We start from the raw sequence: 121,896 nt of genomic DNA on the forward strand, positions 1-121,896 counted from the left end.
AGATGATCGTAGGGTCTTATTGCAATCAAATGGGAATTAAATGTTTTATTTTGAGGTACTCGTTCAAAATCATGTTCCAAATTATATACATAATTTTAAAAAATATTTTTTTACTTAGTATTCTATAACTTCAAACTCCTAAGTACAATAAAGACTGAAACCCCCCTTACATTCCAATGTTCATATTGATAGAATTTTACATCTGTACATTTAAACATAAGCCTACACTAGATTTACATGAATGCACTTAAGAACATTGTTCGCTGCAACAACATTTAAGTAAGTATGTATTAAAATAAAACTAGGGTTGTGAATGAAAATAAATTCCAATTCTGGAATTGGATCCTTAAGATTAGGATTGATATCAAATTAAAATATTAATTCCTTTTATCAATTCCTTTGTGCCCATTTTCAGACATAAATATGAATGTGGTAATGTGTTAAGCCCTTGACATCTCATTAAAATTAAACACATTTTTACTATAGTAACCATAGTTAATATACAGCAACCACAAATTTGCCATGGTTTCATTAACTATAGTTTAACAATGATATTTGTAGTTAAACTATGGCAATACATTACAAATTGTAATAATTACGACAAAACATGGTTGCCACACTTACTATATTTATACATTACAATGGTTATACATTAGCTAATGTCACTTTAACTTTATTGTTAAAACGCTGACATGAATAAATATTTTTAAATAAGCAGTCAATAAGCAGGCTAAATAACCACACAGGTTGATGTAAATGAAAAAAACGTTTTACAAGAATCGGAATCCATAAGCAGAATCAGAATTGATAAAATTCAAATGATACCCAGTCCTATATAAAATAGAATACAAAAGGACGTTCTGATGAGAAAACCGGTTATAAATTATATTTTTAAGGCAATATTTTTAATTTTTAAAAGAATTTACTTTGATTTGCCGTTTTATGAATTGCACAGTGTAAAATACACATACTTTTGGGTTGATAGAAAATCTTTTTTTACATACAGTATGGATGCAACATTCTATGCTTCAGTTTGTTTTTACAAAAGTATAATAACTTTATATTGGCCTACTGAATTTGTTAATTTCAGGTGATAAATTGTGTTGGATGGCTGTTAACACCTAAACTTGCTAGAGTCTTAGCTGATTCACTGTGAGGTTCACTTTGCCAATTACTGATTCACTGTGAGGTTTTGTGCATCCCAATTGCCTATAACATATGCTTTTCGCATATTATTAAAGATAATCTCCACCCAAGAGATTTTTCAATTTAGAGGAGCCTCATGCTGTCTTTTGGCCACAGTAGAGTCATCATCCAACTTTACTACACTGAAAACCTTCCTTGCAATAAAGGTACAAATAATGATATGTGATGTGAGGGATGCCCCTGTTCATCTGAAAACAAATCTATAAACAAGTTTCTTATAGTGACTGAGTCAATTTTGAGTCAGACGTATTATTCACAACCAGAACTGAATATTCCACTTTGTTTTTGAGTCTCTTAGGACTGACAGTATTTTGTGATTCATATTTGACAGACAAACCTTTTGTGGTTTTGTGTATAATGGAAACTGAACCAGGTTTTATGCTTATAGTCTAAAGTCTGGCAACATGAGAGTACGGTGACTCCACTTTGTTCGTCTTTCTTCCTTCAGCTACCAGCATAGGCCGAGACTAAGTCAAGACCAAGACCAGCGCTCCTAAAATTCATCTAAAACATATAACACTAAAAAGTCATAATCACAGTGTTCGTATCTATTCCGACACAACAGTAACAAAACCAAAAAGTAACAAAAGAAATAAAATGCTTTTTAAACACATAAAAAGGGTTTTCATTCAACCAATAAAAATTTTTAGGTTAAGGATTCACATCTATGATTTATAACTTCAGCCAATGAACATTGGCTCAAGTTATAAAATATAGATGTGAATCCTTACCCTAAATTGTTTTAATTGGTTGAATGAAAACCTTTTTTCAGTGAATCAGAAGTTTTACATCCAATCACATTAATGATGTTAACACATAAATCAGAAAATGCACCAGCAATTTAGTATAAATTAGGTCTTGAACAGACTTGAAATAAAATCCAGAGACTAAGTCTGAGTCTGAGATCAAGACAAGGTTGAGACCAAAGACAGTCGAGACTGAGACAAGACCAAGACGGACCATCAAAAAAATATGCCCAAGACTGGTCTCGACTACTACAACACTACCACAAACTATAGTGTTATGTCTGGTTAAAATCATTGTTTCATTATCACTAAACTAAGAAAAATTAAAACACCAAAGCATACATAGGATATAAGTAATATTTGTTATCCAGTCTTTGAAAACCAGGTTTTAGTCTCAAAATGGAATTATGATATAACAATAATTTAAAAAATTTCAACCGTTAATTTAATTATGATATCAATTTTGAGATGGCCTCATTAATAGCCCTAGACATCTCTTTAGCTGGGTTTTCACAGACTGGGACACCTTTGTCAACACAACTTGTTTTTAATGTACTCTTTTTATTAAACATCTGCCAATAAGTAATGAACCATTTTAACAACATCTTTATTTGCAAGTTGGATTCACCCTTCATACACATCAAGGATGATTTTTACATCTTCACTGACCTATTCCAATTGGGCAGGAAGGGGAAGCTATTATTACAGGTACAGTCCATTTTTAGTTTAGTACTTTTGTAGATTATTATAAATATACATTTGGTTTAGTGCTCATTTTGTTTCTTTTTTTGTTTTGTTTATTAAATATCTCATTCAGTCAGCTATAGTCGTGTGATATTTTTTTTAATAGGCCTACAATTTTAATGGCCTTGATTGGAGAATTTTAATGGCCTTGGAGATTTTCTTGTCAAATACGTTTTAACTATGTACTATGGCACAATTTTCCTCAAAGTTTCAATAAATAGCATTTATTTTTAAAAAGGCACAGGATAAATAAAAATTAACCTAACTTAATCCTTCTTGTTCCGTTGGGCATTAAAGGAACAGTTCACCCCCCCCAAAATCTGTCATCATTTACTCACCTTCGAGTTAATCTGTACCTGTATACATTTCTTTGTTCTTATGAACACAGAGAAAGATATTGGAAGAATGCTTATAACGAGACAGTTCTTGGCCACCATTGACTACCATAGTATGAATAATTACTTTATGAAGAATGTAGGACAGTAAACAGTTCTGGGGCACTTTTGACTACCATTGTCATTTTTCCTACTATATTAGTTAATGGGATCCAAGAACTGTTGGGTTACAAGCATTCGTCCAAATATCTTTCTCTGTGATCCACTTAAACAAAGAAATTTATAAAGGTTTGTTACAACTAGAGAGCGAGTAAGTTCATGACACAATTGTCATTACTAGGGTGAACTATCCCTTGAAGAAAACTCAGGTTCCACCGAGATTTGAACTCGGATCGCTGGATTCAGAGTCCAGAGTGCTAACCATTACACCATGGAACCCCTGTCTACGCACTTTATCAAATAAGATTCATCTCATATTCATATTTGACATACAAATATAATCTTTTGATTGATACGTGGTGTTAAAACGTACTGATAATTCATAACAATCATAGATATGCAAGTTTCCTGAGGTTTTTTAAAAAGTAATTTTGGAAAGATATTCTGCACTCCAGCCCGGATGATGGCGATAACGTGCTATTCACGAGAAGCAAACCAACCGCTATCCAGCAAGCCATTACATGCAGATTCATTGCAGAAGCATACAAGAGAGAAGAGTTGTCTTTTCGCACATGATAATGTTCAAACTTTTGTTTTAAATTTTCGTAATTCTGAAACAACCCTCTCTGATGTTTCTTGGAGCTTTTGTTTTGTTTATATGCTTGCAGCAACGAAAGAGACCCATTAAAGTAGAGAGACAGGTAGTCATATAATAATTATCTGGGCCAGGCTGCTTGGCAAAGTATACAAGAACCAACGGCAATGCCAAGCCGCTGCGTTGCTAATGGCTGTGGGAAGTTCAGCGGGCAGAATGTCTCAATGTTCAGATTTCCTAGGGATCCAGATGAGTTCCACACATGGGAGAAGCAGGTCCAGAAAACCCGAAAGAACTGGATGGCCAAGTCTTTCTCCTATTTATGCTCTGAGCATTTTACCAAGGACTGCTTTGAGCCTCCATCTGTTGTTCCCGGTAAGCCAGGATTCAAAGGACTGAGACTAAAGGAGGGTGCTGTCCCTACTGTTTTTATCCGACCACCATGCACTAACTGTGGAGGTAACGATGCTTCCTGTACCATATGTGCTGCAAAAGTAATAAGACACAACGGACCACATGAGTCAGTAAGTATCTGATGCCTTTTATATTACATTCTTCTGATATTTAGTTATTTTAAGATTTTTAGTGGCTTTAGCATTTGTCTTGTTTTAAAACATTTTAAGAACTTTGTTTCACGGATTGTTTTGCTTAAACAAATGACATTGCATTTCTTAAAGAATGGACAGAGACTGGCCTCCATAAACATCAACACGGACACAATGAGGCAGAATGAGGGAAGAGCATTAGATGAAGCTGACATGCAACTTTACTCTGGCGGTGAACATGTTAGAAGTCTTGAAGCAGACAAAGATGAAATAGGTGAATTTTGGTACCCTTGTATTAGTGAACAAGTACATGAAGCACACTTAACCCACTATAAAAGTTACCTGTGTGGTGGTGGTGTGTCCTGTAATCTAAACACTCATAATCTCTACAGTGCTGTGTGAAATGTGTGGAACTCCTGGCACCAGGGACACCTTCTTCTCCAGGTCCAAGCGCTTCTGCAGTAGATCATGCTCTCGGTCGTACTCCTCTAAAGCAAAGAAATCATCAGTTCTTGCACGGCTACAGGTGGGTGTGAGGATGCCGTTTCCGTCAATACACTCGTAATAAAACAGATGAATATTGAAGTACCTGTGATTATGTTTGGTATCTCTGTACTCAGGGAAAGCCACCCATGAAAAAGAAACAACAAACACTGGCTCTGAAACCACAGTCTGAGGTGTCCGCTCCAAAGACAAATGAGCAGCAGAGCAGAGCTTTTGGACAGGATGGTGAGAAGATGCTCAACACACACTAGAACACAATGGCACATGACACTCTTATCACTACCAAACTTTATGAATAAGGGTTCACAGAATTATTGTGATTTATTCATGGGCTGTTTAAGAAGTGTTCAACTTAAAATCGGGTTTTCTTATCAGCGACTTTAGCTGGATTTGACTGGGGTAGTTACCTTGAGAAAAATGGCTACCTTGCTGCCCCTGTGTTCTGCTTCAGACATGTGAGTGACTTTCTTCTTTTAACAAGTTGAAATGTATCAGTAAACGTGGTGGATGTATTTAAGATAGGGTGGACAGTTTGGTAGATGAAAGGGGAAAAGATCACACCATCCCCTTTTGAGCTCACTCCAAGGTCATGCTTCTCATGTCAATTACGTTGCGTCTCATTACTGACATTACAGTATAAAGCACATATCATAGGATCAGTTATTAAAAAGGTAAATGTAAACAGTATTACTATACCATAAAGACTTTAAATTAGTTATGTTATTGTTAGAGCTTTATAGCGATTATAACATAATTTTGGAGGGTTTTTTTATTAATTGAAAACCTGGAAATGCAAGAGAATTTTAAAATTGTAATTTTCTAAGCCTGGAAAGGTTAATTTAAGAAAGCATTTTTTTCTGCACAGCTCTAAAAAAAATAATTTTAAAAAGATTATATGATATGTATATACAGTGAGGGAAAAAATTATTTGATCCCCTGCTGATTTTGTAAGTTTGCCTGCTTGAAAAGAAATGAAGGGTCTATAACTTTTATGGTAGGTTACTTTAACTGATAGAGTCAGAATCTAAAAAAAATCTGGGGATTTTTTTTATATAAAGGTTATGAATTGATTAGCATTTCAGTCAGTGAAATAAGTATTTGATCCCCGAACAAAACATAACTTTGTACTTGGTGGAGAAAAAGGCAAGCACAGAGGTAAACAGTTTTTTTGGCAAGCACAGAGGTAAGACATTTCTGATAGTTGGTCACCAGGTTTGCACATGTATCAGGATACATTTTAGTCCACTCCTCTGTCAATCTTTAAGGTTTCTTGGCTGTCGCTCAGCAAACTGGAGTTTTAGCCTCCTTTACAGATGTTCTATAGGACTAGGGTCTAAAGACTGGCTAGGACATTTAATGTGCTTCTCCTTAACCACTCTTTGGTTGTCTTGGCAATATGTTTTGGGTCTTTGTCATGTTAAAGGCACATCCACGACCCATCTTCAGTGATCTAGTTAAGGGGAGGAGGTTCTCGTCCAAGATTTTACGGTACACTGGCCCGTCCCTCAGCCCCTCAATGCGGTGAAGTCATCCTGTACCCGTAGCAGTGAAAAAGCCCTAAAGCATAATGTTTCCAACACTGTGCTTCTCTATAGGGATGGTGTTCTTAGTCAGCATTTCTCTCCCTCCAAAAAGTCAGTCAAAGAGTCAATTTAGGTCTCGCAGCACTTTCTCCAAAGCCTTTTCTGAATCATTTTGATGTTCATTGTCAAACTTCAGATGAGCCAGACGGGTCTTCTTGGGCAGGAGGACCTTGCGGGTGCTTCAGGACTTCAATCTATTGTGGCATAGCGTGTTACCAGTGGTTTGCTTGCTAACTGTGGTCCCAACTGTCTTGAAATCATTAACAGGCTTCTTCCGTGTAGTTCTGGGCTGATCTTTAACCTTTCTCATGATCATCTTTACTCCATTGGGGAAATCTTGCAGGGAGCTCCAGACTAAGGGCAATTGATAGTCATTTTGTATTTCTACTATTTACAAATAATCGCACCAACAGTTGTCTCCTCCTCACCAAGCTTCTGTCTGTAGCCTATTCAAGGTTTGTGCAGGTCTACAGTCTTGTCCCTGACATCATTTGAAAACTATTTGGTCTTGACCATGGTGGTGGAGAGGTTGAAATGGAAGATACAGATTCTGTTGGCAGGCATCTTTTATATACATAACAAGATGATTTAGGAGTGACAGGACTAATCTGTGGTCCATATAGGCATATAACCAATCTGTGGAGCCAGAATTCTTGCTGGTTGGTAGGGGATCAAATACTTATTTCACTGACTGAAATGCAAATCAATTTATAACCTTTATATACATTTTTCCCCAGATTTTTTGGTTGATATTCGGTTTCTATCAGTTAAAATAAACCTACCATACAAATTATAGACCCTTCATTTCTTTGTAAGCAGGCAAACTTACAAAATCAGCAGGGGATCAAATCATTATTTCCCTGACTGTAACTTCCTTTTGTCAAGTAAACACAAATGTATAATGTATAAATGTATAAGTCAGCCCTGGAGGGCCGGTGTCCTGCAAAGTTTAGCTTCAACCCTAATCAAACACACCTGAACAGCTAATCAAGGTCTCACAAAGCAGACTAGAAACTTCCAAACAGGTGTGTTGAGCCAAGTTGGAGCTAAACTCTGCAGGACAGTGGCCCTCCAGGACCGACATTGGACACCCCTGTTTTAAAGGGATAGTTCACCCAAAAATGAAAATTCTGTCATCATTTACTTATCCTCAGGTTGTACAAACCTGTATAAATTTCTTTGTTCTGCTGAACACAAAGAAAGATATTTGGGAGAATGTCAGTAACCAAACAGATCTCACCCCCCATCGACTCTCATAGTATTTATTGTCCCTACTATGGCAGTAAATGGGGGGGGTGAGATCTGTTGGGTTACTGACATTCTTGTATACAGGTTTGGATTAATCTGAGGGTGAGTAAATGATGACAGAATTTTCATTTTTAGGTTAACTGTCCCTTTAAGGAGCTCAAAATCATAATAAATTCGTCAGAAATTAAAATTAGGGCTGATTAATCACATCCAAAATAAAAGTTTGTGTTTACTTAATATATGTCTGTGTACTGTGCATATTCATTTTGTATTTATAAACGCATACGCATACATGTATATAGATTTAGTAAATATTTAGATTTTTAGATATTTATTTATATTCACCAATAATTGAAATGACATATAAACGTTTATAAATTTTTATATTTGTCTTAAATTGTTTATAAATAAAAAATTAATACACAGAGTATACAGATGTACCGTATATTATGTTAACACAAACTTTTATTCTGGATGCGATTAATCTTTTGAAATCCCTGGCCGTTTCTCAATTCCAAGAATGGACTTGTGTTCTCGTGGAGATCGGTTTTGCGAGGCAGCCTAGGAAGAACAAACTTGGATGGACGCGCCGCAAGCGGGTTCCGTACGCGCGCAAGGCTGCATTCGATGCATCCTTGATATTAAGAACACATCCGAGTACTTTCATGCGTTCTGTTCTTGATTGGTATTGGAACCGGACTTTGACGGTTATTGATGACATAGAGCGAAAACACGAGGACACAAGACCGCTGAAGAACACATATTTTGAAACGGCCCCTAATTGAAATGTAAAAGCAGGTCCAAGCAAACAAACAATTTCAAATATGGCGGCATCTTGATAACTTCAAATCTCATTGGTGACAACAGGTCACAAGAAATGTGGGATGCAAAAATTTTGAGAATTATTCGAGATTTTTCATTACTTGGAGAAGTAATGAAAATTACTGATAAGGTTTTGTGAACCATGATAGTCGACCTTTTGCACTGTGAAATGCAATAAGTTCCTGACCACGTACTGTTGATTGACAGGCGCCGCTCTGTGCTCAATGGGACGACATCTGTGTGGGCTTAAAAGTGGAGGTTCTCAACTCTTACACAACCTTGCACACTAAAGTGTACTGGATCGCAACTATAGTACTGCTGGCAGGTATATAGCTCCATGTTTCTCTCAGATGTATATGAGAGTGTGGCCTTCATCTGACTAAACCAGTAACATTGTGTAATATATAGCATATTATTTGCTGTTTCTCTTTCTCAGGCTACAAGGCTCTTTTGCGCTTCAAGGGCTTTGAGGATGATGACAGCCGTGACTTTTGGTGTAACTTGGGCACAGCAGATGTTCATCCTATAGGCTGGTGTGCGGTGAACAGCAAGCTCCTTGTCCCACCACAAGGTGACTGCTGACCCCTTAAATACACCGATATATTTTGAATCTTGCTACCTGCAAAGATCCAAGTTTAAGCTCTGTATTTCTGGCAGAGATCCACCAGAAGATCGAAGACTTGAAATCTTACCTGATGGAGCGATTGGTTGGAGCAGACACACTTCCTGTCGACTTTCACGTCAAGGTGACGGCAACACCAAATCTGTTTTATTGTCATATCTGCATAGTAGTCTCTCTATCGTTTTTCTCTTCCGTCTGTGTTTCAGATGGCAGACAGTATGAGGTGTCCCTTCAGGCAGGGGATTCGGGTGGAGGTGGTTGATCGTTCGCAGGTGAGGCGTACCCGTTTGGCAGTGGTGGATACAGTGATTGGAGGTCGGCTCAGGCTGCTGTATGAGGACGAGGGGCTGGGAGCTTCAGGCGAGGTTCTCTCGGATTTCTGGTGTCACATGCAGAGTCCTCTAGTACACTATGTGGGCTGGTCTGAAAGAGTGGGCCACTCCATAAAACGAACAGGTGGGAGAAACTGTTAAGTGTATGAAGTTAAGTCTGGAAGCACACCCAAAACATCAAGGCCCGGTTTCAAAGACAAGGCTTAGCTTAAGCCAGGACTAGACCTTAGATAAATTAGTATATTTAAGTCGCTTTTATAAAAAATGCATTTGAAAAAACATTACTGGTGTTCATCATGAGACAAAACAATGGCCCTGACATATCTTAAGATATTTCATTGCATGTTATTTTCGTTTAAGACAGCTCAAACATTCATTTTAGTCGGTGACTACACTTAAGCCTTTTCTGTGAAACCGGGCCCAAATGTTTTTCAGTTATGTTACCACAATGTTTTGGATTATTTCACGGATGACATTTTTGATAGATCCGAATGTCAACATGGGCACCCATCCTGCTTTTCACAAGCCCCTTCAAGACAGTGTGCCACATCAGTTCAAGAGGGTTAGTGGATATGCCATTAATAAAAAATGACTGATTTTTACTTGTATGTTTATAAATCCTATGTTAATCATTAATTCATTACAACGTGCATAAAGTTAAGGACTGTCTACATGGGCGAAACGTTTTTTGAGGAAGGGATGAAACTTGAAGCAGTTGATCCTCTGAACCTCGGGAACATCTGCGTGGCATCAGTCCGTAAGGTATTGGCACATTTAGATTTTTAATGATTATCGGAATGTACGTTAAACTGTTAAAAGGATTAATTTCATTTGGATTATCTTGACGCCCAGGTGTTGCTAGATGGATACATCATGGTTGGCATTGACGGTGTCGAGATCGGTGATGGATCTGACTGGTTTTGCTACCATGCCAGTTCATATGCCATCTTACCTGTAGGATATTGCCAGGACAACAACATACCGCTTACTGTACCTACTGGTAATGTGCTTAAAAATTATTTTCTATCTGTTCACGAATCCATTATAGCCATTTAGTGTTTATTCAGGTATTGCTTACCTTCTCTTCAGGTTATGTTCAAGCAACATTCACATGGCCAAAATATTTAGAAGAAACAGGAACTGTGGCTGCTCCAGGAAGACTTTTCAACACGGTTTCTCCTTCATTCATTGCATAACTGCATACATTTTGTATGTGGGTTTAATATTGTTAAGCTTGTCTCACCGTGGCTGAGTGTTGTCCCTCCCTCATTGGTCTTTCACAGGATGATATAGGTCATTGCTTTACCTCTGGTATGAAGCTAGAGGCAGTGGACCTTATGGAGCCACGGCTGGTGTGCGTGGCCACTGTCAGGCGTTGTGTTGGCCGGCTTCTCCTCCTGCACTTCGATGGCTGGGAGCCTGAGTTTGATCAGTGGGTGGACTGTCAGTCACCTGAAATTTATCCTGTGGGCTGGTGTGAAATCACTGGGTACCAGCTGCAGCCACCCATTGGCCCAGGTAGGGGGAACCAATAAGAAAGCTTTTAAAGTTTTGGAAAATGGGCCATGAAGAGAGAATATCAGAGCTAATGATTGTTTTCATGTATGCATGGCAAAAGTTGGCCATTTTATGGTTGAATTTATGTTTGGTCTCTATATAGAACCCCCCCAGAGTCAGGAACGCCCCAACCCAAGCAAAAAGGCAAAGCCTTTCCTTGGCAAAAGGAGTAAGTTTATTTTTTTATTGCTGGTTACTTATTTTGTTTGTTTTGTCTTTTCAGATTCCATTTCAGATGACAAATTTTAAAAACCACAGTTGTGGTATTGTATTTTTTATGCCTTCCCATCACAATTTTTTGTACGATTCTAATGATTTATTTATTTGCTCCAGGGCGAAGATTTGTGAAGAAAAACATAAACATCAAAAAGTCATCTAAAGTCCAGCCTCGTCAGCCCAGTGAGAATCCAGAAATAAATGTCACACAAGAGGACCCCTCTGTCATACCCTCCATCACCTTACAAATAAAGACAGAGCCAGAGGAAAAGAGTATGTGGCATTCCCTTAAAATATATTTTGTAATTTTGTTCATTTTTCATTTGAATTGCTCTCTATTTGTAAATACATTTTAGCTGAAACTTGTTTTTTTTTCTCTCTTTCCATTAGTTATTGCAGTAAAAGTAAAGGTGGAGGAGATGGAAATCCCAATATTACCCAGCAAAGAAAGCGAAAACCAGGAGGCCTTCACAGCTGTCAAACAAGAAGACAGCTCAGTTTAAGACATTTCCTGTGCAGCTGAAAGTTCTTTATGGATCACTATAAAACTATACTTTTTATTTCATGAACAGTAGTTAGTTTATTAACCATTGTTTATTAGTTTAAAAAGTGTGTAAATAACATAATATTGGTATATTCATTTTTATACAGTGTTCATTTTTTACATTAATGAAATGTTGTTATCCTGTAGTAAAATGGATTAAATTGTATTTTAAAATAACCTTGACTATTTTTAAGACAAAGTACCACAAAAAGTTTTTATGAATGTTTAAAATTATTGAATAATGTGCCAACTTATGACCAGATTTTAGTTATCAGTGCTATTTAGTATTTTGTTCTAGGTATTATAAGCAAACACAATCTACAGACCACCTCAGAAAGTGTAAACGGTGCTGGTCTAGAAGAACTTTTCAAAACTTTCGTACTTGGTGGAGAAAAAGGCAAGCACCCAAAAACTCATTTTTTTAACACTACACAAACGTTTCAACAAAATACAACCAACAGAACGGAATTAAAATGTTAAAGGAATATCGTTAAGATTTAATTATTTATGCAAGATTTCAAAATGAATTAAAAAAATGAAACCAGAAGGGCTTCTGGACCAGTGTTTACATCATCTGAAGTGGTCCATAGGATGAAAACATATTTTACATGTATTACAGTAATGAGTTAAAAGTAATGTTTTGACAAAATTGAGGTAATGTACATATCAGGTTTAGCAATTTAGTGTTACCAAGTCTTAGACCATTAAATCAGCATTGTACATGTAAATCAATACTGCATATGAACAAAGATGGAAACTTCTAAATCCACCTAGTTCGCCTAACTGTTTAGTAAGAATCAATGCAGCTTTTAAAACATTAGGCAGAATATTAGTTATTATCTGCATACATTATTACTCAAAACTAGTTCATTCAATGATATGAGTTAATGATTTACACAGCAATGTTTATACAGCAGCCTCACACTGACTTCCTTTTCTTGTTGGTGTTTTTTTGCACTAATTGAGGTTTTGCAGTTTTCCGTGGCTGGCCTTTGACTTTTGAAGGGCTGAGTTGAGCTGATTCAGTCCGCTTGGTTGGTTTGGAGATTTTGGGATTCTGAGTAGGGGGAGGCTTTTCCCCTGGGCAGCTTTTAAAGACGTGTACGTCTTTGACCCCTTGACCTCTCAGTTCTGGTGGGTAGCCACATGCGGCTCTGACCCTCAGATTCACCTGTTCAATCCACCTAGTGGCAGGACAGACATGGAAAAACATTATCTGTACTACAAACAAAAATGACACTGGACTGGTATGGCAAGATTTCATAAGAAATCAATTTAGACTTCGAGATAGTTCACCCCAAAAGTAGACCAGTATGACTTTCTTTCATCGGCAGAACACAAAAGAAGATATTTTGAAGAATGTTGGTAACCAAAAACCGTTGGTACCCATTGACTTGTATGGACTCAAAACGTCAATGGATATCAACAGTTTTTAGTGACCAATGTTTTTCAAAATATCTCCATTTGGTAAGTAAATGATGAAAGAATTTTCATTTTTGGGTGAACGATCACTTTAAGAAAGGCCAACTTACTTGCGAAGAGGCAGCAGTGGGCAGTCACAAAGCAGTGGATTTTCTGCCAAGTTTACGACCTCAAGTCCTGAGAGTGGACTCAAATCTGGAAGCTCCTCAAGCTGGTTCCCTTCCAGAAACAGACTCTGCAGTCCGGACCCCAACCCTGCCAGAGACTCTCGAGACATCTTTACAAGAGAAAAAGATGGAGGTGATTTAAACGTTTGTATTTTTGTAGCATTACGGATGTCACTTGTTTTCCTCACCTTTTCTAAACCCATATGATCAAGGTAAAGGTGTTTCAGTGTGGCAGCAACTGGCTGGAAAACTCCTGCTCCTATCCAGCGAATGGGGTTACGAGAGAGATTGAGCTCTGCCAGACTTTTGGCTTTCGAGAAAGCTTCACTTGGCACCTCCTTCAGTTTGTTGTTGCCCAGATGTAGAGTTTCCAAGTCAGGTGCAGGATCAAAGGCCTTGGGAGCAATGGTTGTGATGGCGTTTGAAGTCAGATAGAGACCCCTCAGTTTCTCAGCACCTGTCAGGAGCCCGGCTTCCAACTTGGTGATCACATTGTTCTCCATGTGTAGTGCCAGCAAACAAAGCAATGGCTTGAACGCTCCTTTGGGGAACTGAGTGAAACGATTCTTCTCCAGATGGAGGTAAGTAAGTTTGGGTAACCCCTTAAACGCTTCAGGACTCAAGGAGGTGAGATCATTTTCAGAGAGGTAGAGGTACACCAGACTCTTCATATCATTGAAAGCACCGTCCTCTATATCATGGATTTTGCAGCGCTGCAAATGGAGCGAAACCACTACACCTGTACCTGGAAAACTGTTCGCGGGGATGTAATGGAAATGGTTGTCTCGCAGGTCCAGCAAGCGCGTGCTTGGTGCAAATCCACGTGGGATCTTGGTGTGGCCTTTGTTTTCGCAAGAAGAGTGATGGTTCAGAGCCTGCAAAATGCATATAGTTTTACATTATACCAAAAATATTTTGCATCAACCCCAGCAAGTTCTCACGTACCTCACAATCACAGTTAGCTGGGCATTTAACTTTATCCGGAGGGGGCGTTGTGGGTAGCGTGGGTAATCTGCTCAGCTCCTCCAGCTCAGCCCTTAACATGGCCTCCTGACTTTGACAACGTAAATCAGCAGGCTGCACCGCCCCCAGGTTCTCACCAGACAGATGAGCTGGACCTGCACACGTGCCACCCAGACGAATGCGCTCTCGTAAAGCCCACTCTCGCAAAGGACGCATGTAGCAGCTGCAGTAGATGGGGTTGCTTGCCAGATTAAGGCGGGTTAATTTTGGGGAGCCGGGGGCCATCGGCTGCAGGACACGCAGCTGGTTGTGGCTTAGGTCCAGATGGGTGAGACTGGGACAGAGCAGGACAGCTGCGTTCGAAAAATCCTGGAGGGAATTATAATCCAGGAAAAGGTGAGTGAGCTTGGGCATGGATACAGACTCCTCTCCAAGGTAGTTCATTGGGTTATAGCCGAGGTCCAGACGAGTAACTTCTGGAAGTCTGAGGAGAGGGGAGAAAGATGCTGAAGGATTGTCATCAATAAGCAGGCATTTGTCTTGAAACACATATTGTACACAAAACGAAAGAAAGAAAACGGAAAGCTCTCACCGTGTCATTGTCTCAGTAGGAAAAAACTGCAGTGCATTGTTGTCTAGGCTTAAACGGGTAAGAGTGAAGAGTCCAGCAAAAGCCTCTGTTGCAAGATAATTGAGGGAATTGTGACTGAGACGTAACCAATTTATGTTTTGCAAACCCTGGAATGCCAAGTTGGGTAGGTACACAAGTTGGTTGTGTGTGATAGAGAGAAGGTTGAGAAAGCCAAGCTGTGAAAAAGCTCCAGGCTGGATCTCTTCCACCCTATTTCGGTCAATAAGTAGCTGCTTCAGAGAAGTCAGTCCATCGAAGGATTCCTAGATTGGGTACAAGAAAAGATAAATATTCAATGGTATAATGCTGCATCTTGTATTTATACATTTGGGAAACACTTTTATCCAAGCAACTTACAGCAACAAAATAGAAGTCTAAAGGTAAATAATACATATTGTCCAAGTTGCAGCACTACATATCAGATCCACCATGTCTTGTCTATCTCACCTGGTAGAGGATCTCAATGTTGTTGTTGGCCAGATTGAGTAAGACAAGTCGACCAAGTCTGCGAAAGGCTCCCTCCTTCACTTTTCGAATGTTGCTTTTCTGCAGGGACAGGTGGGTGAGGTAAGGGGTGTGTGAGAACGCCCCTGTAGGAAGCTCCTGCAGGTCATTTCCCTTCAGGTCTAGTTTCACTGTTATCTTAAGAGAGAGATCAGAGCAGAGCATGAAAACAATGCAAACAGACCATTGAAGATTCAAGACAGCAATGAAATAAGGTCAAACCAATCAGGATGTTGCAGAGTTTACCTCATTAATGGTAGGTGGCACCTCAGTGAGATTTTTGTTGACACAAGCAACTGTGAGCTGAATGTTGTCACAGATGCAGAACTTTGGGCATTTGCTTGGATGTACACTATGGATCCTTAAGGCAAGCAATATTATAAACAGCCACATGGGAAGGATCAACATTTTGACCTGTAAAGCAGCAGGGAAATACATTTACAACAGGTAACAAATTAATTTACCTCACAGGTTTTTCTGTTGCTGAATTAACGGGATTGTTCACACAAATTTTTTCACACAATATTTAGTTGTGTCAAATCCCATATGGCTTTCTTAGACCAAAATGGATTTCATATTTTTTTGTTTTTGGGTGAACCTTTAAACTGTTATAGACCTCTCTGCGTAACCAGAGAACTAAGACGTTTTGTGATATGATTTTCTGAGGATTTGGTGGCTTGAACTGCTGGTTAGTTTAACACGCATGTTTGCAGATTAGTTACAGAAGTATTTTAATCCAAAAGCATATAATATTGTAGGTATAGGATAGTCATATAGCCTAACACAAAACTACAATAAAACATTCCTTTTAATTCGTTTACAGGAATAAAAAGCATTGAACATAAATTCTTTAGACTCAAAAATGATTGACAAAAAAGTCAATATTTACGATGGCTTTTAAAAGAGATCGTCTAAATAAAATGTTTAACGTTTACTTCCGAAAAGTAACACAGACACTCTATGTTCCACACATTCATGTTAATAATGAATAAGAAAAGTTTCTCACGTTTCTGTTCAGTTCGGTTGTTTAAACCTTGATGAATGTATTATCCGAAAAATAAAAGCGCTTCAGAAATCAATCCCTTGACCCTTTGCAAAGCATTTCCAAAACCTTCAACAAATGCAAAATACCTGGAAATCGCAAAGCAATAGCACCGAGAATGTTATTTTCCAAATGCGAAATATGCCTGCTGAGTCCCATGAGGTGCAAACTTCACACCGCAGACCTGGCACACTGACTCCGCACAAAGACGCGCACTGTTCTCACATCAGTCTCTCACAAATACACGACTTGAGAAAAGAAGGGTCCCTTGAAAAGGCATATAAACTTGTCTCTTCATAACTAAACTACCGAGTTTTGACTGAAGAAGAGTTGAAGCCCTTACGATTCAGTGATCTCGTGGCATTTCTCACTCATGCGTTGCGTAAAAGCGCAATGGAGTGAGGTGACCTGCAGAATTTATATTGCTGTAAATGTGTCATCTACAAAGCTAGGTATATAAGCTTATATCTATATATATAAAACTAAAGGTAACATGAAAACAAACAAGTCTTTCTTCAAGGAAAATAATTCAGTTTAATATTTACAAAATTTGCCAGTACAGATGTTTCTGCAACTGCAGGCACTTTTAAGTCCCAGCAGTGAAATGTTTGATTTATGTCAAAATTTGTCATATGACGCTTTATAAATATATTCACAGTATCATCACACACCTTTAAAAAATATAATTAATGATTCATGTGATTTAATATAAAATAATATAGCATTTATAGGTCTAAACACCGTTTTTGTTCATGTCCCACAACTCTGGTCACAATATTAAGATATGTAAAATAAAGCTAATTAAATTACAATTTAAAATGGAATTGTTTAATATAGGCTACATATTAATTTACAGCATTGTAAATGTTTTTGTATATTTTACTGATCATTTTTATAATTTTATGAAGTAAATGTGCCTGTCCCACACTTTGAGTACTTACAGCAACAATGAAAAAAGGCTAACAAAGACAAACAAGTTTAGTTTCTATGGAAACAGAAATGACCACATGAGCACATTGCTGACAAGATTAGGCCACCTCACTCACAAGATCCCAAAAATATAAGGTAAATATCATCTTTTCTGTGTCAGTATTGATTGTGTGTCCTTACCATAAAGCTTAGTAATTCTGTACTTGAACTACATTTTTCAAATAAATGTATATTACTGTTTAATTCATGTACATTACGATGCTAAGAGTCAAAACTATGTAGTAGACCTTACTAACTGCCAATTAGCTGCAATATTAGCAAAAATGTAATTTACCTACACACGTCTTAACCAAAGCACATTTTCAAGGTTTCCTGAATAGTAATTACAAATATAAAAACAAACATGTTCCAAATTAAAATCTTAATTACTCCATACAATTTTGTTGACGTTATATGTATTTCAGACTCTGATGATTAAAATTCACAGAGGTTTTTATTTTTATTTTGGACAGTCAAAAGTGTCCGTAGTTACATAAACACCCATATACAGTGCAGACCTGCTGTATATACTAATGTCCAAATGTAATGTTTTCAAACCAGTAATCATATTACTTCACTTTAGTCCAGCATTTGCCATTTTTGTTTTGAACGCAATTCTACTATCAAAACGTTACACAAAATGGCACACATACTTTACTCACAAGAGTGCATTATTCTCCACATCAATCTTTAACCACTATTAAGAAATGTCATATAGTTACATTATCACAATCATTCAAGCCCTAATTATCACCCAGTCCTTTATTTATTATCTTTCCCTTTTATGTATAAAAATAGAAGAAATATTTCTAAAAAGAGATGAAAGTACATCACAACATTCTTATGTAAAGCTGCTGTCAACAGTTGGCACTAGTCATCTTCAGGCACTAGATATCACTGTACACTGTACAGAATGAACAGTTTTGTGTGAGAAATTAGATTCAGAATTGACAGAGCAAAAATAAACTACAACAGTTTTATAGTCTCACGTAGCCTGTCAAGTTTGGTAATATTCCAGTTTTTTCTTTTGACCCGTATAAAGTGATTTCAGTTGCTTGTGTTAGGGGTTAAAAACTATGCAGTGGTCCTTTTTGCCAACGTGGTCTTGAGAGCGTCTCTGGCACTGGAACAGGATTCTAAGACTTTGCCATGTCTAGAAACCAAACACATGCACAAACTTAAAATATGCCAAATGGAACATATATTTTGTTGCTGCTAGGACGCACACTAACCGTGACACAAACGCTTCCAGAACACCAGCCTGATCCAGCGGGAAGAACTCCTGTCCTGCTGCGTGCTCTAAAGCTAGCAAATGTCCAGGCAGCACAGAAACCTTCATTTTCTTATCCTCACTCTGTAAAGAAGAAATCATCAATGATTTGCTGAAATAGATATATTAAATTGAGAAAAAAAAATACTATACACATTTAAGAAACAGTTCACTTCAGATATGAAAATTCTACCATAATTTATGCACCCTCATGCTATACCAGATGTATGACTTTCTTCCTTCAGCTGAACACAAATAAATAACTTTATATACAAAAAAAAAACATAAATAGACCATTTCCTTTTCCAGTTTTTTTTATTTACTATGTGTATGTGTTTAGGTAAAATTATCATTTTTGTTTCATTCTGTGAATTCCGAACAAAATTTCTCCCAAAAAAAACAATATATGTATTGTTTGCAGAAATTATTTATTTAATATTAAAAGTATTTTTTCAGACCTCAGATACGGCGAAGAAAATATATTCACTTTTAAGCAACAGTAACATTTGTACATTTAGGAAAATATTTAAAATAAATTTGTTATAACCTCAATTTTTATTGCAGTTTTCGTGTCTTGTCATGCTGTTTCAAAAGATATACATTAACCCTGTGGAGTCATTTGGATAACTTTATTGATGGACGTATGTGCTATTTGGAGCTTTGCCATCTTTACCATATAAGTTCATATGTTAGCATTTTTATGTAAAATTATTTGTGTTCAACTGAAAAAGGGAACTCGTATACCTCTTGGAATGAACTATTTCTTTAACTTTCTTTTATTATAAGTGTGGTACCTTTAAAAGTCCCAGATTTACAATCAGCGAGGATATGAAACTGTAGGATCGGGAGTGGGAGTTGGAAAAGGCCTTCCTCAACAGAGCATCTGGGCGACATGAATGATTTTAATTACAATGAAATTCAACATTTACAAAAATAATATGTTACATGATACAATTTTGAGCATACCTGTGCTTTCAAAAACGGCTCGTTTTACTTCTGGTTCATCTTCATATACTGAAGAGATCTTAAGAAAAACATCTGACACTTTACAAGCATCTGAAACATCAACCTAGAAGCAGCAATGGACGATTAAATCATACTGTTTTTTCTCAATAGATATTTACAGAATTGACAAAAATTTACAGGAATCAGCACTGTACCTCCTGCTCAATGAGCTGGACCCTCTTGGCTCCAAAGGAGATCAATTTCTCAGATGATGGGGAATTTAGGAAGGCTATGAGCTCTGAACTGTGGTGAGGCTCCTCCTGTGGAGAAACAGGCGAAACGTCTTAGGATCAGGATAGGATCTTCCCTGTCCTTAAAATTTATGCCTAATGCCACAGGCAATGTTGCGGCAGGTGAATGTACTAAACATTATTTAATTGTTATATTACACGAATAAAAGGTCTGACTATACATATAAAAAACAAACAGCTATTTTATCGTCCTTATAAAGCTGCAGAGGTTTGCTATGCTCACATTTTCTTCATTAACATAGTCTGTTCCATTAACACCATTTTCCTCTTCTGTATCTTCATTGTCTTCCTCCTCATCCTCATCTTCGTAATCCTCATCATCATCAGGCTCTCCTTCATCATCACTGCATTACAAACATTACAAATATCCTCCATCACTACCCTTTTGGAAGTATTTCACACTAGAAAACATGTAGCTTATTTATCCAAAAGAAAATACCTGAGCGAGCCCAGCATATCCCCTAGGTTCATGCCCTCCATCGCTTCCCTGAGAGCCTCACAGCCGTCTTCTCCCAAGCAGTTTCCTAAACACACACCCAGATAAACTCAAATTACCAGAGAATAACAGTATTCTGTAAAAAAAAAAAGGATGGGAAAACCAACATATTACCAAATCTATTGATTTCTGACAACCAAACCATTAAAACACAATATGAACCATTTAAAGAAGCTTCAGAAGAGACATGTACAATAATAAAATGGTGACAACACATAGTGCAGTTGCTGTACCATTGAAGTCCAGTTTCTCCAGATCAGCTTTGTCCTGCACAGCCTTAGCAACTATCAAAGCAGCAGTTTCTGTAATCTCTCCAAATGACAAATTCAGCTCCTAGACAAGAGAAATGACAAAGATGTTTAGTTACTGAATGAAAGGATTTGTGTGAGTAAATGTTGGTATCATCACTCACCCTAAGATGTGGCAGCCCCTCTTTAAGGGCCCATGCTATAGCAATAGCACCTTCTGAGCGTACCAGACAGTCCCCAAAATTGATGACCTGAAGGCACTGGAGGTGCCTGATAGCCTGATAAACAAGGAGGAAGCAAAGGGTACACAAATAAAGTTTGTGTGCAAACAGAGGCTAAAAAAATATCTTTGAGATTATATAATGCACAATGTACCTCTGCCATGGCTATTGATCCTCTCTTAGTAAAAGTGTTGTCGTTGAGGTTAAGAACCTGTAGGTTTGGGTTGTGTTGCATGGCAGCAGCCAAAGCAGTTACACCCGCATGGTTGATCCCATTCTGTGGCATATGGACCTCCTCAAGACTGCCTAATAACTGGGGGAAAACAAAATTAAGGACTGACAAAGCAAAACCTTTAGCATTCTTAGGCCGTGTTTCACAGACAAGGCTTTCCAGTGGCTCAGTGGTTAGAGCACGGCGCTAGCAACACCAAGGTCATGGGTTCAATCCCTGGGGATTGCACACATAGTCAGAAACAAATGTATAATACAATGCAATGTAAGTCGCTTTGGATAACAGCGTCTGCCAAATGCATAAATGTAAATGTAAGGCTTAGCTCAAGCCAGATGAGGCCTTAGTCAAATTAGGATATTTAAGTCACTTTTATAAAAATGCTTTAGAAAAACACATTACTGGTGTGCATACTGAGACAAAACAATGGCACTGACTGATAAATTTTAAGATATGTCAGAGAAAGTTATTTTCAGTTAAGACACCTCTAACATCCATTTTAGTCTAGGACTAGCCTTAAGCCCCTTCTATGAAACAGGGCCTTAAACTGATTTTTTAAACTAAAAACATTTCGTTTAACAGTACCTTAAATGCTTTGGCAAGTGCAGTGGCACCATCATTCTCCAGCCGATTACGTCCAGCTATAAAAACCTTTAGCCTCAGGGGGGAGCCAGCTGCACTAGACTGCTTATGGCATTCAGTCAAGGCAGAAGCAAGGACCTATAAAACCAGTTTCATATACCTTAAAAGTATTTAACATGTCCAACACTTTTTTACTATTGGTGACACATGTAAAAAGTGATTACTGACATCATCATCTAATGGATGAAGGGTTTATACTACAATAGTGTTGATCTGGGTCTACACTTACCGTACCCCCTCCAATGCCCATGCCACAATTATTAAGCCTCAGCTCACGTAAAGTGTAGCAGGCAGAACTCTTGAGCAGGGTTTCAATTGCCTTTACGCCATCGGGCCCGAAGGCATTGTCACTCAGGTCCAGCTCAGTCAGTCGGGCTCCTGATGTCATCAATGCACCACCCAATGATTTCTAGAGAGGTGGAATGCATTGTTGAAGATAAAGCATCAGCTACTACACAATAGAAATATACTGTACTTCTAACAGAGCTATTGGAAATTAAAAGTCTCACCAGAGCTGGTGGAATTTCAGAGCGAAGACGTCCTGTAAACGTGTCACTCCAATGGCATTGCTTTTCCCCAAAAAAATGTAGAAAATTAGGAATTGCAAATCGCAGATGAAAGATATGCAAGTGGAATGTTTTACTCGGAATGTAGGACTACCTGCAGTTCACTTTTTGCTTCAAGAGCCTTTGCAATGCTCTGTGCTGCCTCCACCCCAAATGTGTTTCCCTCCAGTTTGAGGGACTGCAGACCTTGAAACTGTTCAATGTCCTGCACCATCTGTTTGACTGCAGAATATGGAGGGAAACTGCTCAATGCTACTTCTTAGGGTTTTTACTTAAGAATCCCATAATAACCTCACATTTGAATATTATCTAGTAAAATGTTTTACTTACCAGACTCTGCATTATCCAGTTTAAGCCCTTGTCCCTTATAGCTTAACTCTCCAACATGGGTCTTGGCAAGAGCCTCTGTAAGCTGAGCAATATCTTCGGAAGCCATTGCTTTTCTCCTTGTTTAATGTACTAGTAAATTACAGTAACACATATTAATATCTATGCAAAACATTAACAACACAAATTGACATTGAACTGCCAAGTTAAATTTATCGTCAGCTAGTACAATTCATATATTCACATCCTTACTCTTGAATTATTTTTTATAGAGACTCCATTGTTATTTTAGCTTGGCGCTCTATATAATAGTAGGTGTCTGACATGTTTCTATTTAAATACTAATACGACTTAAGTGCTTTTGATTAACTCACGTCGTAGCTCAACGTTAGCATGCTAACACTGAACAATGTACACTGCACAGGCCAGTCCAGACAATTAGCAACCTAGCTAATCCCTAAACCGGTTTCATCTTATTCTAAAGCTAGCCATTTTAAAGCTAAAAGCATGTAAATATTTATCTTACCCCACACCGCAGAAAAAAATATTGATTGTTTAGTTACTAATAGATGATAGCAAAGCACTCAGAACTAGCTTGACCAATGGAAAGAACCATCACAACAACAGGCACATGGAGGGCAGGACAGGAGATGAGATATCGCAACAGTTTTTTAAAAGTGCCGGTGTCATAAAAAATACGGTCCCCGTGCGAGTGAGTTCAAATTGTGTCCGCTTAGGACCAAATTTAGTAGGTAGTTGTAATGCCTGATCACAAAGTTGTTATCTCGATATGTTGTTCTATGGCAAAGCGAAGCTGCGTTAGCTTCTAGCGAGCTAAATACGCTGGGTAAAATAAAAGGATTAAATGACATGTTAAAATTTAAGTTTACGAAAAACATATGAGCATATAAACTTGATGTAACATACAGTATTTCTGGGTCAACATCTGCTTAACAAACAAAAAAACACCACTTTTGATATTTTAAAATTACCATGGTTTTATTATAGTAAATAACTAAAACAGTAAGAACGAGATTTGTTTGATTTCACTACCCATAGCCTCATGTATGTACTATTGTATTAAGTAATAACGGTCATTTTAACAAAGTCCTAGCGACATAAATCGTAATGTTATTTTGTAAGAATTGCAATCCGGCGCTAAAAAGAGTACCCATTAGAAGACAACAGAATCACGCGGCGTTCTAAAGGGGGCCGATTTCGAGAGGGGACTCGAAAGTCACTGGTGCTACATCCTTCCATAATAAAAGCTCGGGGTCCATTACTGTTGTTGTAGCTTCCTGGACTAACATTATACTGTTAACTTTACAGATAGCATTAATTTATTATGTGATATATAATTTATTTATTTGTCAAATGTTGGACTAGAAGTTGAAAATTGCTGTTGTGGTAGTATTTAGCCAGTGTGTCATTTGTCATTAATTGTAGAGAATGAAGGATGCGCAGATCTAGTAACAAGCAGCGATTATATATTAATTACAAACATGTTTTAGATTAGGGGACATATACTTTTGTATGTGCTATATGTTTACATAGTATTAATGTACAATGTAACAACTAGGCAATAACCCTTCTGAAAAGGAAGTTGCAGTTATTGTGACACAAGCCCCAGAGGCCTAATGGATAAGGCACTGGCCTCCTAAGCTAGGGATTGTTGGTTCGAGTCCCATCTGGAGTGAAGCTGTTTTAAAATATTTCTAATGTATAATATAATAACATATATGAGTATGTATTTAAATGAAAATAATAAAACTGAAAATGATAAATCAGTCAAGTTTCACTGGACACCACATATTTACACTGCATAAGATTTTTAGTAAACTTACTGTTTAGACTTAAAAAATTAGGTTTTGAGTTATTACTTTCTTTTACTTTAGCTGCTGCTTTAAACATTTAGGCCATGCAATAATTAAACCTCTTGTTACAATACTGCAATATGTCGTTAAGCTGTCTCGGTTTTTTCTGTCTTATGTTCGAAGACACTGTGATGTTCAGTTCTCTGTGTGGACCATAAACATACATTTCTCTTGATTGTTACAGGTTATTGCAAACATTTGGAAAGTGTTTAGAAACATATATTGATATTGCCTACTGACACAAATGGACCCTTCCCCAGAATTTCACCTTTCTCCTGGAGCCTTTTCAATGAAACAGCTCACCAAGTGCTCCCTAACCCATAAAACGTTATATTTATTACCATGCAACACCTTTTGGCACAAGGATCCAATGGGGCCAGTGCCCAGGGGCCCTTGCCTACCATGAGCCCGAGGGGGCCCTGGGCTTCAAGGTTGCGCCATCCAGTTTGGTACAGAAAACCCAACAACAATGAAAACAAATGTTTATCTATGTTTAATATATGGGTCCCATAGCCTATACAAGGCCTCTGTGGATACCCTGTAAAAAATGAAATGATCAACAAATCATGGCAAAATATCTTTTATGATATCTTTAACTTATTAAATTAAACTTATTAATTAAATTACAGCACATTTAAATAGCATTTTCTGAATCTTTTGCTTGATGATTTAATGTTTACACACATGTGTCACAGGGGCATTTGGTGAGAAATCTTTTTTTATTTATGTGATGCATTAAAAAACGTGTATATTTGAAAGTTAATTTAAAACGTGCGTTTCATACGCCTTAATTTGGTCCATTGTTGATTTTTTGCTGTGTAGCTAATATTATAAACCCTGTACAGATCATTTTTAGCGTAGCGCAAGCATTTGACGCAGAGCGAGAACGGTTTTAATATTCATTATCAACTTAACTTTCACTTTCTATAACTGTGAATGTGCAGCTATGGGGAAGAACTGAAAAATTGTGGGAGGGGGGCCATTGGAGGTAACTGGCCCCGGGGCCCTTTGAAGTCATAAAACGTCCCTGCTCTGTTTATAGCCAAAAGAGGTCATTTAAAATAACTTTTAAAAAGTGTATCTATACTGTCTTCACAAGATCTAGATCATTTCAATTCTGTAGGATTTTGGGTAAAAATTTGATGGCAATTTGGGTAAAAATTTGATGGTAAACATTTGATGGTAATTTGGGTAAAATTTGGGTAACAATTTGATGGTATAAACATAGTGAATTAAGTTATTGATTAATTCAAAATGAATGTTTGAGGCATATTAAAAATGAACATTGGCACCAGACATAACATTAGCAGCGAATTACAAACTTTTAAAGATGAGTAGAAAAAAATTCAGCAAAAAGAAATGTAGTGTAAGGCCTGTGTAACTTGAGATCAGAAGTTAGAATTTATTGTTAAACTAGATGTATTTGCTTTTAAAACGATTTATTTTTATACTTTATTACTATTTTGCTCTAACATAATTTGCTGATGTGTGGAATAAACGGAACCATCACAATATTTATCTATTGCGTCATTTTTGTTTCCTAGAATCTGCGCAGGGTCTGTGATCATCAACGCGTCAACGGAGAAAGGGGCGGAGTCAGCGGACTGCAGAATACGAGCCAATCAGCTGCTGCGCTTATTTTCCTTCTATGACACGAACGAAACCCGCACGCTTAGCAGCTGGAGACAGAAGAGCATCAGAACCGAGCTGACAGTCTGCATATACAACACAAACCAGTCTCTGTTTCCTGCCCTAATGGCAACGGAGGACAAAGGAAAAACGACGGCGGCTCAGGCTTTACCGGAAACGGGTTTATTCTCAACAGCAACAACACACAGCAATCTAAATAATAACAACAACAACAATAATAACAACAAAGACAGCGACGGAAGCGAAGGAGCCACGACAGCCACATCTACTGCAGTTGAATCCGATGGGGATGAAAATATTATTAGGAACGGTTCTGTCGTTAACATCACTGGAGGCAATAACGGGAAATGGGTCCGTCTCAACGTCGGGGGGACGGTGTTTCTAACGACGCGACAAACGCTGCTGAAGGAGCAAACTTCATTTCTGTATCGACTGTGTCAGCAGCAGGATTTGCATTCTGATACGGTAAGAAAGCATGTGGCATGTATATGACTTTAATATCTCTTTTCTTACAGAGCTTTTGAGTTTATTTTTAACGATGAAGCATATGGCCTTAAATCAGATGGATGGATGCTTATTAACGCGTGTTGCGTACTCCAGTGCTTGCGCGTTAACAACATTGCATTCACAAAAATATGTAATAAAATGTTTATAATAAAATTGCTTGTATGAATTATAATTTTAATGTTGCTACTTGCATCACCTTGTTTTTGTAGGGGATTTCTCTTTGTGAATTTGATGGACAATTAACAGAAATGCTCCCCTAATATTTAGGGGTGAATCTAAGGCAAACATATTCAGGTTATGGTGAAAAGATTAAAAAAGCCTATTTTAGGACCACTTAGTTATTATATTCTTGCATGGTGACATTATTTTTTTTATGTGTTTTAAATAATTTCTTAAAAGTCATGTTCTGAATAATATTCTTCATTTTCTTCAAGACAACTATTACCCAGGCACCAATTTTTGTGGTGTGGTAAAATAAACCTATTATTTCATCCATTTACTGTGTCTTGTAATTTTAAAAACCACTAAGGAATATATAACAGCGCTCCTGCCTTCAAGCACCTCTTTACACTATCCATCCATCCCTCCCGAGCCATCCTCTGATATTTCCTTTTATTCCACTTTCAAAGCACCTCCTTCCTCACAGTAAGCAACGAGGCACTGAAGTCATCTGTACTTCTCATCACCCATCACAGCTCAGTTATTACTGACCTCTCTGAAGTGTTATGAGCTTTTTCACTCTTGTAATGAGATTAGAGTCATGGCACCTTGAGGCCTCACAGCCTTCTGCACAAAAATATCTTTGGAGTTTGCTCTGTTCTATTTTGGGCCTTGTCTTTTTTTTATTGCAGGAGTTTCCAAAGTTTATAGTGTTAAATGAGTTTCAAATTGTGCCTTCAACACAAGACAGGGGGAAGAAATTATTCTTCAATATTTTACTTTCTACACATTGATGTTTACGTTGTTCACATCCTTTCATACCATGTAAAGAACAAGGTTATTATGCAGCTCTGTTTTGAAATTAATAAGTTCTTTGTTTGCCTACGAGGTGCTTCCCATGGGATGCAGCTTGTTTTCTATAGGGACCGATTATTTATACTTCCTTGTGCAACTGCAGTGTTAAACATTCACACTAGAGGGGCATGGGCAGATAACAGACTTGTCTGATGTGAATTGTGGCATGTTTAGGTTTACAGCTGTACCGTGTGTAAAAACCCTTGTGAATTCTGATGTTCTTGAGAAATCCCGTGTGGGATGGACAGCTTGTTCCCTGTGACTGTGACACTGGTGGAGTCATGCGCGGTGTTGTCATGCCTGTGTCAAGTCTAGTCATGTTTACTGTCTGCTGCTCTTGCGGTTTTGAAAATTGGATTTGTATGTGCGTGTTCAACTTGTGTTAATGAAGTTTAGAGCTAGTAATGTTTGTGAGTATGTGCTACCAATGAAAATATTGTTTTTGAATCTCTGCGTGATAAGCAAATTATTGTATATGTAAGATGCATGTACCTTTTACAATGGCCAATGGCTGATGCCCAAATGGCAGGTGAATTCAGAAAAATGGCTATTAGTGCTGTCAAATCGATTAATCGATTCCCCCCAAAAAATTGTGTTTCTTTATGTGTTTGTGGCCTGTATATTTGAAGAGTTAATTTGCAAAAACAGATACAAATCAATCAAACTGCATTTGGGTTGTTTTGATTAAGAATAACTAAAAAAAAAAAACAGCTAACTAACACAAAAAACAATAAAAACAACACAATAAAAACAAGTTATTTGTTTTTGCAAATAAACTCTTCATTTATAGAAATTAGGGCTGCACGATAATTTATTATTGAAATCAAGCTGGCTGCGATATGAAATGTGTCGATATTTTTTTAATGCGTATCTTGTCCGTGAAGCACGGCTCTGGGATCAGTAGGAAATGCTGCTCGATCTAAAAGCAGTGCGAGTTTGAGTCGTTTACAATGTGCATTTGAAAAAGCAACACCCGTCAAACATGATCATTATAAATATACTTTATTATCATAAAAATACCTGATGAGGCTTGAGTAACAGTGATAAAAAGATGTGCATAGGCATTTCCTAGATTCTAGAACGTGTTATGGTCTTCTTCTGCAGTGCGTATTTGGAGTTTCCGCACGAGAGCGCCCTCTGGCTTTCGGATGCAGCAGCATTTTCCGTACTTCACTCAAAAGCTGTGCATAAATCACGTGATATTTACCGTCGTTTTATCGTGACAGCCCTAAATACACAAACATATACGTATATATTTAAAAAATACGTGTAACATATAGATGTATAGATAATACAACTTATATTTAAATACATGTATGTGTGCATTTATATATGCGTCAGTGAAAAAAAAAGGTTTGGCAAGATAAGAAATCTTTTAAAAGCTTGTTTTAAAAGCATGCATCAGATATTTTAAAACGTAGTTAGTGTATTTATGTTGATTTTGTGTAATTACAAATAACATTTAAACCATTTTATATGAAAGTTAAGACTGAAGGTTCCCTATAATGTAAAATGGTGTCACTGGCAAAGAACAATAAATATAATATATTTTATCCACCTAGATGGAATGTAAACATATTCATAAAAATATATAATTTATTTTAAAATATCACACGAAAATAGATCTTAGAGTAAATTTGAATTTGCTTCCTATATTTTTATAGGCCTACTGTATGCATATAAATGTCTTTCTAATGAAAAAAGAGCTCTAGGTTTCCTTGATGAGCTTTATTTAGCTTAGATGAATAGATGTAAAATTGCTCAGAGGTTTCAACAAATGTTTTCTTCAGTAGGCGTTTGGGTTGAATTGAATACATCACTTATATCAGCAATGGCCAGATTGTCATAATTTATAAAGTTACTGTGCAAATGTCAGTTGGCTCACTGTTTTAGGCCTTAAGAACTGTTAATTTGTAACCAATCTTTCTTTTGCTCTTTAGTTTTCTGGTTTGTCTTTATAGTGCATCTATAATCTTGAGCACTCTTATAACTATTATCGAGTTTGCCTTTCTGGTTTTTGTACCACAGCTGGCCTCCCAGAGCGCTCATACCCAGGGCTTAGTCAAGTAATGTTCTCTGTAAGGTGTTGTATGATGTTTTCTGCATAATGTACTGCTCCGTAGGTCGTTTCTCGCTGGAGCTCTTAGGGTTAATTCACTGCAGAGATGAGACTCTCAGTCTTTCTGGAACAATGACTGTGGCCATGCTTGTGACCTGCACTCACTGCCACTTTCCACATGCCCTTTCTTTTAATGTTTTTTCTCTTTTGTGCCATGAAGTCACATTTTCATTCCTTGGGGCAATGTTCTGTTCACTGCATCGGGTGCATGTGCTTTAGTTACAGAGCTTCAGGACCTCTGGTTGAGTTATATAACATTTTTAAATTCCTAGATAAAAGGATTAAAGTGTATACTGTAATTGGTATAACAAGGACTTTCAATTGTACTGTTGGTATTATTATGTGTTATGTAGTACACAAATGTTATAAAATCACTTTATTTATACAGACGAACAATAAATAGACAACATACTGTTAGACTTCTAATGCTTTACTTGTCTACCAGATTAATGCTGACGTATCTTTGACATATGTGCGGTATTATTTATTTGTTAATTAATCTTGTAATAGATAACAAATGTTAAGTATGATTTATTTTAAAGAATGTTATTCAAAAACACCACATTATTTTATTCAAAGTCCTGTGATTTGTGTGTATAGGATGAAACTGGTGCTTATGTGATCGACCGAGACCCCACCTATTTCGGTCCCATACTCAACTACCTGCGACATGGAAAGCTGGTTTATAACAAGGAGCTGGCTGAGGAAGGTTTGTGAATTTACAGTGATAAATGATTTCAGTCTATGCATCTATTAAATGTCTATTTATATTTCATCAATGTATTTTAAATATCATATGAATATGATAACTTGTGAGTTATTATTACTTTTTAATTTACATTTATTCATAAACTTTACTCATAATATATTTTATTCTAATTCATAAACTCAATCTTTAACAAATCATTTTATACAATTGAAGTTTAAGCTTTTACCACATAATAACCCCTTACCGTATAAATAATTAAACAGACAGAAGTAAAATTACAAAGCAACACTAACAATAACAAGTGCAGACAATTATGAAAAAAAGAAAAAAATTAAACCAATTATTAATTAAAATAAATAAAAATGCATTGCTAAATCTTTACAATATTGTACACATTTACAAATAAACAATATCCATTTTGTCAAATTATTATTAAATAATTTTGTTATTCTAGTCGCTTTGGATGAAAGTGTCTGCTAAGTGAATAAATGAAAAATGATGTAAATTGTAAATAGTATTTTTTATTTTTAAATATTTTTATTTTATTTATTAAAAATTATGTTTTTTATTTTGGTATTTTTATCATTATGGCAAAACAAAACAACAAATAAATTAAATAAAACATCAACGTTCAGAGTAATTATTTTCAGTAATACTGGCATAGTCGCTCTGGATAAAAGTGTATGCATGTGCATAAATGTAAATTGCATTATTAAAGTAAACTTTGAAGTGTGCTTTTGCCTTCAGGTGTCTTGGAGGAGGCAGAATTTTACAACATAACACCACTGATCAAATTAATCAAAGAACGGATTCTTGAGAGAGACACCAAAGCCACACAGGTAATAAAAAACCTATCACACCCTTCATGTGCTTTTAATTGGTTGAAAATAAATACATTCATTTATATTCATTTTTTTCTCAGCTCTTTCTATTTCTCAGTCAAATGATATTTCTGTCCCTTACAGTTTTTACTCTACACTCATGACTGCATTGGCACGCTTATGCAACAGCTGTCAGCCTCCCGCCCACTCCTTTCTTTCCATCCTTTTCTTTTGGCATCATCTTCTACTTCCCACCACTTCTCTTTTATTCTTCACTAATCCTTACCCACTCTCTCTCTCTCATGCAGCAAGTACCACCAAAGCACGTGTATCGGGTGTTGCAGTGTCAGGAAGAGGAGCTCACCCAGATGGTGTCCACCATGTCGGACGGCTGGAAGTTTGAGCAGGTCAGCGTGCGCGCCTGCAGAAAGCCCCGCCTTGGACTGCTCTGGACTGTGGGTTGGACTGACACGGAGTTGATTTCCCTTCCCTTGATCCTAATGCTCCCAGTGTCTGATTCTCCCCCAGAGTCCAGTAACACATAAAAGTGTGCTCTTGAATTTTTGTTATGTAATGGCTTGGGTTTACAAAAATAACTGGGTGTGTTTAGGTAATAGGTTGATAAGTACAATGAATACAATCCAGCTTGATGCTTTCCTTCATGGTCTTCATCCCTTAAATCAAATCTTAAATATGAATGATGAAGAACCTTCTCTCTCTCTCTCTTTCTGTTGTTTTGTCTGCTCCTTAAGATGGTGAACATTGGGTCATCCTACAGCTATGGAACCGAGGACCAGGCTGAATTTCTCTGTGTAGTTTCGAAAGAGCTCCACACCTCGGGTGGAGGATTAGGGACTGAACAGAGCCACAAGACTAAGGTTAGAGAACCTACAGACAAATACATATTAACAGACTCATTATTCTCTCCATTTTTGATTGTGTCATCTCACAAACACTCTAAAGCACAGTTGCAATGAAATTTTCCTCAAAAACATGCTTACAGCCTACAAAGACTGCATCTTTTCATCTCTCTCGTTCCTTATCACGCATTCGTGTGATCTTTTCTCCATTTGCATACCTACTCTTTACAATCTTCATTTTGTTTTGCTATGCTGTCATCTCGCACACTCCGATCCATCCGATTTCCGTTCTCCCGTTGTCCACTCATAACACAACTAGACCTCGGACACACAGGAGGAAGATGGAGCAAAGGAGGAGGAGGAAGAGGAGGAGGGAGAGAGAAATGCCACCGCCAATGAGTGGATTAGAGATTAGAAACATGTGTCAATGTCCCCAAGGAATTGGTGAGGAATGCCATCATGTTGGTTGTAATAGTGATACTGTAGATTCTCATAGTATAGATGGTTTGGGTACATGCGTTTCAATGCACCAAAGTATAACGAACGAAATTATTCTTGCTGCTTGTATTAAATTATTTCTCTGAGTTTTACTTTCCTTTGTTGAGCATTGAGTGCAATGAAATGCAATAGCCTTTGCCTCTTAGCAACTCCCAAGCATGGCTTTCCCCCGTGATTAACTATTGCAAATGTAAACTACACAAGTGTGCAGACAAACACAGAAATGTTCCAACTTTACAGTATATTAAATCATTTAATATATTGTGGAAAATCTAGATTCTAGAATAATACATTTGTAGGAAATTTCAGGTTTTCAGATATTGAAAAATATACGCATTTGGTTCCATTATATGGAAATGTATTATTTAATCTAATGCATTATACTTTCCAGTATATTTTCTAAATAATTTAGCTTCTTACTACTCAGTTCCGGGACCTGCATTCAAATGTACAATAAGATTCTGTAGCACAGGTCACCAGACTTTGAAATGATGACTGTACTTCAGTCAAGCAAATGACTCACTCTTCAATATTTAGCTTGGTGTCTGTTCCATAAACTGCCATTGAGTCATTGCCATCTTCACCCATTTCCACATCTTCAGCAAAATCGATCTTCGTATTTGTCATGAGCACATAGAACATACAGGGAAGCCAGTCTGAGTGTATATTCCTGTCTATAATACAATTTCCAATTTTTTGCAGCTGTTCCAGATCCATGGATCCCGGATGTAGGATAAAGAGAATGTTATTTTTCTAGACGTTTGTTTGAACATGTGCTCATGATGCTGTTTTTATAGCCATACTTTTTTAGATTTGTTGACAACCGGTATTAGTGGGAAACTACAAAAAAAATGTGCTGGATTAAAATGTAAGCAAAGGGTACCTGATGTATTACCATTTCAGAAACGACACAATTATATCTTAGTACATGCCCTGTTACCAAAGAGTGCAACTTGAACAAAGCGCTTATAAACGAGGACTTAGAAACGAGTTTCTTTTTCTCTTTTTTTGATTAAAAAATCACTACAGTAATACGATGTTATCCACAATAGACTGTCAGGACAATACTGTAATGTTTATTCATTATTAGGGTTTAGGTCATGCACATTTACAGTGGTACATGAATATTGACCTCATCATAGGCCATGTTTCATCTTGCAAACATCCGCAGATCAGTTGTAGGTACCGTGCCAGTAGTGTCACCCTGGCAGACCACCAGAAGTGCACTATACCCACATTTTCAGTCTGCAGCAGCTCATTTGGATAGTCAGTGGCGCCGGCTAAAAGGTTATAATGTCATTATAGGTCACTGGGGTGTTGAATGATCTGTTTTTGTGCTGTAGCTGTATGTTATATATGGAATTTTAATATTTCCTGAACAATATTCACTTAGTCAACAAAACTTTTGTTCATTAGCTTATGTGCTGGAACTTTTTGGTGGATTATAAAACTATGTTCATGTGCATTGTGCGAAGGTTCAATTTCTTCCTGGAACAAGCCTTTGTTATTAGCAATCAAATCAACGCGCCTCAAATTAACAAATATTCAAGTTAAGCACTTTTTGCTTTGGCATAGAGCAGAGCATATCTGCATTCTGTGCTATGGGCTGATTTGTATGCCTGAACCTGTTTATCAAATACGTCGTGGTTTGCACAAATTTGCATAGACATATCCCGATGGGTGGAGGTCATTTTTCAAATAAGAGCATGTTTGATGACACGGCATTCTCATGTTCATCTGTTTGTAATGGCAACATGACTTTTTTCTGTATTTATAATGTGACAAGTGGAATTCACAAAGAAAATTTTGTTGCTACCAGGTCACCAGTGTGTTACCAAGTCACCCTAACAATGTTCATATTATCTGCAATGGCACAATGATATTTTAAAACTGTGAAGATAAATACAATCCTTGTGTCTTGATAGACAGCAGTGAATTGCTGTTAATGTCATAAATTCTATCATCAGTGAATAGACATGCAACAAAATGTTTTTTTAAATAGGACTGGTGTGTTGAACAATCATTTTTAAACTTATTTTAGTTTTTAATATCAATATTTAGTGCGTCAGTTAAAACATTTGTATGGCCTTGCCTTTTTTATCATGTTTGATGCTACATAATGTGCCACCTTTGAAGTGATTCTGAAATAATACATGTAGTATGTTTGTATTTAATACAGGGTAATAAATGATGTTACTTGTCAGGGCACATGTAATATTTTGTCTCGAATGTGTGTAGTCTGTACACTGACAATATAAGGTTCTTGGTTTTAGATGAATGACAATGCTCAACTTATGTTTTTGCTTCATGCTTTTGTTTTGTATTGTATATTTTTTGTAAGATTTTCAGGTGTGAAACATAATACAAAATAGTCCCAGAAACCAGTCCGTTAGGATTTTAAGCTCTAGGTGTTATTTATTTATCAAATATGGGATTTGTCTTTTTTATTGATTATTTATTTTTTCAAGGTGTGAAAAGTTAAGTAGAAGTTTGTATTTATTTAGTTTTTGTCATGCACACATGTACAAATTATGAAATTGAATTCATACATGTTACATAATTTATAAAGATTAGAAAACACTTTGCGTTGAGTTTTGTTTAGCATTTAAAGCACAGACCCTTAGTAGTATGTATGTACTGTATTGTATGTCGATATTTTTAGCAATCAGTTGGAAAATGTTGACGTTAGAAGTTCAGATAGCATTGTTGTGTACATACATAGATATCAAGGCAGTTCAAATAAACTTCAGACTTTTTCAGAAAATATTGTGCAAGGTCTTTTGAAATAGTCTCCTGTAAAACTATGTAAAATATTTCTGCAGTGCATTCTGCATTTGTACAGTGGATTTGGAGTCACTGACTGTATGTAATATAATTTAATGCTTATTTTTATAAAATATTTAAAGCGATAGTCCACCCCAGAATAAAATAATTATGTCATGAATTACTCAACCTCAAGTAGTTTTAAACCTGTATAAATGTCTTTGTTCTGTTGAACACAAAGAAAGATATATAGAAGAATGTGAGCAACTGAGATTTCTGGGCTAGGAAAAAAATGGTAGTCAAAAGTGCCTCAGAACTGTTTTCCCAAATTCTTCAAAATATCTTCTTTTGTGTTTAACAGAACATAAAAATATACCATTGTTTTCTACTATAGTAGTCAATGGTGCCCCAGAAATCTCAGTTGCTAACATTTTTCCAAATATCTTTCTTTTGTGTACAACCGAACAAAGAAATCACAACGTAGGATGAGTAATTCATGACAGAATTTTCATTTTTGGGTGGACTATGCCTTTAAGTATTTACAATTATTTATTCAACAAAATGAACATTAAATTAAAGCTCAAAATTACTGATGATAAAAAAATAATGCTCGATAACTAGGTAAATTAATGAATTAATTTAATCAAATTAAATAAATAAAAAATAAATGTTTTAATGCAAGGGTACAATATGTACATTTTGGAGTATGTCCAGTACAGTCAACAAGGGAATGCTGTCCAAATGTTTATGTTATGTTCTTACAGATATGTACTTTCATCAGTGGCCAGATGAAGATACTCTGGCTGCTCTGTGCACTCCATCTCGATTTCGGCTCCAAGCTTTTTTTGGCGTGTTGACAGGGTCTTTCTTTTCCGCATGCTAGTGGGACGATTCTCTAGGCAAGTCTTGAGCATTTGAGCCAGATCTTGTTGCAGGTGTTGCATGTTTTCTCTGTTAGGAGGAACGTTTAAAATATAATCAAAAGCACTATTTGTTTAAAATGAGATTTCATCGTAATTTTTAACTTTTTTCAGTAATTTTATGCTAGTGAACTCCTAAAAGGTGATAAAATCAATGTTCAGTACACTAAAAAAAGTAATATTTTTTATATAGTATATTTTCAGTAAATAGTTTTACTGTTTTATTAACAGTATAACAGATTTTTTGTTTATTTTTGAAATACGGCCAAAAAACATCAAATTACAGAAAAAGAACACAAATTTACAAGAAAAACAGAGGGAAAACCATGTAAGTTTACAGGAAAAAAATGTTATTTAATGGAATATTTCTACCGCCCCAGCTGCCAGAAAAGTTCTATTTTTTCTGTTTCTGGATTTTTTCAGTACAAATTATGACTCATGCTGCACCACAGATATTTGCTCAGTCAGATGCTTTTAATGAGAACGTCCCTACCCCTACAAACAACTTACAATTGTGAAATCACGGTTTAGTCGCATAACTAAAGCCTTTTGACTTATGAACGAGTCCTTAAATATGTCACCCCTAAACTAAAAAGAAGAGAATTGAGAACTAGTTCTGAAATATGACGATCATAAAACCGTAAACTCACGCTGTTGGAGGCGTCTGCAGGTTATGATCTTGCCCTGTAACTCCCGTCAACCAGTACGTCGTTTCTTTTCCTTTACCCTGTAGTGTATTTGAGATGATCAAACTATGACAATGAACAGGGAACTTTCGCACGAGGTTGAGACAATCCAGAAAATGTCAAACCTTTAAGTACGTTTCTCCTCTCTTTTCATACTCAAACTTGCGGTCTGTGCGCTGGAGAATGCTGATGGTTGACTCGCTCACATGGATTCTCAATGCTGAGGTAAGGAGATGTGCAGTGAATAATAAGAGTCAATGTAGTATAATATAACATATAAAGAACACATGGAGGCACTGAAATGCATTACACACAATGACTCGGTTAAAGCAAACAGATTTAGTTCATGCAGGTTTAGATTTGCCATCACTACTCACGTAGACCCGTGGACTCCATGCGAGATGCTATGTTCACAGTGTCTCCAAACAGGCAATATCTGGGCATTTTAATTCCCACAACACCAGCAGCACAAGGACCTTTATATATGTGAAATACACATTACAGATATAAATAGGTCATATCATTATATTTTTCATTATTTACATGTTTTTCACAATAACTTCTGTATTATAAACAGCCAATTTATGCTGCTGTGCAAAGTTCCAAAACAACTCCTTTTATTCTTTAACAAAGGGTGTCACCTGAATGCACACCAATACGGATCCACACTGGCAGGCCGGGCAAATGGCGTAACTGAAATGTGCCCATGAAGGCCAAGATATCCAGAGCCATGTGGCAGATATCCATTGCATGTCTGTTTCCATTCCGTCGAGGCAGACCAGAGACCACCATGTAGGCATCACCAATAGTCTCAACCTAAAACAAACACAGAAACCCATTAGCTGCACTCCAGCAGGTGATTGAGGCATCCCCGTTGCATACATTACCTTATAGACGTCATGATTGTCAAGAATGCTGTCAAAGTTCTTGTAGATGTCATTAAGCATGTCAACCACCTCCATTGGTGTGCTATAGTAGCACAAAGCAGTAAAGCCTACAATGTCACTAAAGTAGATGGTGACCTCTTCAAAAAGCTCAGGTTCCACCATTCCTTTTTCCTTTAAAGAACGCACAACCGGTCTGCAATACATCCATCATGGTAAGAGTCACTATTGTTGTTCAAGACTCTACACTGTTGTTCTTTGTGTATTTACTCACCCAGGCAGCAGCATGAAATTTAGGTAGTCTGCTCTATCTCTTTCAGCCTTGTACAGAGCCGTGCGTTCCTCAACCAGGCGCTCCAAGTTGCGGGAATACATCTGCAACCTCCGAATCAGGTTTTCCATGTAACTCTCATCTGCCCGGTTGTCTAGACTATTAAAGATTAAATCACAGTTCCATGAATCACTCAGAGATTCCAACCATAAATTTCCTACATTTCGATATCAGTTTCATCCAATGCTCCGATTCATTTTCGTTTTTCTTTTGTGTTATGTCTGATGTTTTTGTTGAATAGATGCATGCAAAAAGTGACCTGACAATCTTTCGTAGTGTGAATTCTATCTTTTTGAAGTCTGGTCTTCTGTCTGGGTCCTCGTCCCAACAATTTCGGATCAGCATGCAAACCTATAAAAACAAAAGCAAATGGCTGGGTTAAGAATGAATGAAACGCTGCCTAGACTTTTCTTAAACCAGCAGATTACATTTTGTACAAATAACCCTGTATCTTTGTTTTAGTGTCATTATTTTACCGCGATTTCTATTTTCTATTTATTATTCAAAGAAATAACAGTTCTCACACAAGTCCAAAGTCTGCACAGAAAGGCACACTTTACCTCTTGTTCTCTTTCACCTGCATTCTCAAAGTTTAGATCAGGTCTGAAACAAGAGGTCAGACTGGGGTATTGCACTCTGGCCAGCTTCTCTGTTAAAGGAAAGGAAATTTATTGCACTGCATGGCATAAATAATCTTGATTTTGCATGCATGGTGACATGCAGCGCATTACGGTAAAGTCACCAGTAGGGGTCACTATACGTGTATTTTGGGTTGTGATGGAACAACCCAGTCTCAAGGCAGTTCGATTTGGAATCTATTAATTCGTGTTAAGGACACAAATGTCCCGATTTTTCGTGTCACTCAGCACGAACATTTGTCGTGTAACTCAGCACGACTTTTTTCGTGTCACCAGCACGACTTTCAATACACAAACCGCGTGTGTATGTACATTAATATATTTATAACCTGATATCAAAAGAAGTCGTAACTATGTTAGGAGTTGGCTAACCAACACCCTAAAATCACAGCCACAAAGGCTAATTTAGCTAAAAACGAGAGTTTCTCGAGATGGCAAAGCAAAGAAAAATTGCTGGCCTAACCCCGCCCCTAAACCAAACGTCACAGATCATAACAAAACACACGAATGAGATCGTAGGAAATAGGAATTCACACCAATGAACCACCTTGTAAAATAGGTATAAATTCCCATCAGATTGCGTTGATATATATTTATATATATATGAAAGATATTGAGTATTAAAATACTTTAAATTGAAAGTCGTGCTGGGTGACAGGAAAAAATGGGGAAATTAATGTCCTTGACACGAATTAATAGATTAACGTTACAGTTCGTGACAATATCACGAATTCCCTTGAGACTGTGCTGGAAGGAACACAAATGCCGTGGCCAATTAATAAATGTTTATTTCTCTCACCAGCACGATCTGAGCAGGTGTTTGTGTAGAATGTGCACTTCCTCATCATGATCTCCTGGGAAATAATAGCAAAACTGTAGACATCTCCTTTCTGAGAGATTCCCTGTTTCCGCAAGTGTTCGGGGGCTGTCCAAAGATCTGAGTGATGCAGAAAAGTGTGAAAATGTGCAATAAAGAGCAAATAAATGGACAGCCAAATAACAATGTCAAAATGGCCAGCCAAATAACAAAGTCAAAATGTACAGATTAATAATACATTTTGACATTGTTATTTGGCTGGCTATTTATCATAGTGACCGATTCCTTGTCAGGACAATTCGGTTGTTTAGTCTGACGTCACGCACCACCATATATGGAGGGTCATATACTGTTTCCGGGTCCAAACGCTCAAAAAGATGCTATAGGCCAGGGGTGTCCAATGTTGGTCCTGGAGGGCCACTGTCCTGCAGAGTTTAGCTCCAACTTGGCTCAACACACCTGTTTGGAAGTTTCTAGTCTGCTTTGTGAGACCTTGATTAGCTGTTCAGGTGTGTTTGATTAGGGTTGAAGCTAAACTTTGCAGGACACCGGCCCTCTAGGACTGACTTTGGACACCCCTGCTATAGGCAAACAACAAAAAATGCTAATATACGCTCATGGCGAGTTGTAAAACTATAGGAAAACCACGACCCTAACCTTTCTTTTCGTAACGAAATCACACGTGGCCAGTCAGTGTTTCATTTATCATAATTTATTCAAATATAGATGTCGGAGATTCCGTAAGCCTGGAGACGGTGTACACTGCGAGTTAATAAATGCTCAGCTAAAATATGCGATTTGAGTAAACAGTGCTCATTAACAGCTGTTTAAGATGCAACTCCGCTTGAAATTAATAGATGCTTGGACCCGGAAACGGAATTCCTAACGTCACCTCTTAACAAGATTTCACCTTTACTGGGACTGAGAATCGTATTGACGCCAAAGTCCGCAATCTTCACTACCATACGGTTGTCAACCACACAGTTGGTGGATTTAAGTCGGCCATGGACAGCAATGTTGCTTGCATGGAGATAAGACATGCCCTACATTAAGACAAAGAGTTTGCTGGTTAATAATTATGCATGACAGATGGATATACATATATGTAAATGTAAATATATAAACATATATTCAATCAGTCAATGACTGTTATAAAGCAGAAATGTAAGAAGATGAATGAAAACTGACGCTGCCATCACCAAACATCTCTAATTAAATTGTATTGACATTGACACACAATCATATGTGCTTTCTGGAATCTTATTTCTTGTTTTATACTTTTTTTTAACAAAATGGCTTTACCTGTTAATATTTAAATTGTTCACATGATTTATATATAGGTTATTTATATGTATTTGTTAATGTAGGTTCTTCAAATAATAATATTATTTTAGATACTAAACATACTATATCTACTAAAAGATTACGATTAGTTTTTAATATCTTGGAGGTTTTTATTATCTTGAATTAAGCTTTATTGAGGCAGGAACTGTGCACTTTAAGTGATAGTTCACCCAATAATAAAAATGATGTCATCTTTTACCCACCCTCTTGTCATTTCAAACCTGTATGACTTTTGTTCTGGTAACCGAACAGCACTGGACCCTATTCACTTCTATCGTATGGACAGAAAACCAATGCAAACGAATGGGGGCCAGTTAACAACATTCTTCAAAATATCTTCTTTTGTGCAGAAGAAAGAACGTCATACATGTTTGAAATGACAAGAGGGTGAGTAAATGATGACAGAATTTTCATTTTGGGGTGAACTATCCCTTTAAGGCTATTGCCAACCTATGCCCCACCCCCAATTCAAAATAAATTTGAATGAATGATTTACAAACATTTTCATCATAAAGATGTATTTAAGCCATTGTCAAAATGAATTGCATTGCTAAAATAAATGTATTAATAAATTGGCCATCCATCCATAGCATTACATACAAATTAGCATCACAATATATATTATATAAATGTTTGAACAAAAATAAACAGACAAACATCTATCTCAGTTCATATCTATTTACCTTTGCGATGTCATACATCACAGAGATTTTATACTGCCAGTCCATGAAAGTCCCATCTGGGTATGAAATCTTTTCTTTAAGCACATGCTGAAAAACAAAATTGATTCAATTTTTGTTGTGACACTGTAATAGGCAGCATTCTTAAATGTCAGTATTTGGAGATCAGTACTACACTCACTCTTAGGGACCCCCTCTCTCCATACTCAAACACTCCAAAAACCTCATTGTCAAACTTGACTGTCCCATAGAATTTGGTCAGGTTGTAATAATCAATTTTCAAAAGCTGAAAAGAAAACGACATTATGTGTCACAAGTGCAAGAGTGAACGGCAAAGCAGAGATTTTTTAGGATTCAACCTAAACTGATTCGAAGGCAGTGAAGAGAGGAAATTCTGCTACCGCATTGAGCTCTCTCCTCTGTTTCTCAGTAAAGCTTCCATCTGTGTACTTCAACTCTTTAAGTATAACCATCTAAAAACAAAAAAAAAACTCAAATCAGTAAAAGAGCTATTGATGTTTTAGGTTAAAGATCAAACAGTTTTTCAATATTTTTGCACATTTGCACCTTTTTATCATAGCGTGCACGGCGTAAGTTGTAACTATTACTTTTTATTGAGTCTTCTTCAATCTAATGACAAAACACAATGAAAGTATCAACAACCCATTCATGTAACAATGCAGTGTTCGTGCAATAACAGCAATAACTTTTCGAAGATACATCATTAGAAATGACCAAATGCATTACCTTCAAACTGATCATATTCCTCTCGTTCAACTCTAAAGGTGTGATGAGCTCTGATGGAATGTGAGACCATTTCTTCTGCATGTTACGATAAGATCTGTTTTGCCTTCAAAAGACAGACATTAACAATAGTAAATATCATTTCTTTACAGGTAATCTTTTGTGCAAAAGTAAAATCAGCAGTGGAATTAAAATTGTAATATACAAAGACATTAATAAGTGAATATGTATTTCTCAAACCAGTAAAAGATGAAGGCAAGTGTGGCCATCACTCCAACAACAGTTGCTCCCAATGTTATTACAATACCCTGGATCTGCTGGCCTAAATCATGAAATGAAGTTAGACTTGGTTTAACATGGCTTTAATACAAAAATGCTATTGGAATATAACTAAAGTTACCTTTAGTATCTGGATGGTCGTCAGGTAGACGAAGCTGAGGCCAAATAAAGTCTGGATTGTTGTCCTTTAAGTATGTAACGTTGGTAGTAGTGTTGAACTCATAAAGAACTTTATACTAAAGTACAAAAAAAACATTTACATGAGTAATGATGACACAGAATGTAATTCCATGTTGTCGTGTAATGACCCCACAATTAATACAAAAAGTCTTCTTTTATTACCAAGAAGGAAAGATACGTGTGAGCTGATGTTTATTTATCTGATATTGTCTATTAAGTGACCTACCTCATTGTCCTTATTAGTGTATATCAAAGAAAATATCAGATCCCTGTCACCATACTCATCCAGCTCATAATCTCCAGCGATACCTATGTGAAGATATAGTGTTGTCAGGTATATCCAGAGGTCCCACCAGACCAAGTCTATATGACAAATAACTGCAGCTTTTCGTTACTTACCATTGAAAGACACATTTCTGAAGTAGTTAACGCTCACTGTCTCCATTTGCTGAAAGTCAGAGCTGGTAATGATGTTTCTTATCACCTGCCCAAACAGCAGCACTGCATCATGATATGCTGCGATGTAATCATTCATCTGCACGAGTACAGAAAATAAGTGTCAGTTAGTTATTGTAGAGATACATCAATGGAAATTGTGCAAATTGTGCGGGATTTTTTGTATTAAGCAAACTTTTTTAAAGGAACAGTGTGTCATTTTTACTGCCAGAGGCTGCATATTCAAAACAATAACAAAGCCATAGCTTGATGATGCTGTGAAGGACCGTTGAATGAAACTACGGATATCAGAATGAAATTGATAATTTCTCTAAATGTAATCATTGTTGGAAATATTTGGGATTATACACAAGTGTACAAAATATCGCTGCGGTCCTTCTGAAACCTTGTATCTCCATATCTCATAATTTTAATTTTTGGCATAAATAATTATTATTAGTCAGCCTTCATGTTTGTCACTGGGTTTTGCAAATATCTAACAAAATTAAAAGTATTAAGTGCTTGTTAACTTTGACAACACAGTATTTAATGATTTAAAAAATATAGGGGCGGTTTCCCGGACAGAGATTAGTTTAAATCAGGACTAGGCCTTAGTTAAATTAAGATATTTAAGTTGTTTTTAAAAACGTACTTGAAAACATTACTGGTGTTCATCTCGAAACAACACAATCGCATTGATATATTTTAAGATACTGTATGTCAGTGCAAGTTGTTTTCGATCAAGACACTTCTAACATTTAAATTAGTCTGGCACTAGGCTTAAGCCCTGTCTGGGAAACCGCCCCAAAGTGTTTTTCCATTTCCTGAAAAACAGCGAATTTGGACATCCGAGGTATTGTAAGGAAATGCAAAAATCATACATATTTTTGCCTTGAAAAGGTTCATTATTTATTTTGCTAAGTTTTAAAAAAAACTATTTATGTGCAAATTTAATTGATTTACCCTCGCCCCATTAAAAACTAAGGAGCGGTTTCCCGGACAGGGCTTAAACCTAGACCCAGACTAACTTAAATGTTAAAATGTGTTGATCGAAAACAACTTGAACTCACATAAATATAAAATATATCAGTACAATAGTTTTGTCTCAAGATGCAGACAGTAATGTTTTTATTTTGTAAAGTGTGTTTTTAAAAATGACTTAAATATTCTAATTTAACTAAGGTCTAGTCCTGGCTTAAGTTTTTTCTTACCGTGTTGTTACCAGATGTGTCAATAGTATAGTTTCTTGTGTTGGGCATTGTTAGAACCAGGACATTCCTCATAGCAGGGTTAGACGACCCATTGTAATAGATGTCACTGTGAGAGAAAGTTAATATTGATTCTGACAACACAAGTAATACGATATCTTAACTTTGTCTGAAACAGACGTTTCACATTTTTTGTCTGAATTTAACTCAGATAGCAGTCTAACCATGCACATTTAGCAGTAATGGTCAGTATTGAACACAAAAAAGTTATTTACTGTATAAAAAAGTATTTGAATGTGAATAACTGACTTGTAAAGATCAATAAGAAGAAAAGCACTTTCTGGATCAGAGTCCATTTGAGTGCCATTCTTCAGATCCATTATGTCATCAGGCCTTCCGCATATAATAAACACTGTAAAAATAAATCAAGAAAAAAGTACTGTTTTATCTTTTTATGTAGTACCCTAAAATCATCAAGATACATTTACAAACAAAATTTGTTTTTCTCAAAGACTAAACAGGCGTTAAATTAAAACGGCAAGATGTGATGCTCACAATTACTCGCCCGATCTTTGCTGGCCAGAGCCTCGCTGAGCTCGTCCTCTTTTCGTAGAATGACTCGCTTCTCTAAACTCGATGAAAAGGGAGCTGAATCCACCTCAAGAGCATTCATGTACCTATAGACATGTAGGAATGGACATCCTCAGCTTTACCAGACCCACAAGCAGTTATCATGTGAATGTTACATATCCCTGCTTACCAAAAACAGTCCTCTGTGTTATTCAGTTTCTTGTATATATACACAGTTTTCCACGTAGGCTTGATATGATCTTCAAATTTCCAAAATGAAACGAAGAAGCTCGAGATTTTTCGCGCTGGAGGCAGAAGGCGAGTGAGCTCTTTTTTGAAGTCACAGGACAGTCCAAAGCTTCCCGCTGAGATGATGGGCATGTTGAGGTCCAGGCCAATCTCCACGCTAGAATTTTTTTTACAAAGGTACACTTCAAAGTACAGTGTACATGATCTAAAACAGTCAATACCCCCCCCCCAAAAGCAAATTCTTACGTACTCAACCATTTGGAAAGTAGCAAGGGTGCAGGTTGGTCCCAGGAGAGCACATCCCACCTCACCTGCATACTAAAGATACCACAGTAAACAGTGTGAGGACACTTTATCACACATTAGATTTAATAGTCTCACGGGTATTAAAAGCACCAGAACTAACCTTTAGTTCATTTAAACTTTCAACCCCCTCGCAGGTGCTACTGGTGCAGCCTTTTCGCAGGTAATAAATGGTTTGAAACCCTTTGAAGTTGACTGTTAAATTGCGACTCACACCTTGAAAAACAGAACCAAAAATGATATACAAGGCTATACAATTCATTCATAAGGGTTCAGTGCTGAAAAAAACAATACAAATGTTAATGGTTTTTTATTACTATTATGAACTATCAGCAGCCATCGTACTAATCTTATTCCAGTTCCCTCTTAAAAAAATATATAGAAACCCACTAGAAACCATCACAGAAGTTCTAATGGTTTCCATTACCATTACAACCCAATAGCTTTTTACATAAAACCATTACAAAATTATTTTTTGTGGTATGTTTTAGGCATTACTCCAGTTGGAACACCAATAGAATCCGTCACATAACAGTAGATACAACCACAATTTCCATTAAAACCAATACAAATCCCTTTAAAACCATTAATACCATTACAACTTCTTTAATGGTTCTATAGGTTTTCCAGCAGGGAGTAAGCTTTAATGGTGTTCTGTAGGTTCCCAACAACCAGAACATCCCACCAACAGACCCCAACACATTCCCAGTATAGAGATCGTTGCAGTTTCCATTAGAACCAATACGATTCCCTTTATAACCATCAAAATCATAAGAATCTCTGTGATTATTTCTGCTGTTTTTGTCAATAGAGGTGTGTCCAGTCCTTCGCTATATTATATGTCTTAGGATCATACCGTCTTTAAAGTTGATTTCAGAATCATGTTCAACTGCTCTCAAAACTGCGGACTTAACAAAATTGATACTCCATGGCGACACGTCGTCATCCAACAAAACAACATTCATCATATAACTTCCATTGAAGCAAGACTGACTTATGAAATGACTTTGCTTTAAGAATGTCCAAAAAACACATACAAACAACCATCTGCGGCAATCCATTATCAAGAGATATAAAAGTGGACAAAAAGCGCAACACGGTAAAAGTGATTTGCAAGGAAATTTAAAGAAACTTCTGTAATAACGTTCACGTTTCAAGCACACGCTTTGTCTGATTATATAGCAATTATATATGCAAAAATTCCAGTAATGTTTCTTGTCGTAATCCAGCTTTTCCAGTATCTTTTGTCATGTTTCCCAATAAAAAACAGTGAAGAATTGATTTATCCGAAAGGGAATTGCGGGGTTGAGATAAGACGACCTTCTGCTTCACGTTGTTGACTGTGTTCTCACCTGAGGACGTTAATGAACAACAGGATCAAAGGAAGCGTCTCAAAATCTGAAAGCCAAGTGAGCTGCCTACCTAGCTAGCGTGCCTTCCGGTACCTGAGCAGTTTGTTCCGTAAGTATGAAAAATGTTATTTTTCTTTTTGTTGTCTGTAGCTACTGAGACATTAACAGAATTGATATTAATCTTCCATGAACACATACATGTATATTAAATTTAAGTAAAAAAAACATTAAGAGAGGTTGAACAATATAGTTTCTAAGCCTATATAAAAAATTAAGTTACAAACATTAAGAGAAGCTTGAGCATTATAGTTAGTTATCTGAAATAACTCTCAAGGTCCACAGGTCTAATTAACATGGGTGTACATTGGAGACTATAGTAGAGAAGTGAAGGACAAAGGTTGGTGTAGTCGGCTCATAAATCCATCCTCTTATGATGGATCCACAATAAAAGCAGTCCTGTACGTTTGCACAAAGAGGAAAAGACATCCATTACAATGATGGTACGTGGTATTAATCATGTCATGTTTTTTCGTTAAATTCCCAATTTGTTTTTTGCTTTTGCTGTTCACACAGAGCTGGGTGTCACGTAAAAGCGTACAAAATAAGCAAATAGTCAGATCAAGGCAGGCGATATCAGATGAAAATTGGAAACCCTACACATTAACCTAACTGCAATGCTTTTCTGTTTTTCATGATGTGCTGCTCCCTCTAGTGGCTCAAATTTTCGTCTTCTCAAATTCTGCATTTGGATAGCAAAATTAAGAAAACAAACTGTTAATATTACAATGTTTTATATTATTATTTATATTTATCATATAAAACAGCATAAACAAGATTTATCTTTATTGTTATTCTTCTAAATGTTTGCCGTCACACCATAGGACACAAATCTGCATATTAAATGACTAGTTGACAGACCCCTTTTCAAACCCCTTAACTACTCTTCCATATCGAGTCGTTTTTTGAATAAACATATGATATGGAGAATCTGTACAGCCTTTTAAAAAAGTTGTCATGTCTAAATATCTACTTGTAGTCATTTACTCTAGGTGATTTGCACACTAGACTTTGTTATAGCTGTGATAATAATAGTGTAAATATGATGTTGCATTCACAATTTCATTTGTTTTTATTATTTTTATTAGAAGTATTATAACAACCATTGTTCCTGGTGACAAAATCCACAACTGTGAATGTGGGTGTGTCTCTTAAAGAAATCTACACAAGTCTTATTAGTTACAATTGAAAATAGTGTTAAATGTTATGACTTCATGATTTGTTTGATGACCGTTCACTGAAATGGATTGAAACAATTAATGCATACGTCTCTTTACACATTATGAACATAAATAAGCGTATGACAAATTTTAAAACAAGTGAGGTGAAGACTTTCTGTGTCACAGTTATATCATGTTCTGCCAAAGATATGTCAAAGCTCAGCTGACTCTATCACTTATTTTCCAGGCTAGTGAAAACAACAGTTGCATAATCCTACTTAGTATTCCATCCCTATCCTACATACACATAACACCATTGTAAGCTTCTACATCACTTCTGCTTGAGCATCATTCCACAAACTTAGACTTTCTTTTTATCTTTTGCGTTGCGTAACCCATCGCTTCATCTCTTCTTCCTTCTGAATGTATTATTTTGCTTTGCATTGAAAGTCTGAGCTAGGAGCTGATAACCTGCCCAGACCAAGTCTCGTGCTTCCTTCCGGACGTAGGGTTGGTGATGACCACCTCAACGGCTTGGAATTTTAGGTTCTTTGGAGGAACAGGACACACTTTGTAGGTCACCTCATCTCCCTCCATTGGCACATATTCACCTTCAATACTAGGAAAAAGAAATGTGGTTATTATTCAATGATTTTAAAGGACAGTTCACTCAAAATAAAAAATCTGTGATAATTTATTCACTCTCATGTTGTTTAAACCCTGTGTGACTTTCTTTCTTCTGTAAAACACAGTAGAAGATATTGTGAGAAATGCCTCTGTGGTTTTGTGTTCATATAATGGAAATCAATGGGGGCCAATGTTGTTTGGCTACCAATATTCTTCAAAATATCTTAGTTTGTGTTCTGCTAAAGAACATACTGGTTTTAAACAACATGAGGGTGAATACATTTTGACAGAGTTGTAATTTTTGGGTGAACTACCCCTTTTGGGTGAACTATACATCAACAGTCCATTCTTTAACCACACCATAAAGGTTTATTGAATATAAAAATAAAATAATTCAGACTTCTTTAAAGGTTCTTCAGAAGGTTCCACCAGTATCTGAGGAAACCCAAACAGTGCCATAAAATGAATGTATTTGTGTGTTTTTGTCTCTTCTCCTCACTTACTCAGAGATGTGAACAAATATGTCTTCTCCTCCATGGGAGGGGCAAATGAATCCATGACCCTGTGACCTTGAAAAGTCCTTGCAAACTCCCTTGAAGACTGGTCCAGATTTGGCTCTCACCGATCTGACAAAGGACCAGAATAAAGAAGTTCTAGCATCATTTCTAACCAATTAGAGCCAGACAAAATTAAAGATCAAACTCTACTCTGTTTGTTTACATTAGTATGTGAACTAATTCTGCATGGTGACACTCACGCTGAATAGGTGCGCGTGCGTTTGGTTGGCAACGGACTGAGCGGTTCCCCCGTCTGGGGTGGTTTCCTCTCCGAGACATTACTACCCTCCCTCAGGAAAGGTAATGTAAGTGAGGCAGGTGTGCGTGGACAGTGCAACTGGCGATCAGGTGTAGAGGTTTTGTGTGAATCAGCCATTGGTGTCAGGGCAACTGGAGATGAGGTCTCTGTGGGTTAAAATTCATCGGTGGGTCAATCATAACAATCGTATATGCATTCCCTATTATTTGTGGACTTGAAATTGTCTTATTTGAATATCTTTTACTATTGAAGAGATGCTCTGATGTGTGTTCTAAAATCTGGCTCCAGCATCAGTACCACAACAGATCTTGTTACTTTGTTATCTCTTTCATTGTTGTCAAATGCACCATGGATCTGCCCTGTAATCTATGACATGACAGACAGACCACACACTGCAAACACAAGACGGCCCATTGACTGTAACTAAACTGTGTGTGCATTGTCATCATCGAATCATTTTACTTAAATCTGCGTAAATCAACAATGGCAAATAAACTAAAGGGCAAACGTCGAGGAACTGCTGTGTTTTTATTGTTCACAGTATGCGGCAGACAACACGGCCTTGCAATATTCAATGAATGGTAATGCGGAGATAAAATGATAATGGGAAAATGAAATGCATTCGAAACGAGATCTTACCGTAATGTACGTTAGCGTGAAACCGAGATGACGATTGATATCGCGAGCGCTGCGGAGATTTTTCTACATAGCTACATTAAAATCCGATGTTTTATGCCTGAATAGCATCATTCGTGCTCCATATTCACGGGGACCCCACACGCAGTACACAATAAACGCGTTTACGGGAGTAGAGGGAGGGATACCCCCAACCACAATGAAAACCAGCGACGCGACACTAAAAAACAAAAACGCCCATTTATAATCAACGATGCCGTCCGCACAACAAACGATACAATCTTGACGTCAGCATCCGGTCGACAAATCAGTGCGCGTAGATTACAACCATACATAACGCCTTCTTGATCGTAAAGTTTATTTTGAAGCGTCGCAATTATTCTTTTTAATACTTCCACGTTTTATTTACACTTTATATACATTATTCATATACTGTTTTCGCATTATTTTTCTCACGTTATTTTCGTGTACATTTTATAGACATCTTTGACGCGCGCGCTGGCCCGAAGTTAACTTCCGGTCTGTGTTTGGTTATAAGATAACAACTTATTTAACATTAATATTCATATTGTATATTAACTGTATTCAATTAAAACTACTCAACAGTTATTGATTCTTTGCGGAGGTTTACCAGAAGTTAAATTTGGTCCACATAACGTTTACGGGAAACACTGCAATAATCAGTTAATGCTTTAACTCTCATACAACCACAAAAGCAACCATATTTGAAATAACTTTATTTTATAATCCCCCATGACTGATCAGCATTCATTTCCTCTGGGGAAAAAATAACAAAAAAAGAAAAATAATGCAGGAGTGTGTCTGTGGGGTGTTACAAGTAGTCAAAGACCCCTCATTTATTTCACCGAGCTGCAAACATACCCAGGTATATCTGGTTACAGCAGTTTTACTCACTTTTACGTTGCCTTGGCTAGCATTCACACAACAGTAAAATTTAATAGGATGAGCATGAATTTAAATCAGATAAAGCTAGTTGGCCGCTTTCTGAAAACAGGCTTTAAAATCTGACAATGATTATGTCAATGCCTTGAACTTCGTAACGACAAAAAAAAACACAACCCTACAAAAAAGGGCACTCAAATATACAGAGAAAGTGCTCACAAGCATAGAGGTCTGCTTACTGATCTACTGCTCAAAAGTGTGAGCTAAGATGCTTCAGATAATGCACATTTGCAATCCATTGACATTTTATTTTTATAAATAACCATTCTGTTTTAACACATTTAAAGACTTGACCTGTGATGCAAACCAGTACGCACATTTGACAGTTTTGTGTGGTGTGGATGACAAAATCTGCCGATACTGCACATTAAGCATAGACAAGTCATTCTGACTCACAGTAAAAACAGCTACGTGAAAAATAAAGGGTCAGGTTTCAGCTTGCGCAAATCATTGAGTGGTCAAAAAGCTCTGTTAAAAAACTGTGAAACACAATATAGATGCAATAGATGTGATTACAGCAGATAAATTCACAAACACTTCCCAGTTCAGTGTAATATTACAAACAAAGATGGAAGGTCAGACATAATTGTTACCGTCTGATTTTATGAATTAAACTCTAGTGTCTTCCGTCCCTTTATAATGATTTATTGTGTGATAATAACCAGTCTCGAAATGTACAAGCATTACAATTTAACTCATTTCTTAACTCAAGAACGTTCATCTGCACTACAAATAAATGTATAATAATCTCTTATCCACCCCGTATAGGTTTGTGTATTGACATGACTTGTCTATGCAACGGAGTATAAAAATGTATTGTATGCACTCTTTACATAACATGAGAGTATGTATAAACCTTTCATATACGTACCAATCTCTCTGCTTGATACATAACCCCTCCTAGCCCATAAACACCTGTCTATAGCCCTCATCAACATTTAGGGGCCAATAACTCATTGCTGTAATTTCATCCTGTTGAGGGCAGAACCGGCCTTGAACCATTCAATCTGGGTCTCGTTGAAGGTATGGTTTAACTCAATAGTTTCTTTGCTTCCATCGATGTGCTTGATGACGGCCTTCAGTGACTAATGAAACACAAGATTACACATGATTGTATTCATATTACTGAGATTAATTATCAAGCAGTACAATTATTATATAATGATTCTCTTCTTTTGTCAATTATGGGTGTTTGCCAAGCAAGGAAATCCTAAAACAGGCAAAATAGGTGTATAATCAAAAGTCACCTTTCCAGGTGCAAAGCTAACAAGGCCTTCAATGGAGATTTTATCATCTGGGCGGATTTTGTCATAATCGGCAGGGTTGGAGAAGGTGAGAGGCAGCACACCTTGTTTCTTCAAATTAGTTTCTGTTGATGCAATAAAAAAATGAATTGCTAATCTAGACACTTGGCTTCAAAAATGTTTTATTTCTATTTTGCACTTACCATGGATTCTAGCAAAGCTCTTCACAATGATGGCCCTCCCACCTAGATGTCTGGGCTCCAGAGCAGCGTGCTCTCTGCTGGAACCCTCACCGTAGTTCTCATCTCCCACCACTACCCATGAAACATTGTGCTTCTGTGAACAATCACAAGCCACAAAAAGTTAGCAACAAATGTTTCCTTTTAAAATGAAATAAGTAAAAACAGTGCATGCCAAGCACCTACTTTGTAATAACGGGCAACATCTGGGACACCACCGTATTCTCCAGTCAGATGGTTACGAATTTTATTAACGGCATCATTATCAATATTAACAGCACCAATAAGCATATTATTGGAAATGTTGTCGAGGTGGCCGCGGAACTTCAGCCAGGGTCCTGCGGCACTGATGTGGTCTGTGGTGCACTTGCCTTTCACCTGATAATGAGGGAAACATTAAACAGAGCATTATAGTTTCCAACTTAGTTTTGTTTTCACTCGGATACATTTTTGAGGCTTTGATTGAATCAAAAACTAAAATGAATGAGTCATGCTTCATTTTTTTGTTTTTCAAATAAGGTTAATTTACTAAAAATGTCAAAATGGAACACTGATTTAGATTGACGTTGAAGAGAAGCACGAGGAAGAAATAACACCCTGGTACAATTATATACCTTGATAAGCACTTGAAGGTCCTCAAGGTCTTTTCCACTCCATTTATCAAAAGGGTCTAGCAGCTGCAGGCGGTTGCTCTGTGGGTTGACGTCCACTTTCAGGCCGGAACCATCGGCTGGTGGGTTCTGGTAGGTGTCCTGACCGGGGTCGAAGTCACGAGCAGGAAGTTCATCTCCTGTGGGTGGCTCCAGTTTAAACTTCTCTCCATTGGGGGCTGTGAGATAGTCAGTCTCTGGGTTGAAATTCAGTGTGCCTGCAATGGCGAGGGCTGTGACAATCTGTGAGGTGACAAAGATGACTTCATAAAAACGTAAAAGAAATGATACAGAATTCAGTCAGTGTATTGTGACTGTAGGCGGCGCAAGAAATGTTAACAGCACAGTACCTCCGGGGAAGTGACGAAAGCATGAGTGGCAGGGTTAGCGTCATTTCTAGCTGTAAAGTTTCTGTTGAACGATGTGACAATGGTGTTCTTCTCTCCCTTCTTGACATCACGTCTGCAAGTAAGTTTTGATTGGTTTAGGTCATATAGTTTTATTTACACACACTTTTTTTTTTAATACTTGATTCAGAATGCTCGATTGCAGCATTCTGGGGTTAAACATTTTTTGTAGAAAAACACTCCCATGACTACTGATCACCCATACACTCTCTGTGCAACTTTTATGGCTTTTATAGCACCTCTCAAGTAATAAAATACAGTGTGCAGATTTACATTTACATTTAGCAGACACTTTCATCCAAAGCGACTTACAGAGAGTTCAGGGAGCAATAAGTGATATGTCATACAGGAGCAATAATACAATACGTGCTAATACAAAGTTACTAGTTTCAACAAAAACCAAACCAATACCTGTTTAGAGAGTTTTTTTTTTCATTTGTCTGTCAAGTATTCACAGAAGAGATGGGTTTTAAGTAGTTTTTTGAATGTTGTGAGAGATGTGGTTGACCAGACTGAGTTGGGAAGAATGTTCCACCAGGAAAGAGTTGAAGAGTGAGAATGAGCGGGAAAGCGATTTACTGCCCTTTTGAGAAGAAAATACAAGACGCCGCTCGTTTGCTGAACGCAGGGTTCTTGATGGGGTGTAGGTGGGTGTGAAAGTATGCCAGTGCAGATATAACAAAACTAATCCTTTTAAAGTGAAATTAACCTACCCTGTCTGGCTTTATTGTGACAGTAACTCAGAAAACATTCACAAGGGGGAAAAAAATCAAATAGCTTGGTTTAAAAAGGACAAATACTTTACCTGTCCCACTGACCAATGCAGGGTCCACAGGCGTTAGCAAGGACAACTCCACCAACATCCCTCAAAATTTGAGCCTACAGACGTATATACTATTATTATACACCAAATGCAGAACAATTCAATATTAAATGCACACAAGTAACCAGTAAAAATAAAAAAAAACAATAAGAATGTCCTACAACTAATATTTAAATAAATAAGAAATGCCAACTCAAACTCATACATATCCATCTCTCTCAATTGTGGCACGAATCTGCTCAGATCCAGGGGTGACTGTGAACTGAGCTTTGCACTTGAGGCCTTTGTCCAGTGCCTGTTTGGCTAAAGAGGCAGCTCTGCCCATATCCTCATAACTGGAGTTGGTGCAGCTTCCAATCAGTCCTGTAATATGTAGATGAGACAGCAAAGGTTAATGATAGTCAGTTTTGACCATAAAAACACTGTACTTAAAGGCAGACATTAAATCACCCACCGACTTTAACCTCCAAGGGCCAGCCGTTTTTCTCAGCAACAGAGCCAACTTCTGAAACAGGGTGGGCCAGGTCAGGAGTAAATGGGCCATTGATGTGAGGCTTCAGCTATATTGAAAATAGTTAGGGTATTTTAACCTATGAACTTTGTGGGAGACACAAACAACAGAATCTAAAATGAACCTTCATCTGGTCTTACCTCACTCAAATTGATCTCAATCACCTGGTCGTAATGACAACCTGAATCGGGCACCAGCAGGTCTTTGTTCTCATCCGCCACCGCAGCGATTTCTGTACAATGAAAGAAAAGTGGAATGAATCCAATCAAACCTATAACCAAGTAGCCAAAGTATCTTTTTATTCTGTTTATTGCTGCTTGCTTACCTTCACGACCTGTTTTCTCCAAGTATGTCTTCATCCGGTGGTTGAATGGGAACACAGAGGTGGTGGCTCCAATTTCAGCACCCATGTTACAGATGGTGGCCATACCTGTTTAGAAAACCCAAAAGCATGCAGAGCATGTTCGGTATTTACAATGAATGAAGGAACATGCCAACACTGTGTTTGTTACTTTTCTAGTTTCACCTGTGCAGGAGATAGAGTCCACACCCGGGCCGTGATACTCCACAATGGCACCCGTACCACCCTTCACAGTCAAAATACCAGCTACTTTAAGAATGACATCTTTCGGTGAGGTCCAACCAGATAATGTGCCTGTCAGTTTCACACCGATGACCTAAAAAGCCGTTAACAAGCCATGTTAATTTTTTAGCAGTAGCATGCAGAGGTAATGCTCCTTTTATTACCAAATGCAACAATGATTTTAAACCGCTCATAGGGACCTATAGCAACTCACATTAGGACACTTCAGCTCCCAGGGGATGCCTGCCATGACATCAACAGCATCAGCACCACCCACTCCAATGCAGATACAACCCAGGCCACCACCATTAGGAGTGTGAGAGTCTGTGCCAATCAACATGACTCCAGGGTACGCATAATTCTCTAGGATAATCTAAGAAAAAAACAAACAGTTAAATATATAAATATCCAGACATCAGTCGACCACTAACCAAAAGCTCGTTCTCCTATACCTGATGGATGATCCCAGAACCAGGTTTCCAGAAGCCAACACCATATTTGGCCCCTGCGCTAGCAAGGAAATTGTAAACCTCTTGATTCACTTCCTAGTTAAAAATAACAGAATTAACTACAATTTAAAAAAATTCTCCATATGTTGTCTTTTAATATGTTACTCTATGGGCTTTATCACCTTGGCCCTTTGAAGATCTTGGGCTCCTCCAGTCTGGGCCTCGATAAGATGGTCACAATGGATGGTGGAAGGCACTGCTACTCTTGGAAGTCCACTGCTGATGAACTGCAGCATGGCCATCTGTGCCGTCGCATCTTGCATGGCAACCCGATCTGGTCGCAGGCGCAAGTAGGTCCGCCCTCGAGCAATTTCCTGTCCGGCTGGGTCATCCAGATGGCCATAGACGATCTTCTCTGACAGAGTGAGAGGCCGGTTAAGCCTGGAAAATGTTCACAGGTTAAGACTCTGATGTATATTTATCGAACAACATGTGAATAACAGCACAATATTAAAGAGGATTTGTTCGGAGTAGAAAAAAAAGTAAAATACCAGGCCCACTGACCTCTTGCGCACAATGTCAATATTTGAGCGAAGCTTGTCATAGTTGATATAAGAGTTTGGCTCAAAGCGGCTCATGGCTACATTGGCCTTTGCGTTGAGAGCTGCCGCTACATGCAGGCGTCGGGCACCTTGGCCCAGAGCAAGCTGAAATAAACAAACACGGAATCATTATGTACGACAAACATATAAATAACACTAGAACGAATTGTCAAATACAGTAAACAACTGGTTCACAAGAGAGCAATACACTTATATAGCAAATATTGACATACACCTCATGTAAAGAATCTGAAATTTAATTTCATGTTTTGGATATTCAAAAGTTTAACAGATTGCTTAAATACTAAATGCCAGATTGTTTACTTCTGTATTTTGTACGTGCTTTGTTCTTTACAAATGAAATGAAAGTTTGTTTATACACACGCAATAACAACAGGGAAAACATAAATATGGATAATATAATATGTCATGTTGTAAAAATACCTGCTCATTTTGATAAAGTGATGTGATCTTATGTGTAATGCTATGGGTTTTTTTCCAAGTTATGAAGCCGTATCATGCGTCATTTATGGGAAATTTATGACGTTCACCGGTAAATGTAATCGTATTTTCATTAAATCACTGCCTCAAACCCAAGTAGCAGTTTCCGATATCAAATCTCTATCGTCGGCGAAGCTATCCTCACAGCGCTGTTTTAACCTTGCGTTCACCTTGCGAGTCAAACTTATCAGCCAAACATACAAATTTAACAATAAGGTAAACGGTACAAAAGCTACAACTATTCACAAACACGTGCTTTCGTTGTCTTATTTACACAGCTGTCAATAAAGATTGTACGCCAGCCGTTAGCAGAAAGCCATCTGCAGCAGACATCCTTGGACACTGTGACCTGGGCACACTTCACGAGCAGATATCAACACGAAAAGCGCTTCACTTAATGTGTGTACTACAAAATGAAACGCAAACACATGTATGGCAGTGATACAGACACGACCAGGTCAAAGTCATGCATTTTGACACTTTCAAAAGAAGATGTTAGATACCTGAAGCCTTGCGACGGTTAAGCAGTAGGTTGCCATTTTGTTCACTGACAAAGATGTGACGCCAGAAAATGACGTGCGGGTTTATGAACGGGTTGTCTTGGAAGGATGTTGAAATTAATGGACGTTAAAATCTTCTCTTTTTTAAAATAAAACGATTGAGAATGTTTGTCTTTTCTCGTATGAACTGTAAAAAAAAACAAGTCAACAAAAAGGATGGATAAAAGTATCTACCTTACTCTGTTAACTGGTAAAATGTGTTTTCCAGTTGTTCATCTTTTGCTTTCAGGACCTTGTCTTAAAATAATGAAACTTTTTTTTTTACAATATTTTCTAAAACCTGTTCATTTATACATTCTTTTATTTATGCGTTTATTCATCCACCACCTTACTTGCATTCTTATCCCTCCTCATGATTTTTTAATCGACTGTTTGATAATATTATCCAAGTTCGTCGCTGACGGTCATGTTATACCTTGTCCAGCAGATGTCACTAAAAGACGCTCCGCATCTCTTAATCCGAAACGAGCCGTAGAAGAAAAGTTCAGAGGTCACTCACTGCTGCGTCGTCGCTACGCTAGTGTTTGTACAGCTAGCTGCTTCGTTCTTTGAAAATGGCAAAACATCATCCAGATTTGATTTTTTGCAGAAAACAGGCCGGTGTTGGTAGGCATATCATTTATTATAGTAGACCGTTGGCATTATTCTCAGATATTTAATATCTCCGCACAGTTCTTTAGTTGATAGACAGATTAACTGCTAGCAAGTCGGTTAGACTGTTTAGAATGTAGTTGAATCAAGGACTCATTTATACACGATAAAGGCAATACATGCATTACTTTTGAGTGGGAGTACAACGTTTTCCCTGGTCGAGTCATAATTAGTTAACAGTTTACGACTATAGCAAAAATAATCACGAAAAATGTCTTGTGATGTATTGTAGCGATTAGCTAGAACGGATGCAAACGTGCTCACTCGTTTGTGTACAGCGTCTTTAGTAGTTAAAAGTATAGCAAACGTTGAAATGCATTGAATCTCATTTTAACTCTCTCTCTTTTGCAGCCATTGGACGACTGTGTGAAAAATGTAAGTTTTTACACTATATATATATATAATAAATGTATGTTTTTGTTTTCTTGGTTGAATGGCAATATTGTCTCTCAGCAAATGTGTGTGTGCTTATTCTTTTCAGGTGATGGCAAATGCGTTATCTGTGACTCGTATGTCAGACCCTGCACACTGGTTCGTATTTGTGATGAATGCAACTATGGGTCATACCAGGGCCGCTGTGTTATCTGTGGAGGACCTGGAGTATCTGATGCCTACTACTGTAAAGAGTGCACCATCCAGGAGAAAGACGTGAGTCACCTGCAACACTTCTGCTTGAATAACTCTTTGCTTAAATTCCTGTTAAAAAATGATACTATTTAGATTCAGAGATTGTCATATCCTCCAGGTTTAGTTTTTGTTTAGTGTATGTGAGACTGTCGATCTCATGTTGCGTTGAGTGTAACTGTGTATTAAAATGCTAAATATTTCTTTATAACTGTTTGTTGTTATAATTCCATGTTGTTTTTAACACAGAGAGATGGATGTCCTAAGATCGTGAACCTTGGTAGCTCAAAGACTGACCTTTTCTACGAAAGAAAAAAATACGGCTTCAAGAAGAGGTGAAGATACCGAGGCAGTTGTGTGTTGCAGTAGTTTTTCGTGCAGGAGCGTGTTTTGTTATCAGACTTGTTTAATAAACCTTTTTTAAAAATTGTGTGGGTTTCATGTATTAAGAAAATCTAGTCCTCAGAGAGCATTGAGGGTTAATCATGTGAAGACAGTACTGACCCAATGTAATAAAATGAATAAATAAAATTAGGAAAGCATTGCGAATATAAGGATAAGATATAATGAAGTGAAATAAAACTACTGTCTGTACTTTCAAGTTAGGATTTTAGATAATACACAGGGGCGGTTTCCTGGACAGGGATTATCTTAAATCAGGACTAGGCCTTACTTAAAATAGGAAACAAGTGGTTTTAAAAAAATGTACTTAACAAAAAAAACGTTTTTACGGTATGCATCTTGAGACAACACAATCGAAGTATACAGTGGTGTGAAAAAAATGTGTTGTCCCCTTTCCTGATTTCTTTTTTTTTGCATGCGTGTCACACTTTAATGTTTCAGATCAAACAAATTTAAATATTAGTCAAAGATAACAAGTAAACACAACATGCAGTAAGGGAAAACAAAATCCAAAACTACATGGACCTGTGTGAAAAATTGTTTGCACCCCCTAAACCTAATAACTGGTTGGGCCACCCTTAGCAGCAACAACTGCAATCAAGTGTTTGCGATAACTTGCAATGAGTCTGTTACATACGGGATGAATTTAATATCAAAATGATTAACAAATGCATGCACAGTCATCCGTGAACGTGATACAAGTTACACTTGTATTTTAGTATTCACAAACAAATGCCGTATGATTTGAATCTGTGAAATTTAGATTGTAATAAACATGAGGCGATTTGTACAAATAGAGACAGATTTGTGAATACAATGTTTTATTTTGTGTTCATGTATAATCATTTTGCGCATACCAATGAGACGTTGTGCATTTGTGTATCCTGCAACGCGCGTCCATTCATCCTGTTCTGTGCATTCGGATTTTGAGACGTTCTTTACGCGGTTTTGCATTGGACAATCCACACACAAACAACTTCAGATCCACGCACAACCGTGCATAAACTACGGCCTACCACTAGATGGCAGTCTGACGGAGCGATGCAGAGGTTTGCGGCAAAGCTTGCGCTAGACTTTTTCATTGTCAGTCATTTTGAACAACGTTATCGCTGTGTTATTATAAAAAGTGTAAAAATATTTTCAGTTCGTTTTGAAACTATGGCGAAACAGATTAGACGGTGGTGAGACGGCATAGTCTAATGACTTGTTTATACACGAGTCTCCACTGATCCCTTTTTTTGAATGGGCGAGAGTCATTTTGACGATTACAATGAGGGCAATTTGTAATTCCCCTTTATGTCAAATTGGTAGCATCCAATCATTTCCTTTCATCAGAACGTGATCGTAAGTGACCGGAGGAAAGGGCGCATGTTTCCCCATTCATTACTCATAAACGTCTCGCCCATTCAGGAAAACGGGATCAGTGGAGACTCGTGTAAGTCATTAGACTATGCCGTCTCACCACCGTCTAATCTATTTTGCAATAGATTCAAAACGAACTGAAAATATTTTTACACTTTTCATAATAACACAACGATACCATAGTTTGAGGATCTGATTCTGCAATGCATGCATCTGTCACTTAATCAGACCCCCGCGTCGCGTGCTCACACATACACACAGGCGCGCACAGTGGTGCGGTGTTTACAATTTTTTTCCTTCAGAGAGAGAGAGATAGCGACTAACGTTATTTTGGATAACCCTTAACTTTAAGTACGGGGAAAATGTTTCTCTGCGTCTTTTCCGTTCAGTGAGCGGCAGAAGCACATTCATAACAAAACAGCATCTTAAAGTAACTTGTAAGTAAATTAATAAATGATTAAAAAACAGCGTTTTCAAGCACCTGTCATTGTTACTGTTATGATTATAAACATTTGTCTGTAATTATTGTTTTATGTATGACAACAGAAACATTAAATATGTAAACGACTTTATTGGGTATTCAGTTCAGTAAGTTCAGAGAGTAAACGCATGTACATAGTGATGATGTCACAAACATGCTAATTAGCACGTATCATCAACCATGGACCATAGTGACGGGTAAAAATAGATTATGACGGATTTTTTATGAGCCTGTTCGTCAAAATGACTGACAATGAAAAAGTCTAGCGCAACCTCTGCGTCGCTCCGTCAGACTGCCATCTAGTGGTAGGCCGTAGTTTATGCACGGTTGTGCGTGGATCTGAAGTTGTTTGTGTGTGGATTGTCCAATGCAAAACCGCGTAAAGAACGTCTCAAACTCCGAATGCACAGAACAGGATGAATGGACGCGCGTTGCAGGATACACAAATGCACAACGTCTCATTGGTATGCACAAAATGATTATACATGAACACAAAATAAAACATTGTATTCACAAATCTGTCTCTATTTGTACAAATCGCCTCATGTTTATTACAATCTAAATTTCACAGATTCAAATCATACGGCATTTGTTTGTGAATACTAAAATACAAGTGTAACTTGTATCACGTTCACGGATGACTGTGCATGCATTTGTTAATCATTTTGATATTAAATTCATCCCATAGTTACAGCGCTGTGGAGGAAGAATTTTGGTCCACTCATCTTTTCAGATTTGTTGTAATTCAGCCACATTGGAGGGTTTTCGAGCATGAACCGCCCTTTTAAGGTCATGCCACAGCATCTCAATAGGATTCAGGTCAAGACTAGGCCACTCCAAAGTCTTCATTTTGTTTTTCTTCAGCCATTTAGAGGTGGATTTGCTGGTGTGTTTTGGATCATTGTCCTGCTGCAGAACCCAAGTTTGCTTCAGCTTGAGGTCACGAACAGATGGCCGGACATTCTCCTTCAGGATTTTTTGGTAGACAGCGGAATTCATGGTTCCATTTATCACAGCAAGTCTTCCAGGTCCTGAAGCAACAAAACAGCCCCAGACCATCACACTACCACCACCATATTTTACTGTTGGTATGATGTTCTTTTTCTGAAATGCGGTGTTACTTTTACGCCAGACGTAATGGGACACACACCTTCCAAAAAGTTTAACTTGTCTCGTCAGTCCACAGAGTATTTTCCCAAAAGTCTTGGGGATCATCAAGATGTTTTCTGGCAAAACAGATGAGCCTTTATGTTCTTTTTGCTCAGCAGCGGCTTTCGTCTTGGAACTCTGCCATGCAGAACATTTTTGCCCAGTCGCTTTCTTATGGTGGAGTCACGAACACTGACCTTAACTGAGGCAAGTGAGGCCTGCAGTTCTTTGGATGTTGTTGTGGGGTCTTTTGTGACCTCTTGGATGAGTCGTCGCTGCGCTGTGGGAAGGTTCTCCACTGTTCCATGTTTTCGCCATTTGTGGATAATGGCTCTCACTGTGGTTCGCTGGAGTCCCAAGCTTTAGAAATCGCTTTATAACCTTTTCCAGACTGATAGATCTCAATTACCTTCTTTCTCATTTGTTTCTGAATTTCTTTGGGTCTCGGCATGATGTCTAGCTTTTGAGGATCTTTGGTCTACTTCACTTTGTCAGGCAGGTCCTATTTAAGTGATTTCTTGATTGCGAACAGGTGTGGCAGTAATCAGGCCTGGGTGTGGCTAGAGAAATTTGAACTCTGGTGTGATAAACCACAGTTAAGTTATGTTTTAACAGGGGGTGCAAACACTTTCACACAGGTCCATGTAGTTTTGGATTTTGTTTTCCCTTAATAATAAAAACCTTCATTTAAAAACTGCATGTTGTGTTTACTTTGACTAATATTTAAATTTGTTTGATGATCTGAAACTTTAAAGTGTGACAAACATGCAAAAAAATACAAAATCAGGAAGGGGTCAACACTTTTCACACCACTGTATACAAGTAAATATAGTTTTAAGATATGTCAGTGCAAGTTGGTTTTGATCAAGACACCTCTAACATTTAAGTTTGTCTGGAACTTGGCTTAAGACAGTTTGCTTTTAAACTGTTTGCGTTTAAACTTAAATCCTGTGATCCTATAATACAAAAATATTACAGATACTATATTAAACAATATCAGAATTGCATTGGAGTTTTATGAAGGATTTAGTTTTGAAGGCAATATTTCAGTCTTTCATAGCCAAAATTTCAACCAGGAGTCCATGAAGGTTTACAAGGATTCAAGACTGAAAATAAAACAAATATGTATCTGATGAAACTGTTGAAGCAATGTTAACACTTTTAGACTTTGCTGTCATTTCTACAGTAACTATAAAATGGCAAGTAAAATACTGTTATCTTTACTGTTAATTACTGTAAAAGCTATTAATTGTGCAGTTTTGTTGTATTATGCGTTTTATCAAGAACAGTTAGTTTGATTAGTTTAGAGTAGTTCAGTTCAAAATTGCCCCCATTCACTTTCCATACTGATTTTTATTCCTCCTATGGAAAGTCAATGTGGGCAAATTTTGAAGTGAACTACTCCTTAACCATGATTTAATATTTAGTTGATTTAATATTTACCACGAATTAAATGCCTAGCAAAAAACTAACATTATTGCATGTAGCATGAATGATGTATGTTTGGGATTATACAGCTCCTGTGGCTCAATCGGTATTGCATTTTATTAAAGATGCAAATGTCATGGGTTTGATTCCACGGAACACATACAGATAAAAAATGAATACACCAAGTTGCTTTGGATAAAAGCATTTGCTTAATGTATACGAATGATGCTCTTATTTCCATAATGGAATTTAGTGGAATTTCACATTATGCAACCTTCTTTGGCATCTGTCTGTGTTACACAACACTTCTCACCCACCTAAAACTTGAGATTCACTCAATCGTAATTCCCTTGTGTGATACACTTAAGTGACATGTACACAACACAACATTTTGAGTTCTTTAATAATATTTACAACATCAAACAAACGAGACATTAAGGCAACACAAGTCATGAAGTGTTTAGAGGACATACAGTAAAAAGTTTCTTTTTCCCCAAAGAACTATTAGAAAACCATTAAAATCTGACAAAGATTAGTTACTCCAACAAGACCACACGCAGCCAAGCTTTCTTTAGTTAAACACAGGAAACACATTGCAAAAAGCTCCAGTTGCCGAACAGCCATTAAACCGTATTGTGTTGTATTTATTGTCTCTTATTTCTTACATTTTAGAAAGGAAACTCAATGAGAACTGATATAGCAAAAGTGCTATCTTCAAAACCATCTGACAACAGGCCACAAAGTTACCAGAAGACTTTTTAACACCTACAGGATTACATAATTTATAAGATTCCCTTTATATGATGTGAACAATGAAAGGAGAACTAGACGTTTAGTCTTTTGTGTAACATGGGTTGTGACCCTGATCCTCCTTCCCTGATATTATTAAATGTTTAAAAAGGAGACATGTTACACAAAATAAGTGTACTGACAAGCCTTTACAGGAGGATTGGGTTTGGTTCCTGATACGTAACCTTACCTCTTAAGTGTCTCAAGGGTCCTTATTGACTGTTTAGTTCACAAGGACTTGTTTTTGTAAAATATTTGAGTTATCTGAAAAAATATACAAGAAAAATCTCCACTTAATTTGTTTGCTTGGTCATTCACATATACAGATTGTTTTTCTGTATATACTGACCACATAGGACTGCAGTTGTAAACACAGTATGTAATAAAACACAAAGCAACATTTAACATAAGAAAATAAAAAACCTAAGAAAATGCTAAAACTCTAGTACTGAAAGACCTCATTAATAAATGTACATATTTTTTATGTTTTGCTGATATGTAATGCATATATTGTCAATACATTTTTCTGCTGCCAATTCTAGCAGAAAAAACCTTGACTGTATTTGTAAGCACACAGCATGATAAACACACAATTCCTTACAGCAAAGAACGGCCTACCATATCTATCTGTACTGAAAACATATGATACATTCTCCCTGAATTTGAAAACAAATAATTTTACATTTTCTACAGTTACAACTGATCTGCAGACAAAATGTACCACTGTATGGTACATTGTACCAGCTGTTCCAAATGAATTCTTAGAATTAATATTGTATACAAACCAGGGAGAAAACGTGAAAAGTGAAATATAACTGTATTGCAATCAGTGCTAGTTGTTGTCTATAGAAACCTACTATATCTTCAATATACAATACTTCCTTAAACTGCATTTACAGTAAACCATGAAACATAAAAGGCGGGGCAGACATTTTCATTAGTAATGCAATACAAAAAAGCACTTAAAAGCGTAATAAGATATAGTGGGTATGCTATTGCACCGAGTGCAAACTTACACCGAGATGTGGTTATATTGGTTGAAAGGATTCAGTTGTATAACAACGTCACTTGGTTCTACTAACTGAATCATTCATTCGCTCATCTCCTCTTCATCCTCTTCTTTTCATTAACCTCCACACTATTATTAATTTATTGCCTTTCAACAATGCAAATAAATCAATAACTGTCTAGAGTTCTTCAGTTGGTTCACTTTAAAAAGAAGAGAAATGATTGGTTATTCAACATAAATGTTAGATACGGTGTAAGCTGAATGCCAGCTTTGTCTTTTTATATGAAAACTGTCTGTGTGCTTAAGTGGGCTTGTGCCACACAGCTTTCTCTTACAGTGGTCCGTATTTGGCTTCATAGCGAGACGCAACATTCTTGTAGCGGCCAAAGTCTTTGCGCAGCTCTGCCACTTCCTGCCTCAGAGCCAAGTTCTCTCGCTCCAGAAAGGCTGCTCGAACCGTGATCTGATTCTCCTTCAGCCGCCTAGCCTCCCGCGAACGTTTGGCCGCAACATTATTTTTATTCCTCCGTTGCCAGTATTTCTCGTCCTGGGATATTGAGTAGAGATGAAAAAATCATTGCATGTCATCTAATGCCTTTCTAGTTATTTTAAAACATCTTTGTGATTTGATATGGTTCTGAAAACAAAGAACACAAAGTTGACTAGGGACCTGGGGTGTGGCAGTATTATTACCAAAAGGAAAATGTACCTTGTTTTCCTCAGGCACAAATACTTTTTTGGCTTTCTTGATCATAGGCTGTGGTTTCAGCTCCTCCTCAGAAAAGCGATGTTTCCTAGGGTTGAAAAGTTCACCTCCAGGTACACTGGAGAGCATGAGGTCTGTGGGATCTGGTTGGAAGTTCACCTCTATTTCAATGTCATCTGGATTAATGGGATCTGGGGTCACACGCTCGTTGTCTGAAGCAAAAAGTGAATTAATAAATACGAACACTGAATATAAAGTATGTAATGAAAATTTAAATAGAACCTTATAATTCCATTGCAACAATTTTAAATTGCATTTGGTTGTTTTACTGTTTGTTTCACAATTAAAACGGTATGATAAGTAATGTAACGTTACTTTTTAACTAACATTCCTTCCAAAGTGATGATTTGTGGGTTTAAAATGAAAGTACACTGTGTTCTTTTCTCTGTCTGCTAACCTGATGTGACGTCGGTTGAGCTGGATGCCGTGATTGTGACCACTTCCTCCTCACACTGTTCCAGTTCCATGACTGATAAAAGAGAGATCGGGGCAGCTGGGGTTGTCTTGTCAGCAGAAGTTGTACATGGCTTTTCGATTGTCGTCTGAGAGGTTTCCTTCACAGGATTCTTTGGCTGACCCTCATCCATTGTGGAAGAAATTCCATTCTCTATGAGAAACTCTTCCAGATCCATGTATTCAAGGTGGAAGGTTTCACTATCATAGGGAATGGTCTTGTCCCAGATGGCAGGGGTCAGGGCGGCCGATGGCCCCATCCCACTGACCCCTCCAGAGTCCAAATCATCTCCCAAGAGCTTCTCTTTGCCATTTTCTGCAACACAAACACCAAAATAAACAAACAGTTTTTAAATATGTCATACCCAACCTAAGAAGTAATATGTAATAACAGAAGAACTAATATGTAATTACATATTTTTAGCTGCACAGTAAATGACATGACACAGAGTGCCATTATTATTTGGTATTATTAGTGGTATTCAGTAGTATTCAATTATAACATACAGTATTTCCGTGGCTCAGGATCATAACACCATTGCTGCGTCCCAATTTGCATACTATCTGTTCTAAATAGTATTCGAAAGTAGAATTAGTATGTCCCAAATCGTAGTATGTTGAAAAGAGTATTCCAAAGATTCCCGGATGGTCTACTACTTCCGGTAGAAATTCGAAGTGCAGAATGATGCACACTCTAACGGCTAATATTTCCCACGACTCACCGTGAGTAGGCGGAGTTAAGTGACGCTCCACTGCATTAATATGATGCGTCACTAAATTAATAAATATAAGCACAGAGTTAACATTACATATGAAACAATGAATGAATAAATACTTAAATGGAAAGAAGAGCTGTATTTTGATGTGTGTGACAGTTAATGGCCACAATGCTGTCTAGGCAACAACGGCCACTTCCGTTTCCTGTTAGTATGTCCCAGTGTGTGCATATTGTTTTGCTACACACTAAAATGTATATACTTTTCCATAACAAAAACAGTACATACTTTTAGTGCATAGTATAAGTAGGCGAATTGGGATTAGGGCTGTCACGATTATGAAATTTGATTGACGATTAATTGTCTAATAAATCATTGCGATTATGGCGATTAATTGTCTGTTTTAGGGCTTTGGCGATTATGATGATTAATTGTCTGTTTTTGAGCTTTGACATTTAATTCTCATTCATTTTTGATTCAGCGATTGAAATGACCATATTGTTCTGAATACAAGACTATGATTTTTTCTTGGAAATACATCGGAAAAAATTGGGTCATCATATATTTAAGGTTTAGGCTTTTACCTGTCAATAATACAACCACCAAATACTTGTAAATGAAGTAAATTGATCAGGTGTGATTGAAGCCACCATTAAAATACTATCAGTCATAGAAAAGCTTCTAGTCTGTTTTTTTTCTCACTTGCAAGACTACAGTAAAATTTTACTTGTGTGTTAATGAAATTTTGGTAGACTGGTTTTCACACTGAGATTTGCTTAAATAATATGAAATTGTACTGCAGGTAATTTGTATATGTTTTAGGTTTTTTTTTTAAGTGATTGTGTTGTGGTGGTACATTTTACAAGTATTACCATGCTTTAGTAACAATATATACACTAAAATATGCAATATGCAGATGCACTACAGCTCCACCTAGTGTCTTCTATAGAGATGTGCGATAATTGCGATGATCCGAAATCATCGCGATGAGGTCAAACAATCGCGATGAGACGATTATTTAATAATCGTGACAGCCCTAATTGGGATGCAGCACGTGTCAATACCAGACGCGACACACAACTTGTTCTAATAGGATTGTCGCGTCGCCCCACGCCGCATCCAGTGTGGACAAAATGTAAAATTATAATGGGTTCTAACGCCCCGTTCAGACCGCCAGCGACAAAACGACATGATTCCATTCATTTCTATGAAGAGCTGACGACTTCCAGCGACACTTCCACAGGAAGTGTCTAGCGACGCGACTAAGTTGAGAATTACCAAAAGGTGTAAAGCAGGCAAGCTCACGTCATCCGTCTCTTATCAGTTACTGCAGGGTTTGTTTATAAATGTTACTAGAGCCCCCAAAGCTAGGAACGCCTTCTAACGACCTCGTAGCAAGAGACTAGCGACACAAAGCGACATAGTCGCTGACGGTCTGAACGCACAGTAAGGGGCCGATCAGATAGAACACGCTTTTCATGTTCGAAAACGCACCCTTTGAAAAGAGCAGCGTTTTTTTATATTGCTAGGTAACCACCGAAACAGCTGTCCTGTCAGTCAAGGATTATAGCGCGAGCGCTCTAGTTGCTGTTATCTGTCATATAATCAGAAACTTTAAAAAGGTACAAGCAGATGGCCCTTGCTCGGTTAACCCGCGTCAGCCAACACAAGTTGCAACACAAGCGCTTTTCTGCTCAGAGTTGAGTTTTTTTCAACTTCATGTGCTCAGAGCGCTCCGTCAAAAATGCGAGGCGTGGCAGGTGGCAAAAACGTGAGGCGCCCGGCACGCATAAGCAGCACGCAAAACGCTCCCTGCCAACTGAAAACAATTCAAAAGAGGCGCATCTAACAGTAAAAAACACGTTCTGTCTTTTGTCGTGCCACGTCTGGTGTAGACACGGTGTAATGGTGGATTCACACGGTACGTGGCAGTCGCGTCTGTCCAGTTCATTTTCAAAGGGAAACATGCGGTAAGTGGCAAAACGCGGGCTGATACGTTGGCGGAGCGGAGGCGGTGAGCAAGCGGTGCTTGTGCATCCAAAATCCTGCAACTTCCACGGGCACGGGTCTTTGCGGCAGCCACATCAGCTTAAGGGGCTGTGTCCACCGAGGCGTATCTGCTGGCGTACGGCGTGTTTTTTCAATGGTTTCCAATGGAAACGCTGCGTTTTTTGCATAGGCGTAAATTGCGGGTGGACGGGTGGGACATGTCCCCACCACTTTTTGCCAAAGTCAATTTTGTCCCCACCACTTATTGGAAGAAATAAAAAATATGGAGTGTCTATTTACCGTGAAAGTAGCCCGCTTTGTACTAGTACTATTTGTAATAACTCCACCCATCAGTTTCAGATTGGAATCAGAATCAGAATCAGAAGAGCTTTATTGCCAAGTGTGCTTGCACACACAAGGAATTTTCTTAGGAATATTCACAAGGAATAGACAACATGTAAGAAAGGCACGTGTGAATAAACTGCTCCAGTGGCGTAGAGCGTAAAACATGTTACCTACTTCATGTCGTCGTGGGTTCGGGACTGCTGTATGCTGAAATTTTTCCCTATCACATATCAGATTGTAAAGGTATTTATTTTTAATAAAATGATGAAAATATTTGAAAATGGCTGTTCAAGTCATACATGTACCAAACATTTTGCGCTTAATTGCACTTTGGTGCTATATATTCGTCCTTATTGTTCTCGACATGCGGTTGCTATCGTCTATTGCAAGATTACATTTTGATACTTGATAGAAAACTCCAATAAATGGAGAAAAAGTCACAACTTTGTAGTTTCATGAGTTCAAAACAAAATTTAGAAAGTTTGTTGTATATTTGTAGCCTATATGGCAATGCCCGTAGTAATAAGTGAAAATATATATTTTTTAAAGATATAATTTTTCCATCTGTTTCCCCTGTATACTTGTATGTTTGTCCTTATTAGCAGGGGGTTCCCAAACGTCTCAATCCTTGACCCACTGACAATTTGTGTCAAACACCAAATTTTTAACAAAGGGAAAACACACAAATTCTATCACGAATTAATACGTTTAATTACGTACAGCAACAGCCATCCTAACATATAATAAAGCACAACATGCTTTAAATGATCTATTGATGAAAACATGATATAGTTTAAAAACAAATGGAAGCAGATCTGATGTGTGATGTGAAAATTTAGAACAGTCAGTTCAACAGATTTGAACCTGCTTCACGGCAGTGTCAATATTATTTGTCATGCGTCTTTCACACTAACGTTACACCACTGAAGCCGTCAATAAAGCGGCACAGTTTTTATACTGTTTTCTAGAGGAGTCACCTACATTTTTCGCGCTTGTGACGCCCATGAATATTCCCAACAAGTTATTACAGAAACAATTGATTAAAGTATTGTTTGTGTCGTCTTTGTCCCCACCACTTTTCAAAACAAAGTTACATTATAGCAGACATTTACTAGCCTTGGTCTTTAATTAACATCAATTTGTGTGCAACCTATATTACAAACTCTCCTGGTCGAAGTGTAACTTTCGCTTTAATGCAGAAAGTTTTTTTAAAACGTGAGCAACTGGCAGTTTCTTCTTTCCGCGCTCAGTGCCGGAATAAGCGGGAATTTCTAGCTAACTTGAGCGCAAGAGCATGCAAAACAGTGTTACTGCTGCAGAATATTTCCGCTTTGACCAACTGCATTAAAGCGAAAGTTACACTTCGACCAGGAGAGTTTGTAATGTAGGTTGCACACAAATTGATGTTAATTAAAGACCAAGGCTAGTAAATGTCTCCTATAATGCTGAAATTAGACTAGCACTTAACCATGAACACAAAAGCCACACCACACAAATGGCTTTTAATTGGTTTATTTCGTTAGCAAACGGGTAACTACAATAAAGTTCTTTCCACCGATCAATTTCTTGTGGTCAGTCTGCACAAAATCAACAAGCTTGTTTGCATGCGGACCCTTTAAATACAAGATAAGATTTCGATCTACGTCAGAGCGTCAGCGCGCCCAAGACTCTTTCTACAGCGTTGTTGGCAGGGCGGCCAGAGCGATTTTTGAAGCTCTCGACGGCGGCGGTCTGAACGCACAGTAAGGCGGCTGCCGCAATTCCACCGCGCACCGTGTGAATGGCCCATAAGAAACATCTTGACTTGTCTGCTTGTGTGTTTCTTGTTTTAAAACCATATATAAGGTTTGTTTTATATGATATTTCAAGTTACAGTTACTAACATAAAAACAGTTATAATAATCAGAGTAAACTGTATTTCTTTTAATTTCAAATATCCATTAAAATGATCAAATGTGCACAAAACGTTAGCTGAGTGACAACATCAAGTCACTCCTCGCGAGTTCGTACTTCCAATTAGCTAAATTCGAACTACCAAGGACGCAAATCCAAACTTAGCATTGAGAAATGAAAATGAAATCCGATCTTGGTTGGCATTAAACATGACTATGGGTCCGATATCTAAGGAAACCATACTGAATAGTGCGCACTGTATGCATGTCGCTTTGGAGTGTGTCTACCTATGCATGCATGAATGTTAATTTAGAAGTATCGTATATAAACACGTCTCATATGTGCTCTGTTGATGTTTACACACTGAATGCATTTGGCAAACGTTAATAAGGAGGATGCGCTCGTCAACCATTCTGCACTGAAGCTCGCACCGACTGTAGGCTGCGCAGGGACGAGGGTTAACTTTACTTACCGTCATCGCCTTCGAGAAGATTCGGTGGCGGGATTTCCATGATTTTCTTTAAGAGCACAGGAAAATCAGCCAGAGTATCCGTACCTTCGTCCACAGCGACGGAAACGAGCTCCGTGGCCATTTTACCGAGGCGTTCGCGCGACTCGTGAGAATACACTTTATTAAAAGCACAAATCAAAAATAAAGAAAGGTTTTGATCTTTTCAAAACGTCCAAAACTAATAAAATCAAACCAGATTGATCGCTAAACCACTTCGCCGGTTAAGACTCTATTTACAGGCTCCACTTCAGCTGTGTAACTTAATCTGCGTTTACAGTTGAGTTAACAGCGAACTGTGCGAATCAGTGTCTTGATATTAATATAAACCACGCCCATCCCTCGGAAAAACAGCCTTTGAATACGGATAGGCTGGTGGCGCTTTGTTCTCATGAATAATATATTACATGCAATGTCCAGTGGCGCGGCACTGTGTAAATTAGGTGACGTTGCTTTGCAAGAGAGACTTCTCATTGGTCGGTTAAAACTGTTATGTATGTTTTCTCTAATGTATTCTAAAAACCTACATTTCTGGTGTAGTACCTAGTCAGTTTGTACTTGGGTTAATAGTTTAAGCTACTGACACAGAGGGCCTTAAAATCATATTTCTTAAGCAATATTTATTCAAAATGTATTCAAAAACTTTTATTGAGATCAGATTTCACCCTCAAGCCTTTTTCGGGGTTACTTACTGCTTATAACACAATAATGTTTGGGATTAAAACAAAATCATGCCTCGGGGGACAATAACCTGCCTAGTAGGTTTGTTGGCACATGGCCTAACACGTGCAGTCATGACACGTTCTGTGTGCAAACAGACCAATCGCGAAGCAGAGAATAACATCTTTCACGTGTGGGTTGTTTTCTCGAGCTGCTAATGAAGTATTATACTGCCATATGCATTGTCACATCTTCGATTATAGCATGTTTATGTTAGTATATATATATATAATATATATATATATATTTAGTGCAACAGCGGGAAATTAAATCAACGGTGTGGTACAACAATGCAACAAAAACCTATTATACACAAACGCCTTTATAAAAGACAACCTATGCAGTGGTCTCATGTTGAATATGCATAAATAAAAAAATACATAAAACATATAAACATTAGTCAATACAGAATTGAATTTATTTTTAGATTAGACAGCTGAATACACATTTGAAAATATTAAAGAATATAGATATGGTCATTACAAAAACTTCTTGTTACTACTACCTAACTTGTGTGTCGCCCTAACGTGTAAATGTTTTTACAAACAATGTTACAATACTTAATAGATTTTACGTTTCAATCCATTCATTGATGTCCATTCAAAGTTTTCGGCTGCGAATAGAATAGTAAAAAGGGCGTTTGTTGTCCCTAACCACAGCGAAACACGGGAAAAACAGATGGTATAGAAACAGCTCATTTTGATTTATTAATGCTGCAAGGCGCATGTAGGCTACGCATATAAAACAGATAAATTCTTACCGTCGTCTTCAATTGAAGTGACAGAAAATGGGTACTCAAGCAAAGATTTGAAAATTTCCGGAATTTCGGAGCACATCTTGAATATCGCTTTCCTAACAATCAGAATAAAGGTCGTTGCAGAAGACAGCTGTTCAATCAAACTGGCATTCAGTCAGTCTTTCACGGCGACCATTTGATAGGAATCTGAGAATTCAGAAACTTTGGTTTATGGTCACAAGGTCTAGACTTTAACCACAAGTTACTCAACAAGTTCCACCTAAATATAATTACTTCCAGCGGGCTCGAGCATTTTGGCCAATCAACGTGTTTAAATTTGTCTTTTCTTGAATAGTCAAGACAGCGAGGCGTTTTATTGGCTGGTCCAGCTGTCACTATTCGGTCCACTAGCCAATAAGAACAAAGACAAGTTATCTAAGACAGACCAAAACGTGCGAGTGTCGACGTTACTAAAGTCATTTCAGAAATTCAGTTAAAACATGTTAATGCCATTTACATTCCAGCGACAGATCTGCATGTCGTAATAATATTGATAATGAAAAATTAGATTTAATTGCAGCTCAATAAAATCCAATATAGAATTATAGGTCAATAAAGGGTGCATGTATATGGAATGATAGGAGCCTTGTGGGTGATAAAGTGAAAAGCACTATGAATTCACACTAATGTTCTAAAACAGTCTATTTATTGTTAAACACATTCATGAGATTTGGTCCACTGTAATCATATTTCACTTCCAACCAGGGAAAAAGAGAAACAAAACAAACAAATGTAAAAATACAGTACAAAACAGGTGTTGTTTTATCTTTTCATTACTCTAAAACTGATTTCATTGGTTATCTTGTTAAACAAGTGAAAAATCAATCCACTGTAACAAAAGGACCATGTTTGTTAAATCCTGCATTGCCTTTTCAGGCCAAATATGGGTGATTCTTAACATATTTATGGTCAATCTTTGTTTTTACTCCAGGAAGCCCATACCATTGTATTTTCATGATAAACTCAAGCAGAGAATGAGAATAGTGAGTAGATGACCATTGCTCCAGCCCTTCAATGGCCAGCAGTACTAACCCTTTGATATGAATATAACTGATTGTAAACCCCATCTCATGTCTGAGTAATAGAGACTGTCAACCGAGCTTCTCCATTTGTTCTTTCTCTCCGCAGTTATGCACACTACTCCACCTTAACTGTAGCCTAAAGTGAAGGCCAACAACTCAATCTAATCACATTCCTCCGAGTTGCGTGCAAAACCAATTACATTAGTCCCGATCTTCACAAAAACAACCAGGGAAATTTTACAATACGCTTTTCATCCTCTTGAATCTATTTTCTAACAGTTTATATATCAATATACTGAAAGAGTAGGATTATGTGTTATTTATAATTGTATATAAATGTGGTATATAAATTGTATAAGGCGCTATGCAGACAAACATAAATATCCATGTATGCTTTGTGTTCCGTCCCAGTACAGCAAATACACGTTTACTGAATAAAAAAAAAAAAAGAGAAGTGGAAAGTGTATTTGCTAGTTAAGATGTCACATTCTACAAAGTCTGTACTACTAAAATGAGTGTCCCATTCTCCAACAAAACTGAGAGGAACTCAGAAATCCAACAACTACGTCCACTTATTTTCAGATTAAAAGATCATAAACAGACCACTACCCAAAAATCTCAATGATATAATCTGATTCCTTTCTTCTGGACAGTTCACTAAGCATACATAGACATAATTCACTGTTAAGTATTATATTCTTATATGGATACATATATTTAAAGTGTTATACATAGCAATTAACATATACATATATCAATAGCATATAAGATAGAAGTAGTCATAATGGCAATCATTATCATAATAATAGCGGTAGTAATAATAAGATCCCTCAGTAAAAGTGTACAACTAGGTCATTCCAGAATGTCCATCATAGTATCCAATCCAGTTAGAATCACTTTTTATCTGATCTGTAGTATGGCTACCAATTCTGATGAACCAAATCTGCTTCTTCACATCAAAGATTTCTCCATAACAAATCATCTTATAGCATATTTCACATCAAATACGTTTCTAAAACATTTGAGGCAGTTTTTGGGACCTCACAAAACTGACAATCCTGGAATGACTCAAAGAAAAAAAGATCACTAACCATTTAATCAGCAATACATGTCATATAGCATAGCTCAATAACAAGAATTTCTATGTAATCAATACAAGGTAAGATTATACTTAAGCTTAACTGCTAAATTATTAATAATCATTAGTAGTATGCCATTATAGTAGATATATTTACGTGTATGTGTGTGTATAACTATATATATATATCATGTCCACTAAGTGTAAGGACAAGGCTTACAAAGGGTAGCACACATGTCTTAACAGTATATTATGGTACTGAATACAACTATGCATAGGCAGGCACGGGTATGTTTTGCCTACTTTCCTGCTAATTTGTCTCCAATCGTGCTCAAAATGTGACATCAATAAATGAGGTACTGGACCACGCTGAACGGTTTAGTTCGCAGGAGTCTCCTTTCAGTGTGTTTATGGATTGTATAGATTATGCACTCCAATCTACAAGTCAACACAGAACTATGTTTCAACCATCAAATCATCTGAACTGCATTCAATCTAAGCAAAAACAATCACAGTTGAACTGGAACCAAATGGCCAGATCACACTGGACCGGGGCGAAGAACTAGTGCCACTCACTTTCCTTCACCCAGTTCAAATCGAATGAAAAAATGAAGGCTTGCATGACCTGTAACTGCATTTACTTATGCTGATGGATCCGGTCATGCTGGGGGTGGGTATTAAAGTTATACACAATTGTATCAAATACATTCTACAGCTAACAAATCTCAATTTTGTAAATGGCCACTGTTGGCTATACATTCAAACTCCTCTACCAATATGGCAGGAACTGAGTTAAGCACCACTACATAAATCTGCCATCTGATGCTGCATAGCTGACCGAAACATGAGTGGCTTCTTGACTGGTGCTTTAAACTGACAGGTGGAGGAATTAACTTGCAGATATTGAAAAGCACTATGGGAACAGTGAGATTGAGGATGTGATTTCATCATCAACTCAAAAAACATCAAGTCTGCTAACTTTGATGCAGGAGTAACAGTGTGCACTTTCACATACATGACACCTGTGATTCTGTGCCGGGTGTCGTGTCGGTGAGTGTGCAGATGTGTTTGTTAATGAGTAATGAAGCATGTGGTGTGTGAAATGTGTGAATGTGGCAACAATCACTTTTGTTAGTCCGGCAGTCTGCCCTGCAGGGCAGCAGAACCTGGTACTTCCCAGAGTGGCACTGATAAAGTGGGGAAGAGCCTTAAAAACGAACATCTGAACAGGAAGTCTCATCCAGACAACCACGTTGTGGGTCACAGATCCCCTGCACCTCCAGACAGCCGCCGCGCAACCTGTCAGCAAAAAAAGGACTTATCTGATGTTGCGGCTCAAAAACACAATATTTCTGAAACATTGTTAGCTTTCCACATTCTCAATCCACTTAATCACACTAAGAATAAACAAATCGCTTTTCCAGCCAGCCACCCACCATTGACTCAGAATAGTCAGTTGGCATAGCGATCTGTTTTTCTTCTGGAGGAGTCATGAGGGTGCCATCTACTCTGCGATTCTGATTGGTCAATGATAGCCACATCTCATACATCTGCTGCATGTCTCTCACTGAGCGAACACAGAAATGCATTGCTTACATTAAAAACACTGAGGTCTCAAAGTTGGATGATATCCAAAACAGAACAAGTATTATTGCTATAAATAATGTAGTTGATGAAAGCAAAGTCAGATTCTCACAACTGTTGTTTTTCATATAGGTCCACACATCCCTCTCTTCCAAACTGTGTGCAAAAGAGCAGTTCCCGATATAGTGGCACTTCTTCTGTTTCATGACGTGAACACACATCTGCAGGCACGAAAGGAATGGTCAAAAATATGCAGTAACAGTATTAGCCAAAAGGGGCGTATTATGTAACAACCCTCCATTTTCACAATCGAAATCTGATCATCTTTTTCAGTGCTTCTCAAACTGTGGTACTTGAAGAGACCCCTGGTGGTACGTTACACGACAGGAAATTAAAAACGATATATTCATTTTGTGTTTTAAATACAATTTCAAATGGTATACATGATCGATAAATACGGAATACATCTCATATGTGCAATTTTAAAATAGTTGTATGAATTATTGTTTATTTCTCTCTGGCAGATGTAACTCAGACGTGACAGGCAGCTCAAACACAGAGCGGGAGCAGACAGGTCTATTTGATTGTCCATGCAATACTAAATTTTTTTAATTGTGTCATTAAATATTTATGAATAATGGTAAGTACTGTAAATTGTACAGTAAACTGTACATTTTATCATTGTGCCTACAACAGTCCCTTGCTATTATGTTAGTACCATGTCCTTCGTAACACTTCAGTTTCTCTTCTTACAATAAAGTATGAAACATTTTCAACATGTTTTTTATTCATTTGTCATTAACTGTCATTTTTAATCACTAGTCATTATCCGTTCTTTTTATTGTGCAGCAATGATTGACTGAATGGGCATTACTTAAACGGCCCGCCAATCATCTTTACCTGACCCGCCTTAATATTTCAAATAAGTGAAGAGACATTAAGAACTGTGTGCTTTAAGAAATGCACGTCCTGAAACGCCACATCTTTGAAAGTCCAAAACGCTGCTAACGTTACATTCAATACAAAAGTAATTCCCGCGGCTCACAACGATACACTGACGTCCAACAAAGCCACTTGATCGGTCTGTCCAAGAAACGTAATGTTATTTACAACGTTATAACCGGCAATCCACAGCCACCGGCAATCGGTTGCGCACGCGATAGGTTGCGTTCCAAAACGCATCTTGTGCCCTTGAAAGTAACTGCAGGAAGGGTACACTACGTGAACGGTTGTCTCAGATAACGAAAACCTGTGTTGTTTTATTACGGAGTTCATCATGTATGATTTAAATGGCAATATTTACAAAAAACAGCTATTCATCTTCTTCCAGAACTAGCACTACAAAGGATCTGCCCTTCTAAGTGCGTGAGGCACATGAATGCCATTGATTTCACCCAAATAGCGTTCAGTTTCTTGCACAGATCAATTGATTCACTTTATATAAGACGCCAGTCACAAGGGGCAGGGATTACTTTTGTGCTGAATGTATTAGCATTTTTTACTTTCATTGATTTGACTTTAATTAATTCAACTAAATATCTTCATAAATAACTTCTTGAAAAAACAATGCCACACACATCTTGGATGTACTGGGGGTGAGTAAACTATCAGCAATTTCAGTTTTGGGTAGGAATATAAAATAAAACTAAAAAGACAATATCCCTTTTAATTAAATATCATGAAAAGGCAAAAATACTGAATGCAATTTTTGTGCGCGTGTTTTAATATATGACCTATAAGTAACAGCAACAAAAACAGTATAAAAGGAACAAAATGCAATAAATAACAAAAGTACAAAATAACAAAGGAAATGAGGATATCGTAAAAAAAAAACTGACCCGCATCCTATTTATACTTTTGGAATTTGGCCCTCAAAGAAAAGTAGTTGAACACCCCTGCCTTAAAGGAACGACTTACATCATATTGTTGGGGGTAGGTACGGGAAAAAGGCAGCGGTCGCACAACCACCCACTTTTTCTTCTCAAATGATTTCACTAGCAACACTCTGCGCTCTTTCGTCCAGCTGCAACACAACAAAGCAATTCACATGACCTTCAGAAATCAAACAGTTGTTGTCCAGTTACAGCAGGCACATTATAACTGTTCCAGTAAACCCTACAGTCATGTACATTTTTGATGAGAATGTATCGTGCAGCCGTAATATTCCACCTTATATGAAGAAAGCTAACCTGTGTCTGGCTTTGGCAGTGCAATACTTGAGTGATTTGTCTGGTTCGTTGACCTGGCCCTCCCTCCAACACTGTCCACACACAAACTTCATTTTCAGATTCAGGCCACGCCCCCGTCCACATCCCACCAGTGCTCCTCCTACTGTGCCTCCGCCCCCAATGCAGTCTCCTCCCCCACTGACCACACCCCCAGAGACAATGGCACTACTGCTGACAGCGCTGCTGTTGTTGCTACTATTAATGTGTTGGTGGGGTTCAAACATGGGCTGAATGTGACAGAAAAAAACATTATTTTAGCTTTTTGCCTTTGTATGGGAAACAATTGCACAGCTAGGTCATATCCTCACCTTTTGTCTATGTGCATTCTGTTCCAGTCTGTGCCAGTGTCTCTTGGACTCCTGCACCATCTCCTCATGGGTAATACCTGAACGAAGACATGGGGACAAACCAAATTTCTGCGTTTTACGGTCTCTTACATTAGTTTGTTTCTCCTCTAAAAAGATTTCTGAGTGTACTACATCTTGAACGTTTTGATAAGCATCTCACTTGTGATTTGGGTTTGACATATTAAGGCTTCTGTACAAAAATTACACTAGTGTACATAAAACACCTAAACATACATGCATACAGATACTTGCACAAATGCATATACATAATTCAAGTGTTTGTCTTCTGTACCCGTGTCCTGCTGTAGCACCCAACACTTGAGTTCTATAACCGAGTGTGCAAAGGAACAGCTATCCTCCCTCTGGCAGCCGTATCGCACCTCATGTCGACACACGTCAAACTGGCAGAGCGGGTGAAGAGGGCGTACTTTACTGTAGCGCACATTTGCTGAGCGAACCACGTGCACCAGGCACCTGTCGAATTACACCGTTTCATAACATGAGACACGTTTGAGAAGGAATATGATGTAATGGCCATTTAAGACTTGAATGTAATATTTAACATTTTCTTTTTAGTGATTTTAGTATGGTGATGGATAAAAAGACTCACTTATTATCATCAAAAGGATGTCGTGCAGTAAGGTTGGAGCACACGGCGAGGTTTTCTTTGCTTCGCTTGCTAATGATACGAGGCTTACTGTCAAAACATTCCTACAGCAAACAAGAACGAATAGTTAGACAATCTAATAAATAAGTAAAGCATGTGGGTATGAGAGAGGCATTAAATATGAAGGGGTAAAAGTGTGGCACTACCTCACAGAGGAACATAAACATGCCCATGTGGAGCTGAAGCAGACGGGTGACGCTGAGGGCCCGTCTTTCATTGGTGCCCAGAGGGTCGAACAGAAGCTCACGGCTTAGAGCTCCCTTCCTCTCCTGGGTCCACACATCTATCTCCTCTTGACAATAAGCAAAAGTGCAGTTCTCACCATATTGGCACTCCTGACGCTCCTGCACCTCTGCAATGATGAATCGAGAGTAAGAAATAAAAAAAAAAGCAAACAATCAGACACAAACAAAAACAGATAAGCATAAGTTACATATAAATCAGACATCAATTTTGTTATGTGATTAACAATATTCAATATTACAACAAAGCTTCAATAAAAAAAATTTCATGTTTAAACCTAGGATAGCAAATCAAGAAAATCCATTGTGTATTCCTAACAGAAACATAGTTCTAGTTCACTTTCCACAACAACACATCATATATCTGCACTAAATTTTTTTTGTCATACCTTTGCAGAGAACAAATGCACCTAGGAAGTTGTTACGAGCAGGACGGGGCCGCACCCTTTTCCAGGTGGGGTCGTCTGCTGATTTGAGGCGACAGAGAAGCACGTCTCTCTTACACCGATGAGCTGCATCTGGCTGATAGTGGTAGTCCATGACCCGGGGACCTGAATAAAAAAAACATTTCCTTCCTCAGGCCAAGTGTTGCATGTGAAATTCCTCACATTAATAGACTTAGTTGCAGGGTGTAATACCTATACGACTGTAGCAGGCATTACAGGCCTGTCTAAACTCATGGGTGACAGCCAGAGGGTTTCGTGACAGCAGAGAAAGGTTGGTACCTGTTGGGCCGTTCTGTTGGGAGCAAAGAGCAATTCTCGAATCAGGAAAGCAAAACTAAAACAAAATCTTTAAGATTTCAAGTCTGATGAATATGAGCCCTTTCCAAGAATAAAACAAGCAAGACTTACTGCATTGGTGGAATTATGATTTCTCAAACCAGGAATGAAATTGTGAGATATTCGTCCACCTAAGAGTGTCAGGAAGGACAATGAATGAGATTATGATATCCTAATGCTTGCGGAGTATTTCCATAAACAAATTATTAAAATATTAGCAAGGTACTAATTTGAAACTACTTTGATCATACTTTGATCATATGGATTTTTTTTTATTTTTAGGCCAATACTGATTCATATATTTACTTACATTTAAAAAAGCAAAACGCCATTGCAATACAATTTTGAAGAACTAAATATTTTAAATTGGTAAATTATGAAATAAGTAAATGCAAGATAAAAAAAAAATCCATGTATGGAAAGATCAGAGATGTGCATTGGATGCAAACAAACGCTTCCATCATTGTTACAGTCACTTAAGTACAGTGTTTGTATGGTTCTAAACCCAATCAACAATGGGGTATACAGTGCATCCGGAAAGTATTCACAGCGCTTCACTTTTTCCACATTTTGTTGTTACGGCCTTATTCCAAAATGGATTAAATTCATTATTTTCCTCAAAATTCAACAAACAATACCCCATAATGACAACGTGAAAGAAGTTTGTTTGAAATCTTTGCAAATTTATTAAAAATAAAAAACAAAGGTGTGACAAGCTTGTAGCATCATACTCAAAAAGACTTGAGGCTGTAATTGGTGCCAAAGGTGCTTCAACAAAGTATTGAGCAAAGGCTGTGAATACTTATGTACAAGCGCTTTTTTAGTTTTAATTTTTAATAAATTTGCAAAGATTTCAAACAAACTTCTTTCATGTTGTCATTATGGGGTATTGTTTGTAGAATTTTGAGGAAAATAATGAATTTAATCCATTTTGGAATAAGGCTGTAACATAACAAAAAGTGAAGCGCTGTGAATACTTTCCGGATGCACTGTATGCACACGGGACGAAATCTCAGCCAGCTAGGTCACTTCCGCTTTCATAGCACTAAGGGGATTTTTTCACCAAGTGATAACGATGTGTTTAGTAAGAAAACATTAAAATTTCCAACGAACCGACAGCACTACGGGTGAGCATTGTTAAGTGCCTCTGTGATCATGCTTCTAGTGTAAGTGCAAAAGTTCACTTAGTTTTTTCATATTTGTTGATGTACCTTGAAACGGATAGCCTGAAGTGCTTCTCCTTTTTGGTTATTGACGTATGGCGAAGTGTTTTAATAATTAGACTCACGTTGTTGATCGTAATCCTATGTGCATTCTGAAGCGAAACGGCATTGTTCCCTATGGCACCGCATGTAACAGCCTGGCTGAGATTTTAGCGGAAGTACGTCATCAACCCGTATGCATAAACCCCATTACATCAGATAAAGGAAGATACAGTGAAAAAAACAGTGAAATGTTATGCAAAAGCTAGTGTCTGTCACAAAACAAGAGGCATCAACCTTTTCTTTGTATTTTTTAGTAAATCTGATTCATGCTTAAGGTGGTAGAACCACAGAGGCGTTTTTACGCAGCTGAAAACAGCGTTCGGGCTGCGTTTTTTTAGTAGAGGAGTATTGGTTACTATGATATGCTGAGCGTGGAAAAAAACACAGAGCTGCTGGCATTTTCAAAAAGCGTGGCGGTTCCGTCGGAAACGATTGAAAAAACATACATGCCGCAGGCAGAAACACCTCGGTGAACACAGCCCCTTAATTAGGCAGATGTTTTAAATGATGTTTTGATCAGTTGAATGTTTAATTTATAATGTCGGCAATGCAACAATGCACCTTTTAGACCATATTGCCCAGTGAAAACATTTTCGGTGTGATTTAAATGCAGGTATACTAGGTTAGTCAAGACTTCCTTACTCACCAGGAAGTGTGTACTCAGAGAGGGAATCTAATCCACTTGTGCTTAGAGTTCCACACCCTGCCTTTCCTCCACTATCTTCTGTTCCTGTCCCAGTGCTGAAGGACCCGAGGGAGTCCATCATCTGAGAAGAGGATTCACTTTGACCCAGCACTGAGAAGGGCTCCAATGATGGGAGTGGACTGACAGCAGAGTTAAAAAAAGAAGTTGAGGAGGATGGAGAATATGGAGGCCTCAAACCCACAGCTGTATTTGGGAGGTTAGTGGGAATGGCTCCCTGAACTGGGTTCTGATGGAGAAACAATAAGTACTTACCAATCTTACATTTGAAAAGAATCATACATATATGGTGGTTTCATTTTACGTGTCTTATTGTACCAATGTCTCCATTTCACTTACCACGCTGACCTCGGCTCCCTTAGGAATACTTTCGAGCAAGTTGTCCAGACATTCCTCATTCATCACACATTCACCCATGTGTTCAGATACAGGCACAGAATATGGTACACGCCCTGAAGGCTCCTGGCTTGGGCTATCCGGCATGTCTTTGGCCACAATGGGGCTCAGTGAGGGCATTTGTGGGTCATCGCTGACTGGGATTGGTGTGGCCAGAGGTGCAGGGATGCATTGGGCACTAGACAGGTCTACAAGATAAACGTATTTGTTTTGTTCGTATATTTATTTTAGGTGCACATGTAAGACTATTCAAATGAAAGATTTGAAGAACAGATCCAATACCCATACCTGATCCGATATCAGTCAAAGATTCAAGACCATTTGATGATGTCTGACAAAAAGAAAACGGAAAGGTTTGCCAACTGAATCTATAACACATGCTTCTCATTTTTAACAAACACAAACTAGCCAATTCTAGGGATATGATTATGTTAGATAGATATGATTTGTTATTAAGCTGAGATTAATACTTGCCTCCCCTGTAGGAGAATTAGTTTCACTGTTGCCGTCTGCCCCAGATGATGTGGAATCAAGCTGTAAAAAAAGAACAGCAAATTATATAAACTCTCTGTAAACTAACTTTCAACTGGAAAACGGAGAACAAACCTGAGGGCTGACATAGGCTTTGCGGATTTTCAAACCAAGTTTGTTGGCTAGATCTTGTGCGAGCTCACTGACCTGCCTGTCCTGTATAAAGCAAGACAACAACCTTAATGATTAAAGTTACTTTTTCGTTTAGTCATTTAGCAGACGCTTTTATCCAAAGCGAGTCGCGACTTAAAGTTATATTACAAAAGACGCATTTATGATACATCAAATATTTTAACATCTTATAAAATGAATATATAAATGTATACATGAGGGGCAGTGAGTAGACATCCAGTGCCACACTCATACGCTTCCCTGAGTCGGCCCAGCTCTCTCAGACAAAGTGCCTTTCTGTAGAGTGCCCTGCGACTTCCCTCTGACAAACACAGTGCACTGTCACAGTCCTGCACTCCCCGTTCATACTCCCCCTAAATATAAAACACTACATATCAAAAATTGCTGCATTCTATTAAAAGCATTTTTTAAGCGACAGATTTAAACGACAAATGCAAAGTAATGGTCAAACCAAATTACAAGATGATAGTGCGCAGCTGCCCGGTTTACATACAGGCCCTCTAACAGTTCTGTGGGAATGACCAACGCTTCAGACTGAGCATAGCGAGCCACATTTATTCCCTCAGTGTAATGTTTAGATGCTTGTCTCCACTCCCCATCGCGAAACACTGTGTTACCCTCATCCAGCAAGTTACACACTAGCTGAGTCAGAAATGCCTAAAGAAGAAAGACAGGTTACATTCAAATTAATCTTAGAAATGACAATAAATGTGTTTAATCTAGCTGTGGCCTTTAACGGTGGGGAAACTTGCTACATATACAAGAAATGGGGAAACACTCTGACCTCATAACTCTCAGGCTCAGGGAAAGGCAAGGACGACCTGTGGCAAAAAGAAAACGTTTTTAACACAGACCAGAGGTGATGGAAGAAATTAACGTTATTATTTTTATGGGCAGTACAGATGAGTAAAGTCAACAAACTTACTGAATGAATGCCAAAGACTTTTGTATATCTTCTTTACGCTTCTGTTGTTCTGTATCCATAGCTGTAATATACAAGAAGTTATACAAGCCTTTTACTATTTTGAAGGAACCATTTACCATTACTACAGTATCATGAACCATAAACAAAATATTAGACAGGAACAGTTTATTTTTCAAAAATCAACAAGTAGGCGAAACATATTTACTAGAGTGAAAAATGCACTGGCAGTGGCATTTGTCATTCAAGACTAAACAATATAAACTTAACGGTAACACTTTATGATCTCATTCAGTAAAATTACTCTCAATACTTTATCTAACATAGAATTAACAATAAGCAACATGTTTTAACAGCATTTTAGCCATGGTTTATGTTAGTTATTACAAATATAGTTTACTTTTTTGAGCTATTGAGCATTAACTAATCACAACATCTGTTTTGTATTGTTCATTGTTAGTTCTTTCTATTTTTATGCAGTTAAAAAATGAAGCCTTATTGTAAAGTTCTACCCACTTATTAACTTACAAGAAAAGCAACAAAAATGTACAAGCACAACATGAAAAGTATTACAGAAATGTTAAGAAACCATGGCCCGGTTTCACAGACAAGGCTTAAGGCTAGTCCCAGACCTATCTTAAAATATATCAGTGCCATTGTCTCAAGATGCAGACCAGCTCTTCTAAGGCATTTTTTATAAAAGCGACATAAATATCTTAATTCAAGTAAGACATAGTCCTGGCTTAAGCTAAACCGCGTCTGTGAAACCGGGCCCATATCTTTAAACTGAAGGCCCAGAATGAGAGGAAAGCAAGTCAGAGCACATCCTCGGGCTCGCCTAGGAAAAACACCCACTAATGCAACTCTCTCCTGACTGGAGAACTTCAGAACCACTAACACGAATGCTTTAACCGTATTTAAAGTTCCCTTCAATATATGTAACTGAATAAAATATAACTAACACTGCTTTAACATTAAAAATAACTGTCAAAGAAACTAATGAGAAAGTTGAGCGGCACAAGCATCATGTTAGCATTAGCTATAATGCTAACGTTAGTTAGCGCTCGGCTAGCTCGCTAATGCTGTCAACTTCAGGTTTGTTTACACACAATTTGTATCAATGCTGAGCTATATTTAACATTACAAAACACCGCCAACAAATGTCGAAAATATACATGTTCTCTTCTTTCAATTCAATGTTTTTGAATTAAACTGGAACGATCAAGTCGCGTGCTCGTATCACATTACACATATATTTAAAGTCTTATGATAGCTAATTAGCAATGCTACATTTCCCGAAATGCTGCAGTGAGGGTCTGAAGATCAATTTTGGTTTGTTACTTTATCAAAACAGTAAGTATTTGCAAACAGCGGAGGTTAAATATGATAAGCGGTTTGTTAGCATCTATTTCAAAAGTCAGCTAAGTAACGTTAGCAAGCTAAAATAGGAGCTTGCTGAGTGAACATTCTAACGTTACCCACCTATGATTTCTTCTCTTCCACCAGTGACTGTTTATTAAAGCAATAAATCTTTTGAACTGTCAGGTTAACGGTTTAACTGTTCACTTTCCTTTGAAATCATACTTTTGATTATTTCGCCTGCCCCAAAATAATGGACAGTACACGCCAGACTCCTCTCAGGAGTCGTTTTCCCCAAGTTGCGCTCAAGTTTAACTACACCGTCCAGGCTTGCACGTTCGTAAAGGCAGAGGGAGATTTTTGTTCAAAGTGGTGCCTTCAGCCACTAGGGGCATGCGGCGCTTTTCTTGACTAAATAAAACTTACACTATGATAACGTGTTACTCAAAGCTTACTTTTGCTTTTATGCGTATTTTCTCGTGTGACAGGTATTCTCACTGATATTTTGTTGCTCGTTTGGATCTTTACATTCATAACGTATTCCGTGTTATCACGAAATATTCCATTCAATTTCAATTCAATTCCATTTTATTTATATAGGGCTTTTCACAATGTGCATTATTCCAAAGCAGCTTTACAGGACAAAATAAAAATAAAAACAGAAAAACACATGAAAGGATAAAACAAAGTACAGTGCATGTTGTTTGTAGAACAAGCAAGATCATTCTAATAAAGCGATGTTAACGGAATTGACCAAATATTAAATTATTGATTAGTCTGCGGCCAACTGAGATCACCATACTAACAAAAAATATCTAACGTTATACTATAGCAGGTTGTGCAATGCCTTCTAGCTCTAGATGAAGGGCGTTTTTGCAAAGCGCTTTGTAACTGATACGGATTAACAGAATTAGAGCAAATGTTTTATATCTAATTTTACACATTCACATACGGATACTTTTAACTCATAAAACGGTACTTCCTGCGTAGCTAGGCTCCTCCGGAAGCAGCCGTTTGTTTACACGTTTCATTGCATACATCGGGGCATAAGCAGCGGTGTAAGTGTGGTTTTGTTTTTCCAAAGCAGAAGGCAACTAGCAACGGTGTTTAAACCTTATGTAAGATAATATGTTTATAGTTAACGTTAACGTTACTCTGCATGTCACATGCTGAGCGTAACCAGACCTGAAAATAACATTAGCTTCAGCCTCATTGTCTGTATAAAAACGTTTTTTATTAACGTTAGTTTGTCTGAATATTGATATTCTGTTTGGCTAAGAATTAAAGCGTTTAATACTACACTAATACTACACAGAACATCGAAAGGTTATTCCTTGAATAGCATTGAATAGAGTTGTGTGTTTCTGATAATGCAGGTTGACAAGTAGAACTGTTCTTCAAAATGCCTTTTTTTGGCAACACATTCAGTCCCAAAAAAACTCCTCCTCGGAAGTCTGCTTCTCTTTCTAATTTACACACTGTAAGTACAAACGTGGTTTATAATGGTTAGATTAAGATCAAAAATTCATCCTGTCCAAAATGATTGTTTGTGATTTTGCCAGTTGGATCGGTCTACACGGGAGATAGAATTAGGTGTGGAGTATGGAGCCCCAGTAATGAATATTGGTGGCCAGAGCTTAACATTTGAAGATGGACAATGGATCTCAGGTATTGCACTGTCTATAATAAAAGACCAGTTTAAATAGCATCTTGTATTAGGAATATGCTGAATGTGTTTTAATTACAGAGTCGTCAGGTAATGTATCAGGAAAAGAGCTGCAGCGGTTGAAGAAGAGAAATCTACAGTTAGAAGAGGAGAATAATCTTCTTAAGCTAAAAGTTGAGGTTCTTCTTGATATGGTGAGTGTCAGGTAAATTTAATGCTTGAAAATGGGTAAACTCATTAACTTGCTCAAAGTAAATTAACATATTTTCCTCAGCTTTCAGAAACAACAGCAAAAACACTTCTAATACAGAAGGAACTTGAAGATATGAAGAGTAATACTAGAAGAAGAAAGTGACAGATGTGAAAACCCTTTTTAAAGATCCCTTTTGTACCTTGTAAAGTGATGTTCTAATCTACACAATTTATTTGTTTGTGATTCGATTTTTGTATTTTAATTAAATGTACATTGTCTACTCTACTTCATTGCTAATTCTATAATTGAAAAAATACTTGGTTTGATGTAGATTCAGTTCATTTTAAAGGTCCCGTGTATGAAGTTTAGCGGCATCTAGTGGTGAGATTGTGAATTCCAATCAACGGCTCACTCTACCCCTCCCTTTCGAAGCACTTCGGTGGCTGACACAGAATTGATGTCTTCACGTTTTCGCTTCTTTGCCAAAGGAGATAACATATTTACAAAACGCCCTCTGTAGAGCAGTTTGTCCATTTAGGGCTACTGTAGAAACAACATGGCGAATTCCATGAAAGGGGACCCGCGGTGTATCTATATAGAAATAGATCATTCTAAGGTAATAAAAACACAACACTTCATTATTTAAGATCTTTATACACCTCTGAAGACATGTATATTATATAGAATTTCTGTCAACAGATCCTCCAAAAAATGTACACACAGTACCTTTAAAGGGGTCATATGACATCGCTAAAAGAATATTATCGTTTGTTTTATATGTAATACAATGTGTATACACAATTTAAGGTTCAAAAACGCTGTATTTTCCACATACCGTGCATGTTTGTATCTCCTCTTTGCCCCGCCTCTCTGAAATGTGCAGATTTTTTACAAAGCTCATCGCTCTGAAAAGCGAGGTGTGCTATGATTGGCCAGTTAACCAGCGCATAGTGATTGGTCGAATATTGCAAGGGTGTGACGGAAGTGTAACGCCTCTTAACATATTTAGAACATCAAGTTCCAAAGCAATTGTGCTGACAGGATACGGCCATCTTACTTGCGTATACATTTGGGTGGTCTTGGTCAAATCATACCACAAACTGACATAGATTTGTGGGGGTGTGGTTACACGAGGCGTTTCAGGCAGGTATGGGTGAGCATTCGCTTTTAGATAGAATGCATCTTTTGTTCCCACACTTTAATTTTTGCAATTTTACGTGTCTAATACATGCATGGGCAACTTATAACACAACAAAGACACAGAAAAACACATATTCGCACCATATGACTCATTTAAATACCGTATGCATGGTGTTTTCTGTCTCTGTGTTTTTTTGCATTGAATTATAAATCACTTATATTACATTTAAGTAGCTAAATCTCACTCACAGCTTGTTTATGAGAACATATCACTCTTGTTAAGTTCTTTATTCACATACCCAGCTATAACAAATCTTTAATTTCGTGGCCCCAGTTACTGATCTTACATAGCAATCCTAAAATCACCTTGCGTATGTGCTGCTGAATGTGTATTTAAATCACAGGAAACAATTACACTCTTTCTTTGGTTCACAAAGATTAGCCAAGAGCTGCAAAGGTTTAAAAATGAACATGCAGATTTAGGAAGATTTTCATATGGAGTGTGAGGCACGTACCCAAGGTTGCCTAACTCTGGTTTCATTTATCCATAATGAGGAATTTCTGTACTGATTTAAAGTGTGGCTGTTATTTGCAACAAAAATCACGTGGAATATCTTGCTGTAAACATTTTTTCTACAAAAAAAACATATGTTACTGTATTACCCTTAGTTTTCTCTACAAATCCCCACAACTTTAATGATTCCTAATTATGCTTGTTTTAGGAAAACGTATTTCACAATATGGCTATTCTGATGTTAAAACCTAAAACATGTAAACAACCAAACAAGTGCTCTGCTTATGCTGTCCAGATATTTTGCTGCGTTTCCTATAAATAAGAGACTTTGTGGGCATTACAGATCATTAGTAGTACAGGAGGTTTACCAGAAGGTTTATTTAGCAGATTATCTTCCCAAACAATTCAAATACACAACGCAATGGAGCTTGGTTGATAACACGAGACACTAAGGAGGCCCAGTTTTTACAGGTTCCTGAATCGTTTTTCTGTGGAATATAACAGGTCAGGTAAGAAATTTACTTCTGTTTTGAGTGCGCGAACAAAATTGTACTCAAGTTGAAGTGTTAAAATTAAATAAATGACTATGAGGATTTTACATGAATTATTGAGAGACAATGGGAGCTTATACTTGTCATTATCATTTATCTGAGTGGTTGTGTCAGCTGTACAATAAATACACCTTGAAAATGTCCAGGTCAGAGAGAAAAGCTTTTACATGTAACTAGCTGGTCAAACATAACCTAAGATTAATATACAAACAAAAATAACAAAACAAGATTTTAAAATGTACCAAAATGAACCAGCTTACTTCAAAGGTTGACATGAACTGGAATGTTATGAATCAAATTACAGTAATGTGCATACTGTAAGAGCCATAACTGATGCTTTTTAAAGGAATCAAACATCATCCACACTCCTGTTTGTACAAAGGTATGCTTTCAAATCAGTCATTTATCAAAACTACATCTTTTCTGAAAATAAGAAAAATGTTAATTATAGCAAGACATTTGCCATAAGAACATGGTTAAACTAAATGGTCAGTTTTCCTCTGTTGTGTTTTCATTTTCATGTAAAGTTGCTTTGAAACAATGCAACACTGTAGTGCTATAAAAATAAACTTGAATTCAATCGAAATGAATGTGATGTGACATCAGTGAAAGTTCATACAGAACAATAAAAACTCTCAAAATCTTAACCTTGATAAGAATGTTCAATATCAAACATTAGACATTAACTAAGTACACAGTGAGTGATAGATAAAATAGTTTGCTGTTTGGCCTATAAATGTACTTCCTGGCAAATTGTACATTTTGACATTTGTTGCCTCTGCCTACACATCAACTTCCTTTGTGTACTGTGGCAAAGACCTGAAAACCACACGTTCAACTGCAGAGAATTGCCTACAGATCTTTACTTTTTGAGACATTGGCCAATGGCCAACGGACTGGAAAGAGACATCCAGTCTCTTTCCAAAAAAGTGTGGTTATTATTTAACTTCTTTCATTTTGCAGGCCTAACATTGTTATAAACAACTATGGGAATGAATGTAGAGGATAGAGAGGCTGTAAGTCCTCCGGACGGTGGCTGGGGCTGGGCTGTTCTGCTGGGAGGTTTTGTCATTACTGGCTTCTCTTATGCTTTCCCAAAAGCTATAAGCGTTTATTTTAAAGAACTGATGAAGGACTTTAACTGTGGATACAGTGACACAGCCTGGATTTCATCCATCATGTTAGCCATGCTCTATGGCTCAGGTAAGATACAGTAAATCGAATGCAGATGTGTAAAACCTTTCAAAGCTTGAAACCTTTAAAAGTAGACGACTTAATTCACATCCAGGACCGGTCTCCAGCATCATGGTTAATAAATTTGGATGTCGTCCAGTCATGTTGGTTGGCGGATTATTAGCCTCTGGAGGGATGATAAGTGCATCTTTCACTACTAACATTATCCAGCTTTACCTGACTGCTGGTGTCATCACAGGTGAATAAAAATATGTCTATATTGTATATTTTTATGATATTATTTCTATACATTCTATAAAAAAATGAAAGTTGTGTTTATTAATAAAAATGCTATTTAAAAATGTATAATAGTTGCTTCCATTTTAATAAGTAAAAGACAATGCTTTTGTCTTTTCAAAGGTCTCGGCCTAGCATTGAACTTCCAGCCATCACTGATAATGCTGGGGTCTTATTTTGACAAACGCAGACCATTGGCCAATGGACTGGCTGCAGCAGGAAGCCCCGTATTTCTGTCAGCCCTTTCTCCATTAGGACAGATTCTGCTGAACCGCTACGGATGGAGAGGAGGCTTTCTCATCATGGGCGGTCTCCTACTAAATTGTTGCACCTGTGGAGCAGTCATGAGACCCCTGCAACGTAAAGAAATAAAAACGAGGGTCAAAGGAGAGGCCTTTTCCCAAGAGCTCAAAGAAATGCTGCCACCGAAGGCTGGACAAGAGAGTGAAAATAATAATGAAGGAAGGCCCAGGAAAAAGAAGCTGTTGGACTTTGGTGTACTACGTGACAGAGGGCTTATTATCTATATCGTGGCAAAATTTATAGTTGTTCTTGGCCTGTTTGTTCCAACTATTCTCTTAGTCAACTATGCCAAGGACCAAGGAGTGCCTGACCAGGATGCTGCCTTTTTGTTATCTATTATAGGATTTGTCGACATCTTTGCACGACCCACGTGTGGCGTAGTGGCTGGTTTAAAGTGGGTCCGACCCAAGATGCCATATTTCTTCAGCATTGCCTTGCTTTTCAACGGCCTGACAGATGTTTGTTCAGCCACAAACACAGATTACAAGGGGCTTGTTATATTCTGTGCATTTTTTGGACTCTCCTATGGGATGGTGGGTGCTCTACAATTTGAAGTGCTCATGGGGATTGTGGGGACAAGCAGTTTTTCAAGTGCACTTGGGTTGGTGCTCCTCATTGAGGCAGTGGCTGTGCTGATCGGACCTCCCTCTGCTGGTTAGTTATGAAGAAAACAACATGCATCAATTGTGAAGTGATTTAATTTTTCATTATTTATTTATGCACTTTTTCCACAGGTTATTTAGTGGACGCCTACAAGAACTATGAACTTATTTTTTACATGGCTGGAGGTGAACTGATCACGGCTGGAGTATTTCTTGCCCTTGCGTCATTCTGCTGCATTAAACAAAAGAAAAGCAAAGACTCGCCTCAGATGCATCATGCTGAAGAAGAAAACAATCACATTCAGCATGAATCCTAAGAAATTGCGAGAGTTTTGAAGGCCCCGTGAACCGGAAGTTGCGGTCGTTTTTACTTCCGCATTTTGACGCATTTCCGAGGGAAATGGAATTTCTAATGAGGAAAAATAGTGGGCGTGGCTTTCGTCTTTCTCTGCGATTTGATTGGATGTATAAAAAGAGCCGTTGTATTTTTTTAATGTCACTGGCAGCAGACTGACAGTTGAAGGGGAGGAGTTAACGGATGCTCCGCCCAAGCCGTCTAACATACGTCATTATATGTAATGATGGATAGTCATTACAGGAAGGATTTTCAGATTTTAACTAAAATTATGAGGGCACACGAATTTTAAAAAGAGAATGACCCACATTGTTAAACTATTTACAAAAAACGCTGCAATATTTCATGAAAAAAATAGGCATTTTATTTTGTTATTTCACTGGTACTCAGGGCTGGCCTAGGACGTTAAATTGGACCTGGCATGTCCGATTAGCAATTGCATTCGCGTTCCATGCATACATGCCCGATTCACGCTTCTAATCCGTCCGTCCGAATTGTTTCGGCCCAAAAAGTACATCGGCCCAACGGGAAAATGCCCGGTATGCCCGATGGCCAATCCATCCAACTAAAGATTATGAGGGCACACACATTTTAAAAGCAGACTGATCCATATTGATAAACTATTTACAGTAAACGCTGCAATATTTCATGAAAAAAAGCAATGTAATTTTTAATTTCACTGGGACTTTAAAGTACTATTCTATATTTGTGAGTGTTTAACATGAATGAAACTCTACTCAACGGAATACGGCTTATTTCTGTATATTCGAATCTATGTATATGTATATGTGAAAGATATGTTATAATTAATTTGAAGATTATGAGGGCACACACACTTTAAAAGCAGAATGATCCATATTGATAAACTATTTACAATAAACGCTGCAATATTTCATGAAAAAAAGCAATGTAATTTTTAATTTCACTGGGACTTTAAAGTACTATTCTATATTTGTGAGTGTTTAACATGAATGAAACTCTACTCAACGGAATACGGCTTATTTCTGTATATTCGAATCTATGTATATGTATATGTGAAAGATATGTTATAATTAATTTGTAAATAAATAAAAAAAAGTTGTCAAAAATGAAACAAGCAATAAAACATTCGCACGTTACAGAACATCTTATTCGCCAACTGTCTTTGTCGTAACAACAGCTTCGAATCATGATTGGTCAAACCAGCTGTCAATTATCACCAGTAGATCCTGTGACGTCGCTCTAAGGAAGCGGCAAACAGTGCTCTCAACGGGATCGATTTAACTCGACAAGGCTACCTTATATTTTAATTGAAAAACATTCGTTTGGAAGGTCGTAATACAGCAATTAGCTATCTTAAGATATCACCAGTTTTAGATCCAAATTTAATATTTTTCTTTGAGGTTCCACCGTCCCAGTTTTAGCCTTATCACAATGCCGCGAGGAGGTGAGTATCGTGAGCTTTGGCGCTTTTCTACCTTTATAAACGATCTGCTGTAGTTATTATCGAACCAAATCACTTTCATAATGGTTATCAATGACAATTTCTGGCACTTGATAGTCTTTACGGGCTTGTTAATAGCCACAGTCTCTTATAATAAATGAAGGGAGAATCGTGTAAACTAGTGCTAGCACGCCATGCAGCCACATGTGATCTCACGGGTTTCTCTGCTGACGTTTAAAGGCCGTAGTCATTGATTTAAATAGTTGCGCCTACGCTGTCAATTTTTAGTATGTGTATATAACTTGGATCATATACTTAACATCTCAGGTAAAAAGGGCCACAAGGGCCGTGGGAAGCAGTTTAGCAATCCCGAGGAGATTGATCGACAGATGAGAGCTCAGAAAGAATTGGTGAGTGTGCCACTGCCGTCTCCTGAGCGTCAGTTACATTGTTGTAAAGTCCTTTAATAAAGTGTGATTCTTGTGTCTGGGGTTTAGGAGGAAAACGAGGGAGCCGAAGGGGAAAAATCATCAGGATCTGAAGACGAGAGCAGCAGTGATGATGAGGTATGTCTAAGGTTTTATTTAAAGGAATAGCTCGCCCAAATATAAGAAATATTTTATAATTTACTTACCCTGATGCCATCACAGGTGTTTATGACTTTATTTATTTGGATGAACACATTCACAGGTTTATGGGCAGTTCCGGCATTACTGATGTAACATTTTCTTGTTATATCTTGTAGTTCATTATCTCCTTTGTTTACTCCAGCTTTAATCCTCCTAGTAGCATGGCCTTGTAAAGTTATGTACTGTTAAGTGTGTTGACCAAATGTTTAAGTCGCTTTGGATAAAAGCTTCTGCCAAATGAATAAATGTAATGTAATAAATGTAATTTTCAGTCAAAACATCAAATATAAATTCTCAGAGAATGTAATTATTACCAATATATTGAATCATCTGTTTATTTTCACTAAACCCCTGTTGATAAAATCGAGACACCGAAAAATATCAGTCTATGGACAAGTTTTCTATTTTTAAAGAGGGGCTTAAATGCATGGCTATGGATGGAGAAGGGATGGCTCATCATAGACCACAAAATAGTTTTTTACCTTTCTCGTGTCCATTTATGAAAAATATATGGACCGTTGTGGATGCGATAATCCTTTTACCGGACTAAACTATGGTTTTAAAACAAACAAACAAAAACTTTGAGAGATGTCTTTCACATGGGTATTTAAACCACCAAATATTGACATCTGACAGTGAAAACCTTTGGTAAAAACTTTCATGGAATTGCCCATATTGCCCAATGGCACTACAAAGGCTTAGTGGAACATGTAAGTTTACTAACTCCTTTGTAATTGTAATGTTTGAATTTTTCCTCGAAGCCACAAAAAAGGAAAGGTGTAGAGGGATTAATTGAAATCGAAAATCCAAATCGGGTCACCCAGAAGAGCAAGAAAGTTGCTGAAGTAGATGTCAGTGAGCCTAAAGAGCTCTCACGACGGGAAAGGTATATGACGCAGCACGCATTATTATTGGGAACCTAATAGGAATTTCTATTTTCTTGCTGTCTTGGTTAAATGTTTTTATATACGTTTAGGGAGGAGATTGAAAAGCAGAAGGCTAAGGAGCGCTACATGAAGCTACATCTAGAGGGGAAGACAGATCAGGCCAAGGCAGATCTTGCCAGACTGGCCATTATCAAAAAGCAGAGAGAGGATGCGGCACGAAAGAGAGACGAGCTGAGGAAAGGTGAGTTGATTTTTAAAATACTGGTTCTGTTGTTGCTTTTAAGTATTTAGCCTTCTGGATCAGTGTTAACCTATAGGATGAAAAAGTGACATGATCGCAGGTGTATGTGCTAGAAATGTTTTATCGCTCTAAAATAATACGAATAAATTACCTTATGCTTTACCATTTAAAGTCAGCATGGAATCTAAATGGAACCTTTTTACATAAATATATTTGGAAAAGTCAGGCCAATAAATAAGAATTTTCCCCAAATGACTTTTAAATAGCTTGCCATACCCATTCATTAACTACATTGGCAATACTACTATTGGCAATTGTTATTAAGAATAACTTGTTTTTAATATTTTTCAGATAAAGAAGTACAAGAGGCAAAATCGAAACGCTAGCCTGACATCCACTCCACAGGGCAGGGTATTTCAAGGGGTGTGGGGTGGTTTGGGGTCTAGTTGGTTAGGGGAAACAGCTCAGGGGTATCCATACATTTCTCCTGCAGTAGAGGGGGATTTGGACGTTTATAGGAAGTGATCAGGACTGGATGCATGGTGTTGGAGCTTGTTGGGTATCTTATATTTCAGCTTTTCTCACCCCATTCCTCCTCTGACACATTCACTGTGCTCAGACTCTAACGCTGCTGGACGTTATTCTTAATTTCTACATTTCTGTTATTTTATCATCATTACATTAGATTGAGATACAATGGAAAAGTGAGGTAGGCTTATCCATGTTCTGTTCTGATTAGGAGATTGATGCAGCAAGATATGGGTTAATGCAGAACAGTGAAACACTAGCCAGATATTTAGCATTTAGATTATGCCTTTGTCCATCTTTGTGGCCTCATTTATTTCAGTGAAAACAGCCGTTTTGTTTTGCACTTCATGGTAATAGTATTTTTTTTTGTTTGTTACTTGTGTAATCGGGGCATGCTTGTTGTAACCTATTGCTGCAGGTTGCAACCCTAAAATTTAAAGAAATAGTTCCCCTTCAAAATGTCTTCATTTACTCTCTTCTGCAAAACATAAAAGAAGATATTTTGAAAAATGTTAGTAACTAAAAACCAACGGTCCCCATTGACTTTCAATTGTATGGACACAAAACCAATGCAAGTCAATGGGGACCAATGATTTATTTTACCAACATTTTTATATCAAATATCTTCTTTTGTGTTCTGCAGAAGAAAGTCACACAGGTTTGAAATGACAAGAGGCTGTGTAAATAATGACAGGATTTAAATTTGGAAGGTGAACTATTCCTTTAAATGTTTTTTAAATGCAGAGAACAATGCATAGTGAAAGGCACAGTATCAATACACCAGTATTATATTATCTGCATCACCACACCTGACTGAATTCTTGCATGTTCTTTATAAATAACAGGAAAGAGTACTCGCCCCGTCACTCAGGGGTTTTACATTTGTCTTTTACCAAGATGATTGTTTTTGTCATTACCAGGCCCACTGATGTGTCTTCACTTTGTTTTATGCATTAGCCTGACTTGCCTTGACCATTCAGGAAAGCAATATTAATGCTGATGGTGCAACATTTTCCTTAGCTCTTAAACACAATTATTTACAAACAGTTTTAACATTTGTAGAGCATTCACCAATATTGAAACGATTATTTACATGGGGTGTAATTAGCAAATCAGATGAATTGTTTATTTGAAATTGTTGTATACAAATAAATAAGTTGATGAATTAATGTTTTCTCTTTGACCTTTAATTACGTAAAATTAAAATAATTTTGTGACGTTTTGGAACCTCTGCACTTATTATGGAATCACAATTCTTTGCGGTACAGTTTCACTCAGAAGCCAGCAGCCTAGTTAAAATTCTGTAGATTTTGCCCTAAGGTAGTGTTAGTGTTTGAGAGAACTAATGGAACATTGGGAATAATTGCATACCGATTGTGTATAACAATCAGTTTATGGTTTATAATGCTTAAGAGACGAATACAATAATAGCCATTTAATGCTGCTTAACTGGAATTCTGAAATGTAAACATTACCATGCTATTCTTACAGTAATCCTACAGTGCTGGGACTATAACAAGAGAAAATAAATGGTCACAAGGATTCTAGAAACTTAATGTATTGGTGGCTAGATAATATTGTGTCTTTCCAAACCTATATGACTTTCTTGCAGAACACAAGCTATTTTGAAGAATGTTGGTAACCAAACAACACTGAGCACCGTTGACTTAATTGTATGAAAACAAAGCATCCGAGATGTATCTCAAAATATTATGTTATACAAAGAAAAGAGTCATTTACAGGTTTTTGAACACGAGGATGAAATACCTATTTAAATGATTTACGGTTGTTGCCTAGGGACCCCTGTAGGAGGCGCCATCTTCCCCGCTTGTAGAGCGTTTGCACGAGACGTTGGTTTCAGTTCATTATCCTCGCCGCACGGTTTTCCCAAAGCAATTTTGTGAAGACGCACCTTATTAGATAGAAAATGATTTCCCCTTTCACCTCTCACATCCTGATTAATGCACACACTTATGAAGAACACTTATTTTAAAGTGCATAACAGCATGTGATTGCCAACCGGTTGTAAGGGTCTGGTACTTTTATTTGACTTATAAGCTTTGGTGCAGCAGCATTCACAACAAGTTATAAAAACCATCAAGGAAATAACATGACAATTTTACAAGAAATGCACAATATACAAAAAGTGTACAGAACATAATACTGGCCCATACAGAAACAGACGTTGAAAGGGATCCTCTCAGGTGATCAAGCAATGACTGATTCATCATTGATAACTTTGATTTAAATAAAAAATGTCATTATGTAGCAATATTTTATGAATTGGTTAACAATAAAGGTCAATAAGTGTTTGTTTTATTATTTTATTATCGTTAAATGATAGTGTTTAATAAGCCACTAAAGCATCAAATCAGGTTCTGTACTGCACCCATAACAAGTGAATCTTTTTCAGTTGTCTCTGTGGCCAGAGAAAGCGGCATGACTTTCACAGTGTGATATGAAAATGTCTTTCCTCTCATGCATTTGGTAACTTCCTCTTTCTCTGACTTGATGAGGTGTGCGCACAACAGCCGTCAACTTGAAACTGTTGCTGAAACAAGTCTGAATGACTTAGCTTGTTTGTTCAATTCGGACAGCAATAATCTCCATGAAATGATACAGCAATCTTCTTGACCTGCTTTTTAATATAAAGGGACCATAAAGACGACAGAATCTTCACAATCATGCTCAAGCAGTTTAACATTTTAAAGCAGTTTGGAAATGGGGGGAAGTAAGTACTTTCATGTGTTGATTTTTAGACCATGTTCGTGTTGTTGTATGTTACAGCGTTACAGGACGTGATGTTTCAACTTGTGTTTCAATGAATAGGAATATTAAAACATTGTATTCCTAGATTCATACTACTAAACCCTTCTGGGCAATGTAGCAATGTTTTTATTGATTTTACATTCAGTTGATGTTGCTGAACTGTTTTATTTATTATTTATTTATTGTTGCATCTCCGCATTTGTGATGTCAGTGTGAAATGAATTGCATGACTTGTTTTGAGTTGAATTCAACTGTTATTACACTGGTACACTGATACCGGTTTCTCTCCTGGTATTTGTTTCAACCCAGGGGAAGTGCTAAGCTTGGCCTTTTCACTGCAAAAACAATGTCGTACAAAAAGGTTTTTTCACTATTTGACATCTATCGCTATATGGAATGAGACGTGTCACACTAAAAAAGGCCCATACAGCCGTCAAAAGATGCTTGAGAAGAACATTGACAAATGTTTTTCATGATAAAAACATGCACACAAAATTTGTATGAACTGTTGATGTTGAAAGTTCATAAATTAATGTTTAATAGGTTTTTCTAGTAGAAATGTTAAAAATGGCTTCAGTACATTCAAATCTCATGAATGTTTATAATGTTACATAGCAAAATGATGTTCATTTTGAATTGTATATTTGCACATCCAGTGGGGCAAGTTCTGTCACTGAACCAAAAAAAACCCATTCTCTTTATATTTAAGGTCATATGTTTTTGACTCTGACCTGATTTCAGTTCATGCCAGACATCCTGAAACATTTGTAGTTGCTAATTATCCTAATTTAGTTGATCTCATTTGCCTTGATATGTCTTATATTCTTAAAGAAGGTATTTCAGAGATATTTAGATATTATTACTGAGATGTCGGCAACTCTACATCTCTTGAATATGTAATTGTCTCAGAGGAAGCCGTGATGTAGGCTGGAGAGCACATCTGCAGGTTGCACAGAACGAAATGTTATTTTGCAACCCACACTGACATGATATGAGGTTAACAGGATATTTATTATTCTTAACACAGAGCAGGGCAGAGAGACAACCACATTGAACTCTTAACGTGATGTTTGAAGCTAACAACTAGGCCACATGTGATACAAATCTAGTCAAACAATACAATACACATTTCAGCTGTGCCATTCAAAATACTGAAAGGCCTTCATCCTTAAATTCATATATTGGCTGTGGACTGTAAGAGTGTCAAATAACTTGTGCAATATTATTTAGACTCACATTTGCTCCTAACAGCTAGCTGTGACACAAAAAGTGTTTTAAATGTTTTTGGGCACTTGGATACTTTTAGAAACGTTGCATTTTAGTCAAATCATAATTACATGATTATTTGGTTTGATTATCTTCTCAACATTTTTAAGCGCATTGGGTTGCTATGATAAAGGACAAAGTACATGTAGAATGATTTTGAGCTTACAGTCCACTTCCCGTCTACTCGTATCAGTCTATTTGACTGAATCTCTAATTCACGTTTGGCCACATGGTCAATGTCCTATTTTCTCACCGACTCACTCATGATGTAAAGAGAGTTTGTGAATGGAGTGCCATACTTTTTAATATATTTTTATGTGGCCTTACTCAGGAAGATAAACATTTAAATTATACAAAGACTGCAAATCACATGTAAGATATTTAGTCATTTCATTTCATTTGACAATCTACAAATAACATGCATGTCAAAAACAATGTAGTGTCATGTTAAAAAAACTTGTTTGAGGAACACTGCGGGTCTCATTAAAGCTCAGAAGAGATGTCTCATTAGAGATGTCTCATTAAAGCTCAGGAGAGTGACTCTACTGTGGGAAAAATAAGAAATGTAATAAAGGAATGGAGCATCTAGAGAAAAAAATTTTGTGGATGTAACCCCTTAAGCATAGAGCTATTGGTGTGTCATGTTTAACCTAATACTTGGTTCTGGTCTGCAGGTCACAAGATGCAACTGATCTTCTATCAGAGGATCTGGTTTTGGCGAGTTATTTTCACTATTACACCTGAACACCTCAAATTATGGTTCACCCAAAATTTCTGTCACCGTTTATTCACCCTCATGTTGTCCAAAACCGGTATATGACTCTTTCTTCTGTGGAACACAAAAGATGTTTTGAGAAATGTCTCAGTGGTTTTGTGTCTATGCAATGGAAGTCAATGGGGTCAATGTTCTTTGGTTACCAACATTCTTCAAAATATCTTCTTTTGTGTTCTGCAGAAGTTAAGTCATACAGGTTTACAATGACATAAGGGTGAGTAATTGATTAAAAACTATTTTTTGAGTGACCAATCATTTTAACTGTATTACCTTTATAAAAAAACTATATGCCTGCATAAATGCAGTGTCCTGTAAATACATTTGTCTAAATGTTTATTAAATGTTTGCTTCAAGGTGGAACAGCGTGTGGAGCCTGCCAGGAAAGCTGCCCAGATCATCCATAAGAAGCTGGTAGGCTGCCTGCAAAGTCAACAGGGACTGGACCCAGATAGACGAATGGTAAACTGATTTATTAAATCATGAATTGTAAATGTGTTGGCACAGATTTTGAAGCAGATTAATCACACACTATAGATGAGAAATAAGTAACATTCAAGAAGATAAATGAAACTCATGTTATGAAATGCTGTGAAGAATCTTTTACATGGAACATAGGTGGGATTTCTTCCAGTACTGACTGGTTGACAATTATTTTCAAGAAAACAAGTCTGAAATTGCTTGAGAGATTATGGATAGTCACAAAATCTGTCTGAATCTGAGTTGTGTGTGTATGCGTGTGTCTGGAGTTGTTGATCTGTAGTGAACAGAAGTGACTTTCGGCTGCTTTTCCGAAGTGCAAAATACACTTAAATTTTCATTTCACTCCTCAAAAATGTAACATTTTCTTTAAAGGGATAGTTCACCCCAAAATAAAAACTGCCATCATCTATTCACCTTCATGTGGTTTAAAACGTGTACAAATCTGTGAATCACACGAAAAAGATGTTTTGAGAAATGTCTCTGGTTTTGTGTCAATGGAAGTCAATGGGGTCCAGTGTTGTTTGGTTATCAACATTCTTCAAAATATCTTCTTTTGTATTCTGCAGAAGAAAGAAAGTCCTACAGGTTTGGAATGACATAAGAGTGAATAAATGAAATGGTGAACTATCCCTTTAAGGAAGCGTAAATATAGAAAAATCTGCATCTTTCTTTTTTCAGCTCTCTTCTGTTCATGTAACATGCATTGACATGTTCATGTTGCATTGTTCTTGTCTTGTTCCGTATCTATAATGTACATGTAAACTAAGAAAAATAAACCAGAGAAGTGGAAGTATCAAAAAACATACCATATACCTGTAGGACTTTGTAATTATTATAACTGACTTTTACATTTAGAGTTTTCTTTCTTTTCAGAAAAAGTTACCTCTCATGATGCTGTCTGTCAGTATGGCTGAGAGCTTTAAAGATTTTGATGGGGAATCCTCTATCAGGCAAGTATTCCAGTACTCTATAGTTATTTTAGTTGGTGAAAAACTCTATGCCAGCGAGAAATAAAGGCACAGTATAGCACAGCTGCCTTGGAAATACAACCATCATGGTCTGTAAATAAAAAGATCCAAGTTTCTGAACACACCCGGTTTTGCCTTCCTGCAGAAAAGTTCTAGAAATGTGCTGCTTCATGCAAAATTTTCTGGCACGGACTTTGGCTGACTTTGAGATGAAGTTGGAGAAGGAGGTTTTAGTGCCTCTTAATAAGCTCAGTGAGGTACAGTAGCGCTTTTCTTCCTACTTAACAGAACATATGAACTGAATCACTCTTTTTATGGTCTTTATCATTGTTGTCTATGCAGGAAGACCTGCCAGAAATCTTGAAAAACAAGAAACAGTTTGCTAAACTTACGACAGACTGGAATAATGCACGCTGCAGGTGAATTTTATCCGTTTTACATGACCACAAGTCAAATTCTATGTTTATCAGTCTGTTTACAAGTTTTACATACACTGTAAAAAAATCCAGTAAAAAAAGGGAAAAATATCTGGCAGCTCGGGTGTAAAATTACATGGTTTTCCCATGTTTTCTTGTAAATTTGCGGTATTTTTATGTAATTTGATGGTTTTTGACCGTATTTCAAAGATTTTGTGTAATAAAACCTATACAAAAACAGAAATTTTCCGGCAGCGGGGGCGCCAGAAACATACCGTAAAAATAATAAAATTGCATGTTTTCCCTGTTTTTCTTGTAAATTTCCTGTCTTTATCTGTAATTTTACAGTTTTTGACCGTATTTCAAAAACATACGAAATCTGTTAATAAAACAGTAAACCTTCGTAATAATATAGTTTCTTTAGACATTATCCGAGAAAAATCTGTAAAAAAAAAAGTAAAATTCTGTAAAAATGTTTTTACCTGTGCCCTTTTATTTTTAGATCTCAAGCCAGCACAGGTCCACAGGCCAAACAGGACGGTCTCAGAGAAGATGTAGAGGAGGCCTGGAGAAGACTGGAGTCTATCAAGGTTAACAAAGCTTTTCATAAACCTTGTTACTGCAGAGATATTTTACGGCAAAATTGACTTCTTTGTCAGTCGTTTTTACCAAGCCAGAACCATGAAACTTCTTCACATCTTTCTGATTTAGACTACTTTATAAAAGGTAGAAACACTAGATTGCGAAATGACTTTTAAGTTTTAGGGTAGTGTCTAGTAACTGCACATTATTTGACACATTGGGCCAATGTGCTTATGCAGATGACATGGGTTCAAATCTGGCTCAAATGATTTCCAAATGACAACATAATTTGCTTTCTTATAGTATCCATACACCAAGTCTATCAGGTTTGCAAGTATGCATTGATGTATTGTAAAATGACGTCTAAACAAACCTTTATTTAATTTTACTATGAAAATTATAAGATAATATTTTACATGAAACCTCATTTTTTATGAAATATACAGGATAATAAACATTAAAATAGTTTTTTCTTCCAGGATCAGTATTCTGCAGACCTGTACCATTTTGCTACTAAAGAGGAAGAGTATGCCAGCTACTTCATTCGCGTGAGTTTCTATCCTCCACACAGACATATCCTAACAGACCTCAAACCGTTCATCTCAAGACAAGACAAACAGATCTTAACCTCTCAAATTTTCTGACAGCTGCTGGAGCTACAAGCTGAATATCACAAGGCCTCTCATGAATTTTTGGAGAGGAACATATCCGAGTTGAAAGAGAGCCACAGCCACACAGGTAAGCAGAGGACAAAGCGTGTCATCCAAACCATCTATACATATTATCATACAGTATGTGTAGTATTAACACAATATATCATCAATCATGATTTTTAATATTACGGTTATTGACAATACTAGTATAATGTGACACCCATAGCAGCATTGTAATGAAGTGTTTGTTGTTTATTTAAACACAGAACCTCAAGTGACTTTATCTGAAAAAAGGGTATTTGGAGAACCTCTGCTGTCACATCTTCAGAATTGTGATCAAAAGATCGCTGTACCAATTGAGGAGTGCGTGAGCATGCTGCTGCGTACAGGACTCAGAGAAGAGGTACATGTAAGGTTTTAGCTTCCCACACACACGTATTTAACTCAGCTGACCTCAAATGCACATCCGCACCCACTCGCACAACTACACACCCACATAACTGCATGGCCTTTATTTCACATTTTACTCATTTCTCTCGCTATCTCTCTTAAAAACTCACACACCTCTAGGGGTTGTTCAGGCTAGCAGCTGGTGCATCTGTTGTGAAAAAACTGAAGAACTGTCTGGAAGCAGGGACGGTCGACCAAAATGAGTTTCGCTCCGACCCTCATGCAGTAGCAGGTGGCACTTTATTTCATTCATTTGGTTTTCCATGTTTGTGATTTATTAGATTAATATAAAATTACAATAATTGGGACAACTGGACTGGTGCATGAAGTGCATTAGAGGTTACACGAATGTGGTTGCAATGTGTGGTGAGGTGACAAAAAAAACTGTTCTGTTTCGTTTGCAGGGGCTTTTAAATGTTATTTGAGAGAGTTACCTGAACCGCTCTTGACATTTGAACTTTATAATGACTGGTTCAGGGCTGCAGCGTAAGTTTGTAGTTTGTGTGTTCTTTTTAAGAGATACAAGTAAAACAATGAGATTGAAATATTTATTGTCTTCATCATTTTTTGTTGTTGTTAGAGAAAAAGAGACAGATGAAAAACTAAATCAGCTGCGGGTGACGTTGCAAAAGCTTCCCACAGAAAACTATAACAACCTCAGGTATAGTGTATATCTTACTCATTTTGATCTTGCCATACAAATGTACGTTATGTTCATTGTACTAGGGCTGTCAAACCATTAATCGCGACTAATCGTTTGCAAATTAAAAGTTTTTGTTTACATAAAATATGTGTATGTACTGTGTATAACAATCAAATACACACACATACATGTATATATTTAAAAAATATTTACATGTGTACATACATTTTTATACAATTTATATTGTATATAAATATAAATATTTAAAGGTACAGTTTGTAACTTTTTTGCAGTAAAATATCCCAAAACCACTTGGCCAGTGTTATATATTTATTCAGTTGAGTGCGTACAATATCTCAAATGTTTCCAACTATTTGTAAATCGTGAGAAAATCGCCATTTTAAAGGGGTGATATGACGAATATTAACGTTTGTTTTAGATGTAATGCAATGTGTATACACGATTTAAGGTTCAAAAAAGCTGTATTTTCCACATACCGTGCATGTTTGTATCTCCTCTTTGCCCCGCCTCTCTGAAACTCGTGGATTTTTTACAAAGCTCATCGCTCCGAAAAACGAGGTGTGCTATGATTGGCCAGTAAACCAGTGCGTAGTGATTGGTCGAATACTGCAAGCGTCTGAGGGAAATGTAACGCCTCTTACCATAATTTTACGTGTCTAATACATGCATGGGCAACTTATAACACAGAAAAACACGTATTAGCGCCATATGACCCCTTTAACCAGTGACACGGGCTGTGTCTGGTAGTCTCCTGTCAATGGCGTCATATCTGCGTTACCAAAGACACTAGATTGAAAGCCTGCAACCTTCAGCGGAATGCAGGACAGGAGACTAGAGGCTGTTATATGATTGGCTGAGGTGCCTCACGTGATTCGTGTAAGCCGTTATGCATTCTCCAGACCTTGCATCTCACTAATAACACAGTCTCTGGCGCTACCCTCGGTTTCCGCTTTTACTGCCATAGAAACCATGACAACACAGTCTGTGGACAAATGTGAAAGTATTAGTTTGTAGCATCTATCAAGCAACTATCTTGTTTTGCGCAGTCGTTGTGGAGCACAATTATTCTTTACCGTTTGCGGCTGGTTCTGTCAACAAAGACACACGGGTAAACCAAATGACCCAACAAGAGTTTGGGACAAGAAGATACAGTATAATCAAGAGAGATAAAACTAGGATCAATATAGGTATGACATTTCCTAAATGGAGAGAGCTGCGCGACAAATTTTAACTAGACAGAGACGCTGATCTTGCATGCGTTTTACTAGACAGGCGAGCAACTGTTTAGATTCCTTTGCTGACAGAAAACGTATGATTATTATATCGACCAACAAGGTTAGTCTTATTGTTTGAATGTCTTTTTCTTAATTTAGCGCGAGTGTCAAGTATATATTTACTGAACAAGCAGTAATCGTTTTTTGATCATCTGACTTAATAGTAATAAATTAAATTTATGAATTACGTCTAATGCGTCTAATTCATTATAATGAAATAAAATCATGTAATCAAACGCAACCTTTATTAAACCTTATTACTTTACATCATCCATAAACATGATTTCTCATTCACGTCTGATTGATTATTAGCGGTGGAGGTGAAGACGACAGTTCCCAATATTCCACGCTCCTTCAGAGCGTCATCAAGCTACGCCGTTGTTTTGAACACATCTGTTTTGAATGTGATTTTACAAACTGCGCCTTTAATATATAAATGTAGATTTTTGTATGTGTGTGTGTGTATTTATATATACTTTAATATGTTTTAGTACTTCTTAAAATAATCTTAAGAACATCTAAGTGCACTCAACTGTGCTATTTTGAGACACCATGAATATGAACTAAAATGTGCTTTTATCATACTATTTCTGTATTAAAATGTATTTAGTTGCCACTTGAAGTACACTTGAACCCATTTTTCATACACTAGTGTGTCCAGTATACTTCTAGTGTCAGCTAAACGCATTTGTTAATACAGAGATAGTCGTCATCCCTGTGGCACTCTATTTACCCAAACTTTATCTCACTCTCTCTCTGTCAGATACCTTGTGCAGTTTCTGTCACACTTGTCTGAGTATCAAGCAGTGAATAAGATGACACCTAGCAACATTGCAATAGTGCTCGGGCCTAATCTACTGTGGCCCCGCTGTGAAGGGTCAGTGTAACCACAATTTTCTCAACTGCAAAAATTTGACCTGGATTACTCAACTGCTTCTAATCTCCTCTGACATTTTTTCTATTTTAGAGAAACTTCCTTGCTAGACATGGCATCTGCCTCTTCTGTGCAAGTCGTGACTATCATAGAGCCTCTTATACAGTATTCCAAGAGCCTCTTCCCTGAAGGTACTGAAACAATGCTGATTGGTCAATGGCTGTGTGTTTTCATGACAGCAATAGCAGTTGTACAATTTGTTTTTCAGATGCAGATTTTCAGATCCCAGAGCCAATTTCAAGCTCAGTTTTGCAAGACATGATTCCAGCAACATCTCAGAGGAATCTTTCAGACAGCGTCTTTCCACCTTCCCCCTCTCCATCTAACCGAGCTTCCCTCGTAAAAACAGAGAGGTACCGAATGTTCTTCTGTGGTTTACAAATTACCAACCAAACCATAAAATTGGAATGTCTTATTTTTATAGCATCATTATCTTATTTCAGCTCGGCCTCATCTGATGACTTTGGGTTGACGCAAGCTGTCAAACCTTCTCAGATGAACCGTGATGCTGTTTTGTGGGAGAACAACAATTCTCATCCAGTCGCTCAGATATCTGCGCAAAATTACAACCCTTCTCCGCTCCCCCGGTACACTCCAGTACACGCCCCGCCCAACAACCAATGCCACGTCAGGACACAGAGCTCCACCCAATCAGAGGGCACTCAGGAGCCTCCAGCTCCGTCTAAGGAGCCTGTGTTGAAGATCACAACTCCTTACAAACGTATGTTGCTGTTTATAGATTTTTCAAAGCTTTCTCAAGGAAAGCTACATTTTACGTCCCTATTTTTTATTACAGCAAGGAGGTCCTTCGTTCAGCAAAAGCCACAAAACCCCAGTAAAGGTCCTCCTGTGAACCAGACGGGAGCTTTCCCATCAAACCAGCAAAGAGTTGTCCCCGTTCCTCTGCCCAGAGTCTCTGAGATGCAACCGCTGCCTTCAGTCAAGCCCGAAATCGCCCAAACTCAACTGCCCATGTTGCCTGAGGCTGGACCACAAAAGAAACCCCAAGGCAGAAGACCCAAAGCCCCTCCTCCTCAACCACCCCCGGCACTTAACAAGCAGCTTTCCTTTCCAGCTCAGTAAGTCTTAAAAAGGAAAGTTAACAACTGGAAACTGAACTTATAAAACCCAATGCTTTGTTTCAATTAAGCTTGAAATTAATCTTGTAACAGTTTATATTGCATTCTATGCCATCGGGTGCTGTATTTACTGGCTTATGCTTTCAACTGTGCAGTCTTTTTTTAACACTGATCTTCCTCTGGTGTTTTATGATCTGGTTTTGTAAAGGCTGACGGATAAAAATACACAACAGAGAAACTTTACGCTTTCTATTTATGTACGAGGCTTAGCAAGTTCACACTTGTCAACAAAAACGTTTTAGAGCTGACATTGTTTAATGAAAACGTTTAATGAAAATGGTAACATACATTGCTATGTTATAAAATGATTGTGCAAAACCACACATACGTACAGCTTGTACATACAGTATATCGTGTGATTAAGGGAATGGAGATTTCAACTTGACAAAGATTTGAACAAAATGAATATTAATATTTAATCATATTTTCATATTACATTGACAAACGCTGGTGCGGGTCAAAAGATATTCATGAATATAGTGTTGATCTGAATATATTTATCGTTTTTTATTAAAGAAATTATGACATTGACAGTAATTTTAGTCTTTTTTTAGTCACAGTTTTTGCATCACAATGACCTGTGGCTTTGTCTCGTATACAGACGAATGTTTCTCAGGAAATAAGGAAATAAAAATGAAACTGCCCAAGACATTCATCCACAATGGGAACCCTGATACCACACATACATCTTGGAAACGTCTATTTGATGCATGTGTTTACATCTGGAAAATGTATTTTTATGAGTGTCCGTAATATGTCTCGGAGATGTTTCCCACCAGACATTATGAACATGTCTGTAAGATGTGCACGATTTAGGATGTATGTAAAACTGCATTTTCTAAAACATTTATCAGATGTTTTTACACAGCAGACGTTTTCCAGATCTACAGAGATTTAGCAAACATCTTACAGATGTACATGTGCTATCAGGGAATTTGTGCTTTTAAATCTACATGAATGCAAAATGTTTTAATTCTGTGTCGCAGGTAAAGTGGTTTGCATAGTAGATATAAGTTGGCTAGCAGAGATATACGTCCGTTCATACTTTTACAATGATATTACTGTACACTACATAGAAAAAAGGTTTACTTGAAATCAAAATATCGCAAGTTCTGAATATCTGAGTGGCATAAAGTTGCCATTTCATAGCTTTTGTTTAGCAAAATTGCCTCTATTACAAAGCAACCATAACAGGTCGAATGTAACTGGATCAAAGCTAATGTTTTAGGTAATGAGATCAAAGAGAATTTGGCTTGCCAGAATTATCTTATTGGTTGGCATGTTTTATGCATCCCTGTACAGTATATTGAGTTTTTTTTGTTGCATTTTCCATGGTCAGGGCAGATTTGCTACGGCCCTCCCCTTGGAAGCATTATATCAAAAGTTCTTCATAGATCCATTACACCTGAAACCAAAATCCATTTCAGAAACATCCAACGACGTTTTGGTAATGTTTCAACTAATTTCAGAGGAATATAAACATCACCACATGGCATTTGTAGCGTGAATGCTAATCCATCCTGATGCATTCAGTACAGGGCCTACAAACCTGTCAATCATCAAAATCCAGCTTTCATTTTACCCATTACAAATCTTATTAAAAGTGATTTGATGTTTTCTTTTGAGCCATCTCATACTGTTAGACTTTGATCTCCTCTTCCTCATCAGGATAGTTGTAGGGTCTCCTCTGAGAACGGTTGGCATCTGCATTCCTCAGTCCTCCTCCGTAATGACGTGCCAGCACATCTGCAGCCCTCTGGAAACGTTCTGGCTCCATGCCGTGATCCTCAACAGCGTTCGAGAACATCACATCTCCCACCTTGGATTTTTTCAGCGACTCGCCATTAACAAAGTCCGAATGCTTCCACTCTCCTCCGTACAACCGCGTCCTTCCATCACCGTCTTCTCTCAGGAGGGAGTCCACCAAGGATGTGGTCGCATCCGAGTCGACGTCATCATCAGTCGATCCTAATGCCAGAGTGGGCTCACACGTGGTTTCACTGTAGGAAATGCTTTTTTCACATACAGGGCTGTCAATCATGGCGAATACCTCAGACATGAGGGAAGGGCCCAGATCGAGTGTGAAAGAGTTCATGGAGTCCGAGGGACTGACGGAGTCTGAGCAGGGGAAACAGGAGATACCCGTGTCGGTGAGGGAGCCTCTGTGGATTTCAGGAGGGCATGATGGGGGATAGCTGCCCTGGGATTGACGCTCGGTGCGTGACAGCCTCGGCAAAGTGACGAAACCAGACTCTAAACCTGCAAAAACATAATAAGTGTTTGTTGTGAGAACTGCAGAACTCTCTGCATCCAGAAGATGGCGGCGACGCACAGATTGAAGCATACACAAGGGTAGCAGAAAACCATTTATGCCATGTGGTCAGATGCCAAGTTCTGTCCATATAGAGCTCTGTAACAGTGCAGACTTGGCGAGATGACTAATTACAGAAAAACTGTAAATGTTTACGAATAGCCTACAGAAACACACTTTATGTTATTGAAAACAGGACTTGATATTAGCATGTGTTTGGCAAAAATACCTCATAGTTCCTGGTCAGAACAATATAAATGTTCAGCTTGAGGGGACGATATTTTAACTTTAAGTAACAGTTTAATTTTGGTACCACATATTTCTTGCATTAATAAATAAACTGCATGTGTGGTAAAGGAAATGTTTTAACTAGACTAATAAATTAAACTAATAGCTAATTTTATTGAGCCCTACAGTCACGATATTCAGGAGATTGTTTAGATGTGTATGAGTCTGTGGGGGTTGTGCTTTGAACAGGCCGTCCTGTCAAGCAACCAGTGAGGCATGTTTAAAGTATTTGTAAGGGTGAGGAATAGAAATTCAGACACAGATCGCTAACCTTTGATGCCCGGTCTTGTGTGGTAAAAAAGGGAGTCTGGGATTGGCACAGGTGGTCAGATAGTTTATCACTTTTTATGTTTGATCTGCCTTACTTGTAGGTTAGTGGGACAGAGATGTAAAGTCAATACACTTGACCACTAAAGTGCGGGGGACACATTTACGTTATATTAAAGGTCCCGTGTGTAATTTGCTTGGAGGATCTATTGACAAAAGCAATATAATATACATAACTATGTCTTCAGATGTGTATGAAGACCTTGCATAAAAGCGTTATGCTTTTATGACCTTAGAATGAGCTATTTCTAACTACATACACCCAATTTGTGAGTGCAAAAACAAATCACTGATTGATGGACTCACCGTACATGTAAGTAGAATTTTCTGGTGTCTTGGGTGTACTAGGAAAAAGCACTTTCACAGTACAACCATTGGGTGAGTCCACATCCAGACGGGGCAGAGAGATGGCATTTTTTATGATGGGAGAAATGGGTGGAGGCGGGGGTGAAAGGTCCTTGGAGCCACCACGGGGCCTGTCTGGGGTCCTGCGGACATGGCGGAGAGTTCGGGAGAAAAATCCCTCATTCTTCTCTGAAGTTGAGGAAGAGTCTCCATCTGTGTTGTTTCCTGCTCCGCCGTGGTTGCTGAGGAACGAGGTGTCGCCAAAAACATCCCCTCCGCGGCCAACGTGCATGGTATGGCGGAAGTCGCCCAGCGGGGGGCTAATCATGTCCGGGGTGAGGTCACCTTTAAAGCGACGCTTTCCTGAGGAGTGGGACACTAGGCCCTTCAGGCCAGAGAGTTTTCCCAAGTTCATGACTTCTCTGGATAGAAATATTTCCTGAGCTGATAAAAATTGAAAAACTGTACAACCCAAAATGTATTTTGGAAAAAAAAAAACGATGAGATTTATGTACAGAAAATTATACACGCATCACCCTTGAAGCCTCAAATGTGAATCAAGACTCCAAAGAACAGAAGTTTTAAAAGCTCCAGCTGAGTGGAAAGTGTCTTAGTACTGGTGTTCAAAAAGAAGACAGATGCAGCTACGTCCCGTTTTTGTCTTTGGTGTTAGTTCATATCCAGAAAGATTCAGTGACGATAAATGCGAGCTGAAAATATGCATGACTCCAATTCCTGAAAACCTCTGCTGCGTATGTGGTCAAAGATTCTGGGCTTCACAGTTGTTCTGGGTTTCTGGCTTGGAAAATATAAGTTCAGAAATAAATTCAGCTCAGGCTGCAGATATTGCTGTGGTTTAGGTCTGTAACCATGCACTTCTCCTTCAGTATGGTCCAAAGAGGGCTCCTACATGCTCTAAAAGATTACATATTAACAAAATAAACCTTTTTTCCTTAAAAGAAAAACATGACATGCTACAACTTTTACTGTGAAATGGATATTTGGAAGAATGTTCTGGGGCATCATTGACTACTATAATAGGAAAATAAATACTATAGTAGTTAATTGTTCCCTAGAACTGTTTTGCATCCCACATTCTTCAAAATATCTTCTTTAGAAAAGAAATGTATACAGGTTTGGAACAACTTGAGGGTAAGTAAACGATGACTGAAGTTTCATTTTTGAGTGAACTATCCCTTATATATTTCCATGTTGAACATTCTGGAGTAGTGTGACCGAGTTTAATGCCCTTTAAATGTCTAAATTCGGACTGCTTTGACTTCTCAGTCATTCACTTTAGACTGTGGCATAAACGTATTTACAAAATCTCAGTATCGTGGTCATTCACCTTAAAGACATTTTGTAATTAAAAGCATCTTGTAATGACTTGAAGGCACTTCTCCAGTCTGTTTCTCAAAGCGACAGTAAAAAACGTCTTCCTCATATTTCTAATGTTGAAAGCCTATTTTCCATATCAAAAACTAACTATAAAGAATGGTATTAACTGGTTAAATCCATTTAGTAAATGAAAAAAATCTGATTGTTGAACTATATGTGTAATCTGAGTTACTGATTTCTTAATTATTTCATGGTTGCCTTATAATGCCAGTCATATAATATATATTTTGCATTTTGCATCAGCTTTCAACAGACATTTGAGTGTGATAAACATTCTGATAAAGACATTTAGTTAAAAAGAGCCAAAGACACTATTAAAAACATATTAAGGAGTGGCAACATACCTGGATAAATCCTATTGTCTAATGACTGTGTGCTTTCTTCATCCAAGTTCATTCAGTAACCTCTAGCCTGCACCCTGCTGGTGTGTGAGACTGACTTAATCCCAGACACTGCAGGCAGCCTCTCTACTTCATCCATGCTGGAAAGAGACTCTCCTCATTCCTTCCAACTAGCCTCTGCTCCTGTTCCTTTGTTTTGATAGACACGACAATCCAGCAGCCAGCTCCACAGGATTCTCCCGGGGGAGGCACAGGAGTCTTTAAAAGGCAATAAATTAAATAATAATAATCTGGATAATAGTACGTATTGAGAGAAGCTCCTTCAGTATTGGTCATGTCCAGAATTAGCCCCTGATCCTTCTCCCCAAATCCCCTCCTACCCCCTTGTCTTAAATCCACTCAGCCATCCCGGTTCGATGGGTTTCTTGTAAAATTAACAGATCTCCTGTGTTAGACAGCGAGACAGGTGGATGTGTAGCACAGATCAAGATAAAAAGACAGTGGAGTCCCATAACCTGAGACCACGTAAAATGCTTATGTTTTGGATTTGTTGAGTTTTTAATGTTACATTTTTATTATCAGTATAGAAATTACACATTGGACCTTTTATTTTTTTAATCCCAGGTTTTCCCAAGTGGTCTCAGAATATTGGACTCCGCTGTACAGTAATTGCTACAGTATTCAAATATTATAGTCAACAGGGCTCGACATTAACGCTTGTCCGGCACAAGTGAATGTTTTGTGTGGGCAAGTGAGAGAGACTTTTACTTGCCCGACCGGAAAAGTAACTTGAAGAAAAACCAGTGCGACATTATGTAGAATAATAAGAAAATGTGCATTAGACAGAGCTGCGTGTTTGTCATGGTTGTGCTTGTTTGTGTGTGACAATAATCAATGGCGCACCGCACTGAGTCCATGCGGACGCGGAATCCTGTTATTTAAATGTCATCTGGCTGTTCTGAGTGAATTACGTGCACAGTTTAACATACAACACGAGTGATGGTCGAGGATTTATCTGCGTCTGCACTGTATGAGGACATGAACACGTGAACTTCATCTCCAGAGTTGCTCTGAGAGTTTATTTTACGATCGTTTTATTGTTTGAGTGAAGCTATCGTCAAACAAGCGTCTTGTTTGAAGCGTCTTCCCGAAGACCCGTCAAAATAAAAGTCCCCTTAAATTGAACAGACAAAAAATACTGTAGCGTACTATAGTATTTGCTATTGAAAATTGAAGTGCCCTTGTAGTAAATTGATAAACACTGTATACTATAGTAAAGTTAAAAACAACATAGTAAGAATTTTACTGCAGTTTACTATAGTAAATACTATAGTATACTACAGTAATTTATCTGGACAAATATACCACTATTGTATAGTAATAAAGGAAAAACACAGAACTTAGAAATATTAAAACAAATTTAGGTAATCTAAAAATGATATGGCCCTAATTTATCCATCTGTATGTAACATTAATGTCTTTTGTCAGTTATCTGCCTATTCATAATGAGCTACACTTGCACATTTCTGCCTGTGCTACCAAACTTTAAACCTCTCTAGCACCAGTGCTATGTGCAAAAAAAGTTAACTTACAGCCTTAACACTAATAATAATTACTGCTTGCCTTTGTTTTATAGCAGTCAAGGAGAGTAGGCCTATAACCAAATTCAGGCGGCCAAAGCGGACACTACTTAAAATGCTTAGAAGCAAACTTGACCAATCTAAATCCGAAACAATTATATCGATTATATTATATTATAATTCAAATGAAATATCATTTTTTTTATCTTTGGACAAGTCATTTTTGTACTCGGACAAGTGAATGACAAATTAACTTATCCGAAGGACAACCACATGACAATGCTTAATGTCAAGCCCTGGTCAATGTAGTGGACTTTTGGATATGTGCTTGACATAACCCAGTGCTTACATTGACATTTAGCAGGGCTGCTGTTGCTTCCTGACATGAAAAATGGCCATAGACAAAGCCACAAGATCTTGAAACTCTTGCGACTCTTGCTATTAACAGTAAACATTTCAATTATGTCTGTGCAAATGCATTGTTTGAATTAAGTAGGTGTGCATGTCAACCCTGTAAACCACAGTCTAATAGAAGCCGTGTGTGTGAATGAATTCCCGGGGGAAATATCTCGGGACTGTGTCTATTACAGACATCAAGTACAGTACCCGCATCCCACATTGGAAACACGTTTTGGAAACACACAGGCTTCCTGTATGTGGGTATATGTCAGAGATCTGTCTGATCTATCTAATAGCATTTGGCTTTTGCAACCCTCTACTGCAGATTTATGGTGTTGTTAAATAAGTGATGGGTACAATAACCATCGCTTTAGACAAAACGTTTCAAAAAGTACTCTTAACCTATTTTATCTTCTCTCTGTGCTATTTCATGGTCAGTTTGGCTACACTACTTTATAACCCAGTTAACTAAGTGGACAAACATTCAAGATAAGGCCTAATTTTTCTCTTTCACCCAATGACCTCCGCTCCTTTCTGGGCTCTAATTTGGTATGAAGACAAAAAGGACAGCCTATAGCACTAAATCACAAATAATGGCTTTATCAGAATAGCATATTTTTATGCACAATGCTTTGACCTCAGTGACTGTCTGGCAGAACGGGTCTATGATGGAAAATGCCCCAAATGGAAACCCAATCTTAGTGGTTTTATATGTGAAGAACAACTGCTGAAGGAGCCAAATGTCTGTCATTGCTGGAATGTGAGTCTGCAGTTACTGCTTCATCTACATAGTTGAGCTAGTTGAAATTGACTATTTGTTATACATCAAACTGACAAATAAAGACAAATAATTGACAAATAAGAAAGAATACATATAAGTGAACTTTATGTTATCCCAGTTATAAGCGACATTTAGGCTACTAGTGTTTCTCAAACGCTTTGAGTACTTCGATCTGGGGTGAGATTTGTCATCTGACCCGCCTTACCATAAAATGACCAAATCCAGAGAAGAAAGCTGTGCCTTTTATAGCCTGAGAGAGCTCTTTGTGATGTCATCAGAAAGAAATTCTACCATGGAGCCACTAATGTGCAAAATAAAGAACTGGATTGCTCATGACGTCATACTATTGAATCCACCCCGCTGCTACGTTGCTATGCCCAAACACTGTTTAATAAAAGCAAATTATGATTTCAATGAGAAAACAGTTCAGAGTGACCATTTTTATATCTGAAATCTCACTGTTGTTTGTTCTGTCAACGCAAACATAAGCAATAAAAGGGTTAATTACTTAAAGTTGTGATTTGACAAACTGAGTGGTTACGTTCATCTTCATTACAGTAGCGGACACATAGACATAATAAAAACCAGACGGGGCCGTGTATTACAAATGACAGTGTTCATTCTGAAATCTGTTTAATCTTACTTTTAAAAAGTTTAAAATATTGCATGTTTTCACAGTTCATTGATTTATTTGATCACTGTTGAACTTTGGAATTTGGTCAAATGCCCTCCTGACTTTGTGTTTTATAAACTTACCTGACTTGGTATAAATGAAAACATTAAAGTAGACTGAGTGTTACCAGTCCAGTGATTAATGTTCATGTGAAAAAGCAGTTCAAGCATGTAACTAACTTAATTGATCTATTCTGACAGGATTCTAACTCGTCAATTGTCTGTCATTACTGTAAGTGAGGTTACAGTGGCGCATGCACGCATACTAATTTTACAGCAGCACAGATTAGGTTTCATGTCAAGGAGCCGCACCGTCAATCACACAATAATTTACGAGTCCATATGTTAAAGACTACGGTTTCTTCGAACGAACACCGACTCTACTGCTAAACCATTCACTGGTACCAATGAAACAAACTTAAACTTCACTTGTGTGTTCCCAAAAATGAATTCACACATTTCGAGTGCTGTGACAAAAATAATCTATCGCCAATGTGACAGAACTCAAAACTATACAACTCACCTTGCAGTTTTTAAGTTTATCACGATCCAAAAGGCGATGAATAATATTTATCTCCACAAGCGATAGGATCCTGCTTACATTCTGTCAGACGACTTTTTAGAGAATTTTCCCTGTGAGAAGTAGCGGTAAGTATGTGCTGCTGCTGGAAGATCGTCCACTCTCGACTGAAGGAGTGTGTGGGCGGGCATTCCAGCTGGAAAATATATCATTTATCCAGTGTGTCTAAAACGACGACTTCGTATCTGTTGGTCGGTCGAATAAGGTCAAGAAAGTTATTAAATATTTAAATATGTGAAGTTTAAGCGGCACTATATATATCTAAAATTAATGACGCAGAAAACTAAAATAGCCTACTTTTATCAACTGTTTTTGTTTTACCAATTCGAAAATAATTGGCGGTGCCATGCTACATTGAGGGTAATTTAGCCCTTTGTAAATTTAACCATGGTTTTATTGTACTATGGTTTTTGGCCATATGGTTTTACTACAAAAAATATACACAAACAAACACGCACAAAATACGGCTACTGTCGACGGTTTCATCAGACGGACGCATGCGCCTGGCCCGAAGTTAACTTCTGGTCTGTATTTGGTTTTAATATAACAATGTATTTCTTAATTTAATTAATATTAATTTCTATTAATATTTTATTGTATATTAATCGTATTCAATTAAATTAAAACTACTGAACAGTTATTGATTCTTTGCGGAGGTCTACTGGAAGTTAAAGGTGTCATGAATTAAGACATCAATTTTAACCTGAGCTTTTGTTATATCAGAGGTAATCGGATTCAAGCGAACATCCTGTAAGTGTCAGAACTGAAAACGCCCTTGTTACTGAAATGACAACTTTTATTGACACCAGGCCCAGCGAACGCCAGGTCCTGGAATGTACCTATCTATGACGTCATTGATAGGTTGAACACCGCCTCCACAGAAGAATATCAACGACTACTTATCTAGCCCCACCCACTGGTTTGCGCATGACAGTAGTGAAGTAACACAAGTGGCGCGGAACCAGATAGAGCGAGCAAGCAATAAACATGCCGTTAAAGATTGCAAAATATTGTGCAGTGCCTGGTTGTGGAAGGTCACAGTCGCTGCATACCTTCCTTCGGATTCCAACAGTAGGATTTTTTTTAAAGACGTTCCTGCTCATGTGGGTAAAACTTTGAGCGTTTGTTCGCTTCATTTCACAGCGGATTCCTTTGTGAACAAGGCACAGGTTGACGCTGGATTTGCGGAGAGACTAGATTAAAAAGCAGTGCTGTGCCGTCAATATTGGATCTGACAGGAATGGGGCAGCAATCTAATGTGAGTAAAAATATATGTACGATGCGTCACTGTTGCTTTGTTAGAGATCGCTTGATATATCCTGATAATCTGTAACCTAACGTTACGTGTCTAACCAAATTCACAGAAGGCTCCAACTAAGTTTACTAAGCAACTGCTATCCAATCATAGAAGTGGGCGTTTACTTCCAAGTCTTCAAGGCGGCACGCCCATTAACACAGAGTGTTTGTTAAGCCGGCCTCAGAACCCGGGTAGAAAATAGCCTATTACTTATTGATTTTGATGTTTTTGAATGTAAAAACCACGCGAACGTCACAAGTAGACCCTCAGACAACAGTATAAAACAATAAAAAGGCCCAGTTCATGACACCTTTAAATTTGTTTATGTTGTTGCCGTTGAAACCGCCCATAGTAAACCACAGATTTTCCATGTTACTGATTAATTAATTTTTCTTAAAAAATTCCATCATCATTTTTACATCAAAGCAGGATGTGTTACTTAGAGCAAAGTCTTGCATTTAAACTATTTGAATAAAGCACCCTTATGTGAGATTATTTGCCTTTTTCACCAGGGATTGCATATCAACTGTGTAAATCAAAGTGAAAAGATCAAAGTCTAGACGGATTCAGTTCTGGTGTCACTATCGGGTCAAAATAATTCATAACCCAGAGCGATGTTGTTGCTGTAAGCAAATCAGTGGATCAATGAACGGGTCAGATCCAAGAGCAATGCGTGAGCAACAGTGGTACATTGATTGTGATTCAGAACAGTCCTCTTGCATGAAAAATAAGCAGTAGTAATACACAGATTCATCTAAAACCATTGCATATAGTATAACACACATGTATATAATCTCAGACAAGACTGTCATCCTCTTGTCAACCACATACCTTGTCCCTTGTTTTTCTCTCTGTTCAACTTTCATTGTCCCATTAAGATCCTATATCTTGTTCATCCCAAAGTAAACACTTCCCTCTGCTCAAGCATGCCAGCTATTTGCTGTGAATAACATGTAGCTTTTGGACACTGTTCAGATGTTGGTCCCAAAAGGGAGGCAGGGACATAATTTTACGTTTTCTTTCCCCCTTTTCTCTTCACAACAGTCTATCTTTTCCTTTTCCTGCATTCGCTCTCTATACAGTTCCTCTTCCTTAATGTGCTTTGAACATTTGTAGTTTTGAGATCTGATTTGCATTGTGAATCATGCTCCTTCCTCAAAGCCTGATGTGTTTTTTGCTCCTATACATTATGATAACAGAAAACGTGTCCATTTCAGCATTTTTTTCAAAGTTTTTCGCAGTCTCCCATAAACCCGCTGCTGTTCAGACCCGTGATTCCTGACTCGAGACCGGTGCCAAGAAGGAAAAGGTTCCAGCAGAGAATTCTTAGCTTATCATGGCAGTGTTTATTGAGCTCAGATTTGAGCGATGTCCTGCGGCTGACTTTCCTCT

At 37.6% G+C, this 121,896-nt stretch overlaps 15 protein-coding genes and 1 non-coding gene across 25 annotated transcripts; 7 read left to right on the plus strand and 9 right to left on the minus strand.

The window, feature by feature from the left end:
• Positions 1-3,397: 3,397 nt before the first annotated feature.
• On the minus strand, positions 3,398-3,469 carry trnaq-cug (transfer RNA glutamine (anticodon CUG)). Its single transcript has one exon. It is a non-coding gene; the product is annotated as a tRNA-Gln (tRNA).
• Positions 3,470-3,697: 228 nt separating this feature from the next.
• l3mbtl2 (L3MBTL histone methyl-lysine binding protein 2) lies at positions 3,698-11,853 on the plus strand. Its single transcript, XM_057359329.1, has 17 exons — positions 3,698-4,309; positions 4,463-4,604; positions 4,723-4,856; positions 4,951-5,059; positions 5,210-5,289; positions 8,695-8,812; positions 8,924-9,058; positions 9,145-9,233; positions 9,316-9,565; positions 9,927-10,003; positions 10,099-10,203; positions 10,294-10,441; positions 10,531-10,613; positions 10,725-10,959; positions 11,102-11,167; positions 11,332-11,487; positions 11,605-11,853. Exons 1-17 carry the CDS (start codon positions 3,953-3,955, stop codon positions 11,715-11,717), a joined length of 2,397 nt encoding a protein of 798 aa, XP_057215312.1. The 5' UTR covers positions 3,698-3,952; the 3' UTR covers positions 11,718-11,853.
• Positions 11,854-12,031: 178 nt separating this feature from the next.
• On the minus strand, positions 12,032-16,843 carry chadlb (chondroadherin-like b). Of its 2 annotated transcripts, none has more exons than XM_057359331.1 (8): positions 16,577-16,843; positions 15,692-15,859; positions 15,389-15,583; positions 14,903-15,204; positions 14,293-14,794; positions 13,536-14,222; positions 13,291-13,457; positions 12,032-12,942 (listed from the first exon to the last, which is right to left on the minus strand). In XM_057359331.1, the coding sequence occupies exons 2-8, from the start codon at positions 15,851-15,853 to the stop codon at positions 12,678-12,680; spliced, it is 2,280 nt and encodes a 759-aa protein (XP_057215314.1). In that variant the 5' UTR covers positions 15,854-15,859; positions 16,577-16,843; the 3' UTR covers positions 12,032-12,677. The 2 variants fall into 2 exon arrangements, with proteins under 2 accessions (XP_057215314.1, XP_057215313.1); XM_057359330.1 differs by having other exon boundaries at positions 16,452-16,843.
• Positions 16,844-17,891: 1,048 nt separating this feature from the next.
• On the minus strand, positions 17,892-23,981 carry rangap1b (Ran GTPase activating protein 1b). Of its 3 annotated transcripts, none has more exons than XM_057358610.1 (16): positions 23,883-23,981; positions 22,715-22,843; positions 22,479-22,606; positions 22,328-22,387; positions 22,048-22,227; positions 21,762-21,896; positions 21,102-21,260; positions 20,891-21,004; positions 20,712-20,811; positions 20,422-20,506; positions 20,206-20,326; positions 19,887-19,991; positions 19,693-19,795; positions 19,521-19,609; positions 18,689-18,810; positions 17,892-18,609 (listed from the first exon to the last, which is right to left on the minus strand). In XM_057358610.1, the coding sequence occupies exons 2-16, from the start codon at positions 22,818-22,820 to the stop codon at positions 18,531-18,533; spliced, it is 1,686 nt and encodes a 561-aa protein (XP_057214593.1). In that variant the 5' UTR covers positions 22,821-22,843; positions 23,883-23,981; the 3' UTR covers positions 17,892-18,530. The 3 variants fall into 3 exon arrangements, with proteins under 3 accessions (XP_057214593.1, XP_057214594.1, XP_057214592.1); XM_057358611.1 differs by lacking the exon at positions 23,883-23,981 and adding an exon at positions 23,238-23,869 and having other exon boundaries at positions 19,693-19,750; XM_057358609.1 differs by lacking the exon at positions 23,883-23,981 and adding an exon at positions 23,238-23,869.
• A 2,177-nt stretch (positions 23,982-26,158) lies between these two features.
• On the plus strand, positions 26,159-35,553 carry kctd17 (potassium channel tetramerization domain containing 17). 2 transcript variants are annotated; one of them, XM_057358612.1, is made up of 7 exons: positions 26,159-26,700; positions 30,476-30,584; positions 31,332-31,423; positions 31,714-31,812; positions 32,158-32,283; positions 32,585-32,709; positions 33,466-35,553. In XM_057358612.1, exons 1-6 carry the CDS (start codon positions 26,341-26,343, stop codon positions 32,678-32,680), a joined length of 882 nt encoding a protein of 293 aa, XP_057214595.1. In that variant the 5' UTR covers positions 26,159-26,340; the 3' UTR covers positions 32,681-32,709; positions 33,466-35,553. The 2 variants fall into 2 exon arrangements, with proteins under 2 accessions (XP_057214595.1, XP_057214596.1); XM_057358613.1 differs by lacking the exon at positions 32,585-32,709 and having other exon boundaries at positions 26,161-26,700; positions 33,466-35,551.
• Positions 35,554-36,208: 655 nt separating this feature from the next.
• On the minus strand, positions 36,209-48,133 carry gucy2cb (guanylate cyclase 2Cb). The gene is made up of 27 exons (XM_057358368.1): positions 46,651-48,133; positions 45,898-46,010; positions 45,742-45,809; positions 45,433-45,648; positions 45,228-45,349; positions 44,982-45,084; positions 44,676-44,781; positions 43,429-43,564; positions 43,256-43,338; positions 42,971-43,085; positions 42,811-42,892; positions 42,574-42,676; positions 42,394-42,456; positions 42,228-42,299; positions 42,008-42,112; positions 41,830-41,916; positions 40,713-40,845; positions 39,785-39,922; positions 38,908-38,996; positions 38,607-38,698; positions 38,291-38,446; positions 38,020-38,212; positions 37,774-37,948; positions 37,510-37,608; positions 37,258-37,352; positions 37,097-37,173; positions 36,209-36,477 (listed from the first exon to the last, which is right to left on the minus strand). Exons 1-27 carry the CDS (start codon positions 46,853-46,855, stop codon positions 36,285-36,287), a joined length of 3,219 nt encoding a protein of 1,072 aa, XP_057214351.1. The 5' UTR covers positions 46,856-48,133; the 3' UTR covers positions 36,209-36,284.
• A 165-nt stretch (positions 48,134-48,298) lies between these two features.
• csdc2a (cold shock domain containing C2, RNA binding a) lies at positions 48,299-50,741 on the minus strand. Its single transcript, XM_057358367.1, has 4 exons — positions 50,446-50,741; positions 49,748-49,952; positions 49,494-49,616; positions 48,299-48,982 (listed from the first exon to the last, which is right to left on the minus strand). Exons 2-4 carry the CDS (start codon positions 49,921-49,923, stop codon positions 48,820-48,822), a joined length of 462 nt encoding a protein of 153 aa, XP_057214350.1. The 5' UTR covers positions 49,924-49,952; positions 50,446-50,741; the 3' UTR covers positions 48,299-48,819.
• A 421-nt stretch (positions 50,742-51,162) lies between these two features.
• On the minus strand, positions 51,163-57,984 carry aco2 (aconitase 2, mitochondrial). Its single transcript, XM_057358366.1, has 17 exons — positions 57,918-57,984; positions 56,876-57,018; positions 56,494-56,752; positions 56,315-56,407; positions 56,077-56,235; positions 55,806-55,956; positions 55,605-55,709; positions 55,420-55,511; positions 55,223-55,328; positions 54,974-55,131; positions 54,751-54,824; positions 53,889-54,000; positions 53,503-53,781; positions 53,075-53,266; positions 52,853-52,985; positions 52,653-52,774; positions 51,163-52,490 (listed from the first exon to the last, which is right to left on the minus strand). The coding sequence occupies exons 1-17, from the start codon at positions 57,951-57,953 to the stop codon at positions 52,359-52,361; spliced, it is 2,346 nt and encodes a 781-aa protein (XP_057214349.1). The 5' UTR covers positions 57,954-57,984; the 3' UTR covers positions 51,163-52,358.
• A 472-nt stretch (positions 57,985-58,456) lies between these two features.
• On the plus strand, positions 58,457-59,679 carry phf5a (PHD finger protein 5A). Its single transcript, XM_057358926.1, has 4 exons — positions 58,457-58,580; positions 58,977-59,000; positions 59,107-59,273; positions 59,499-59,679. Exons 1-4 carry the CDS (start codon positions 58,529-58,531, stop codon positions 59,586-59,588), a joined length of 333 nt encoding a protein of 110 aa, XP_057214909.1. The 5' UTR covers positions 58,457-58,528; the 3' UTR covers positions 59,589-59,679.
• Positions 59,680-64,456: 4,777 nt separating this feature from the next.
• Positions 64,457-74,276, minus strand: tefa (TEF transcription factor, PAR bZIP family member a). 2 transcript variants are annotated; one of them, XM_057357932.1, is made up of 5 exons: positions 74,020-74,276; positions 67,033-67,404; positions 66,579-66,787; positions 66,205-66,416; positions 64,457-66,069 (listed from the first exon to the last, which is right to left on the minus strand). In XM_057357932.1, the coding sequence occupies exons 1-5, from the start codon at positions 74,093-74,095 to the stop codon at positions 66,048-66,050; spliced, it is 891 nt and encodes a 296-aa protein (XP_057213915.1). In that variant the 5' UTR covers positions 74,096-74,276; the 3' UTR covers positions 64,457-66,047. The 2 variants fall into 2 exon arrangements, with proteins under 2 accessions (XP_057213915.1, XP_057213914.1); XM_057357931.1 differs by lacking the exon at positions 74,020-74,276 and adding an exon at positions 72,504-72,855.
• A 408-nt stretch (positions 74,277-74,684) lies between these two features.
• zc3h7bb (zinc finger CCCH-type containing 7Bb) lies at positions 74,685-87,668 on the minus strand. Its single transcript, XM_057357930.1, has 22 exons — positions 87,437-87,668; positions 85,958-86,018; positions 85,817-85,853; positions 85,492-85,689; positions 85,227-85,385; positions 84,976-85,056; positions 84,844-84,903; positions 84,658-84,700; positions 84,313-84,557; positions 83,917-84,202; positions 82,078-82,136; positions 81,862-81,961; positions 81,613-81,774; positions 81,128-81,333; positions 80,925-81,025; positions 80,607-80,788; positions 80,276-80,352; positions 79,929-80,194; positions 79,657-79,762; positions 77,852-77,960; positions 77,592-77,722; positions 74,685-77,454 (listed from the first exon to the last, which is right to left on the minus strand). The coding sequence occupies exons 2-22, from the start codon at positions 86,014-86,016 to the stop codon at positions 77,416-77,418; spliced, it is 2,706 nt and encodes a 901-aa protein (XP_057213913.1). The 5' UTR covers positions 86,017-86,018; positions 87,437-87,668; the 3' UTR covers positions 74,685-77,415.
• A 634-nt stretch (positions 87,669-88,302) lies between these two features.
• cby1 (chibby homolog 1 (Drosophila)) lies at positions 88,303-89,457 on the plus strand. Of its 2 annotated transcripts, none has more exons than XM_057359162.1 (5): positions 88,303-88,371; positions 88,690-88,793; positions 88,876-88,981; positions 89,061-89,173; positions 89,254-89,457. In XM_057359162.1, the coding sequence occupies exons 2-5, from the start codon at positions 88,716-88,718 to the stop codon at positions 89,332-89,334; spliced, it is 378 nt and encodes a 125-aa protein (XP_057215145.1). In that variant the 5' UTR covers positions 88,303-88,371; positions 88,690-88,715; the 3' UTR covers positions 89,335-89,457. The 2 variants fall into 2 exon arrangements, with proteins under 2 accessions (XP_057215145.1, XP_057215146.1); XM_057359163.1 differs by having other exon boundaries at positions 88,339-88,431.
• Positions 89,458-89,565: 108 nt separating this feature from the next.
• On the plus strand, positions 89,566-95,199 carry slc16a8 (solute carrier family 16 member 8). Of its 2 annotated transcripts, none has more exons than XM_057359159.1 (5): positions 89,566-91,335; positions 92,341-92,580; positions 92,666-92,809; positions 92,971-93,804; positions 93,885-95,199. In XM_057359159.1, the coding sequence occupies exons 2-5, from the start codon at positions 92,364-92,366 to the stop codon at positions 94,067-94,069; spliced, it is 1,380 nt and encodes a 459-aa protein (XP_057215142.1). In that variant the 5' UTR covers positions 89,566-91,335; positions 92,341-92,363; the 3' UTR covers positions 94,070-95,199. The 2 variants fall into 2 exon arrangements, with proteins under 2 accessions (XP_057215142.1, XP_057215143.1); XM_057359160.1 differs by having other exon boundaries at positions 89,566-91,330.
• Positions 95,200-95,321: 122 nt separating this feature from the next.
• Positions 95,322-98,997, plus strand: pdap1a (pdgfa associated protein 1a). The gene is made up of 6 exons (XM_057359161.1): positions 95,322-95,533; positions 95,858-95,940; positions 96,028-96,096; positions 96,921-97,045; positions 97,136-97,287; positions 97,639-98,997. The coding sequence occupies exons 1-6, from the start codon at positions 95,521-95,523 to the stop codon at positions 97,671-97,673; spliced, it is 477 nt and encodes a 158-aa protein (XP_057215144.1). The 5' UTR covers positions 95,322-95,520; the 3' UTR covers positions 97,674-98,997.
• Positions 98,998-100,339: 1,342 nt separating this feature from the next.
• On the plus strand, positions 100,340-110,145 carry sh3bp1 (SH3-domain binding protein 1). The gene is made up of 18 exons (XM_057359062.1): positions 100,340-100,546; positions 102,525-102,567; positions 102,980-103,084; positions 103,979-104,055; positions 104,219-104,330; positions 104,416-104,492; positions 104,992-105,079; positions 105,551-105,619; positions 105,719-105,809; positions 105,991-106,127; positions 106,295-106,406; positions 106,579-106,660; positions 106,755-106,835; positions 108,876-108,989; positions 109,080-109,177; positions 109,255-109,399; positions 109,490-109,767; positions 109,843-110,145. The coding sequence occupies exons 1-18, from the start codon at positions 100,500-100,502 to the stop codon at positions 110,127-110,129; spliced, it is 2,043 nt and encodes a 680-aa protein (XP_057215045.1). The 5' UTR covers positions 100,340-100,499; the 3' UTR covers positions 110,130-110,145.
• Positions 110,146-111,811: 1,666 nt separating this feature from the next.
• cdc42ep1a (CDC42 effector protein (Rho GTPase binding) 1a) lies at positions 111,812-121,445 on the minus strand. Of its 3 annotated transcripts, none has more exons than XM_057359065.1 (4): positions 121,336-121,445; positions 115,199-115,453; positions 113,418-114,371; positions 111,812-112,444 (listed from the first exon to the last, which is right to left on the minus strand). In XM_057359065.1, the coding sequence occupies exons 3-4, from the start codon at positions 113,869-113,871 to the stop codon at positions 111,825-111,827; spliced, it is 1,074 nt and encodes a 357-aa protein (XP_057215048.1). In that variant the 5' UTR covers positions 113,872-114,371; positions 115,199-115,453; positions 121,336-121,445; the 3' UTR covers positions 111,812-111,824. The 3 variants fall into 3 exon arrangements, with proteins under 3 accessions (XP_057215048.1, XP_057215049.1, XP_057215047.1); XM_057359066.1 differs by lacking the exon at positions 121,336-121,445 and adding an exon at positions 119,151-119,302 and having other exon boundaries at positions 113,418-114,255; XM_057359064.1 differs by lacking the exon at positions 121,336-121,445 and adding an exon at positions 119,151-119,302.
• Positions 121,446-121,896: the final 451 nt, after the last annotated feature.

The sequence above is a fragment of the Triplophysa rosa genome, linkage group LG18 (assembly GCF_024868665.1).
Source record: "Triplophysa rosa linkage group LG18, Trosa_1v2, whole genome shotgun sequence".
NCBI lineage: Eukaryota > Metazoa > Chordata > Actinopteri > Cypriniformes > Nemacheilidae > Triplophysa > Triplophysa rosa.

Excerpts from the sequence above, each read along its gene's own strand:
- rangap1b (XM_057358610.1), bottom strand. The coding sequence starts at position 22,820 with ATGGCTTCCGAAGATATTGCTCAGCTTACAGAGGCTCTTGCCAAGACC. Across the intron at positions 22,607-22,714 it reads ACTGGATAATGCAGAGTCTG|TCAAACAGATGGTGCAGGAC; the intron begins GTAAGTAAAACA and ends CATATTCTGCAG. Across the intron at positions 18,811-19,520 it reads TAAATCTGGGACTTTTAAAG|AGTGAGGATAAGAAAATGAA; the intron begins GTACCACACTTA and ends TCTTCTTTACAG.
- phf5a (XM_057358926.1), top strand. The coding sequence starts at position 58,529 with ATGGCAAAACATCATCCAGATTTGATTTTTTGCAGAAAACAGGCCGGT. Across the intron at positions 58,581-58,976 it reads CAGAAAACAGGCCGGTGTTG|CCATTGGACGACTGTGTGAA; the intron begins GTAGGCATATCA and ends TCTCTTTTGCAG. Across the intron at positions 59,274-59,498 it reads GCACCATCCAGGAGAAAGAC|AGAGATGGATGTCCTAAGAT; the intron begins GTGAGTCACCTG and ends TTTTTAACACAG.
- chadlb (XM_057359331.1), bottom strand. The coding sequence starts at position 15,853 with ATGTTGATCCTTCCCATGTGGCTGTTTATAATATTGCTTGCCTTAAGG. Across the intron at positions 15,205-15,388 it reads ACATTGAGATCCTCTACCAG|GAATCCTTCGATGGACTGAC; the intron begins GTGAGATAGACA and ends TACCCAATCTAG. Across the intron at positions 13,458-13,535 it reads ATCATATGGGTTTAGAAAAG|ATGTCTCGAGAGTCTCTGGC; the intron begins GTGAGGAAAACA and ends TCTCTTGTAAAG.
- slc16a8 (XM_057359159.1), top strand. The coding sequence starts at position 92,364 with ATGGGAATGAATGTAGAGGATAGAGAGGCTGTAAGTCCTCCGGACGGT. Across the intron at positions 92,810-92,970 it reads GACTGCTGGTGTCATCACAG|GTCTCGGCCTAGCATTGAAC; the intron begins GTGAATAAAAAT and ends GTCTTTTCAAAG. Across the intron at positions 93,805-93,884 it reads GATCGGACCTCCCTCTGCTG|GTTATTTAGTGGACGCCTAC; the intron begins GTTAGTTATGAA and ends CTTTTTCCACAG.
- aco2 (XM_057358366.1), bottom strand. The coding sequence starts at position 57,953 with ATGGCAACCTACTGCTTAACCGTCGCAAGGCTTCAG. Across the intron at positions 56,753-56,875 it reads ATTGACATTGTGCGCAAGAG|GCTTAACCGGCCTCTCACTC; the intron begins GTCAGTGGGCCT and ends AACATTTTCCAG. Across the intron at positions 52,986-53,074 it reads ATGTTGCCCGTTATTACAAA|AAGCACAATGTTTCATGGGT; the intron begins GTAGGTGCTTGG and ends GATTGTTCACAG.
- gucy2cb (XM_057358368.1), bottom strand. The coding sequence starts at position 46,855 with ATGGATTGCCGCAGATGGTTGTTTGTATGTGTTTTTTGGACATTCTTA. Across the intron at positions 45,810-45,897 it reads AAAGTTTAAATGAACTAAAG|TATGCAGGTGAGGTGGGATG; the intron begins GTTAGTTCTGGT and ends TGGTATCTTTAG. Across the intron at positions 42,300-42,393 it reads GTGCACGCTATGATAAAAAG|ATGGTTATACTTAAAGAGTT; the intron begins GTGCAAATGTGC and ends TTTTGTTTTTAG.
- csdc2a (XM_057358367.1), bottom strand. The coding sequence starts at position 49,923 with ATGGCTGATTCACACAAAACCTCTACACCTGATCGCCAGTTGCACTGT. Across the intron at positions 49,617-49,747 it reads CGCACGCGCACCTATTCAGC|ATCGGTGAGAGCCAAATCTG; the intron begins GTGAGTGTCACC and ends GTCCTTTGTCAG. Across the intron at positions 48,983-49,493 it reads ATATTTGTTCACATCTCTGA|TATTGAAGGTGAATATGTGC; the intron begins GTAAGTGAGGAG and ends TCTTTTTCCTAG.
- sh3bp1 (XM_057359062.1), top strand. The coding sequence starts at position 100,500 with ATGCTCAAGCAGTTTAACATTTTAAAGCAGTTTGGAAATGGGGGGAA. Across the intron at positions 106,128-106,294 it reads GTACAGGACTCAGAGAAGAG|GGGTTGTTCAGGCTAGCAGC; the intron begins GTACATGTAAGG and ends ACACACCTCTAG. Across the intron at positions 106,407-106,578 it reads CGACCCTCATGCAGTAGCAG|GGGCTTTTAAATGTTATTTG; the intron begins GTGGCACTTTAT and ends TTTCGTTTGCAG.
- tefa (XM_057357931.1), bottom strand. The coding sequence starts at position 72,624 with ATGGCCACGGAGCTCGTTTCCGTCGCTGTGGACGAAGGTACGGATACT. Across the intron at positions 66,788-67,032 it reads CTCAACCGACGTCACATCAG|ACAACGAGCGTGTGACCCCA; the intron begins GTTAGCAGACAG and ends TTTTTGCTTCAG. Across the intron at positions 66,417-66,578 it reads TTGTGCCTGAGGAAAACAAG|GACGAGAAATACTGGCAACG; the intron begins GTACATTTTCCT and ends TCAATATCCCAG.
- kctd17 (XM_057358612.1), top strand. The coding sequence starts at position 26,341 with ATGGCAACGGAGGACAAAGGAAAAACGACGGCGGCTCAGGCTTTACCG. Across the intron at positions 26,701-30,475 it reads AGGATTTGCATTCTGATACG|GATGAAACTGGTGCTTATGT; the intron begins GTAAGAAAGCAT and ends TTGTGTGTATAG. Across the intron at positions 31,813-32,157 it reads ACGGCTGGAAGTTTGAGCAG|ATGGTGAACATTGGGTCATC; the intron begins GTCAGCGTGCGC and ends CTGCTCCTTAAG.
- zc3h7bb (XM_057357930.1), bottom strand. The coding sequence starts at position 86,016 with ATGGATACAGAACAACAGAAGCGTAAAGAAGATATACAAAAGTCTTTG. Across the intron at positions 85,057-85,226 it reads GTCTACTCACTGCCCCTCAT|GACAGGCAGGTCAGTGAGCT; the intron begins GTATACATTTAT and ends TGCTTTATACAG. Across the intron at positions 79,763-79,928 it reads ACTGCCAAAGCCAGACACAG|CTGGACGAAAGAGCGCAGAG; the intron begins GTTAGCTTTCTT and ends GTTGTGTTGCAG.
- cby1 (XM_057359162.1), top strand. The coding sequence starts at position 88,716 with ATGCCTTTTTTTGGCAACACATTCAGTCCCAAAAAAACTCCTCCTCGG. Across the intron at positions 88,982-89,060 it reads AGATGGACAATGGATCTCAG|AGTCGTCAGGTAATGTATCA; the intron begins GTATTGCACTGT and ends TTTTAATTACAG. Across the intron at positions 89,174-89,253 it reads TTGAGGTTCTTCTTGATATG|CTTTCAGAAACAACAGCAAA; the intron begins GTGAGTGTCAGG and ends TATTTTCCTCAG.
- pdap1a (XM_057359161.1), top strand. Across the intron at positions 95,941-96,027 it reads TGAGAGCTCAGAAAGAATTG|GAGGAAAACGAGGGAGCCGA; the intron begins GTGAGTGTGCCA and ends TCTGGGGTTTAG. Across the intron at positions 96,097-96,920 it reads AGAGCAGCAGTGATGATGAG|CCACAAAAAAGGAAAGGTGT; the intron begins GTATGTCTAAGG and ends TTTTCCTCGAAG.
- cdc42ep1a (XM_057359065.1), bottom strand. The coding sequence starts at position 113,871 with ATGAACTTGGGAAAACTCTCTGGCCTGAAGGGCCTAGTGTCCCACTCC. Across the intron at positions 112,445-113,417 it reads AAATTCTACTTACATGTACG|GTTTAGAGTCTGGTTTCGTC; the intron begins GTGAGTCCATCA and ends ATGTTTTTGCAG.
- l3mbtl2 (XM_057359329.1), top strand. The coding sequence starts at position 3,953 with ATGCCAAGCCGCTGCGTTGCTAATGGCTGTGGGAAGTTCAGCGGGCAG. Across the intron at positions 11,168-11,331 it reads GCCTTTCCTTGGCAAAAGGA|GGCGAAGATTTGTGAAGAAA; the intron begins GTAAGTTTATTT and ends TATTTGCTCCAG. Across the intron at positions 11,488-11,604 it reads GACAGAGCCAGAGGAAAAGA|TTATTGCAGTAAAAGTAAAG; the intron begins GTATGTGGCATT and ends TCTTTCCATTAG.